Source organism: Microtus oregoni, unplaced genomic scaffold, assembly GCF_018167655.1.
Source record: "Microtus oregoni isolate MIOR12 unplaced genomic scaffold, Mior012 000000F_ref0000247, whole genome shotgun sequence".
Lineage (NCBI taxonomy): Eukaryota > Metazoa > Chordata > Mammalia > Rodentia > Cricetidae > Microtus > Microtus oregoni.
The window spans coordinates 92698196-92838726 of NW_024543059.1; the positions used below are offsets into that span (position 1 = coordinate 92698196).

At 46.5% G+C, this 140531-nt stretch overlaps 6 protein-coding genes across 10 annotated transcripts in view; 5 read left to right on the forward strand and 1 right to left on the reverse strand.

Annotated features, from left to right (window-relative positions):
• Positions 1 to 30362: 30362 nt before the first annotated feature.
• On the forward strand, positions 30363 to 37995 carry Gpr61 (G protein-coupled receptor 61). 2 transcript variants are annotated; one of them, XR_005974308.1, is made up of 3 exons: positions 30363 to 30424; positions 33269 to 35443; positions 36026 to 37995. XR_005974308.1 is itself a non-coding variant. In XM_041651083.1 (2 exons), exon 2 carries the CDS (start codon positions 33852 to 33854, stop codon positions 35199 to 35201), a length of 1350 nt encoding a protein of 449 aa, XP_041507017.1. In that variant the 5' UTR covers positions 30363 to 30424; positions 33269 to 33851; the 3' UTR covers positions 35202 to 37995. The 2 variants fall into 2 exon arrangements, 1 of the variants encoding a protein (XP_041507017.1); XM_041651083.1 differs by having other exon boundaries at positions 33269 to 37995.
• A 1044-nt stretch (positions 37996 to 39039) lies between these two features.
• Gnai3 (G protein subunit alpha i3) lies at positions 39040 to 78186 on the forward strand. Its single transcript, XM_041649558.1, has 9 exons — positions 39040 to 39291; positions 62136 to 62178; positions 62288 to 62429; positions 67425 to 67582; positions 69758 to 69886; positions 73234 to 73363; positions 73696 to 73849; positions 75869 to 76079; positions 76172 to 78186. Exons 1-8 carry the CDS (start codon positions 39174 to 39176, stop codon positions 76057 to 76059), a joined length of 1065 nt encoding a protein of 354 aa, XP_041505492.1. The 5' UTR covers positions 39040 to 39173; the 3' UTR covers positions 76060 to 76079; positions 76172 to 78186.
• An 8023-nt stretch (positions 78187 to 86209) lies between these two features.
• Gnat2 (G protein subunit alpha transducin 2) lies at positions 86210 to 94564 on the reverse strand. Its single transcript, XM_041650902.1, has 8 exons — positions 93961 to 94564; positions 92095 to 92137; positions 91717 to 91858; positions 90720 to 90877; positions 89121 to 89249; positions 88779 to 88908; positions 87520 to 87673; positions 86210 to 86400 (listed from the first exon to the last, which is right to left on the reverse strand). Exons 1-8 carry the CDS (start codon positions 94076 to 94078, stop codon positions 86210 to 86212), a joined length of 1065 nt encoding a protein of 354 aa, XP_041506836.1. The 5' UTR covers positions 94079 to 94564.
• Positions 94565 to 101093: 6529 nt separating this feature from the next.
• Ampd2 (adenosine monophosphate deaminase 2) lies at positions 101094 to 113018 on the forward strand. Of its 4 annotated transcripts, none has more exons than XM_041656027.1 (18): positions 101094 to 101353; positions 106331 to 106461; positions 106639 to 106769; positions 107059 to 107127; positions 107217 to 107328; positions 107583 to 107769; positions 108022 to 108163; positions 108269 to 108358; positions 108562 to 108691; positions 109371 to 109565; positions 109648 to 109779; positions 109922 to 110085; positions 110367 to 110493; positions 110582 to 110745; positions 111015 to 111135; positions 111390 to 111563; positions 111739 to 111849; positions 111984 to 113018. In XM_041656027.1, exons 1-18 carry the CDS (start codon positions 101344 to 101346, stop codon positions 112188 to 112190), a joined length of 2397 nt encoding a protein of 798 aa, XP_041511961.1. In that variant the 5' UTR covers positions 101094 to 101343; the 3' UTR covers positions 112191 to 113018. The 4 variants fall into 4 exon arrangements, with proteins under 4 accessions (XP_041511961.1, XP_041511969.1, XP_041511952.1 ...); XM_041656035.1 differs by having other exon boundaries at positions 106334 to 106461; XM_041656018.1 differs by lacking the exon at positions 101094 to 101353 and adding an exon at positions 101746 to 102321 and having other exon boundaries at positions 106334 to 106461.
• Positions 113019 to 116156: 3138 nt separating this feature from the next.
• Positions 116157 to 116656, forward strand: LOC121451164 (60S acidic ribosomal protein P1-like). Its single transcript, XM_041656671.1, has one exon. The coding sequence runs from the start codon at positions 116262 to 116264 to the stop codon at positions 116604 to 116606; it is 345 nt and encodes a 114-aa protein (XP_041512605.1). The 5' UTR covers positions 116157 to 116261; the 3' UTR covers positions 116607 to 116656.
• A 23019-nt stretch (positions 116657 to 139675) lies between these two features.
• Positions 139676 to 140531, forward strand: part of LOC121449564 (glutathione S-transferase Mu 4) — a 5516-nt gene continuing 4660 nt past the window's right edge. The window contains exons 1-2 of the mRNA XM_041654083.1: positions 139676 to 139858; positions 140065 to 140140. Of these exons, the coding sequence (XP_041510017.1) occupies positions 139823 to 139858; positions 140065 to 140140 (112 nt within the window). The 5' untranslated portion in view covers positions 139676 to 139822. The remainder of the gene's footprint in view (positions 139859 to 140064; positions 140141 to 140531) is intronic.

A 140531-nucleotide genomic window follows, 5' to 3' on the forward strand; every position in this document is an offset into this window, starting at 1 on the left:
CTCCGGGGCAAGAAGCATCACACGTCTTTTAATTTTCCTAATTAAAGAAATTTGGCTCGACTCCCGCTCTTCAGGGTTGGCGGGAAATGCATTAGTCACGTTTTTTAACGTTCCTCCTGATTTTTCCCTGTGGAGCTTGTGAAGTCCCAAAAATTGGGGGAAAGAGCTTTATTGTGTTTTCCTCCATTCTTGATGCCACTAGTCCATACACCTTGGAGTACCACTGAAGAGCACACAGCTCCATGGCCTGCAAGCCTGCTGAGCACGAGTGTCTTTGGGAGGTGTGTCCTTCCACGGACAACCCATTGTGCTCCCCCCTCTTCTCATCCTAAGCAGCTCTCACTTGTCTTCTTCCCAAAGTAGTGCCTGCGCTTTCTGCCTGTGAGTCCTGCAGTTAGTTTCTCTAGTACCCTAATTCTCAAAAATGAAGGTCAGCGGTGGGGCGTTTGCGGTGTTTTCTGTAGGGTAATCCCTCAAAGAAGCTGTTAATCAATGTATGATATTGATGATTGGGGGCGGCGTGTAGGACAAATTAAGTCCATTCTTGAGATAGTGCACACCGAGAGAGAAATTACCAACCTTTTCTTTTTACTCTCATATAGTAGCAAGGCCAAGCCTGAAATTAATGTCTCAGCAGATTAGCTTGCTAACAGCCTTCAAAAGAAAGACCGTCTATCTGCCGCATATGGTTTCCTGTGAATTTAAACGACTGTATTATCTCTTCAAGGGATATTACCACGTTAACTTTATGCACGATTGAAAAGATATTTTCCCCTTTTCCTATTTAATCCAGGCATGGGTGAAAAATCAGGGAAGGTGGATAGTCCTTTTTGGAGGAGGGGGAAGGAGGAGTCATGAAACCAATGACTGTGAAAAGCTTCTGTTTGCCAGAGACTCCTGAGAAGCATGTTCCTTGGTCCTGGCCTGGAGGTTTCTCAGTTGCAGGTACGTGTCACGCGGAAGCTGGTCATCAGAAAACTTGACTGGGACCAGAGGGTCAACTTTCACAGAGTCACATGGATCCCTCAGATGGTTTGTCTGTTGGCAAGGACTCAGTGACTCTCCAGGAAGGTCAGGTCTCAAGACTACTTAAGTGTCTGGACAGGACAGCTTCCCTCAGGACAAGAGGTCCAAAAACATACAGACAGAAGTCACAATGACCCAGCTCTTTAAAGGGTTGCTGCCAATCCACTTTGGTCACATAGACAGATCATGATGGAAAGAGACCACAATAAAAGCATGGATTCCAGCAGAAGAGGATTGTTGGTACAGGGTGGTGGTGGCGCATGCCTTTAATCCCAGCACTTGGAATCTCTGTGAGTTCAAGGCCAGCCTGGTCTACAAGAGCTAGTTTCAGGACCAGCTCCATAGCTACAGAGAAACCTTGTCTTGGAAAAAAAAAAAAAAAAGACAGTTGGGGACCGTCTTGAAGCTGTTATCACACCTATGGTCTCTGAAATCACATCTGTTTTTTTAACTTTGGAAAGTTTCAAACATACTAAAAGTATGGAATGAACTCCTGTATACCCACTATCCTTGTTCAGTAATGACAAGGGAAGACTATCATTGCATTTTATGAAAATATCCCTGGAAAAAATGCATCCTCCTACCTTGCTTTGGCCTCCCCATTCTTCCTTTAGATTTCACCATTCGAGGCTCTCTGGTTCTATCTCTCTCTTCTTTCTGCTGTGTTTGGAAGGTAGGGAAGACACGGGTAGCAGGAAAGAAGAAGGCCCTTTGTGCTGGATGCCAGTTTTAAGAATTGGTAGCTATACTCTGGGTAGGTGTCCTCAGTCTCTTTCGATTTTGACTACACTTAAATTTAAAAAAAAGAAAAAAGCATACGAACCACTGAGGGATCTTGTCAACAGTGAGATTATCACTCACTAGTCCAGAGAGGGGCCCAGTAGTCTGTGCTTCTAGCGTGGTGGGTGATACTAATTCTGCAGACCCAGACCGAGTGATGAGTCGCAAGGGGCTAGTAGTTTGCCATTCAAATCGGTAGCCGTGAGTCAGCACGTGTAGCTAGTTGAATTAATTGCAAATAAATAGCGTTAGAAACCACACCTTCATTTTTCCTAGCCACACTGAACAAGGCATTGTCCCAGCAAGTCCTTCGGGTGGCATTGTATAGAGAACTGACTCATAATACCACTGCCTCAGCTGCTTTTAGATCAAACAACTATCTATTAATTCACAACAAAAGACAACCTGTGCAGGATAAATAGCAACAGGTTATTTATAGTGTGTATTTATTTCCTCTTGCTGGAATAGATCAACCCAGTACTCCTAAATGCAATTTCAGAGGTTATTTGGCTAGCTCAGGACTTGAACAAAAGAGGTTGCATATATCTATTAACTTATGAGACCGGATGGATTGCTTTCGTTCACACTAGAAGTTATTTTTTTTTCCTATTGGCTGACTGGTATTGATCATTAGACTTGAAAGAGGGGGGGTGCTGGTGCACACATTTAATCCCAGCACTTGCGAGGCAGAGGCAGCTACAAAGTGAGCTCCTGGACAGTCAGGACTGTTACACAGAGAAAGCCTGCCTATAAATAAGTAAGTAAATAAATAAAATAAACAGAATAGAACAAAGCAGAGGATGGCCGGGGGAGACACCCTATTACGAAGATAACTTTTGCTGGGCAGTGGTGGCGCACACATTTAATCCCAGAACTTGGGAGGCAGAGGCAGGCGGATCTCTATGAATTCGAGGCCACCCTGAGCCACAGAACAAATTCCAGGACAAGTTCCAAAGCTTCACAGAGAAACCTTGTTTCAAAAAACCAAAAGGGGGGGGGGAGAAAAAAGCTAACTTTGGGGGCTGGAAAACACAAAAATTTGGGGTTGAGGATGTACTCAGTTGGTAGAGTGATTGTCAAGCATCCAAGAAACCTTAAGTTTGATAAAGACCAGCATGGGATATATAAGGTCCCACCTTAAAAATTAAAAATAAATAATAAACAAGGATCTATAAGTTAATACGTTTTTCAATGATTTGTGCATGTGGGGGGGGGTGCCAGTGCATGTACACGTGTGTATGCATGTGCGTGCACCATGTGGGGGTGCCCTTGCAGAAGCCAGAAGACAGTGTTGGATCCTGTGGAGCTAGAGTTACGGGTGCTTGTGAGCCCCTGATATGGGTGCTGGGAACAGCTCCTCTGCTACAGCGGTAGTTGCTCTCAACTGCTGAGCCCCCAAACTGAAATGTTTGAAGTCTTTCTTGAGTTTTGTGGAGAACATCAGGGTATTAGTAATAACAGCAACTTTTCGGCATCCCCAGAAGATGGAGCCTATAAAATGATGCTTTCTTGGAGCAGTTAGCAAGAATAAATAAATAAATAAAATAAAAATGTCGTTTTGAGATTTGCTTAAAGGGATATGGTTTAGAGCTCACCGTTTGAGTTGCCTTCTTCCTATATCAAGAAGTTTGCCTGTGTTTCCCTTTTTGTTTTGTCCCTGATGGCGCTTCTTCTGTGGGAATCTTGTGGCACTTCCCACCTTATAAATTATCACTTGTTTCCTTTGCTCTTTTACTTACTCAGTTCTCAATGTGCTTGTACATTCATTTCTTCCCTATCCTATAGGCAAATAATTCCCTCTTTTCAGAAAGCTGATGCCACACTCCCTCTTGCCACGCCTTGCCTTTGTCATCTCCACCACGCGCACTTCTGAAAGCTTTAGGTACTCTGCAGTCCACAAGGAGGAGCTTGTGGACGGGAGGCTGAAAACGGATCGATGGTGGAGGCCCGAGGGAGTACCACAGACAGTTTTCAGAGCTCTGGGCTCTTCAGGTTTATCAAACCTATCTGATGGGACTTCCTTTAGTCTATAGCTCTCAGTCAGGGCTGTCCTACCTTCATGAAAGTGATTGTTCCAGGTAGCTAGATTATGAACATTTTCTTAACTCTTGATACATATGAACATCTCAAAATAGTCTTGACCTGAGTCATCAGATAGACGTTTCTGGGAAATATATCTGACAACTTCATGGTTCAAAATGTTATTCCATCCCCGAAGGACAGGATTCTACCATCACAGTCTCCCTGCTCCTGACTAGGCATCCCAAGGTGTAGGGATGGTTCCAAAGAATGATTGCAAAAGAATCCCATAGAGCCCCCAGTGTACAGCCTTTTAAAGAGGATTTGGGGTTTTTTTTCGTTTTTTTAGTTAAGCAGTTTTGTCATGAACCTGAAAATATTTTCTTTTCTTGCTCATGCAACCCCTTTTGATTTTTTAAAAAAGGCCTCTATGTCTAAAATTAAATCCTAGCTACCATTGAGATGTCTCAGCTAATTTTCATATCATACAAATTCTTGACTACTTTGTATCGTGTCTGGAGAGTTTAATATGCCAGTTTAGGAAGTCTGGGCTTTTTGACGTGGGGTGGGATAATTGTCAAACAAACAGCTAAGGATGTTTCCCCTTGACCTGTGACCATTTGATTAACACTTTATGTACGTAGATTTTTCACCTTTCTTTTCTTTTTTGTTTGTTTGTTTTGTTTCTTGAGACAGGGTCTTTCTACATAGCCCTGACAGTCATGGAGCTCACCATGTAGACTAGACTGTCTGCAAACACACAGAAATCTAGCTGCTTCTGCCTCCCAAGTGCTGGAATTAAAGTTGTGTGCCACGATGGCCAGCTCTAATCATACTTTCTGACTCCAGTTATACTTGAGGAATTTCAACCATTTATACTCTTCTTAACTGATTATCATGTTATCATAATTTTGGCTTGTCTGGCCCTTACCTATAGTAAAGAGAGCTTCAGACTGCCCAGGCTGTAAGAGATGTTAGCAGTCAAGTTCACAAGCTAGCTGGCAGAGCATGAAGAGCCAGGAGAGAGAAGTGTCATTTTGTGGTGTAGAGTGCAGTCTCAGCAGCCAGGCTTCCTGCCCTTGCTCTGCCCCTCACTGCGTAATGAGAGCAAGTAACTGAGGCTATGCTAAGGCGACAATAAGAATACCTGCCTAATAGGGTAATGAGACTTCAACAAGCTCCTACCGTCTCAACAGACTCTCTTAGCAGGCAGTCAGCAGTACACACATCCGGAAGGAGGAGTGGGCTGTCCTTGTGTCTTTGGCTGGGGTCCTTTTAAATTTATTTTTATTCTCACACAATCTCCTACGTGTACGTAATAAATTATGGTCATTTTCTCACACCCCATTCATTTCTTTCATCGCTACTCCTCCCACTGAAATACTTCTTCACAGCAAGCTGCCTCCATCGTGTGTGTGTGTGTGTGTGTGTGTGTGTGTGAGAGAGAGAGAGAGAGAGAGACAGAGAGACAGAGAGAGAGATGAGAGAGAGACAGAGACAGAGACTTTAATCAAACTTTCTTGCACATATAGGCGGGAGCTTATTTATTCGAGTATGGGCAGTGTATGAACGGCCACATCACTGCAGAAAGCTACACCTATCACCCAGGCACAATTAACTGTCGATAGTCCCTCGGAGAAGGGTGGGGCCTCATGAGCTCTTCCCCTGGCCATGATGGAATGTGGATGGGTCTAATGTGGTACAGGAACTCACAGCTTTACTGAATGTCGATGTACTATAGGACTGTTAGGGACAGCACACACTAAAGCTGTGGTCTGTGGTCTATGTTCTGCAGAGTCCTGTGTTCCAGAGTCCAGTGGAGCTTATGGACAGAACAGAGTTCTAGGTGATAAAGAATGGGGAGCTAGGGACTGGGGAGGTGGCTCAGGGGTTAAGAGCACTGAACGTTCTTCCAGAGGACCAAGGTATGATTGATTCCTAGAACCAATGTAGAGGCTCAAAACCCTCTGTACCTCCAGTCCCAGATCTGACACCGTATGGCTCCCATAGACAATGCACACATGTGGTGCCGAGACGTACATGCAAGGTAAACACCGTACACATACAACAAAGAAAAAAATTTAAGAAGGATTGGAAAGTCATGAGGAAGCCACAATAGAGGCTGAGCAAACAAGGACCTGGAGTCAGTAGCCAGTCCTGCCCGCTCCTAAGGGGGCTCTTGCTGTTCCAACAGGTTCAGCCCAGCACAGAGAGCAGTTCCTTTAAGACTACAATCTTTAAGTACCGCTGTACTCGGTTTAGGCCAGACTATAGCTGCAGTATCCAGATCAGTTCTGGGAAGCTCGTTTACAGCCTGGAGCACAGCCAGAGGTTGCTGCTGGAGCGGTGCACAGTCCAGTAATCGTATCATATGCATTCGCTCACAAACATCTGTTGAGTCCCTAGGGCAGAGTACTATGTTACAGGCCTTAGGGGGAGGCTGGGTGAAGTGGGCTGTAAATACGCTTTGGAAAGAGTTCTTCCTCTGTCGAAGGCCTTGAAAGTATGGCACAGGGACTCTCCATTTAGCAAGTACCTATCACCTGCTTACTAAGTTCAGGATCCCTGTAGGTTGCATGGCTTTTTTGGTCTAGTAGAAAGATCCCCGGGCTGGAGAGATGGCTCAGAGGTTAAGAGCATTGCCTGCTCTTCCAAAGGTCCTGAGTTCAATTCCCAGCAACCACATGGTGGCTCACAACCATCTGTAACGGTGTCTGGTGCCCTCTTCTGGCCTGCAGGCATACACACAGACAGAATATTGTATACATAATAAATAAATAAATATTTAAAAAAAAAAAAAAAAGAAAAACTGTGTCTCAAAAAACAAACAAACAAAAAAAAATTTAAAAAAAAAAAAAAAAAAAAAGAAAGATCCCCCAATTTCCTCCAAGACAGCTGGACTCCAGTTCCATCCCTGACAACCAGCTGTGAGACTATGGAGACATTACCCCGAGTCATAGTTTTCTCACACAGGAAGTAGATGTTATAAGACTTTCTTTATTAACAGCTCCAACTGGTGCTGGAGAGATGTCTCTGGCTGCCCTTGCAGAGGAAGGACCTGGTTTCCATTTTTAGCACCCACATAGAAGTTCATAACCATCTGTAACTCCAGTTCCAGCGCCCTCTTCGGGTCTCTGTGGGCACTGCATACACATGGTGCACATATATACATTCAGGTAAAACACCCAGATACATAAAGTAAAAATAAATCTTGAGAAAGTACAAATGCAGAGCTCCAGACTTACTGAATGAGAACCTTCATAGTTAAGATCACGGAGGCAGTTTGGCCAGGAAAGTTGGGGAACGCTACCCTTTAGGACAATCAATGTTCCTAGGTGTGCCGGCATCTGAATGTCAAAGGAACTTGGAGAGAAGGTTCCAAAGCCCATCTCCAGACCTACTTAGAATTCTGGGGTGTTATTCTAAGTGGTTCTTTGCACCCTTAGATTTAATTATCTAAGAATTATTATAGACTTTTGGGAAGGATTAAATGAAGACATTTGGGGAAACTTTGACAACTCATGCACAAAAGAGGATGGATCATGGGAAGATGTCATCACATGCACTCTGAACGATGTAGAATGGAACAGTGCGTCTTTTGGAATCTTCAGATCTGCAAAGAAGAATCTTACACAGCCTGAATGTGGTAGTGCATGCCTTTAATCCTAGCACTTGGGATTCAGAGGCAGGTGGTCTATGTGAGTCTGAGGTCAGTCTGATCTGCATAGTGAGCTCCAGGCCAGCCAGGGACACATAGTGAGACCTGTCTCATCATCGTCGTTGTCGTCATCATCATCATCAGCAGCAGCAGCAGCAGCAGCATCGCCATCATCGCCGTCATGGTCATCATTGTCGTTGTCATTACAATCATCACAACAACAATAACCTTACATAGCAGGCTTTGGAAAGAGAGATTTACTACAGGATTCCAACGGGGAGCCAGGTTGCTGGCTGCAGAAATCATGGGCCCAGAGCCTCTATAAGTTAGAGAATTGAAGTAGTATTCTGAAATGGTAGAAAGAGGCTTGCAGGGGCTGCAGAGTTGGCTCAGTAGTTAAGAGCACTTGTTCTTGTGAAGGACTCGGGTTTGATTCCCAGCACCCACATGGAGGCTCACCACCTCCTCAGGCACCAGGCGTGCATATGGTGCACTGACATACATGCAGGTAAAGCACTCAAATGAATAAAATTTTTTTAAAAATCAAAAGAAATTAATTAAAAGAAAGAGAGAGAGATTTAGCAACCCAAAAGCCATTTTTTTTTTTGTTTCCACAAGGAAATACCTGAACTTCAAAGAAAAAAAGGTCTTGAATGAATCAAATGGCTGCCATCCAATGTGGAGATCTTCTTTTTGGGTAGAATTTTTATCAAGTAACCCCAAACATTCACAGTTAATTTTAGTATGTTGACGAATCTTCCTCTAATTACTGTGATTAGTGGAGCAGTTTTGTTAGGGTGCATAATACCTGGGGTCCCCTATCTTTTCAGGGAAGACCCCCCTTCAGATCCCAGCACCCACACCAGGTGACTCACAACCACCTGTCCCTCCAGCTCCAGGGGGTTAGCTGCCCTCTTCTGGCCTCTATGGACACTGCACTCACGTGCGCAACGCCCCTCACCCCATTCACATCATTGAAAAGAATCAATAAAATCTGAAAAACAAACAGAAAAGCAAAGCCCTCTGTTCATCTAGCATAGCTGTTTATGAGAAAGAGGAAGGAAAGAAGTGAAGTGTGCTTCAGAAATTTGGTGATGCAGTTCCCTTTGCAAAGCTGGCAGATTCCTTCCCACTAAGCACACGGGCAGACATACATGCAATTTCACATTCATTTTTTTTTAGAAGCATAGACTTCATGCATTGCTAGATTGAGAGCATCTATTCTTCTTGGCCTCCAAATGACATAACTATACAGCTGGCTAGAAGAGGAGTCAGACAAACAGATGTCTACTCCAGGTTCAGAAATGTCCTCAGGCATTTCAGTGATGAGGTAGCAAGCTAGGACGTGTCTGCACATGGCCAGTTTGCACGGACGGCCATTCATTACTCTTTTCATTCATTCTTTCCTATACACCCCATTCACACATGGTGAGAACTCTTGTGAGCGTTTAGGAGTACAAGAGAGGACGGAATCTAAAGAGAAACCCTCTCTGTCCTCAGTGTTACAACTAAGTAAAGGAAACCAAGACCCAGGTGGTCATGGGACATGGTGAGAGCAAGAGCTCGTGTATAAAAGGCTCAGAGAGCCAGAGAAGAGAAAGAAATGAGTCTACAGCTGGGTCCTGAGTACACCAGAGAGTGGCTGACGACCTCTAGTCTTCTTCCTATTCTGACGTCGTGTACAGCAGCAGAGCCAAAGATTAACAGGTAGGAAGAAAGGGCTCCCACAATGTCCTTCCAGACAGATGCTTCATTAAAGTAAGACAGAGGTGCACTTTCTGTACAAATAAACTTCCGGAGAAATCATCCAACCCTCCACCCCAGCATCCACTTTCAACCAATCAGCATAGCCTTTTAGCCTGTCCTTTGTTGAAGTTCCGTGACTGACGCTGACCCCACGTCCTGACCCCGTCCTGGTGATTAGTATCGGGATGGAGAATCTTCAGTTTGCTGATGAAATGGAAGCCAGGGACTACCTGTGAGAACGGGCTGGTGAGGATGCCGAAGTGGACAGCGGGGAGTGCACTGAGTGCAGATTAGCTATGCCCAATCCCAGGGCTAGCTCCCCATAATTGTTCTGACAACTCTGAGGTTTGAAAGCATTTCCTTCCCTGCAGGTTTTCATCCTCTTCTGTGCCTGCTTGCACAGACAGTACACCCGCCCTTTCTCCCTCCCACCAAGGTCACCACTCAGCAGGCTTTGATAAATGTCATCTTTTTTTGAAAGTCGCCTTGGAAAAAGGCAATTTGACTGCAGTGAGGCAGAACAGGGAGCCGAGCGCCCGCCGCCCATTATCGACCAGAGCCCAGCCCAAGAGCAAAACGAAGAAGAGTGTGGCGGGGCCTGAGCGCCTGGTGATGCTTCTTTGGCTGGCTCTCCCCAGGGACCTGTGTACTGAGCAGATAGCTCCTCCTTGCAGAGGAGCCTGGGCCTGGGGTCCGGGTCTCCTCCTCCCTCTGTCCCTCTCCTTGGCCCTTTGTCTTCTGCTACTTGTTTTCTGGCTGGTAACTAGAGGTCCCCGAGAACCCCCATAGCTCTGGGGGCGGGAGCCCTCTCCACTGTGCAAGCAGTGGGCTGCTGATTAGCGCAGGGAATAAATAACAGCAAGCTAATTATCTCCCCGATTGCGGCTTGCCTCACTAACAAGGCTGGGCTCGAGTGGTGATGCGGCAGTTGATACTATTCCAAGCATACTTCTGGGCTCAGGGAAATTTCCATGCCTTTCCAGTCTGTCGGTGCTCTCCCTTCCCAGATGCCCTGGAGCTCTAAGTGGAAATGTTCACTCTTTTTGCTTCACCTTGGAATTGAGAGACTCACCCCAGACAGACTGTTTATGTCATTCCCTAGTGGGTGCTGGAGCCGGCTTCTCAAAGAAGCAGGCAGAGGCTTTCAGAGGGAGGCTAGAGGTTGGCCAAGGGCATGGAAGGATGGGTCCTTAGGGACCACATCCTCCAGTACTTAGTATCCTAATTACATCTGCTACTCTGACTCCTAAAACTGAGTGGTTCCCACTGGGCTAGCAGATCAAAGAAGAAAGGTGCAAAGAATGTTGTTCTGGACTCTGGTCAGACGTGACTACCTCTGTGGCCTTGGACGTGCTCCTTAGTCACTCTGGTCCCTCTTTCCTCTTTAAGAAATGAGGCAAAATGACTTCTGAGCTTTGTTTTGGTCTGGAAACACAATTTTGGGGCTGTAAGTCTGAAATCTGGTATCAGTGTTCTCCTGGAATTCCATGCTAAAAAAGCTGCTTGTGCCTCTTATGGCCACATCTCCAGAATAAATTTCCCCTTCTGTGCTACCAAACTTCCCTTTCTTCTCTCCCTGGGTCGTGAAAACAAAGAGTGAACGGCCTTAGGAAGAGTTTCCTTTTTTTTTTTTAAGGCTCGTTTTTATTATTTGGTAATTATCTGTATATCTGTGTGTGTGTGTCACAGGTTTGAGCACAGGAGTGCAGATACCTGATGAGTCCAGAAGGAAGTGTCACATACTCTGCAGCTGGAGTTACAGGTAGTTGTGAACCTCCAGATGTGGATGCTGAGAATAGAACTCTGCAAAAGCAGTACGAGTGCTCTTAACTGCTCACCCATCTCTCCATCCCCAGAAGAGCTCTAGCAGCCTAGACTGTGCTAACTTTGCACAGTGAGTAGTTAGAACTTTGAAAAAGACAGGATGTAGAGGTGCCTTCCACTTGAGCAGAGCTGCTGCTGGCTTACTGCAGACAGAGGAAGAAATCAATTTGCCTGCCAGACCTGTTGGACCATCCCTGGCCATAGCTCCCTTAGACCAATGGCAAGACCCACTTGTAGGAAATTGAAGGGCCATCCCCTTCCCCTCAACAAAGAGACTATAGTACAGGGTAAGCCTACCTCTGCTGGAGGGCAGATGCTAGACAAACTAGATGTTTTCATCTGCTGAAGACACACCTAGAAAAAGCCAACCTGGGAAAAGGACGAAGTACAACATCTGATCACAAACCCCTTTCGAAGCGAGGGGAAAAAAGGGGGGGCGGAACTAATATTACACTTGGACCAAAGAGAAAAATGTTGTTTGGGGATAGTCAAAGATAGGCTTGGAGCCTCCCCAGGTACCAAGTCAGTATAACCTGGCCTGATCTGGGAATATTGGACTTTCAATGTTGCATCTGGACAGTCTGTTTACTTTCTGTGTTGAGTAGGATCAGCTAACGATAACCCCCAACATTCCTGGCTTAGTTCAGTCGAAGGCTGAGCATAGCTTCACGTAGGGATGCAGTGAATGGCTGAGCTGGTGATCCTGGGACGCAGCACTATCCATTAAAGGCTCCGTTCATGGTAAGGACTTTAGAATTCTCTGCTGGACCCTCTACATTCAGCTGGCAGATGCAGGATGAAACGGAGCATGCCCAATTATATGGAAGGTTTTTACAGGTCAAGTCAGCTGTTGGCATTCATCATTTCTGCCACATTCCCCTGACCAAGACTTGTTCTTCTGAGCACATCTGATCGCAGGCGACCTTGGGAAATGTAGTCAAGCTGTGGACACAGGAGCTCAAAGGAAACGGTTTGGTAAGCAGCTAGTCAGGCTCTGATATACATTGCTTGAAATTGTGTTTCTGTGTGGAGAAGAGCCTGCGTTCTGTCTTGTCACCTGAGTGGGCAGGATAGAAAGCAGGACAAAGTGCATGAACTTCACAAATCCAAAGTGCATGCAGAAGCAAGCGTATAAGCTAGTCTAAACTCCAGTCAACACAACAAATGCCAGGTCAGCCAGTGCTGCACAGTGAGGCCCTGTCTCAAAATTATTTTCTTTAATAATTCATCTAGCATTAACTTTAAGATTGCTATTAGGGCCATTAAGGCTCTCTGTAGTTGGAATAAGTTTATCTGAACGTATGACAAGTGTTGGGATGATGGAGGAACTGATTTCACAGCATGACAAAAGGAACTCTTCAATACATTCAACCCATAAACTTGTAGAACCTGTCCTTCCCCACCCCCACCTTTGTTTGGAATGGAGGACTCAGCCAGCATAGCCTGCGTGGCCAGCGTGACTGGGCTCATGATTTGGCTGCCCCAGTCTGCATACTGGATGAGCCTGTGGCCAAGATAGTCGCCTGTGAGGTCAGTAGGTTGGTTTGGATGAAAGAGACTGAACAAACAAATGAAGTGTTGAGAATGAGAGCTGTGTTTTCTCCTGGTTAGTAATCTTGGAGTTGTCTGTGTGGGAGCAGGCAATTATTTCATGTTTGCAATATACATAGGTGTAGCTGTGTGTGTATGTGTACACGTACAAGCATATCTCTTTGTGTAGGTGTAGGTGTGGTGTGTGTGTACTTGTGAAGGCCAGAGGCAAACATCATGTGTCTTTGTCAATCGCTCACCGCCTTTGTTTTTGAGACAGGCTCTTCACTGAGCCAGGAGCTCACTAATTCAACTGTGCTGGATGGGCAGTCAGGTTCAGTCTCTGACTCCTCAGTTTAGGGACCACAGCTACTCACTATCAAGCCTGGCTTTTACATGGGTTCTGGAGATCAAACTGAGGTCCTCACACTCGTGTGACAAACTTTACTGGCCAAGCCACTTCCTCGACACGTGGACAATTATTTCTCTATTGCAATCTAAGAGCTCATTTGTGTGTCCTGAAAGATATGAAAAGCAACAGCAGCAAGCACCAGTCAGCCAGATCTTGGCTTCTAACTATCATTTTAGATACACGCACACACACATGCATGCATGCACGTGTGCACACATATGCACACACACACATCTGATCAGCCTAGACAATACTAGTGAACCTGGAATATCTTACACTAGAAAGGAAGAAATATCAAAGAATAGTATAAACCTGTCAAAAGCATAGAAAATTCGGCTTAAAGGGATGCTCACAGATCAAACCTGAGACCAGTTACACAGCAGGACAAGCCATTCTGATATTAGGTTATAACCCATTGAATAAACTATGAATGGATTGGTATAAACATTAATAAATAAAGGGGAAAGGAAAGTGTTTATCTTACAATAGAATGCCAACTGATAAATATAAAAAAGAATAAAGTTAGAAAAATCACCACTTGGCAACAATCATCATAGTAGTAAATAATTTAGGCAAGATTCATTTGTGGATCTTAAAACCACTGGGTGAAATTTTGATGAGAAATAAAGATGTTTACACAACCTCAAAATGTCTCCCCACAAATACTTACTAATTGATAAGTACACAATACTTATTGACTTATTGTGGAACGACTTGGCTGACCTCAACCTAACCAAGCGACAAAAGCTAATATCCCAGGGATAGGACAAATCAACGTGGTGAACCTCTGGGTGAAATGAACTGAAAACAATCGTGAACACCAACAGTCGCTTCTGTAAGATTCCTGTTAGAACTGTAGAACCTGAATCCACTCACCAAGGCAACATCAGTCAAAGCCAGGCTGAGGGACATTCTACAAGGCAACCAGAGGAGTTATTCTTGAGAGAGAGAGAGAGAGAGAGAGAGAGAGAGAGAGAGAACACAGATTTGTGTTGTTCCAGTTGAAAGAGACAATCCTAAATGCAACACACATGGGACACATGGGTCTGGATTGAAACCTAGATCTGTTAGCAATGTCTTTAGGACAGTCAGTGAAATTTGAATTGAACATTGTTCTGTATCAAGGGTAGTTTTTCAACTGCAGTTTTTTGGTGTACTGTGATTATATAGGAGAATTTTTTTTATTAAGTATATACTGAAATATGAAGTGGTAAAAGGACATTAAGCCTGCAATTTACTGTCCAATGTATCAGAAATACATGTGTATGTCGGAACGAGGGAGAGAGGCAGAAGTGCAGGGAGGATGGTAAGCTTCAAGTGTGAAATGAAGCTGAGGAAACTGAATGAAAGGTACGCAAGAGTTCTCTGAAACTTTTCTAGAAATTCAAAACTATTTCAAAACAAAGAGTTGGAGCTGGAGAGGTGGCTCAGTGGTTAACAGCGTTGCTGCTCTTCCAGAGGACCCAGCTTCCATTTCCTGTGTCCTCATGGTGGCTAAGGACCAGCTGTGACTCCAGTTCCTGAGGATTCAATGCCATCTTCCGGCTACCCGGGTACCGCATGCGCATAGTGTACAGACACACATACAGGCGAACATACGCACAAAATAAAAATAAATAAAATTGTAAAATAAGTAACGAAAGCACACACACTGAACAGAACGCTTTTGGGCTCTGGCAGGAGAGCCACGTAAGAGGTAGCGTTACCAGCGTGAGAAAGAGGTAGGGGCGTCAGAGGAACTGAATGGATCTGGAATCAATGATCTAGATTAGGTTCTGATCTTGTCTCCTGCAAGTTAGAGAGGATCTGGAAGAAACCATTGCATGTCATAGAGCCTCAGCTGATGGAACTGAGCCCCGCAAAAGTACCTAATGTGTGATTTAAATATGTATAAAATGATAATATGTGTGACAGAACTTTGTAAGTCACAAAATGTGGCAGCAGGCGTGTCACCGTAGGTATGTATCTTCTTTCTCCCAGGAGCCTACAGCCAGTGAATGCCGAGCTGCACCCTTAGCCCCCACGTCTTCAGCTTTTCAGCCAGGCATCATCTCAGTGTGGTCACTTTCTAAGACATGACTCTCTGATGGACTGAGAACTAAGAACACCCGGCTCCCAGAAAGAGTCACCGTTGCCAGGACTTGGCAATGGGGTGTGTGTTTGTGTCCGTGTGTGCAAGTGTGTGAATGCCCATGTCTTGGAAGCCTGGGTCTCCAGCGCTCTTGGTGTCTGCAGAGATGCTGTGGGAAATGATGCATGTTGTTGCCGATTCATGAACATCTGTTCGAGTGCCCTGGACAGTCCCTGCTAGAAGGAGAGCCCTCTGCTTTTGTCACGAGTGACAGAAATACTTGTGCACGCAGTGTTACGATGCCAGCTACTCTGACAGTAGGAAGCTGGGTCCACACCCACTGGCAGGCATCAGCATGGGCTAATAAAAATCACTGCTGAGGTCCGGACACTTCCCGAAGCCTTTCACCCACATTCCTTCGTGTAAGCCTCAAAGCCACAGCAGCCTGGGTGGCAAGGACTGCCAGGTGCATTTCTTACAAATCAGAACTTGCCCCATCAGATCTGGGATTTGCCATAGGCTACAATGCTGATAAATGACACCCACAGAAGCAAAGTTGGGACTTTAGCAATGCTCCTTACCACATACATCGTCATGTCCCTCTGTTCCCTTTCCTGGGCCCCTTTTCCCCACCTGGAGAGGGGGGGTTCTTTTTCTGGTGTCCTTGGCTTCTCTTCTCGGGGCTCTCCTTCTCAATCTCAAGACATCCACTGCTAGATCTTTAACTCTGGAATACCCTGTTCCTGCCCCTGCTCCAGCTGCCACAGCCACCCCTTTCCCCAGCCCCCACATTCCAGCTAGAACCACAGGGGTGAGCATCTTGGTCCCTGCTGCTGAGACTGTCACTCACGCCCTGTTCTAGAGCCAAGAGAAGGAAACAAAGATGAGGGTGCCTGCCAGAGGCTCCGGGAAGCTGGCCCAGAACTCACTTCTGTGCCCTCCCTCCTTCCTTGTCCTGTTGCTATGTCATCTTCTAGCTCCTGTAGACATCCCCTTCCCTTCCAATGTCAGAAGGAAGAGCAACCCTGGTTTCTAGTACCTCAACCTTCATTTCTGTGTTCTGGATGGAGGGAGTTCAGCTAGGGCCAACTTACCAGCAGGTTCTGTCTGCCCTGAGTACCGCCTGGCTGCAGACAGACAGAATGGGCCCACGCCAGACACAGCCAAGTCCAGTGGTCTCTGTTACACTTCTTGGGTGGCAGTGTCTCCCTCATTTACTGACCCTTATCTGATAGATGACCCTGGCAGTGATGGCAGTGGTCCCCTCACTGTTCTAAGAGTCCGGAGTGAGGATAGGGGAGAGCGGAGAGGGTGTGTGGGGTGGAGTGGGGAGTGGGGAAGGAGCTTGGTTTGTTGGAGATCTCAGAGCTAGGCCATGTGCTGAAATTCACCAACACTGCCCTAGTTGGAGTTGGGAAATCTGATCTCTCGTCAGCCTGTGGATGTCCTTGAGCAAAGTCTCTTCACTGAGACACAGTCTCCTCATTGGTAACACAAATTCCAAGTGTCCTTTTTTTTTTTTTTTCTCTTGTGCTTCTACTTAGAGCCAAGCACTGGTTTCTAAGGGCTGGAGCTGGGCCCGGATGGAGCTCAACTCTAGGATTCAGACCACGGTCTACGCTCCATTCGCTGCTGAGGCTGCAGGGACCGTCATAGGTGTCTGGAGAGCAGAGGGTGTTCTGTGTGGTCTGGCCTCTGTTCAGTGGGGTGGGGTCACAGTCTGGCAATGCAGCTGGGGCCGTGAGAGGTCCGGCAACTGGTGCCATTTCTCACGGCGGACAAGAGTTGACAGAGCCACTCCTCTCCTGCCCTGTGCCAGAAACTCAAGGACGTGTGCCCTGGAGACCTCTGGGCTACATAAAAATTCCAAGTGGGATGCTTGCAAGAAGTGGAAGGGACCGGAAAGGAGCACCAGGTAGATGGATCAGTGAGGCACAGCAGAACTCAACAGAACTCAATGCTCAGGCCAACCCTCTCTCTCACTCAGTCCAATGAGAAAGAAGCCATAAGGTTTCAGAGCATCCTTCCAGGTTTGACACTTTAAAACTCAGAAAGTAAAGGGTCAGTTTGCTAAGCAATGCTGGACTCCCTCAGACTCCTGGGGTCAGGCAGCATACACACCTGCCTCAGTAGCCACCCAGCTAAGCCTCAGGCCAGAATGGGGACCTATAGAGAGCCATTGCCTCTTCCCTCCCTTCTTCCAGCACCCCTATTCCCCAAGGATCAGAAGATCTTCTGCCGGTTTCCCCATCCCACAGGAAGCCAAACCCAGAGGCACACTGATGGCTGGGGGCCAAGAGAAACAGCTGCCTTGGGTGTCATCTTCCTGCAGAGTGGAGAGGACCTGGACTTTTAAGGTCCCCTTTGAGACTGGGTAGGTAATATGAGCCTTTTTTCTCCCAATGCCCCGAAAGAAGGTTGGAAAGGACCCCAGAAGCAGGGCCAGCACTGGCCCCCAAGTGAGTCTCTTCCTCCAGGCTCCTACGTGTGAACACAAAGCTTGTGAGCAGGAGACAGTCCTTGAGAGAAACACAGCCCAGAGTGACAGGGGGAGGCAGCCACCAAGCTGCTTCCCCCACACACAGACAAAGTATTGATCCTGCTCGCTCACCCCCGCCTCTTCTCCACTTCATGGCGCAGCTAATGGCCTGGAAAAGACTGGCCAGCTGTTCCCCAGCTGTGACATAATGAGCTCAGAGACGATCAATGCCGTTCCGGTCTCTAATTAGGCCGGGAACTGGCTGGGGTGAAAGTGTGGCCTGTTTCCTGAGGGCACAGCTTTCGCTCCAGTCCCCAGCTGCAGTCGGCTGGCAGCCACCTGGGCCCCTGCATCTGCGCCCTGGAGGAGACCGCAGGGCCCTCCAGTGGCCGGTGGGAGGGTTTCTGGCTGAGCTCCTGCTCCAAAGGCAGAAGTTGGGGCTACTGAATCATTCTCTCTCTCTCTCTCTCTCTCTCTCTCTCTCTCTCTCTCTCTCTCTGTGTGTGTGTGTGTGTGTGTGTGTGTGTGAACTCCCCCTCTCCCTACACTTGCTGTCACATCCTTTACTTTCAGACACTCTATACAGTGGCTCTCCAATCCTCATTCCCTCTGGCCCCATAGCTCTGAGGCCCTGTCCAGGACTCTCCCTTACACAGGTCCCAGATGCCCAAGCCAGGGGCTAAAGGCGAGTCTGGCTCCTGGCCCAGCCTCTGCTATTTATACCCTCATCCAGGGAGGCATGGATCAGCCTCTCAGCGTACTCATTGCCGAGGAGGAAGTGAGGGTGGGGAGAGACGAGAGACAGGGGGAAGGTGTACATTCAGGCAAAGATAGGAGTAGAGCAGGGAGCTGTGGCCTATGGCCCAGAGCTTGGAGAGAGAGAGAGAGAGAGAGAGAGAGAGAGAGAGAGAGAGAGTCAAAGGAGAGAAACCAAAAAAATCAAACAAGAGAGGCAGAAAAAGTGAGAAAATGGGGCACCAGGGAAGAAATAGGAGCTCAGAGAATAGAACCAGGGCACACCTTGTGCTTAGAGGGTCAAGCCCCAAGTGCCAGATTAGATGCCACACCAGGGAAGCTGAGGTGCCGCAGAGACTATCCAGGGACCCGGTGTGTAATTTCAGGACCAGGGAGAGAATGGTTGGGGTCAAAAGGGCACAAGGCAAGAATTATGACTGTGTAGGAGGCGCTGGCTTGAGGGCTGGGCAAGCCAGTGAACTGTGCACTGTGGGAGAGGGTTCAGAGGGGAGCTGGAAACAAAAGTCAGAGTAGAGAAGGACTTATTGTTGGGATCTGGGAGGGGTCTGGGGGTGGGGCTCTAGGCTTTTTATAGCTTCTAAGTCAGAGCAGCTCAGTATGGCCTCTATGGTGTTTAGAGACGGCCCGGGTTGAAAAGAGTACATTCTTTATCCCTTATACCATTTGCACCTTCAAATATGAACCCACAGACCCAGTTGGATATGGTACCCCTTTCTTGGCCCATCCTCAGTTCTTGGGCACGATTTCTGCCTGGCCATGATTCTGAGAAGAACGACCCATCTTTTTGAAGAGATCAAAAGCGACTACTGTCATTCATTTTCCGGCTCACCTGCCCAGGCCGTGAGCCTCTGAGGCTGTCAGCCACGGAGAGAGGAGCCACCCAAGAACCATAAGTGCTGGCTAAGATTCAAAACACACACAATAAATGACCTTCGCGGTCAACAGTCCTAGTTCAGCTCGTCATTAACAGCTGAAGCTTAGAGGTGCCGGGAAAGGGTCTCCAAGTGTGGTGGATCCCCTGACTGTCACGCAGGGCTGCTGCGGGGACCCCAGGTCATCAAATCCCCCTCATGCACAGCTGAGACTGCAGAGGTGTGAAAAAAATGCACGCAGGACCACACATCCCCAGGATAAAGAAAGCAGGTGTGGGTTTGGCAAAGAGAAGGTGTGTATGAAGACGCTGCGGTAACACTTCAGCGCTCTGTGGCCAACACTGCCCTCTTGTGCCTATAGCCTGCCAGTGCAGGCTGAGGGCCCTGAATTATCGCAGCGGCATTCTCTTTTTCTAATCTAGAGCCTTCTCATCCAGGAACCCCTGTCTCTCTTAAGATTATTAAACTTTAAGAGGGACAGATTCCTCGTGCCATTTTCCACCTTTCCTCACCCATCTCTGAGGGGACAGTCACGAGCTATCACTCTATCCTTAAGGAGCCTTTGAGAGTTTTAGGACTTGGAGTGTGGTCAGAGAGGAATGAGAGCCCCGTAAGGCGTGGTTCTGTTTTTAGGTGGCCCAGAAGCACAGGGAGAGAATGATGTGGGAAGGAGAGTTGCTGGGGGAAGGACCATAAGGTGGTTGCCCAGCCTAGAGAGGAAGACCTAGATTTCCCTGGAGCCCAGTAGGGCCTGGTTGGATTTGGCTAACTATGAGACTCTTGGAAGGGGCCAGAGGCATAGAGCAAAGGTGACCCCGAGAGTAAGAGAAGAGACACCTGGGTATGTTTAGGTTCCCTCCAGTGGGAAATCCAGCCCAGCTCCTTGTTCTTAGGCCGAAGCTAAAGAAGTTGGGCTTGAGTTGGGCATCCCAAGCTGAGATGCCCATCTGCGTGGCTTAGGGTACTATGCATCTGCAGATCAGGCTGAGCGGCTTCTTATGGCATCAGGACTCTGGAGGGGTGATTTCCAGGCCCTCAAATTGCTGCTCTGCTCCTTCTCACATCCTGCCCAAAGCATGGGCGTGCAGCATGCATACAGTCACCTCGGCCAGAGCTCTCAAAGCCCCGCTGGAACCCCGAGGATCCCTGATCTCCACGTCTCCTCCACTCTGACCTGTCCTTTCCTCTGTGTTCACTCTGACCTTCGGTTCCCAGGCCCCAGCTGCTTCATGACATAGGCATTGTGTGCTCCTCTCTCCGCCCCAAAACATAAGGAAGATTCCCAGTGTCTAGTTTAGCCCCCCTTTCTCTGGAGCTTGTACTTAATCATGGACTCACAAAAATCGACGGTGATAACCTCAAATTTCCCTGCTCAGAACACTTTGCTGTGTTGACGTCCAAGCCTGGCCTCTCAGGCTGGCTCCAAAGCCCCCTGCAGTTCGGTAGAGCTACTTCTCTATCCTCACTTCTTACATAGAAATCATCTTCCCATCGAGTGGACGACTAAAGACATCCTGATGGTTCCTTTCCTCTTTTTCATCTGCCTTCCTTCTTCCTTCCCTGCCCTCTCCATTTCTTTGTGTATATGTGTACGCATGTGTGTACATGTCCTTGTACTGTGAAGGTCATGTGTGATGAGTGCATGTGCACATGTATGTGTATGCAGACGGGTGCCAAGTACAACCTCGGGTATCATTCTCAGCAACGCCTTACATCTCTTTTGAGACAGGGTCTTTCATTGGCTAGGGGCTCACCCTTTAGACTAGACTAGCTGTTCCAAAAGGCCTCAGGGACTCTCTTGCCTCTGCCTCCTCAGTACTGGGTTACACACACCTACAACCACTTCTGATATTTTTACACAAATTCTGGGAGCCAAGTTCAGATCCTCATTTTTGCACCACTGGGGCTTTAACATCTGAGCCATCTTCTCTGATGTTTTCTTTCTTTTGAGGCAGTCTCTCTGTAGCTTAAGCTAACCTTGAATTCATGATCCTCCTGCCTCAGCCTCCTGAGTGCTGGGATTACAAGGTGTACTGTCATTCAGGGATCCTAATATAGTTTTTTCCTTTTACTGAAGACAGTTTTTTTTCATATATTATTTCCTGATTACAGTTTTCCTTCCCTCTACTCCTCCCAGTTCATCCCCACCTCGCCTCATCTGGATCCACCCCCTTTCTGTCTGTCATTAAAAAACAAACAAAAATAATAATATAGTAAGATAAAATGAAAGCAAACACATCAGAATAGGACAAAACAGACAAACGAAAGGAAATGAGCCCAAGAAAGCTTGCAAGGAACAGATATAGATGCAGAACCCACTTATTCTTCCAGGAATCCCATAAAAACACAAAACTGAGAGACAGCAAAAAGAAAAAAAATTAAACAAGAAAAAGCTCTGAAAAAAAAAAAGAAAAAGCTCTGACACAATATTATGAGACAAGGAGCCTCCAAAGTCCCCACTGAGTGTGTTTTCTTTCTTTTTAAAAAAATATTTATTTATTATGTATACATTATTCTGTCTGTGTGTATGCCTGCAGGCCAGAAGAGGGCACCAGACCCCAATACATGGTTGTGAGCCACCATGTGGTTGCTAGGAATTGAACTCAGGACCTTTGGAAGAGCAGGCAATGCTCTTAACCTCTGAGCCATCTCTCCAGCCCTTGAGTGTATTTTCTGCTGGCCATCTACTGCTGGGCATGAGGCCTACCCTCCCAGGAGTTTGTTTCCCCATGAGACTCCCTGGGAGAAAACTATATTTTCATTTGCAGTTGATTATCGATTGGAGATTATCATACCTGCCACAGCTTGGGTGACCACGAATCTGAGACTAGATAGCCCAGAGGCTTAGGGTAAAACCAAATACTACTGTCCTATTAAAGGAATGTAGGGTGGGAGAGATGGCTCAGGGGTTAAGAGCACTGGCTGTTCTTCCAGAGGTCCTGAGTTCAATTCCCAAGAACCACATGGTGGCTCACAACCACCCATGATGAGATCTGGTGCCCTTCTGGCCTGCAGGAAGACATACAGGCAGAACACTGTATACATAATAAATAAATAAATATTTTTTTTTAAAAAAAAGCAATGTAGCAACAAAATGAGTCCTACTGACATTTCTCTATACTTATAGATCAGTGCCTTGCTCAGCCCTCATTAGAGAGGCTGATGGGAAAAAATACAGAAGTCCATGGCCAGACAATACACAGGGAGTGAGGAACCTCAAAATACTCACCTAAACAGGATGTCTTCATCAAATCCCTCCTCTCAGGGCTCTGGGAACCCTCAGGAAGAGGATGCAGAAAGAATGTACAAGCCAGAGGGCATGGAGGACAGCAAGGAATTAAGATCTTCTACACAGACACAACAGAATGAAGCACATACGAACTCACAGAGAATGAGGCAGCACGCACAAGTCCTGAAAAATTTTTATCAAAGCCTCCATTCTCCTCGATTGGCTAAGCCCGTGCCTTCCTCCTGAGCCACTCCTCCTCAGCTTCCTTCTGTCACTCACGTTAACATCCACCCAGAAGTAGCTTCTAATATTCCACAGCACAGCAAGCTAATTGTGGTCAGCAAGTAACAGACTCTTTCAACAGCTCCTAGACAGTTCTAGACAGCTCCTAGAACTGGGCATGGAGACACACGTCTGTCATCCCAGCACTTGGGAAGCTGAGGTGTGAGGACTGGGAGTACAGCGTCAGCCTGAGCTGTGGAAGAACAATACGAAACAAATACAGAACAAAACGTACACCAAATAGTTCCTAGAAAGTGGGTGAATGCTTCAGCATAAGTAAATGATAAACGGGAGGGGGCTGGAGAGATAGCTCAGAGGGTAAGAGCAAGGGTTGCTCTTTCAGAGGACTTGAGATCGATTCCCAGCACCCACTGGGCAACAAACAACTGTCTATAACTCCAGTCCCAATGGATCCAATGCCTTCTTCTGCCCTCGGAAGGCACTGCATGCTCAGTATTCAGACAAATACCCATACACATAAAATTTAAAAAAGGGCCTGGAGCATAGACTCAGTGGTTAAGAGCACTTACTGTTCTTGCAGAGGACCTGGGTTCAGCTCCCAACACCCACATGGTGGCTCACAACTGTCCTGAACTCCAGTTCCAGATGATCAGAAACTCTCTTCTGGCCTCCATACGCATCAGGCATACATGTAGTACACATATATAAACACAGGCAAAACACTCATATACAGCCAGGTGGCGGCGGCAGAATGTCTTTAATCCCAGTACTCGGGAGGCAGAGGCAGGAAGATCTCTGAGTTCAAGGATAGCTTGGTCTACAGAGTGAGTTCCAGGACAGCCAGAGTTACACAGAGAAACCCTGCCTCAAAAAACAAGCAAACAAAACAAACACTCATGTATATAAAATAAAAATAAGCGAATTTTTAAAAGAAAGAAATGGGGCTGAAGAGATGGCTCAGCAGTTAAGAGCACTGGCTATTCTTCCAGAGGTCGTGAGTTCGATTCCCACCAATCATATGGTGGCTCACAACCATCTGTAATGAGATCTGGTGTCCTCTTCTGGCCTGTAGACATACATGCAGGCAGAATACTGTGTACATAATAAATAAATAAATGTATACATAATAAATACATTTTTTCTTTAAAAAAAAAAAGAAAAAAATGGTAAATCTGTATTGATGTTAACTATCCTGATCTAATTATTAACACATTGTATACAGTTGTCAAAATGTCAGGTTGTGCCTTAAGCCATACAATTTCTATGTGCGGCTGTATGAATTGAGGCTGGGGAGATAGCTCAGCTGGTAAAAAGTTTTCTGTGTATAAGGGGCTAAGTTTGATTCTTAGACTCTGTTTTTTTATTTTTATTATTTTTTTTAAGATTTTTTATTTATTATGTATACAGTATTCTGTCTGCGTGTCTGCCTGCATGTCAGAAGGGGACACCAGATCTCATTACAGATGGTTGTGAGCCACCATGTGGTTGCTGGGAACTGAACTCAGGACCTCTGGGGATAACAGCCTGTTTTCTTAACCGTGGAGCCATCTCTCCAGCCCTTGTTTTTGTTTTTTTGTTTTTGTTTTTTAAAAAAAAAAGACAGGCTAAACTGGGCATGTCAGATGCACCTTTAATCACAACACTTGGTAGGCAGAGGTAGGTGGATCTCTTGTGAGTCCAAGGCCCGCCTGGTCTTAGAGTGAGTTCCAGGACAGACAGGGCTAAAAAGTGAAACACTGTATTAAAAAACAAAAACATCCAAGCTTGTCATCTTGTCATCTCAGCATGTGGGAGGTAGAGACAGGTGGTGCCCTAAGATCCAGAGCCCCCCACCCCCACCCCGCTGCAAGCCCCAGCTCCCAGTGAAAGACCTTGTCTCATAGCAAACAACAAGACAAAATAAACAGAGAGGGACTGAACTCAGACCAGTCCTTGGGATCCACATAGTGGAAAGAGAGAACCACTCAAAAGTTGTTCTCTCTCTCTCTCTCTCTCTCTCTCTCTCTCTCTCTCTCTCCCCCACCACCACGTTCTCAATATGCAAACACAAAGAAAATAAATAAGTGTTGGGAAAAAATCAAAACAAAATGGCACCAAGCAGCTCGGTGGGTAGAGCCAGCCAGTCGGGCGGCTGGGTGGGTAGAGCCAGTCGGGCGGCTGGGTGGGTAGAGCCAGTCGGCACACAAACTCTGCAGCTTCAGTTCCATCTGAACCCATGTAAAGGCAGACAAAGAGAACTGATGCCCCACCCTGTCTTCTAGTCTCCACGCGTGCAGCGTGGCATACAAGTGCTCACACACACACACAACTGAAGACAAAGTGGATGGATCCTGAAGAAAGGTACCCAAGGCTGACCTCTGGCCTCACACGCATGTGCACAACCCCAAATGTATAACACATATCTACCTGCAAACACACACACAATAGATAGGCAAATGAATAATAATTTAAAATTTGGGGTACGGGGACTCACATAGGACAGATTGGCCTACAGTTTGTTATGTAGCCAAGGATGACCTTGAACCTCTGATTTGCCTGCCTCCATCACCCCAACGCTGGGGGATTCCAGGCGTGTGTTACTGTGCCTGGTTTATGATGTTTCCGCAGTAGGGATTGAACCCAGGCCTCTGAGCACGCTAGGCAAGCGCTTTTCCAGCTGAGTATATCTCTAGTCCAACAAGGATAATTTCTCAATTTTTAGAAAAGAATCAAATCAAATCCGATCCTATCCCTCCTTTAGAGCTCATGCACTTCATGAAAATCTGCTTTCTTTCTTCATGGAGTTCTCCTCCTCCTCCTCCCCCTTCCTCCCCCTGCTCCTCCTCTTCACCCTCTTCCTTTGGATCTACATAGCACTTCGACTCCCCTTATAGCTTATAACCCACCCTTGGTGCAGCAAGAGGCGAGGCTTACCTTGTCTCTGGATCCCACTCCCCACGAAGCAGGAACACAATGTGCTCACATTGAATCTATGGAGCCAGCAGATTGGGCTGCAGGGAGCAGAATGGGGTGAGGAAAGGGCGCTGTGTGACTTCAGAAGATGGTAGGAGTATGCAGAACAGGGGATCCAGGGTCTGTACAGTGACGATGAGGGACAGTCTTGGCCCTCCCAGAACCTGGTCAGGAGAAAGTTCTTTGTTGAAGAGTACAGCAATTGGGAGGGTCTTGGAAATGAGGTAGGTTGAGGAAGGGTGCCAGGGTGTTGGGAAGGACTCCAGACTGCCCTGAGCCAAGTATTACATTCTTAGTAACAGACCAAAGCAGGGGGGAGAGGGATAAAACCTAGAAGCTCAGAGTCAGGTTGGCCCCCCATTCACTTTAACTGTGTAGCCTGGGGCAATATGGCCCCCTCTGGCTCTTCTGATCTGTAAGAGTGGGCCCTGGACTACTAAACTCTGAGGACTCTCTCCCTGTCACCTTCCTCCCCAGGCCTCAACAGCAGAGATAGTCTCTCCAAAGATCCAAAGCTTGTGGCCACAGGGGCGGTGTGTGTGTGTGTGTGTGTGTGTGTGTCTGTGTCTGTGTGTCTGTGTGCTGTATGTCCTCCATAAGCTGCCATCTCACTTGGAGGAGGCAGACGTCATGCAGATGGAGACAGCACCCTGATTCAGAGCAAGCAGGGCCAATTAGATAGTTAGGCCCCAGGGAAGAGTTTTGAGGGACCCTCTCCCCTTTCCTCCTTTGTACTTCCTGTCCTCTTCCACACCCCATTCCCCATCAAGTGATGCTGTCTCCTAGCAACTCAGCTCTGCTGCTTGGAGGAAGTCACACAACCTCTCTGAGCCTCCATTTCTGCACTGACCCAGAAGACTGGGCTACATGTATGAAAGGTCCAGCATTGTGCCTGCTTTCTGGCTGGGAAAGAACAACTGGTCCTCACTGTCCCCCAGGTCCCAGGCAGACGGTCAGTGGTGCTTTGCGCGGGGCTCTAGTGTGGGGTGAGGCCTCTGGGTGGGGTGGGGGGGGGCAAGCTGATGAGGGTGTTGGATTGGCGCTCCTGACAGAAGCAAGGTTTGAGCTGCTCTTTACTGCCACTAAGATGGCCTCTCGGCCTATAAACCTGTTTATTGTGTTGTTATGGAATCAGAAGCTATCTGCAGTTTTTCTTTGGGGGTCCGGGGTGGAGACTGACTGCTGGTTAGCAAGCAGACAGCATGGCCAGGCCCGTTCATTCACTGTGGATGTTCCTGCCACTCTTTTGAGCCTGGTTCATCCGAGGCCCCCAGTTTCTAATCTGGTTGGGAAGGATTTATTTTTGGGTCCCTGTAACCTAGCAATGGGCTCACATGACCAGTGGCAGCTGCAGGCTGAATATACTGTGGGATCTTGGCTCCCGGCAGGGGGTGTGGGCCAGACTGTGGGGGAACAAAAGAAATGGAAAGGCTCTCACCTCTGCCCAGCCCTCTCAAATGGGGGTAGGGGAGGTGGATGCCTAGGGTGCAGGTACCCTGAGGCTGATGTTCCGGGTCTCTGGACATCTAGGGCCTGAGCCATAGTGGGGAGGCCCCAGCTGAGAGCCTGCTCTTTGGGTGTCTGTGATGGGGTGAAATGATTGGGTGTCCAGAGGATGGAGATGGGTACAGAAAGGACACAATGCTGCTGACTGACATGCTGGGGTGAGGCCAGCCCGGAGAATAGGTGGCTTCACAGGCACTCTGTATATAATAATGAGATCTCAGGGACACTCCTGGTCCTTGCTGTCATCCTAACATTTTGCTCCTTCCCTTTGTTTCCCTGTTAAATTGTTAATATTCCCCGGAGAGAGAGAAAGCACACACGAAGCTGCTCTCTGTGCGAAGGGATTGATCGAGCTCTTTCCTGAGAGCAGGTTTTGCCAGAAAGCAGAGGGACCCGAGAAGGAAGAGAGGGTACCACTGAGCAGGGAAGGCACTTTGGGAAGGTGGGGAGGAGCATCCAGAAAGCCTCTCACCATTTACTGAGTAAAGGATGTACAGCTGAATTCACGGTTTCATCCCGGGCAGAAAAGAGTGGATGGGGTGGGGAAAGCCTACCAAGAGAGGAGGATGGGCAAAGATGGGGTCGGCCTCTATTGAGGAGTTTAGGATGGAGCAATCAGCTCCCAAGGCTCCACCTGACCCTCAAAAGAGACATGACACTGTGGGGATGGGGGTCCTCCCCACATCGTGTAACAGGGGTCCCAGGTGTGCACACTAGACCGAGGGTTGCTGGTGGGACCTGGAAGACCACATTCAGTTTCTCTCACTTGGTCTTCTCGTCTCCTCCGTTGTGCTGGAGGGGATTGAGCTGGGTATGGTGGCTCAGGTCTGTAATCTCAGCTTCCAGAAGGTTGAGGCAGGACGATCACATGTACAAAGTTAGCCTAAGCAACAGTGCCAGGCACTTCCTCAAAACAAACAAACAACAACAAAACCCTAAACAAATGGCCTAGAGTAAAGGTGTTATATCAACAGCTACTCTGAACCCTCACTGAACGGACTTCAAGAGGTAACCTCTGCCCCTTGACTGGTACTAGCATTGCTGTTATCAGTTGCTCCAGCCTTAGGCAGTTTCCTCCCCTGCCCGCTGGTCCATTTCCCTCTTCCCAGAGCCAAGATGGCTTCCAGCATCTGGGAAGATGAGTTAGACCCCACCATTTCCTTCATACTCCTCTCCCCAGTAGCTTTTTAGTAGAGGGCTCATGACCTTGCCCTTGGCCCCATCCCAGCTTATTGGCCAGTCATAATAGCTGTGCTAGCTCCCTGGGAAGCATACTCCATCTGTATTATAGCCTCTCTAACTCCCACTAACTCCCCACTAGAGACACTGGGGAGCGAGGCCTTTTGCCTTTTTCACATATGGAAAAACTAATGCACAATCAGTTCGGCTCGAGCTCTCTCTGAATCCTTGGACAGGCTTCTGGGCCCGGTATCAATCTCTGCTTTTGTTTCTTAGTGTCACCTCGGGACTCCAGAGAGGTCATGTGACCAGGGAAGACTGAGAAATCGTTTTATCTTTAAACAGATTTGGGTTCAGATATTGATTCTGGCTTTATTTGGCCCGGAGGAAGTCGCTTCACCTTGTGCCCTCTTTTTCCTTGGAGGCAGTCGCTACCTTAAACACTGGCATGAGAAACGAAGATGTCATGGGTCATGAGTCTGCCACTCGTTAAGAATCCAGAGACAGTGATTGGTGGTAGCCATGATCTCTCACCAGGTTTAGGAAGTCAGTTCTCTTGTCCAACCAGGCTGGCTGGTGGCGTGCGCTTTTAATCCCAGCAGAGGGAGGCAGAGTCAGGAGGATCTCTGAGTTCAAGGCCAGCTTGGTCTACGTAGCAAATTCCAGGACGTTAATACAGAGAAACCCTGGGGGGGGGGGGCAGGGCAGCCTGACCTTCTGAGTCCCCTGGGTAAATCACTGGTTTTATGACTCCTTGTCTAGATCTAGTAAACAATTCTAGAATTCCCTTGGAGCCAGAAGGAGGTGTTGAATGTGCCTGTGTCCCCCTCCGAGGCTCTGGGGGCAGACAGCTTCAGATCTGATCTGAATTCCTTGTTCAGGCTGGAGGCTCTGCTCTATTGGGGGTAGACTTGGAGGGATGTCTTCACTTCCAGAGTTTGGATGCCTTGGGGCTGAAGAGTTGACTCAGCAGGTATGAGCACCTGTTGCTCTTAGAGAGGACCCAGGTTTGGTTCCCAGCAGCCACATGGTAGCTCACAGCCATCCATTAACTCCAGTTTCAGAGGATCCAATATCCTCTTCTGACCTCCATGGGCAGCAAACACGTGTGCAGGCAAAACACCCCCCCACACAAAACAAACCTAAAAGAGAAAAAATACTGAGTCCATATTCTGGGGAAATCATAACTTGCCTTGTTAGGCACCTGTTCTCGGTATCAGTCACTAACAATATTCTTCAGAGCCAGCAGGAGGCCAGACCCCTTCTCTCCCGTCTAAGGGTTTGTCACACAGTCTTGACACTTTGTGGGAGAAGTGCCCACTGTCCAGCCCAAACGCAGACCACCCGGAGCCTTCCTGGGAATCTGGCTTCTACGCTGCCTCCATGGAGCTGAGGTGCAGATGTGCAAAAGGTAGTTCAGGAGGTGTTAGATCCCCTGTCTCCATAAACCCTCACAGGCATTCCAAATAAACATCCACTTTAGGAAAATAATGGGGGTGTGCTTGGGGTGGGGACAAATGCAGGGTCAGATCCCACTGCCACCCCTTAATCTGTCTGCTGTATGAATGTGTTACTTTCTGAAAGAGTCAAACCGTGAATCCACCTCAGGAGCCTCAGCTTTCCCTAGCTCTAGTCTTGGAGTTCCGGCTGCCTATACAGAAGCATCTTGGTTCTGGTATCATACAGAACCACGCCATAAATAATAACCCTGTCGGAAACCTCAGGCGCTATCTACCCCGTAATTCTATTGAACAGCTAAGAAACAAAGGCCAAATGGAAATGACTGGCCCAAGGTAACTCAGCTGTTAAGTGCCTAGGGCCTTTTCTTTACCAGGCCAATTGGGAGAGTTTTCCCTGCCCGCTTGCCTTTTGAGACACAGTCTAGAATCCTGAGGGAAATGTGAGGAACGGAGCTTTTTGAGCACCCTGCCTGGAAGTCCTGAGGCCCAGCTGTTTGCTCCAGAAGTGGCTTTAAGGGGGCTGGTGGAAAGCAGGAGGCCACTAGGACCCAGAAGCTCTCTGAGCATCCTGCTCTGCTGGCTGCCTCTCTCCGCTTACTGCAGTGGTTCAGGCTTCAGCAGCCTTGGAGAAGCATCAGCTGAGTGGAGCTATCACACAGGATCTGGGAGCTGCTCAGCAAAGGTAGGAGTTGCCGACTAGGCCAGGAATGGAAGCCAGACCCAGGGCCTGGTGGTGAGGGCTGCAGAAGGGTGGTGTTCCAAGGGGTGGCACACCCTGTGGTATGGTGGGCAGTTCTGTCATAGGCTGGGGTCCCAGGTGTCCCATCTCTAAAACCTAGGAATGGGAGATTGGTCATCTCCTGCTAGCAAGAGTAACTGCATCCTGCAACAGACAGCATTCTCCGTCTGCCCGGCTCTGTGTCATAGAGATAGGTCCCCACATCCAAGGAATAGGCCCTTCGGCATTCCAGGATGATGGGCATCTGAGTCCTGGGCGTGGGCAGCTCTGCTAGGGAGAGGTATTGAAGGTCCCTGGAGATCTCCCCTGGCCTAAGAGGGGCCATATTCTTGCCCGAAGGCCGGCCCAGCTCTGATCTTTGGCCCAGAGGCTCTGGATGTGAGACCCAGGTATGTGTGAATCCCAACAACACCTTTGTGGCCTTGGGCTAGGCACGTGTGCACATCCTACATCCTGAAGTGAGGATCTCTGACACTCGATCTTGGCCCTGCCAGAGACCAGACCTCGGAGCCTATAGGGGCAAAGCCTTCCAGGTCCTGAAAGGTCTTGGAGGTGGTCCTGAACGGGGTAGTGGGAGGATACGTCTGTGGAGGGAGAAGGCGTGATGACATGAGCTAGGAGTGGAGTCAGGCTCCTTGGATTTCCCCTGTGAAGCCATTACACCACCACCCTCCCCTCTATAACCGCCCATGAATGAAAGAGTACCAAGTAGCCAAGTATATTGGTCTGTCTGTTAGGAGGTAAATTGGAATCCTGGAATTTGAAGCCACTGTCAAAATTTTGACAAGACCGGTATGTGTGTGTGTGGTGGTGGTTTGGTGGTGGTGGAGGGGTATAAGAAAGAAAAATGCCCAGTGCTTTCTTGCCCAAGGCTCCATCATGGCTGCATAACACCCCTGTGTGTCCGTGTGTCCACATGAAAACCGTGCCTGCTCTTCTCAGCCAGGGATAGTAGCTAGGCGTTGCTGGATTGAACTCCTCATCTTTTAGACCCCACTCTCAGGTAGAATGAATATGGAGAGTAAAGGGTAAAGATGCATCATCTAGTATTTCTTTGGGGCATTTTTTTTCCTGGTAGACTGTCTTATGAGAATCTGACATCTCCCTGGAGAGATGCAAGTCTCTAGGGCAATTGTTCAAAGTTAGGGAAGCCGCAAATCCAGGAGCCTGGGCTAGCCTTCTCAGAAGAGAATCTCCTGGCTGGCACACAGATGACTGACTGAATATTTTGGGAGTTTGTATTCTGGGGCCAGGATTCGATTAGTCAATTTGAGTTTGATTCAACTCACAGGAATTGCCCTGACCACGTAATGCATGCAAGGCATGTAAGAAGTTGGATTAGTGTGAGGTTTATAGTAACACCCAAACCTATGGTGATTGTAGAGTAACTTTGAGAGAAGTACGGCTCTGGCAGGCTGTGTGGTTCTCTTCACTGCAGTTATAGAAATGAAAGATCTTTCTTTAGAGTGGAGCAACCGCCAGGTGCTCCCTATCCCAGGAACTCACAGAGCAGTAAAATGCTCTACGTCAGAAGCTCCATGGTCTTCTAGGCCAACCCTCCCATTTCACAGTTGCAGAAAGAATGGTCCAGAAAACTTTTAACTTGTTTACAGAATGGCCGGTCTGTAGCTTTTCTCTACACTGCTTGACTCAACATAGTGTACTGGGGAGAGAGATATATATCCTCATATATCCTAAAATATATAATATATACATGTATAGATATGCATATATTACTCTGGGGACACCTATTTCAATTATGAACAAACTTCATGTGAATAATGACACATAAAATGGACGCAACCTGCGTCATCAGGAGAGGTGGGAGGTGCTGGTTTAGTCTGGTTTTCTCTGCTTTCTGTGTACCCAATTCTGCCGTCTAAGCCCTCTGCCCTGCCCCCAGCACCTTCACCCCGTTCACAGGGGCATCCGCTCTCACCCTTTGTTCTGTGACCATGGGAGGAGGCCAGAACCAAAAGTGCCTTGGGCTGAGATGCCCTTCCTCCACCAGCTAGGACATAGGACAGTCACCCGAGTGGCTAAAGAGCAGGTAGCTGAGCTGGGCGGTGGTGGCACTTGTTGTTAATCCCAGCACTCTGGGGCAGAGGCAGGCGGATCTCTAAGATTGAGGCCAACCTGGTCTTCAGAGTGAATTCCAGGTCAGCCAGGGCTACACCGAGAAATTTTGTCTCAAAAACAAACAAAAGAGTAGGAAGGGAAGGACAGCTTTCCAGTGGCGTGCGCCCTCCGGCCGCGGGAGTTCAGGAGTAGATGAGCTGGCGTCCCTTGCAGCTGGACATTCTGTCTTCACCGCAGCGTCCTCATCATTCCCAAACTGGCAGCTTTTGTTTGGGGGTGATGACGTCAGGAGGGACTAAGGCACAGCTGTCCTTCCTGGGCGATAACCTTCGAGTGGGGAAGAGATGTTAGTAGGGTCTGATCAAGCTTGACAGTGATGTACTCAATTTATGATTCTAGTCGATAGGGAAGCTACTTTCCTGCATAGCAAGGGATAGCAGGCAAAAGAACTGTCCCTGGGGCCAGGCTGCCGGTGTTGTGTGTTTTGGGGTTCTCTGGGCTGCAGGTCTATCTGTGGAGAAATGGAGATCCTACTGTGTGTCCATAGGATCGTGTGAGGACGAAGATGAGTTGATGGCATGGAGTGCGTAGGACACTGCGTGTGCCGTGCACCACGTGACCATTGCTCCGTGGGATCAGTGCTGCTCGTAAGCAACCAAACCAGACGCTGTGAGGTTATGAAATTGGTGTTATTCCTTCTTTTAACAGATGCCTTCGCGAGGAAACTGGAGTCCAGAAGAGTTGCAGAGTGAGTAATGCCCAGACCTGGACCTAGAAGCTGAATCGTGTTCTCCTACTCCCAGTTCTGACGAGAAATCAGAGAATTCACACAAGGCACCCTAAAGCCAGGGCACTGTCTTATTAGACTACTCAGGACCCTGGAGAAGGGAGACAGAGGATTTAGAATTGCCCTCAAAAGGGAAGAAAAACATGGAGAACTAGAAAAAGGGGGAGAAAGGTGCCACAGACCACTCTGAAGGTGGAGCACTGCATGTGAGGATCCGCCCCTCGCCAGTGGGCCGCTTCCCTTCACCAGGGCTGACTGACCCTGGGTCTACCGCCTGACAGAAACTGGACACGAGCTTCTGAGTTCAGAGCTGCCTGGCTTGGCCACTACAGAAGAGCCCTGTTTGGAAGGCTGTGATAAAGGCCTGCCCTACAGACTCCAGTGCAAGGCCCCCAAGGAAATCCATCGGGAAGCCTAGGCCTGGGCTTTACCACCCAGAGCTGAGGAGTAGGATGGGGGATGGGCCCGTAACAGAAAGAGCCCTGGGTGTCCTCTTTCGACCCCATGGAGTCCTCATCCATCCCCCAGTCATCAGGAAACACATCCACGTTGGGAAGAGCCCTTCAAACACCAGGTCCCTCTACTGCCAGCGGGGTCCCCGAGTTGGGACTGCAGGACGTGGCTTCAGAATCCGTGGCCCTCTTCTTCATGCTCCTGTTGGACCTTACTGCTGTGGCTGGCAACGCTGCCGTGATGGCTGTTATTGCCAAGACACCTGCCCTCCGAAAATTTGTTTTCGTCTTCCATCTCTGTCTGGTGGACCTACTGGCTGCTCTGACCCTCATGCCCCTGGCCATGCTCTCCAGCTCCGCTCTCTTTGACCACGCCCTCTTCGGGGAGGTGGCCTGCCGCCTCTACTTGTTCCTGAGCGTTTGCTTTGTCAGCCTGGCCATCCTTTCGGTGTCTGCCATTAACGTGGAGCGCTACTACTATGTGGTCCACCCCATGCGCTACGAGGTACGCATGACACTGGGGCTGGTGGCCTCCGTGCTAGTGGGCGTGTGGATAAAGGCCCTGGCCATGGCTTCTGTGCCAGTGTTGGGCAGGGTCTCCTGGGAGGAAGGCGCTCCCAGTGTTAACCCAGGCTGTTCTCTCCAATGGAACCATAGTGTCTACTGCCAGCTTTTTGTGGTGGTCTTTGCTGTTCTTTACTTCTTGCTGCCCTTGATCCTGATCTTTGTGGTTTACTGCAGCATGTTCCGAGTGGCTCGTGTGGCGGCCATGCAACACGGGCCGCTGCCCACGTGGATGGAGACGCCCCGGCAACGCTCTGAGTCTCTTAGTAGCCGCTCTACTATGGTCACCAGCTCTGGGGCTCACCAGACCACTCCACACCGGACGTTTGGGGGTGGAAAGGCAGCAGTGGTCCTCCTGGCTGTAGGAGGCCAGTTCCTGCTCTGTTGGTTACCCTACTTCTCTTTCCATCTTTACGTGGCCCTGAGCGCTCAGCCCATTTCGACAGGACAGGTGGAGAACGTGGTGACTTGGATCGGCTACTTTTGCTTCACCTCCAACCCTTTTTTCTATGGATGTCTCAACCGTCAGATCCGGGGCGAGCTTAGCAAACAGTTTGTCTGCTTCTTCAAGGCGGCTCCAGAGGAGGAGCTGAGGCTGCCTAGTCGGGAGGGCTCTATTGAGGAGAATTTCCTGCAGTTCCTCCAGGGGACCTCGGAGAACTGGGTTTCCAGGCCCCTACCCAGCCCTAAGCGGGAGCCACCACCTGCTGTTGACTTTCGAATCCCAGGCCAGATTGCTGAGGAGACCTCGGAGTTCCTGGAGCAGCAACTTACCAGCGACATCATCATGTCAGACAGCTACCTCCGTCCCGCCCCCTCACAAAAGCTGGAGTCCTGATGGACACTTGGAGGGAAATAAGGCTTGGGGCTGGTTTACGATCTTAAGGACTGCCTTTTCCAGCTGGCTGGGGTTTGGGCTGGGGTCTCTGGACTTAGCTTTTGCTTGGTGTTTCCTGGGTCAGGACCAGAGTTGACAGGATGGACATGTGGCAAAAGCCTTGGACTTGGCTGTGCTCTTTGACTATTGGGGGAGGGAACCTGGGTTTGGTGAGACGATGATGAGAGAAAAGGGTCACAAAGGTGAGGCGACACCTTTCTACCAGTGAACTTCTCATGCCTCAGGAGACAGGGAAACTTCCTAAGGGCAGGTGTTGGAGCAGCAGGCTAGGAGCTGGGGACCATTGAGGTTTACTTCTCTCTGGTGTAATAGTTCAGGGTAATACTTACACTAAAACAAGGGAAGGGAGTGGCCCACATCTTCTCACTTACTAAGCTAAAAAAAGAAAAAACTGTAGCCAAGTGTCATCATGAGTTAACAGATTCCTTTTTAAAGTTAAATGTCTAAGATTTCTCTTAAAGTGAGCAGACCAGTAGGGTGAACTCTTTTCTGGATTTTGCCAACAGCGCAAGAAAAAATTGCAGTAAGGGTAGTGGGGGAGAAGACAGGAAAACTCTCTGCAGCTCTCTCCTGTTCTCTTCTCTGCATGGAGGAGATGAGGTCTGGGTCCTGATCTCAGCACAGACAAACACGAGACAGGCTGCCCCTTTCCTCCCTGCCTTTTGAGTAGCTAGACTAACTGGGGGATCAGAGAGCTGAGGGTGGATACTGAAAGGCCAGGTAAGTTACTCTGATCAATAATACTGCCAATCTTTTCTTTCCAGGACTGGCCTCCCTGATCTCTCTCCTCATGGCAGTGACCCACTTCCAGCCCCCTGGACAATCGGGTACAAGAGACTAAGGTCGGGCAAGGGGAAGGGTGGGGTTTCCACAGTCCATGAAATGCCTCCCTCTCCTCGTTCATTGCTCTCAAAATTAGCTTCTGTGATAAAGACTTAAATGTGTCTCCTACCTGCAGCCCTGGGTTGGAGAGAGGGCAGAGAGTTGGGCTTTGCTGTTTATTGATTAAGACTATAGGAACCATGTTGGTTAGTATCAGCAATGGTATTTCCAATGGAGAGGGATTAATTGCAACCTAGACAGGCTACCTATCTGGAACCTCCTGTCCATTCCACTTCCCGCAGTTGAATACCAAAGGATCAAGGTAGAATTAGAGGGTGATGTGGTCTACACCTGAACAAATTTCTGGTTCATAACAGAAATAACAAAGGGGGAAAGTGTGTTGGAGTGGAGTAGTTTCCCCTTTGGACAACTAATAAATTTTATGATAAAAGTTATATTGATATCAACACTGACTCCTTCAGTTTTATTCAGTGTGTAGCTGAATGCCAGCATTCGCTGGGACACACACAGATGATGTGTGGTCTCTGCCTTCAAGGAGTGCATAGTCTAACTTGATCAGATATTTGTATTTTTGTAGAGCATGTAGATCTGATAAAGTAGTACAATGTGGAGAATCTATCCATGGTTCTGACTTCTGAAAGTCCACTGAGTGATACACAGAGCCTCCCTGCAGACTGTGCAAAGTGTGGGGAGTGGAAACAAAATGCTCTAGCGAAGGAAACAACCCATCTGATGAAACCTGGCAAACAGCTTTTCCCCTTTTGGATTAGGTGAATTTCCAGTCTGTCTTCCTATCTTTTGTGTAGTCTTCTAGTCTAGGGCCTATTACACTGGGGAAATCCCTTAGGAAGTATACACAGTAAGGAGTGTCCTTTTATCTTCAAAACCATTTCTCCCTCTCTTCCTAGAGGCTGAGAAATTTCCTTCCTACTGTATCATAAGGGAAAAACTTTCATAAACCATGAATCCACCAATTAGCTAGTAGACCCAGACAATGCCAGAAGATGGCAGTGTGAGCCCTATAGAAACAGGAAAGGCCTGAGTGTGTGTGTGTGTGTGTGTGTGTGTGTGTGTAAAACACTGCTTGGCAGCCATTTTGTTGTTGTTTTTTTTTTTTAAACTTTGCCCTCTGACCCTTGCTTCACGTAAAAGGAAGGGTGACGTTCAAGGGTAGCTCCAATTCATACTGAAATACCCAACACTAAGACCTTGCTGCCATTAGCTAGTAAGTGGCATATAAGAATTTGCTTGCCATTTTTTTTTTTCCTGGCTGTAGGAACAGATCATAAAGGAAGTAAAACTTTTTTTTGTATTATGCTGAAAACTTTCTCCTCAACTTTTGCTATAGCCACCGTCCAGGAATTTTCTAGTCATCAAGATGCATTGGTAAAGTTCAGAATACAATCCTTAGCTCTGGAAAGGTCTTCTGGGAGCAACAGGATGAGACAATCACCCTGTCAGTTACTGTTGCCTACAGCTTGGTATTGAGGTGATAAAAACTTGAGACTTTCTGTTGGGTGTCCCCAAGCAATGCCCTTCTAGAGGCCTGGTAGAAAAAGAGGTGTTAAGATCAGCTGGATGTACTCATTGTGTGGACATGGGAAAGCTGGTTAATCTCTCTGAGCCTATTTCCTCATCTGTGGCGATGGGGGTCGATATTACCTACCTCACAGGGTTGTTGTGAGGATTAAGAGACGAGACATGGAAACACCTATACCTGGCAAATAGGTATTCAATAAATGTGTTTCCTCTTTCCCCTGGAAGTGATCACAAAGGAAAAGCAGGCTCTTTCTTTTTAATGGTCATTTGGAAATGAATGGGCGACTTTTTAGACTTGGAATTGATAAGCATTATGGTGAAATGGATGAGGTCAATCTTCTAATTAAATGGTTCTAATTAATTAATTTTCACTGTATAGACCTTTCTGTCTGGAATTTGTATTTTAAATTTTGCTTCTGCTGAAGAAATATGTTTTAAATTCCAGGGAAGGGCTCAAGGGCTGCAGAAAAAGGTGCTGCTTCCTAAAAGTGGTGAGCCACTGTGGGGCTATTTGGCAGTACAGGCATTTCAGAATTATAAATACATCAGAACCTTGTGAAGGTAAATCTTCAGGCGATACTAGAGAAACAGCTTTTACTAAACCTCCCTTTTGCTGTGGCTATCATGCAGGAACTCTCATTAAAGAAGGATGCACTGGTTTGCATCCAGACATGGGACTAAGTACCTAACACAGAGCCCTTGGTTTATATTGGAGAAAGGGAAGCAGCGAAATGTTATGAATGAACTACACCTATTTTCCATGTTCTATTATTTGCTAGAAGTCGAGTGATCCTTTGCCAACATAGGAGTGCCAGGCAAACGTACAGCTCACAGAAAATTCATGCTTTGCGGCAGAAGGACTAAGATATCCTTTAAGGGCAGGAGGAAGCCTACTCCTCCGCATAATGGGGTGTAGCGTGAGGCATAGATGGAACCAGGCTGGGCAGTTTGTTCCCATCTCAAAGAGCAGGCTGGGACAGCTTTGGCTGACGTATCCAACATTCGGCTTTGGGCAGAGACCCGGGCTCCACAATCACTGATCAAAAGGGTTTTTCTAGCCAGGGAGACTTTTTCCCGGTTAAATTTCCAGAGGGGTGTGAGCACTTATTTAGGAATCCGGTCCTCACCACCAAACCTTCTGTGCGACCTCAAGAGGACACAGCGAGCTGGAAGGCCCTCTTTTGCTACACTTGTGCCAGCCCAAGAGCCCAAGAGCCCAAGAGGTAAACGGGTATTAAGGCCGGGAGGTGCGGAGCGACGGATCACCAGCACTTCACGAGACCGGCCAGACTCCCGGGGACTTCCGCTTTCCGTACCTCTTTCGCTTCGCACCGCCACAGTGCTCCGAGTGGTAACGGCCGCTGGGCGTCGCCGGAAGTGTCGTAAACAGTAGATATCCGGTTCTTCCGGGCTCTAGGGGAGCTGACGGAGAAGGCCACCGCCCAGCCGAAGACGCGTCTCAGCCGGTGGAGTCGTGGTTCCCGCGGTGTGTGAGTGAGCCCGGGCCCGGTCCCCTCTCCCGCCGCCGCCATGGGCTGCACGTTGAGCGCCGAGGACAAGGCGGCGGTGGAGCGGAGCAGGATGATTGACCGCAACTTGCGGGAGGACGGGGAGAAAGCGGCCAAAGAAGTGAAGCTGCTGCTGCTCGGTGAGGGGCGGGGGGCGGAGCTGGAGTGCTAGAGTCCCGAGAGCCCGGCCCGGGGAGTTAGCTGAGCTGATGAGGGGTCTGGCTAGGCCGGCGGAAAGGACCCCGAAGGGACTGGGAGGGGATGCCCGGCATAGGGCGGGTTTTGGCCTTGGTGACTGAGGCCCCGGAAGGCGTGGGGATTTCAGGTTGGAGAGGGTGTAACCGGCCTGGGATGGTGCTTAGCAGAGTTTGGGAGTTTGGAGCCTTGAGACTGTTGAGAATCCGGGAAAGGCTCATAAGGGAAGGGACCGATATTAAGGAAGGCTTTACGTTGGATTGGAACGTGCTGAGGAGGATAGTGTGTGGTGTCGGATGGGCTTGTCCGGGGTTTGTGAGTTTGATACCTGATGGCAGGATAAAGCTGGGAGGATTGAATGGTGAGAGAAGCTTGGACAGAGGGGTCAAATAAAGAACCTGCTGTTTGTAAAAGAGCACACACACACACACACACACACACACACTACTGTTAGTAAGGTGGATTGTCCAGGAACATATAGGGGGAGGCAGGTGAAATAAATGAGAAGTTCTTAGGTATAGAAGAAAACTTGGGTGTAGAGTCCGGCTTACTTTTTCAACTTTTCCTATCTTAAACATTCTCTAGAGGTTTTGTAACTCCTGTTTTTATTAACGGGATAGGGATGGTGTAAGCTGAGAAAGTGGAAAGAATGCCATCTTTGAGGTTTGTGATAGATTAGTGGGCACTAGATTACAGTGGTGACGTTCTAGGAATGATGTGCATTGGGAATAGAGTTAGAACAGGAATATATGGAATGGGGGTGTATTTACTGTAAAGATTTGATAAATTTGCGGGAGTGGTTTATTATTCGGTTTTTAAAGTAAAAATACTGGCTTCCGGACTACAGCACGCTGCCTTATACTCAAGTGGCTTTTATACATAGTCAGACATGTTTTAGTCAGGATAATTGAGTTTTAAACTTCAATAGGCCCAGTAGATCAAGTAAAGTCCTCTGGTGTTAGCTTACCAATAAATCCAGCCGCCTTCATTATTCATATTTCTGAGGAATCTGTTCGGTGAGAATATGTACGAGTCACAGTTCTGTAAGCAACAGAACTTGTAGATAGATTGAGTTCCAAGGAGTCACCGGAGAGTACCAGTTTTCCTTTGCAAAGCTGCAGAGGACAGCCGCAGCCACCATAATCTCAGACTCACTCTGTGCTCTCGGATGTGCTGGGAACTGTATATATTGTGGAAGCTCTACGAGGCAGCTTGAATATAAAGAAAAGGTTACTCGATGGAGTTTGAGTTTCCAGAAGATAGGAAGTCAAATCATAGTTCTGGACTGCCAGTGTCTATATGGTAGGCCTCTTCTGTCCATGGTTCCTGGTACTTAGCTGGTATTTAAGTATTTACTATTGAAGCTCGTGGTGGACATTGGTTCACGGGGGCATTTCAGAAGTAAGATAGAAAACACCCCACTTGCTAGTTTTCTGGCTTTGAGACAGTTATCACTATGTAGTCTAGGTGGGCCTCCAATTCTCCATCCTCCTGCGTCAGTTTCCCCAGTGCTGGGATTACAGCATATATCGCCATATCAGTGACATTAGCGTTTTCTATTTTAAAATATTTTTTTTTAATTTCATAGCATTGTTTTGCCTGCACATATGTCTGTGTGAGAGTGTCAGATCTGCTGGAACTGGAGTTCAGTTGTCAGCGGCTGTGTGGGTGCTGGGAATTGAACCTAGGTCCTTTGGAAGAGCAGCCAGTGCTGTTAACCACTGAGACATCTCTCTAGCCCCTGACATTAGCATTTTCTATATTGATCAGTCAATTATGAAATTAAAAATGTGCCCTTGTCTTCTGTGATTTGCTTTATAGTGACCATTGAAAAAAACCCTAGGCAAGCAGAACTATCCAAGACCTTTAATTAAAAAAAAAATTAAACACACCATAGCTTAGAGAATTTGAAAAGTTTAAGTAAAAGTCAAAGTACTGAAATATTTGTGTTGTTTGTTTTTAACCAACTTTTTTTTTTAAGCATTTTGTTTTGATTTGAGACAGAATCTTGGTTTCAAAACTCATGAGATCCTGTATCTGAGATTATAGGCGTGTACCACACCATGAAATCTTTTTTCCCTCTTAGGATTTTTTTACAACAATATTTTGAGCAGATTAAGTCAGTAAGTTGATGTAGGTTGGAGAAGCAGCTGGTCTTACCTGGACTGTGTAGTAACGCATATGTGAAGGTAAAACGATCTTTCTTGGGACTGGAAAGTTGGCACAATAATTATGAGTATTTGCTGTTCTTACAGAGGACCTGGATTAGGGTCTCAGTATCCACTGTCTGTACGCATGTACTTGATACATATTCATACATGCAGATTCAGAACTCAGACATAAAATTAATAAATTTAAAAACTTTTAAAAATGATCTTTCATGATACTTTAAGTAAAATTTCCCTATATGGTATATAAAAATACCTATATGGTATTCAGTTACCTCCTTCTACTCTTCTGACAGCAGAAAGTTTCCTTAGGTACTTGGAAGCCATCTTTACTTCAACACTATGAGACTATCCAATTTAGTTTAAATTGAAATCTTCTCTTGACTCTCCTGGTTTGTATATTTTCTTTTGTATGTAGTGATAATTTCATGTAGTGATTGCAGGCAAGATGGGCTTTGAAGTCAGAATGCTTCAAATTCTAATTTGTGTTTACTGGCTGCAACCTTAGGAAAGTATTTCCATTTGCCTCAGTTTCTATACTTTCAAGGTATAGAAAGTAGAGATTCTTCAGAATTGCTGGGAGGATTGAACATGATAATATAAAGCAAAACATGCAGTGAATATTAGCTGTTTATTGTTAAAAGTCAATGTTACAGATTAAAAGTACTAAGAAGTTTGAATTAATAAGTTAATACAGGTTTCATTACTAAGGAAGACTTCAGTATTGTAATTGCCCCTTTGGTTTGAATTTCCTATAGATGCTATGGGGAGATCTTGTTATGCCAAATTGCTATTTAAGCAGCATTTGCTCCTGAACTGTATAAATATTCCCAGCCAGTGTGTATAGCGTGGGTGTAGGTGTGCTACTTGGAGTTGTGTGTTCAGATTTTAAGTCTTGTTTTGAGACAGGGGCTTGTGGCGTGTGTAGCTCAGATTACCCTGGAACTCTCCTGTCTCAGCCTTCCAGTATCAGGGTCGTAATTATGTGGCATCATGCCCACCTCTGAAAGCGTTTTACAGCTTCTAGATACAGCATTTGAAATAGTGTTTGGACCGTTTTGGTGTATGTCTCTGCAAATTTCTTCAATTTAATAATTTGAAGAGAAAAAAAAAACATTTGCAAGGTTTATACCAGTTCATTATTTAATAACCTGTAACACTTAACATTTCATTTTCATGGCATAATCTTGTAGGAAAGATAGCTTCTCAGTCTATGTCATGGCGTCACAGAAGTCGAAAGGTGCTAGTGTAATGAGTGAGAACACGGCTTTTGGGTTCTGACAAAACCGAATTAAGCTCTCACCTGTGTCTACTGGTGTGAAACTCAGGACAAATCACTTAACCATGTGAATTATGTTCACTTATGTAAGTAGGGGTGATTCCTCTGTTCCATAAGTGAAATGACGTAATGTACATAAGTGCTTAGTGTTGGTGTCTAGAAGATGAGAATCAGTGAATGGCACCCTCTATTAGACTGCTTGTGAGGTCTGTCACTTTAGTTTCTGCCCCTTGACATTCTTCATGTTGATATGCAAAGATCTTCAATTCCTAATCTTGTGCCGATAATAATTTATTTTATGGCAAACCTATTTATGCAGAGAACTGGAATACTATATTTAAATTTTATGTCATACAATTGATTATTCATAATATTTAGTTAGCAAATTACTGATAGAATGTGGTTATTGAAAGCAAGATTCTCCTTTGATTACCCTGTAAGTGTAGTAACGAGGAGCGGCGGGCTGCATCCTGCCGCCTGGCTAGCTTAACCCCTGAAATAATCACACAGAAATTCTATTAATTAAATTACTGCCTGGCCATTAGCTCTAGCCTCTTATTGGCTAACTCTCACATCTTGATTCAACCCATTTCTAATAATCTGTGTAGAACCACGAGGTCGTGGCTTACCGGGAAAGATTCAGCATGTCCGACCTGGCATCTCCACGGTGGCTCTCTCTCTGACTCTGCTTTCTTCCTCCTACATGTAAGGGTGATAGTCTTTATAATTTTTGCCACCTATTAGGAGAAGGTTTGTAGAAGCCAAATTTCTCATGAGGATTTATCACACCTGGAAGAAAAAAAAAAGAAACTGAAATAAAAAGAGACAAGCACTGAAAATAAAGTTTCTTTTTAATAACCTTATCTTTGTGTCTTTAAATAATTTTTTTTAGAAGCCAGGTGGTGGTGGCTCATGCATCTATTCCCAGCGCTCAGGAAGCAGAGGCTGCTGGATCTCTGTGAGTTCGAGGTCAACCTGACCTACAGAGCTACTTCCAGGACAGTCAAGCCTACACAGAGAATCCCTGTCTCGAAAAAACAAAACAGCAAAAATGTTTAGATTAACTTTTTACGTGTGTGGGTGTTTTGCCTGCCTGTAGGTAGGTGCACTGCATGTGGGCCTCTTGCCCACAGAGGTCAGAAGAGGCTTTCAGATCTCCTGGATTTGGAGTTAAGGGTGGTTATGGACCACTGTGTGGGTGCTGAGCCCTTTGCAAGAGCAACAGGTGCTCTTAGCTGCTGAGCCGTCGTCCAGCCCCCTCTTGTGCCTTCCTGTGAGTGTATTCATCCCTCCCACAGTGTGAGAGCGTATCACCTCTCCATGTCCTGCCTGGTTTCTCTGCTGCGCTGTTGTAGGCGGTGATAAATATGGAGTAGGTGTTCATTGCTTAGAAGATTTACAGGGCATGTGACTTCCGAGTTGAGGCTGCAAGTGGGCTCTTTTAAAAATAATTTCAGCTGATTACACTTATATAACAGTCTTTTAGTTTGGGGCAGTTGTTTCTGTTAAGAATGGTTCTTGATGGGGAGGTCTGTTTCAGAGGTTAGTGAAACTGAGCTTTGTTCCTATTGCTGTTCTGAAGTGGGTACGCTCTGTCCCTGTCATTTTGAGATCTTATGCTGTTTTTGATGTCACCTTTAATGAATACATGAGTGCATGCACGCACGCACTCACACCCAGCGTGCTTCTCTTTGTCCTTTAGGCAGGAGAACTAGGGATTTCTCTTTATCTTTTGTTGCAGGACGTAATAAAATCTAAAGATGTGTAAGGAACAGGAAACAGACTAGGATGAGTCAAGGAGGGCTTCATAGACAAGACGTAAGTTACTAGGCAGCATTCGAGGATAGGTAGAAAATGAAATAGAAGCAGGTTGCATGCTCATGAATTATAATACCTCCTCACTCACTTCTAGAGCAGACTGTCACTGTCTGCTTACACGGCTTCGTGAGCTAAGTCTCTTCTTCGTATCATCTTTTTCTGCTTCCAATACTCCTCATCCTCCACCACATACCAGCCTCAGCTTTGGCTTATGCTGAACCTTTCCTGCTTCGCATACTGCCATGCCTAGTAGTTGTCTTGTTACCTTGCATGGGCTTCCAGGATCCCTAATGCAGATTCCTGGGAAAGTATCAGCTTGGTCTAACCTTGTCAGGTACCCACCAGAGTTTTGGTGGCTGCGTGGTAGAGTTGATGGAGTATCTCGAGATTACAAGGCTGACTCAAGTGTCGAAGGAGGTCAGGTTCTCTAGGAAAAGAGTATGGCTAGAGAAATAATGATTAATGAATGACCGTGTCTATCTCTAATAGACGTTCATTAAATCTAAGTTGGACATAGGTGGAAATACTGAAGAACCAAGCCCATCGCTGCTTCAGTTTCTCTCTCATTCATATGTGATTATTCTCAATGTTAAGTTGTCATTATGTGTAGTTGGCAGGTAGGTTTAAATTCTCCTGAGATAGGATGTCTTGTTATTAATACATCTAACCCAGAATAATTTATGTCACCTGGATTAGTTACCTTTAAATTAACAGTTAAAAAATACAGACAACCAATGGGTTTTTTCAGGGACTATGCTTCATCACTTCTGGTTTCTCTCTAGCTAATGTTTCTGTCTACTACTTTTAAGAAAGAGTATTGGGCTGGGCGGTGGAGGCACATGCCTTTAATCCCAGCACTTGGGAAGCAGAGGCAGGTGGATTTCTGACTTCAAAACCAGCCTGATCTACAGAGCTAGTTCCAGGACAGGCTCCAAAGCTACACAGAGAAACCATGTCTCAATATGATGTTTTCTAGCTCCATCCATTTGCCTGCAAATTTCAAGATGTCATTATTTTTTTCTGCTGTGTAGTACTCCATTGTGTAAATATACATTTTCCTTATCCATTCTTCAGTCGAGGGGCATTTAGGTTGTTTCCAGGTTCTGACTATGACAAACAAAGCTGCTATAAACACAGTTGAGCACATGTCCTTGTGGCACGATTGAGCATCCTTTGGATATATACCCAAAAGTGGTATTACTGGGTCTTGAGGAAGGTTGTTTCCTAATTTTCTGAGAAATCGCCACATTGACATCCAAAGGGGCTGTACCAGCTTGCATTCCCACCAGCAATGTAGGAGTGTTCCCCTTACCCCACATCCTCTCCAGCATAAGTTGTCATCAGTGTTTTTTGATCTTGGCCAGGTGTAAGATGGAATCTCAGAGTTGTTTTGATCTGCATTTCTCTGATGAGTAAGAATGTCGAGCATTTCCTTAAGTGTCTTTTAGACATTTTAGATTCCTCTATTGAGAGTTCTCTATTGAGAGTTTTCTGTTTAGGTCTGAACTCCATTTTTTTTATTGAGTGAGGTAACCCAGACCCAGAAAGACAATTATCATATGTACTCACTCATAAGTGATTTTTAAACATATAAAGCCAAGAAAACCAGCCTACAAATCACAATCTCAGAGAACCTAGACAACAATGAGGACCCTAAGAGAGACATACGTAGATCTAATCTACATGGGAACTAGAAAAATACAAGATCTCCTGAGTAAATTGGGAGCATGGGGACCATGGGAGAGGATTGAAGGGGAGGGGAGAGGCAGGGAAGGGAGCAGAGGAAAATGTACAGCTACTTTTCTTACTACCCCGATCTCTATATAAGGCAAATAAACTTGATTCTGCTCCAATACCAAAAAAAAAGAAAGAAAGAAAGAAAGAAACCCTGTCTCCCCCCCCCCCCAAAAAAAAAACAAAGAAGAGTAGCGGGGTTGGTAAAACCTTTGCTTAAAGGCTTTGTTAAGGGGTAGGTAAAAATATTTGGCAGTGCAGCTTTAGGGGCACAGATAAGTTAGCTCCCTGTGCTGTCCTTTTCTTAAGGCCTTCAGTTGGGCTTAGTTTTTCCCTTGGGTGAAGCCTCAGGGGAAGTGAAGAGAGAGCTGCTTTACTCAGGAGTTAATGTGATAATTGTAAGGACCAACTTAAGATGGGGGTCTGGTACTGTGAAGGATGCAGAGCCATGGGCACTGATTTGTCCTGATGATTAGTTTTAAAATGTGTTTTCTAGCCAGCAGAATTTAATATATTAGTGTTTGTAAACCTCTTAGAACTGGTAACCCAATTCAGAAATGGAGACACCATATAATACAGGGCATAAAGCTTCAACCCTGTGAGATTGAATCTAATCTCTAAACTTTATTTTCCCTTCTCTGAACCAGTGAAGTGGGTCTTAGGGAGTCCCTTGATTGTGAATTTATATAATTTAACAAGTTATAAAGAGGACTGTTTTGTGTTATTTTTTCTATTTAGTTCGGTTGAAGTTAGTTTAACATCCCAGACCTGCCTAGGAAAACAGTTGAAAACCAAAGACATGCATTATAAACTGCCCATGACGGAAATGTTCGGCAGAGTACAGAGAAAAGAAATTATTTCAGTATTTCGTTTTCTCTGTGTTGTCTTCATTTTTGAATAGCTCTTGTGCAGGCTCTAGCAAGTTGCTCTTCGTTATCTGTCCAGGTTATCCTGTTACCTGATTAGTGATCAGCTGTATCGTTGCTGTAATTCAAACTGTTTGAACCGAACAACACTGTTAGGGCCGGTTCAGTTGTTCTAGTTTGGATATATTACTCTTTGTAAGTGGATTTCCTTCTGTTCTTCAGTTGTAACAAAAATTAATATATTCAATGTAAACTAAGCAAAGGAGGAAGGTGCTTGAGAATCCACATTTGACTGTCCCTGAATAATTTCTCAGAGCTTAGAAATAGATTTTGGGAGGAGCTGGTCTTCACACCTGAACCTCCTTTGGCTTCCACATAATGTGGGGTAGCTCAGTGGTTAAAAGCTCTAACTGCACTTCCAGAGGACACAGGTTCAATTTCCAGTGCCCCTGTGGCAGCTCACAGTTGTCTGTAACTGTGGTTCAGAGAATCTGGTATCCTTAAAGAAACACATATGCAGGCAAAACAACAATGCACATACAATAAAATAAAAATCTTAAAACAAGAAAGACTAGCTGGGCGGTGGTGGCGCACACCTTTAATCTCAGCACTTGGGAGGCTGAGGCAAGTGGATCTCTTGTGAGTTCAAGGCTAGCCTGGTGTGTGAAGCGAGTTCCAGGACAGCCAAAAGCTGTTACACAGAAAACTCCAGTTCCAGGGAATCTGATACCCTCTTCTGATCTCTCTGGGTACCAGACAAACATGTGGTACACAGACATAAATGCGGACAAAATAGTCATACCCTTAACATAAGTAAATGAAGAAAATTTTTAGAATAAAATATTTTAATAAGCTTTTTATTTTGGAGTAAAAATATTTTACAGAAAAATTGGAAGGATAATGCAGAGAGTTCCCATGTACTCTTCTACTAGTTTTCCTTAGTGCTGACTTTCTCAGTAATCACCATGGTAAATTTATTGTCACCAAGATATTAATGCTGTTATATAAATGTTAACTTTAGTACAGTATTTAAATTTTGCCAGCTTTTCCACTAATGTTCTTTTTCTGGCTAGGGTCAATCTAGCACGCTACACTGTATTTAATTAAGGCTTTCTTGAGCTCTGTGGTTTCCGATATTGTACTGTCTAGCAGGAGACTCATGTATTATTTATGATTATGCATTTCTGATTGTCTTTTCATAGACGAAGGTTCTTCCTTCATTCTCCTTTAAAAAAAAATTTTGGCACATTTATGTAGCCAGGGTGGCCTTGAACTTGTAATCCTCCTGTTTCAGCTTCCCAGTGGTGATGTGTGGAATGCATTTGATTATAGGAGTTGGTTTGGAAAGGAAGTTCTAGGAGACATGATATTTGAGATGGTCTTTGAAAGAGATACAGGAACTCCTTTTGATGTGGTTTGTGGTGCTGGAGATGGAGCCCATACTAGGGATTATTCTACCATTGAAGTGCCCACCAGCTCTAAAAGTGCGCAAAGGCACCAGACACGAGTGAGCAGGCAGATTGATTTGACTTGACGACTGGTATAGAACAGGATGCAGGAGATGATCTTCCTGTCTTTGCCATCCAGGTGCTGGGATCACAGCAGTGTACCACCACAGCTCGCTTTAATTGAAACATTTTAAGGTTTATTTTTTTTTAATATTTATTTATTTATTATGTATGCAATATTCTTTCTGTGTGTGTGCCTGAAGGCCAGAAGAGGGCACCAGACCTCATTACAGATGGTTGTGAGCCACCATGTGGTCGCTGGGAATTGATCTCAGGACCTTTGGAAGAGCAGGCAATGCTCTTAACCGCTGAGCCATCTCTCCAGCCCCTATTTTTTTTAAATTATGAGTGTGCACACACGCATGCTTAATGCAGGTGTTAAAGGCAGTTGTGATGCCCAACATGGGTAGTGAAAGCCAAACTCTGACCTGCAAGAGCAGCAAGTGCTCCTTGACCCTGGACCATCTCTCCAGCCGATATTTGAAACATTAAAAATATTTAACATTTATAATTGTGTTGAGGTGAGTGACAGGGAGAATTTGAATGCAGGTGTTTGTAGTGCACCTGTGGAAGTCACAGGTCTCTTTTCCATCTGGGTGCCAGGGATCCAACTCGGGTCCCCAGCACAGTGTGTGCTTTTACCTGCTGAGCCATTTTGCCGATCCTTCATTGAAATTTTTAGTAGCTATTTTAAGCTCTGTTTTATTGTACACACAAATGCATATGTTTCTCAGGGTCTAGAGACTTTGCATTGTTCTTACTACCAACTTTTTTTCTGGAGGTGCCACCACAATTAATATTGTCACAAAAGATAAAACAGATGTAGTAAATTTGTGTATGAAACCCAGATTTCTTTGAACTTTGCAAGTGTTTATATGGTAAAAGAAATTGAAATCGAAGACTTTGATTTTGTAGGCCTTTACTCATTTTCTAATGTTTTAATGTCAATGACTCTTTAGAGTATGGTATGTACATTTGGTTAAGTAAGAATGGAGAAGTGCTTTGCTGCCATCATTATTTGAGGTTCTGACATAGGATACGATTCTAACATTTTAAAATAAATGGGTTTAATGAATGAGTTTAGCATTGCTATTAGCCTTGGAGAACATTTTCAACTATAATGAAGAATTATTTTATGAATTAAAATGAGATCTTTGGACTGCTGATACATTATAGTTTGTGGGATTTCTATTTCCTTTACTCCCAAATAAAAAATAGTTTTATGTCATGGTGTATATAAATACCATATAATTTAGCACCAAAATGGGTTTTTGTTGCCTTGCTTTCAAAGAAGAAAAAGGAAACTTACTCACCATGGCAGAATTAGAACTATGAAGCTGTCAGCATAATCTGGCTCCTTGCTCACAAGTGACTGCTTCCCAAACATTCTTATGTTCTGCAGAGGTGAGGAACCAAGGCACAGTCTACACTTACCCGGCAGTCACCAGCACTGGTCGTGTTGTACATAGTTGTGCAAAATGTTAAGTGATGACATTTTGGTAATGTTTGGAGAGCTGAGTGAGCTATTTTTTTTTAATTTATTTTTTTTATTTTTTTCGAGACAGGGTTTCTCTGTGGTTTTGGAACCTGTCCTGGAACTAGCTCTTGTAGACCAGGCTGGCCTCGAACTCCCAGAGATCCGCCTGCCTCTGCCTCCCGAGTGCTGGGATTAAAGGCATGCGCCACCACTGCCCTGCTGAGCTATTTTTTTTAAACCCAAATCCCTAGTCGACCAGTGTCTTCCTTCAGTGATTTATGGGTATAAGTTAATTGACCTTTCTATTTTTAAAAAATCTGCTTTATTCCCTGTGTGTGTGTCTGTAAGTATCCCAGGCTGGCCTTGGATTTCCTGTGTCGCTGAAGATGACGTTGGACTCCTGATCCTTGACCTCCCAAGCGCTAGGTTTATAAATATGTGCTGCCATACCCAGTTTATACAATACCAGGGATTAAACTCAGGGCTTTGCCTGATAGGCAAGCACTGTACCGACTGAACTACATCCCCAGTCCCTTTTATTTTTATTTATTGATTGGCTTTATTTGACTTACAGTGCTGGTAATCAAAAGCCCAAGACCTTGCTTGGCTAGACAAGTGCTTTACCCTCTGAGCTTTGAGTAGTATTATGTTTTATGGTTTTTGTAGGATCATATCCATGTTCTTGGTAAAAGATGTGAAACTCAATAAACCGCATACTGTCTTGTTAGGAATATATTAATTAGGGTAGTATGTGTGTATGTGTGTACACACGCATGGTAGAATTTGGGGATACCTGCCTACCCCAAAATTGGCAGTGGCCGATGTCTGTACATATGCGTGCACACATTTGTCCTTCAAGTCTGTCTTATTGCACTCAACATGATGCTCTCTAGTCCCATTCGTTTTCTGGATGATGATGTCATTTCACATTCTTTATGGCTGAGAATAAAACACCATTGTGTATCTATGCACAATTTATACAGTTTTCTTCATCCATTCACCTTTTGATGGGATTTAGGCTGTTTCCACACACTGCTTCCTGTGGCTAGCGCAGCAGTAAACAGGGAGTGCAAGTACCTCTGGCGTGCTGGTTTACATTCCTTTGGTTACACATGCAGGCGTGCTGGGGCTGGACCATGGCAGTTCTATTTTCAGCTGTTTGAGAAATGCCACACTCATTTACATGGTAGTCACACTAGTTCACATCTCACCAGCGTCGTCTAAGGGCTTCTCTTCCCCACATCCTTACCAGCATTTTTTGTTGTTTGTTTTCTTCATGATAGCCATTCTGACTGGAGTGGGCTGTGAATCTCAATGTAATATCAATTTGCATGTTCCTAATGGCTAGGGAGACATCTTTCATATACTGTACTTATTAGCTATTTGTATTTCTTCTTTTGAGAACTGTTTGTCCAACTCATTTTCATGTTCATAGATCAGTTTTAGGGCATTTAGTTTTGTGAGTTCTTTATAGGTTGTACATATTAATATTCTGTTAGGTGTCCAGGGGCAAACATTCTCCCATTTTTCACTTTTACAGCCCTGGGCTATTGTCGTCCTTCCAAGTCCTTTATGCCTGGGTGCTGAAGGGTTGTCCTTATGCTATCAGATAGCAGTTTGGAGTTCAGGTCTTCGCTTAAGGCTCTGATCCATTTCTAAACTGGTTTTTATACAGGGGAGAGTAGGACCGAGCTGCAGTTTTTTACATGTGGATATCCAGTTTTCTTTTTTTAAAAAAAATATTTATTTATTTATTTATTTATTTATTATGTATACAATGTTCTGTCTGTGTGTATGCCTGCAGGCCAGAAGACCTCATTACAGATGGTTGTGAGCCACCATGTGGTTGCTGGAAATTGAACTCAGGACGTTTGGAAGAGCAGGCAATGCTCTTAAGTGCTGAGCCATCTCTCCAGCCCCGGATATCCAGTTTTCTAAGCACCATTTGTTGGAAAGGCTTTTTCCAACGTGTGGTTTTAAAACTTTGGTGAAAAATTGGATGACCATTAATGTTTTATAAAATTGTTTCTCATAATATCCTTTAGGTCTTTTTGATGATGGCTAACTTTTTCAAAAAAAAAAAAAAAGACCCATGATCTCTGCCTTAATTGCAAATTTACTGCCCTGTTTTATTTAGTTCATCCACTGGACAGATACTTGTGAGTGTTGACTGCTTACACCCTCAAGAGTTAGAATTGCAGTGGCTGGACAGATTCGTAGCCGATTATTCCATTGGAACACAAGAGTGGGTGCAGAAGGATCCAGGAGAGAAGGGTAGAGGGAAGTGAGGCAAGCACTGAGTCCAAATTTATTGTCATTTTGGTCATAGGATGAGAGTTGAAAGCATAGTCAGGAGTGGGGGTGTGGGGCCGAGTCAAGAGAGCAGAGGAGTGGAAATCTCCCTGTTAACTGCCCACATTGAAAGTCCGTCCATTGCGAGTAGCAGTTACAAAAGTGATTAGGCAACCACTAAATATCATAGACACTAAGTCATTCATCCCACAACTAATTGCTCAGTGTCTCCTCTGCCCTAGATTGTGCGTTGGGTTTGGAGGAATGGGCCACAGAAAGAAGGCACTGTTTGTACTTCGAAGGATTTTACTCTTGAGTTTAGGGCTGGTAGAGTTCTAAACAGGCACAAACTCAATTACTTAAAAAGAATTTGGCCAAGTACTTGTGTTACAGTGTCCTGTGGGGCCAGGGTAATCCTGGTTAGATAAACAAGCATGGAAACATTTCAGGTTATTCTGAAAAGGGTTTCAGAATTGTACTAATCAAAACCAAGAAAATCAATGAACAACTCATGCCAAGGCAGACTAGGAGCAGGGAAGATGCTTAGAGCCGCGCAGCCAGCCAGAGGAAATGCTGTGAGGGGTGAGAGGAACAGCCAGAGTTAATTCAGACACTAGGACTGATGCTCACAGGAGGAACTGTTTCCAGCCACCCTGGAAGTCATTGCTGTGCCTGGCAGAAATCAGCGAAGGCCTCAGCAAGGACTGAAGATGGCCTTCAGTAGGCGTTTGGGGAGGCTTGGGTGCTTAGAGGCCTGAGGTAAAAAGCTCTGTTCGTACTTTAGACCAAGGAGTATTGTAGCTTCACAAGGAAACCCTTCCCCCTGACGTCTCCCACCAGACCAGATTCCAGAACTGAGTTGCACGTGACGCCTCCCTGTCCAGCAGTTCCAGGCATGCAGGAGGCATTTGTTAAATAGAAATGAAGAACAGTTTTTTTGTGTTTGCAGAGACATTTTTCCTTCGAAACTCTTCTAACCTTTTGTTTACTTATGACATTAAGAAAAGATGTATCTCTATGTGTTTTACCTGCATGTATATAGGTATACCACATTCATACAACGCTTGAAGGCCAAAAGAGGGTATCAGGTCCTCTTGGACTGGAGGTACGGACAGTTGTGAGCCATCATGTGGGTGCTGCTAATTGAACCTGGGTTCTCTGAAAGAACAGCCTGTGCTCTTAACCTTTGAGTCATCTGTCCAACCACTTTTTATTGTACCCTCCTCTTTCCTTCCATCCATCCTTCCTTCCTTCCTTCCATCCTTCCTTCCTTCTTTCCTTTATTTGTGTGTATCCTTAATTTGCTTATTTGTTTGTGTGTGCATGCGTGTCTGTGTGGAAGTTCGAGGACAAATTGAGGGAGTTGTTCTCCCCTTCCATCACATGGGTCTTGGAACTTGAACTCCGGTTCAGCTTGGTGTTAGTGCTTTTGCTCACTGATCTATCTCTCCAACCCTCTTCTGAAAAAGATTATTATTTTTTTATGTATCTGTGTGTCTTTGAGTGTGTGTGTGTGTGTGTGTGTGTGTACACCACATGTATGTAGGTACCAGTGGAGGTCAGAAGAGGATATCCCTTGGAGCTAGAGTTCCAGATGATTGTGATCATCCACCCAGTCAGTATAGGTGTTGGGAACCAAACCTGGGTCCTTAACAAGGGCGGCAAGTGCTCACTCATAACCAATGAGCAATCTCAAGCCCCCTCTTCTAACCATTTTATGAGTTAAGCAGTTGCAATATCAAGCCCCCGAAGTAGGAGGATCATGAATTGAAGTCTGAGACCCTGTCTCCACCCCCACCCCCACCCTCCAAAAAAAAGAAAGAGAAAGGAAGCAGCAACTGGATTTTGTAATAAGTATAATGCGTTGAAAAGCATTTTGTGTGAAATATTCTTAACGTTGATCTAAATTTTTACTGTTGTTAAAAAAGAAATCATGAGGTCGGGGTGGGGAGTGGAGGGTGGCCTGAGATTACTGAGTCTTTAAGAGCCTTTACTTCTTCTTACACAGACCACAGTCTGGTTCTTAGCACCCCAGTCAGGAGGTTCAGCCACCTGTAACCACAGCTTGAAGGGCCTTAAGTCCTCTTCTGGTCTCAAGGCCTGTGCGTGCACGTACATATAACATACCCCACACAGACATACACTCACATGCATAAATCTTTTTTTTTTTTTTTTTTTTTTTTTTGGTTTTTCGAGACAGGGTTTCTCTGTGGTTTTGGAGCCTGTCCTGGAACTAGCTCTTGTAGACCAGGCTGGTCTCGAACTCACAGAGATCCGCCTGCCTCTGCCTCCCGAGTGCTGGGATTAAAGGCGTGCGCCACCACCGCCCGGCTCACATGCATAAATCTTAAACAGTGAGTCATGAAGCCAACAAGATGGTGCTTGTTGCCCACCTGTGATCTGAATTTGGTTCCCAGGACCCACATGGTAGAAGGAGAGAATCCGTGAAAACACTTGTCCCTGTTGGAAGTAGCATGGTTTGTGCTCTTCTCATCTCTGGTAGTAGCAATTCATCATTTGCCTCCCATCTTCCCTCCCTTCTCTGTGCTCTCCCAACCCTCAGCCCCCACCCCTATTGCGTCCGTACAGCAGTGTAAACGCGAGTGCTCTGCCAGATGAACATGGGAGTTGGCATGTCCAGTGACTCTGCTTCCTCACACAGGTCCTTCCCGCTGGCCTGGTGATAGACTAATACCTGTAATATGGTAGTTGTTTTAAATTGTTGAGTTGTTAGGATGGTGTGCATTTGTGGTTTTGATTTGAGTCTTGTATAGAATAAGAGATCAGTTAGCTTTGAGTGTAACTGTAGTCCATCTAGGCCAAAGCTCTTCATTCTTTATAGATAAGGAGGCAGACTTTGTAGTCAGGTAACTTACCCAAGGTCACATAGCTGCACACTTGGCACAGTAGCACTGAAATTTACTGTCCCGTTGAGTTTATTACTGTATGGTGGCACCAGCTAGGAAATTAAGATAGAAAGAAGCAGAATTTATTTTTTGCTCATGTATATGTCAATAGAAGTCTAAGGAGAGAGTCTTGGTCCGGCACTGCTAGAAGGTTGTTCACGAGTGGTGTCAGTCTGGGACCCAGCTGCCCAAACTGTGCTCTAGTTATAACGTGGAGTTGCTAGAAATTTCAAGATTTCTTTATGGAAACAAGTGTTTAAAAGAAAAAGGTGTCTCTGGTACCACTGGAAAGCCTCTGCAATGGCTTAGACCTGTGGGGACACTTGGAGGAAAAGTTCTGAGACCAAGATGGGTGAAGCGTGCCAGAGGGGATGGCAACCAGGACAGCAGACAAACCCAACGAAGAGAGTCTTTGTTCCTCAGGGTGGGGTGGAGAGAGTGCCGCATACATTGCTGTAGTTTGCTGGAGCTGTTAGCTTGCATGTTTGTTTGTTTTTTAAATAAGTGTGAATCCATATCCATCTAGAGTTTTATTACTTTGAGACAACTGTTGAATACAACTGCCCTTTCTGTTAGGAATTTGCACCAACATCAATATCAAAGTAGTTTTTAGAAAGTAAAGTCCTTTGAGGCCCTGACATCACTTGGTAATATTCTCAGCAGCGAGGGCAGTTTTACAAACAGTGGCTGGCTAACGGTCACTGAGCAGTACTGTGGACCAGGCACTGCCCAGAGCATTTTCTGTTGACTGTTCTGCCGTCCTGTTTCATGGCATATGAGCAGAACAGGACACAGGACATTTAGGACCTTCTTTGGTGGACTGGCCTTAGTTAGATGAAAGAAAGAGGGAATGTATGGAGTGACCCTCCCAACTCTCTCCCTTAGAATCTCCCCCTCCATGGTTCCCATTCTTTTTTTTTTTTTAAGATTTATTTATTTATTATGTATACAACATTCTGCCTCTGCCCACATGCCAGAGGAGGGTGCCAGATGTCAGTACAGATGGTTGTGAGCCACCATGTGGTTGCTGGGAATTGAACTCAGGACCTCTGGAAGAGCAGCCAGTGCTCTTAACCTCTGAGCCATCTCTCCAGCCCCATGGTTCCCATTCTTATTGTCTGTAGGGTCATCTTCAGTTTCTCCTACTCCAATCTGTAGTTTTTTCTCTGCCGTAGTCTATAGCAAGTCAGTATTCCTTTAAACTTACTATTTTTGAAGTAATATAGGATAAAATATAGGTAAAATTAGAAGTCCAAACGTCATACGTAGTTGGCAAGGGAAGTACAGTGTGTGAACATGGTGGGCAAAACCGCAGAGGGAAATGCTGTGGAAGAGAGCTTGCTGCCTGAGTGATGTATCTCAGGTGAAGCTGGAGGCCAGAGTCAGAGGAGGTGGCTGGAGAACTGGGAGAGTCACTGGCTGGTGATTTGTGCAGTGGTGCTGTTTGGAATGGTGAAGACGCGGGAGCTTTGAGAAATATAATAGACACAGTATTAGGCTCAGATACGTGAAGAGTAAGAGATATTTAAATAATTTGAGAATTACTTAAGGAGAGAGAAAATTATTTTACACCTTAGTAAGCTACTGTGTTGACTGATTTTATGCTTACTTGTTACAAGCTTGGGAAGAGGAGTTTCAATTAAGAAAATGCCTCCATAAGATCCAGCTGTAGGCATGCCAGTAGGATTGATTGATTGATTGATTGATTGATTGATTTTAAGACAGGGATTTTATGTGTAGCCTTGACTGTCCTGGGACTTGATCTGTAGATCAAGCTGGCCTTGAACCTCGAACTCATAGAGATTCACTTGCCTCTGCCTCCTTAGTGTGTGCCCCCACTGCCCAACAGGACATTTTCTTAATTAGTGATCATGGGGGAGGGCTCAACCCATTGTGTGTGGTGCCTTCCCTGAGCTGGAGGTCCTGGCTTCTATAAAAAAGCAGACTGAGCAAGTCATGAGGAGCACGCCAGTAAGCAAAACCCCTCCATGCTTTTGTCTGCATCAGCTCCTGCCTTCGGTTTCCTGCCCTGACTTCCCTCAGTGATGGAGTGTGCTCTGAGATTTGTAAGATGAAATAAACCCGTTTCTTCCCAAGTTGCTTTGGGTCCTGAGGTTTTATCACAGCAATAGAAACCCCCTAAGTAAGACATCTAGAACAGTGAGTGGATTCCAAGTGACTCAGATTTCAGAGTGTACTTGGAAGATGGACAAAATGGTGGAACTTTGCATGAGTCTACAAGCTGAATGGGCTAAGTAGGCCTTGTGATACAAAATGTGATTCACTCTTTGTGTATAGCAAATGCCCAGTAACATACACTGAAAACAAATCCTGTGGGCAATAAGAGTTGCCTTCATTTATGAGACGGACTGAACGCGTAATAAAAACTAGGGAAGAAATACACAGAGTAATAATAAAAGGAAGGGCAAGCACTGTCACGGTCACCCTCGACCCGCAAGGATGACGCGACCACCGGAGCTCTTCTCACTGTAGTTTATTCCAGGACCTTTATTCACTCTCTCTCTCTCTTCCTCTCTTCCCCTCTCTCTCCGTTGACCTCTCTCCTTTTTTCCTCTCTCTTTCTCTCTCTGTCTTTCCTCTCTCCTCGGGCAAACCTCTCTCAGCCCTTAAGTAGACATGGGCTGCCAATCCCGGATTGCCAGGTGGGCACTGCCCATAGGTTCACGCATATACAGGCAGCTGATAATCATTGCGTGATCATAGCATAGGTCAGGCCTTAGCCATCTCAGGAGTTGATTATACATCTCCATCAGGTGTGATTCCATGCAGCTCGCTACAAAGCACACATTTTCCTTTTCTTCTTTCTGCAACCCAGGGAATGAACAGGGCCTTGTACATGCCAGGCAAGTGTCCTTCCACTGAGTTGTATTTCCAGCTCCCAAAATGACATTCTCTAGGGAACCTTTGAGAAATAAAAGTAGGACAGCATAGAGGGAGGCAGGTGTGTGTGTGTGTGTGTGAGAGAGAGAGAGAGAGAGAGAGAGAGAGAGATGGGGGGGAGATCCTCTTTCATAGAGTAGAACCTAGTGAGATGGGTAAATATTAGTGGTGTTATTAACAGATTTATTTATAATCCCTTTCAAAATAATCTGACATGAGCATAGGTATACCATTTTCAGTATTGAAAGGAGAGCATTTAGTACCTCATTACACTAAAGCTTACATGGTCTGGAATTCTGAATTTAACGATTTAAAAAACATGTAGCATGCATTTCTGATTTTTCCCTAGAACTGAAAAGTTTTTCTAGGTATGCATAGCGAAATTTGTATTTTGACAGTGTCATAAGACACTGTGCTACTTGAATATTGTAGTAATAACGTTTTTTTGAAGATTTATTCATTTTTTATGTACATTAAGGTTTTGCCTGTATGTATGTCTGTATGAAGGTGCCAGATCCCCTGAACTGGAGTTCCAGATAGTTGTGAGCTGCCATGTGGGTGCTGGGAATTGAACGTGCGTCATTTGGAAGAGCAGTTTCTTAACCACTAAACCATCTCTCTGCCCCGTACAAAAACTTCTTGATTCTGCAAGAGTGTAGTTATTTTGGGTTTTTATCTTCAAATGCTATTTTAACTTAGGTTTTTTTGTTGATAAAATGAAGAAATATTTAGTGCATTATCGTGCATATTAATTGTACATTTGTGCTGGGCATAGTGGTGCAGGCCTTTAATCCCAACACTCAGGAGGGAGAGGCAGTTGGATCTCTGTGAGTTCAAGTCCAGCCTGATCTCCAAATCGAGTTCCAGGATAGGCTGTTATAGAGAGAAACCCTGTGTTGAAAAACCAGAAGGAAAAAAAAGCACATTTGTTCAATATTTATTTGACTAATTGCTATCAGGCCCAGTTGGGGCCCCTGGGAACACAGGGAAGAACAGTCTGGCAGAGCTTTTGTTTTAGTGGGGAGATGAGAAAAGTAAGTCTGCTGTGAAAATCCATGCTGTGAAGGAGTATACAGTGTGGGGAGGAGGTCTTCGGGTGATTTCATCAGGAATTGTTCTGAGGGAGCAGAAATGTGAGTGAAGAAGAAAATCTTGCAAAAAATTATTTCAATCAGATGGAACAGCAGATGTGCAAACCGTGAGTCAGATCTAGCCTGGTGAGAACCAGTTTTGCGTGTTAGAGGAAACCCGAAGAAGCTGGCCTGACAAGAGCGTTGAGGACAGAGTGGAGACAACGAGAAATGAGGGTGAGGAGATCGGCAGGGAGCAGAGTATATTGGACCTTATTACCCACACGGTGTAATTTGAGTGTAAATAGAGGCCACGAGACAACTCTAGTCAGTGTTGCGACATGATCCAGACAGGAGTGCTGTGTGCTTGTGATTCCAGCCATTGGGCTATTGGGTGGCAGAAAGAAGAGGATCCTTATAAGTACAAGGCTACCTTGCTATACATAGAATTCTCAGACTTCCAGGGCTACATAGCTAGATCCTATCTTTTTTGTTGTTTGTTTTCATTTTTGTAGACAGGATTTCTCTGTCTTGGAACTCCCTTTGTAGTCCAGGCTGGCCTCCAACTCACAAGATACACCTGTCTCTACCTCCCAGACGCTGGGTTTAAAGGCTTATGCCACCACTGCCCAACTGCTAGACCTAGCTTAAAAATTAAAAAAAAAATTGACAAAAGCTTTGCTAGGAATTAGGTAGGCTGTGGTTTCCAGTGTATTTTTAACACTAAATTTTTTATGGTGGTAGTAGTGCATACCTTTAATCTGAGCACTCGGGAGGTAGAAGCAGGCAGAGTTCAAGGCTAGCCTGGTCTACAGAGAGTTCCAGGACAGCCAGAACTATTAGACAGAGAAACCCTATCTTGAAAAACTACACATACAAAGCAAAACAAAAACACACAAAATTTTAGTAATATTTAACATGTATTAACACTGTTCCTTCTATGTCACTTACCAGTTTTGACCTTAGCATGTTAGTTCAATGTTAGTGCCTTTTACTGGGATGAAAAGACTAAAGGAAGAACAGGCTTGTTTGAGGTGGAAGTGGGGAATAAGTAACTCGGTCAGTATTGGGCATTAAGTTTGAGATGCTTACGGGACATCTACTGTGATATATCCGGTAGGTAATGACTTTGAAGCCGAGTTTGGAAAGTAAGATTGAAGGTCTTTGGGAATCTAGCACATGCCAGCTTTGAAGCTAAACTAAGTGGAAATGTCTATTTTGCCACCAGATATAACTGTGGACAATTTCCCCGCCCTTCCTGCTTCATTTATCTCATTATAAAATGAGGATAATAGTGTCTACCTTACAGAGGGGTGAGGATTAAATGAGTTAATGGTAGCAAAGTACATAGAACATCCTGATACATTTACTTTTTGGGGGTTTATTTTATTCATGAATAGTGCTTTAAACCACCAAATTAGGAAAGTTAGAGCATTAGTATAGGTAAAGAAAAAGACAAGGATTAACTTGGAAAAAGCAGATTTGAAAGGCAGAATAAGGACTAGAAATGACCACTCAGCTTGTCAAAGATGCCAGTGGCTTGGAGACCTTGAGAAATGGTTTCAGTAGTGATGGGGATGAATTGGAGGTATTTAATTGGAAGTGTGGAGGACACACTAGGGAAATTTTGCTACAAAGAGACATAAAGAGGGGCAACTCAGTAGGTAGAGTTGCTTGCTTTGCAGTCCTGGGCCCCTCAGTGGAGGGAGAGAACTCACTCCTGCAGGCTGCTCGCTGCCCTCCACATATGTTCTGTGTGTGTTGTTGCTCCCTCCCCACCCCCATAATGAGTAACAGTGGTAGATCTTTCAGAGGCCCAGGGAAAGTGGAGGAGTAGCTAGAGGAAAATGAGTGTGTGGGGGTGTCAAAGATTGATGGGGCGGTGTGTATAACGGCAGTTCAACAGTTTATGTGCTGAGGCTGACATAGTAAGGAGAGAGCAGTGATACTGGACGTCTCAGCAGCCACAGGTGAGGGGAAGCAAAGGCGATAAACACATAAGCACAGCAGTGAGGACGTCGAAGAGACAGCTCATCCGTCGATGAAGCTAGAGAATGTTAGTGGAGCTAGAGGTAGATTAGTAGATTGGTTGTAGGAAAATGAGTTAATGTTCTCTGATGGCCTTTGTCTAAAAAGGATGGTCAGGGTTGTCAGAATTAGCATTTGATGTTGGAGAGATGTGGTAGCGTTTTAAGAGCATTTTGGAAGATGAAAGAATTATTGACTAGAGAAGATCTAGCAGGCAGATGTCAAGGTTTGGAAGTTTACTTGACCTTTGATCTTTAGCTTAAGTGATTCCAGTTAGCTAAGGAGGGTGGTACAATCCTTCCCGGAAGAGGAGCTAGCTGTATCACGAACAGTAGAGGCAATACAGGTTCAGCTGTTTGAAACCTTTCTAGCTCTGTGACTGGAAGGATCACTTCTGGAACATTCCGCAGGTCCATTGGCCAGTCATAAAATTAATAACTATGAATAGGCCGTAAGCCACAAGTTCACAATTGCTCTTTTGCTCATTGAGTATTTCATACTTTATGATGCTGCTAAAAAGATACGTGTTGCTATCTTTGAGTAATGTCTGTTTTGCAGAAATGATACCAATGTAAAGAAAGCAAAGTGCTCTCACTGAGGAACTCACAGTTATCCTGATAAACATGAAAGCTCACAAAATTTCACAGGACCTGTATTTTCCATTAACCTAGAATTACCAGTCATATTATTCCATACCTTTGTTTGAGTACAAAGAAATTAAAAATCTATTTTTCTTTTTCAGGTGCTGGAGAATCTGGTAAAAGTACCATTGTGAAACAGATGAAGTAAGTTCACATAGGGCCTGCAAGACTGAATTTACCCTCTTCATAGAAAGTTCATAATGTTTTCATTTTCCGTTCATGGTATTGACTTGCGGTTTTCTTCCTTTTGAAGAATCATTCATGAGGATGGCTATTCAGAGGACGAATGTAAACAGTACAAAGTAGTTGTCTACAGCAATACTATTCAGTCCATCATTGCGATCATAAGAGCCATGGGACGGTTAAAGATTGATTTTGGGGAAGCTGCCAGAGCAGTAAGTATTTCTCATTTCCTCTTCACTTGCTGCTCTTCTGTAGATGCAGTTAGGCCAAATTTGTGTCATGTTTTAGGGAACAAGAAGAAGATAAGATGGTGCGAATAGTGTGTGCTTGTTTTTGATGTGCTGTCTGTCTGACTCAATAGATAGTAAGTTACCGCTGCAAGCAGAGCCTGGGAGTGGGATTCTGTCGATAGAGTATAGGTCTCGGTGGGCTCTACTCAGTTGCTTCTGTCACAGTACCACGGGCTTTATTTTATCGTAGTTGAGGATAGTAACTATAGACTCTAGAAGACAGATTGTGTAGTTGTCCCTGCTTTCAGAGCTATAGGGGTCAAGGGTAAATTCTGTAAGACCATAAACACAAGCTCTCCAATTTTCAAAGTGATTTCAGGTATTCAAAAAGTGTTTTGTCAGCACTTGGGAGGCAGAGGCAGGCGGATCTCTGTGAGTTCGAGACCAGCCTGGTCTACAGAGCTAGTTCCAGGACAGGCTCCAAAGCCACAGAGAAACCCTGTCTCGAAAAACCAAAAAAAAAAAAAAAAAAAAAAAAAAAAAAAAAATGTTTTGTCACTATCTTACATTGAACTCTGGGTTATTACTTACTCAAATATAATTCTTTATTGCTTTACACAAAGTGGAATTTAAGTCAGTTAATGATAATAATAATATATTTAGTAGACTTTGAGGGCAGTTTGTGAAGTAGGGTGTTTGATGCCAGTGGAGAAAGGGCCAAAATGAAGACAGGAGACCTTTTATATTGTCACCAGCTTAGTCTTAGGAGAGTGCTGGAGAAGTACAGGGTGCATCCGAGGATGTCAGCTGTGTTCAATGACACAATACTCAAGTGCCGTGGGAAAGTAAGTGGAGGAGACTTGGGGGCTTTGCCTGGAAAGACAAAACTGTATGGTTCGAGTAGCTTAGGGACTCCTACCAGCTGCTCAGTTTATCAAGTGCAAGCTAATGTTTGGTCAGTGGGAAGTTGAAGGGGAACATATTAAAAGGGCCATTGTGGTTTCAATGTGTTGTTGAGTAGATATATCTTTGGGGTGAAATAAGGGAACAGGACCTAGATTAAGTGTCAATGGCGAAAAAGGAGGGGAAGGAAAATGTGAGTGACTTTTCTTGTCATATGACATAGTTTAGAGCCTCTTCTTCCCTCCTGGGCATTGTCCTAAGGGCCTGCAATGCTTGGTGAGTAAGTGAACAGCATTCAGCCCAGAGGCTGCTTTCTGCCCCCTTTTCTTTCTCTTTGAATTTTATTTAAATTATGTGTCTATGTGTGTTTAGATATGGATATGTCCCTATGTGTGTGGATCCCCTTGGAGGCCAGAGGGGTTTGGTTTTCTGGAGCTGGAATTGCAGGCACTTGGAAGCTACTTATGTAAGTGCTGAGACTTAACTCCAGTTCTCTGCAAGAGCCATGCATGCTCTTGACTACTACGCCTGCATTTTTGGTTCCTAGAGACAGTGTCTTACACACTGGTTCAGGCTAGATTTAAATTCACAGTGGTCTTTCTGTGCAGGCTAGTTTTCTGTTCTTCTTAGGGAAATTGGAGAGTTCAAGTAAAGTTTTTATTCCTATCTTAGCCCTTTCCAGTCTTTGTCTCTTGTTGACTTTTCTTCTTTGCACTGGAGCTCTTCCGTGTTCTTTTCTCTCCTTCATGTTATCCAGATACTTCTCTCTAGTACTTGTTGTATTCTGTAGCTGACAGAACTGTGTTTATTGATTTTTCCTGTCTCTCTTGGCTTTTCTCCTGGTATTTAGTCTTCTTAGTTTCGGGGACGGCTCCTTTAGCTTGTACTTCTTTCCATCACTTGTCCACCTCTGTTTCTCTTGACCGTTCCTCTCCCTTTCATTTACTTCCTTCATCAGATGTCATCAGGGCCTGGGGAGAGAGCTCAGTCAGTAAAATCCTTGCTCTCTGTGACGACCTGAGTTTGATCCCCAGAACTCACAAAAAGCAGGTGTTGTTGGTGTGAACTTAAAACCCTAGTGCCGGGGAGACCGAGATAGGAGGATCCTGGGGGCTCTCTGGCCAGCCAGCCTAGCCGAATCAGTGAGCCACAGGCCAAAGAGAGACGGTGCCTCAAACAAACAAACAAGGCAGATGCTCCTTAGCAACAGTACTGAGGTTGTCCTTTGCTCCACACACATGCTTGTGTTCACGCACAGACACAGCTGGTATCAGTAATACTCCTGTGTTGCCAGGTAGACCTGACATTCATAGTCCCTCCCAGGACTCCTGAGTCATCTGTCTTTACAGCGACCGCTCAGCCTAATCCAAAGTCCTTTTAAAATAAGCTTTTAAAGTTTTAATCTTTCGTAGTTTCTCTTTTTCTCTCATAGCTAAGGCTTTATATTTGTATTTATCTTTTTTATTCCTCTAGTTTTTAATGGTTGTTAAGAGAGTGAAAAAAATAGAGCCGAGTACGGTACAGTTCTCTTTCGTATCTGTTTAAGGTTTGCTGTCAGGAGGGGCACTCTGTAAGCCTACGGAGAAGGCTTTATTTTCCGGAAGCTGGAGCAGGCTGGTGAGCAATTAAGTAGAAAGGGGAAAATATTCCTTAAGGACATTCTTAGAGGCCAGGCAGTGGTGGCACACACTTTTATTCCCAGCTCTCGGGAGGCAGAAACAGGCAGATCTGTGAGTTCGAGGCCAGCCTGATCTACAAGAGCTAGTTCCAGGACAGGCTCCAAACCTACAGAGAAACCCTGTCTCAAACAAACAAACTAAAATGGAATAACATGGTATTAAAAAAATACATGTGCTTAATTATTTGTATGCCTGCTTGAGTATAGCTCAAATTTCAGTACTTGTGTAGTTTTCAGATGTTACATAAAGCAGTATACCATACGTGGAAAAAAAATCTTACTTGTTATTTAGAATGTTTGACAGTTTGTATAATGCTTAAACATTTCTTAATCATTTGCTCTTTTATTTATCATCATCATCATTATTATTTTGAAAGAGAGAAGAGGGGTTGAGAAGATGGTTGAGTGGCTAAGAGTGCTTGTTGTGTAAGCATAAGGAACTCCTAGTACCATTGTTACAGGGAATCATGCATGGTCCTCCGTGTCTGCTTCCCCTGTACTAGGTGCAGAGACAGGCAGATCCTGGAAGCTTGTTGGCTGGCCAGTCTAGCTAAATGACGAACTTGCGGTTCCGTGAGAGACTGTGTCTCACGGGAACAAGGCAGGGTGAGAGAGACATCTGAGCCCTTCCTCTGGCTCTCCTGTATGCACATACGTGGGTGTGTGTGCACACATATATATACAGTACTCCCACACCACACGAAAAAAGAAACGAGAGCGAGAGAAGAAGTGCATATCGTGCATGAAAATTGTTACAGAGATCTACATATACAGTATTCCCACACCACACGAAAAAAGAAACGAGAGCGAGAGAGGAAGTGCAGATCGTGCATGAAAATTGTTACAGAGATCTACAGTATTACCAGGTGAATATCGGACAGAATCTGGACGTAGAGTTCGGCAGAGTTAGTTTAAGTGCAGTGTGGTGATTTTGTGGGTAGATGTACAAATTGTCAGTTTTACTGCATCTGTGTTCCACAGTGCTTTTTGTTTGCTAGTTTTTGTTTTTGTTGATATAAACATCCCAGGTGGTAGTGGCGCACCACTTTAATCCCAGCACTCAGGAGGTAGAGGCAGGCAGATCTCTGAGTTCAAGGCCAGCCTGGTCTATAAAGTGAGTTCCACAACAGAGCTGTTACATAGAGAAACTGTCTAGAAAAACAAAACAAATAAAAGACATATATAATCTCTTCTCCCTTTACTTTCTATTTATGTATTATGTGATTAAAAAATAACTTCATCTTTATAGTTACTTGGAATTTTTAAGGTTGTAAAAACTAGATTTATATAGAGAAATCTTTGAGATCTGGGTTCAGTTTGGTTGTTGTTTTGGAACAGGGATTCTCTGTGTAACCCTGGCTGTCCTGTCTCAGTCTGTACACATTGAATTTAGAGATCCACTTACCTCTGCCTCCCTGAGTATTAGGATTAGAGATGTACGCCACCACTGTCCTGCTGTGTTCAGTTTTACATGTGTATAGAAATGAGTAAAATAAATTAAACCATCAAAATTCTCATACCACCTTTTTTAAGGCTTACAAACTAATAAAATTCCTGTCTGAAGGTCAGGACATTATGATCGTCTTTCTCTGCTGCTATCTTTTCTCCTGCTGGAGAATGTTGGTGGTGTTCCCTAGATTTCCTAACATTTTCCTTGAGGGCTTGATTCCTGTTACTTGGCCTTAATCATCTCCTTCCTGTCTGCTCTCTGCAGTGAAGGGGAAGGAGCAGGCAACCTTTGTCGTAGTCCCTGAGTCATGTTCAGACTCCACTTCTTAATGCGCACACCTTTTTGTTTCTATGTAGTGGTAGGCACATGCTCTACCACTGAGCTATACCCCGCAGGTCTCGGGAACATATACACCTGTGCGTATATGTGTGGGCATCGAGTGTGGGAGGCTGGAGGGTGATAGCAGATGTTTTCTTCTACCATTTTCCACCTTATGTTTGGAGACAGTGTCTCTCCAGATGGGGAGCATGCCATTTTGGCCAGAATGGTAGGCCAGTGACCTCCAGGGATCCTTCTTTCTGTGCTTCCCAGCACTGAGGTTACAGGATGTAGCTCACTTGTGCTGTGGCCTTCAGCTTTTACATGGTTCCGACCTCAGTCCTCATGCTTGCATAGCATGTACTTGATCACTTAGCCGTGCTCCCAGTCCTCATTCAGGGCTTACTTTAACAGCATGGAGATCTATTGCATTGTCTTTATGCTGTGTCTCACAGACCAGTATTCCCTACTCCCACCCAGGCATTACTCTTGAGTCATCAGGAGAGAGGATTGGGAGTCCATCAGAAGGATGGTGGTATGACATCTAACGTATGTGTATATGTGCATGACACTCGTCCAGTCTTAAAGAAGTGGGAACTCATCTGCCCTCTCTTAATTGTTTTCCTAGGATGATGCCAGACAGTTATTTGTCCTAGCTGGCAGTGCTGAAGAAGGAGTCATGACTTCTGAACTCGCAGGCGTGATTAAACGGCTATGGCGAGATGGTGGGGTGCAGGCTTGTTTCAGCAGATCCAGAGAATATCAGCTCAATGATTCTGCCTCATAGTAAGTAATTTTTTCCCCTTGAAACTGTAATAGAAAATGATTTGGTGAGTCTAGAGAAAGTTCAGTACTTATCTTAAGGAAATATTTAAATATGAGAAACGTCCAGAAGTCTATAGAATCCTTTGTTCAGCGCTCTCACTTTACAGCAGGCAGGTGAGGCGGAGACGCCTAGTAGAGGTCGGTCCCTGTGTATAGGACAGGCACTGACGGCCAACTGCAGGGGAAGCTAAAATCGGATATGTCTTCTCTCTCACATGCGCGCACACCCTGGTTTGCTGTTGTATTTGACACAGGATCTCACTGTGTAGCTCTGCTGGCCTTGAACACACAGAAATCCACCTGCCTCTGCCCACCATGCTAGGATGAGAGGTGTGCAGCCCCGCGTCTGGTGTGTCAGCCCTTTTTACACTCTCTCTATTGTACTACGAATCTTTCTGGTAGTAGTGATTGCCACTTAATTTTGTGTGGGGGTGGGTACTAGGGATTGAACTAAAGTCTCCTGCATGTTAGCGCATGCTCTTCCAGTGAGCTACATCCTCAACCCTCTTTTTAGTTTTTATTTTGAGACACAATCTCGCTCATGTTGCCAGTGAACTCATTGTATAGCCCAGGCAGGCCTGAGCTTGTGATCCCTCTGCTTCAGCCTTCTAAATGCTGAGATTACAAGCCTGCGCCACAGAACCCAGCACCATTCACACCTTGTGCCAAACTATGCTAGTAGACTTCTGTAGAATGAGAATATTATGTCAGAGAATAGAGTTGAATCATTTCTTCATCAAGGAAGTTCTCTTGAGTATTAGTTTTAAAGAATTGGTAACTACTACTGCTATTTTACTATTACATGGGATCCCATTTTGGCCCCTACATGTTTTTAAGGCCTGTATTCATGGTGTATTTTAAAAATGTGGTTGTGTGTGTGTGTGTGTGTGTGTGTGTGTGTGTGTTGGGGGGGCTCGTGAGTACTTGTCATCTGTAGCCCTCTCTGAACTAGATAGTGCACTTTTGATTATTAAGGTATTTTCTCTAGTATTATATTTCCCCATCCTCATTCTGTCACAAATTGTTACGAGCAATTAAGTGGTATTTATAAAGCTTCCTTAACTCTTATAGTGGAAACGGTTTGGCATACAGTAAAAGGATTTTTGTCCACTTTTTAAAAATAGGATTGTTTTTATGTGCTAGTTTAGGTAGTTCAGTGGTCATCAAAGGTAGATTTTTAATTGCTTCTTCTGTCATATAGTGGGTAAGCTGTGACTCCCAGTTACGTGTTGGGTATAGAGTTGTCTCCCGCCAAAGTTGTTCATCTGAGCTTGATTTGGTTTGTGGAAGAGCTGGGTGACACACTTCCAGTAGTGCCGCCTGCTCTTGTACTTCTCTGTCTGGAGTCAATGAAGATTTAGCTTTTTGTCTCCTCTCTACTCTTGCCCCTTTTTTGAAAGAGGATCTTGTTACATAGCCCAGGCTGGCCTGAAACTTCTGTATATATGTATATTTTCCTGATTGCTCTCAAACTTGGAGCCTCTTGCCTCTGCCAAGTGCTGGTTTTACAGGCATATACTGGTGAGACACCGAGTGTAGTTCTTCTAATTTTTGTAATTCAAATGTCATTCCCTAATGAGCTCTCAAATAGTTATGTATGCAACCGACATAAATTTAAGTATCCAAGAACGTGTGTTTTAATTTTTTGTGTTTTATTTTCATGGGTCTTACTATGTAGCCCAAGCTTTCCTGGAACTCTGGAGTCTGGGCTTACAGGTCTGTGCCACCTGTAGGTTTGTTTTTTTCTGTATAAATACATAACCTATTTCATATTAGATTTCAGGAATTTTTCTTTAGCAGGAACAAAATTGCCATGGTTTTAAAATATGCCTTCACAGCATATTTAAAGCCATTTTTGTTACTTTGTGCAGAACCTATTAATTTCCCCCTGCTAGATTTGCTTTTCCCTCTCATTCTATGACACCGAAGAGATAATATTCTTCTGTCCCATCAGTGAGTTTTAGGGTCTACTTTTTTTGTGGTTTGTTGGTACTTAGGATTGAACCTTGGACCTTACACATCTAGTACCTAGCTAGTCTCAGGATCTACTTTTTGCTAAGCAGATAGTTTAGTCTGTTGACCTGTTGTGTCCATGGTTGGCTTTATCAAGTAAAAACCAATGTGTATTTCATCTAGTTACCTAAATGATTTGGATAGAATATCCCAGACCAACTACATTCCAACTCAACAAGATGTTCTTCGGACAAGAGTGAAGACTACAGGCATTGTGGAGACACACTTCACCTTCAAGGAGCTGTACTTCAAGTAAGTTAAAGCCTTTCCCTGCCTGTGCGTTGCACAGATTAGCCAACATGGACTTGTTTTGGGTTTTGAAACAAGGCCTCACTATGTAGAACAGGTTGGCCTCAAACTTGCATCCTCTGCTGCTAACTGCCGAGTGCTCAGGCATACACCACCACACCTGGCTTATTAGTCCCTCTTAGTTAAATTCTCTGTAGGGGTGTAAAGTTTTGTAAGCAGGGGTCCTTGGTTTAGAAACTAAATATATTTATCGGCCATTAGCTTAAGGTCGCATCTGATTGAAACGCACATACTTTTTTTTTCCACATATTTATTTTTTTCTCCAAGTAACATAAGTATTTATGCCCATTTAGAGGAAATTGAATGTAAAACTAATTAACAGTTTACCTACCATTAGAATTAATCATGTAATTGCCAATCTGTGTTAATTCATATTTATTTTCAAGACTTTTTTCTTAGTTGCCAAATAGGTATTGAGTGTTGTTAGGATTGCAACAGTGCTGAGTAGTTAGAAAATAACTTTCATAGATGGCTTTGTTCTGACATTGTGATACTAAAATAGAAATATTTTCTTAGCAGCATTCTCTCAGTGGCCCCTTCCCACTAAGCTTAATGGGGTGGAGCTAAACTTGGCTTTTGTATTGATGTATGCCGTGCAAAGTAGGCCTGGGAATAGAGGTGTTTTATGGTGATGACACAAATAGCAATTGTTCTAGAGGACATTCTAGTGCTTTAAAAGAATTTCTTCCTGACACCAGTCATTCTAAGAAAAAGCCTCCGCTTCTCTTTTTAAAATGCTAAAACTGCTGTTGCTTCCTTTTTTTCTGTTCGTGACCTTTGAGTTGGAAGCAACCTTTCCCCCTCCAACGCTGGGTGTTGTAAGGTTTTGAGAGGTTACTTGGTTGTGACTGTGTGAGTGTGGAAGTCACTGCTACTGCACACAAAGGGAGCGCTACCTCAGATCCTCAAGTGAAGAGTCAGGGCTTCCAAGTCCACACAGGACTTAAGCACCAGTACCAGTTGAGGTATTGGAATTCTTGGGGTTGGCAGGGTTTGAGACAGGATTTCTCTGTGTAGCCTTGGCTGTCCTGAGTTCTGGGATTAAAGGTTAAAGTGTGCACCTCTACCCAGCCAGCAAGGTATTGAAGTCTTTTTATTTGTTTGAGACGTAGTCTCTCTATGTAGCCTTGACTGTCCTATAACTCACTCACTCTGTAGACCAGGCTGGCCACAAACTCAGAGATCTGCCTGCCTCTGCCTGCCTCCTGAGTACTAGGATTAAAAGCATGCACCACTACGTGGTAAGGTATTGGAATCTTAGCACACTAACTTGGATTTGAAACCTAGTGAAGGATTTTAGGGTGAACTGGCTGCTTATCTTAAGTACTGATGAACTTAATAACAAAATCAGCAGAAACTGTATGGATTACCCTTGAAGCCATAGGAATGAGATGTTTCTTTGTGTACTGTAAAATTAATAATTCAATTCTAATTAAATACCAAAACCAATATTTAGTGTGGGAAACATTTTTGGTCATTCATAGAATGGTCTTTAGCTAGGTAACCTTGTCTTTCTATGTAAGGGTCAGTAGCCAAGTCAAATTACTTACTCTCTTTCTATGCTAGGATGAGTAGCCAGTCAGATGAAAGTGCCACATCCACGTTATTATTGGCTGGAGATACCTGATTATGAAGTACTATCACCTCTTCCTTTTCCTCTTCTCTCTAGGCAAAACCACTATCCATTTATTCAAACATTTATTGAGCATCTACCATATGCAAGGCATTGTGTAATTACTTACTTGCCTCTCAGTTATGAGGTAATGTTTATAAAATGTTGATCTGTTAGTGAATAATACTGTGTTACTATGTACTAAAAGCTGGTAGTGGGAATTTATAGCATTCTGCTAGTTTTATGGACTTTACAGAAAACGGGACGTTAAATGCAATTATTGGTGTGCTAATATACCTCTCTTTCAAAGATTTATATGGTGAAATGTTAGCCTTTTTAAGCCCTTCAGTGGACTCTGGACTAAGGCCAACTTGTGATGACATCATTTAGCTGTCGCACAAGACCAAAGGTTGCAAAGAACTACAGGATCCTTCAGAAGGGAGAGTTGGGCCAGGAAGAGAGAGGATGAATGCTCACGTCAGACGTATTTAGAGAAAGCACATGGATCTTACTTCTCTTAATCTATGGAGCAAAAAAATCGCTGGACATTTAGGCTCTGAGTTACTGAAGATTGCACTCACTAGCCAGACACGGATCGTGAGAGTATGTGAACATTTGACTGCTGACCCCATCCGAGAAGGTCAGCTGTTCCTGTCATTGTAGAAAGTAAAAACAGACACTGTTGACACAAACTTAGCACTTAGAGGTCTAAAATAAGTCTGGAACAGAACATAGTGTGTGAGCAGTTGAGGCTTTGCTACTGCTGATTAGGTTCAAGCAAGATATGGTGTTGGGAAATGCTGCTTAGGCTTATTTATTTTGAGATAGTCCTGCAGTGTAGCACAGGCTGGCCTTGAACTTGCCATTCTTCTAGGCCTCCAGAATACTGGCTGAGTCATTACCCCCAAACTTGGTGCAGGGATTTAAAAAAAATATTGATCAATTCTTAGAATTCCAATATAAAATTTAATTTTTTATGCAAGTATCTCTGTATGTTTTTCATTAACACAAGGCAAATAAACTTGGGACTCAGAATGCAAGTTGGGAGTACAGAAACAAGCCACTTTGAGAGGCAGCATAGTGAGGCTAAGGAAAGAAAGTGGAGTTAGAGGGGCTGGAGACATGGCTCAGAGATTAAGAGTGCCAGCTGCTCTTCCAGAGGTCCTGAGTTCAATTCCCAGCAACCTCTTGGTGACTTTCCAGCCATCATATAATGATATATGGTGCCCTCTTTTGGCAAGCAAGCGGAACAATGTATACATAATAAATAAATCTTTAAAAGAAAGAAAGTGGATTTAGAGTGCCATGGTCTAGGGTGTAGTGCCTGGCACCATGGTAAACACCCAGCAAACACCAGTTGCTATGGCTGCAGTTATCTTCAGCTGGGCTCTTCAGCTCTGCATGGGTTCTTTCTTTTCCTTCCTTCCTTCAATCCACTTTTAGTTTTAACTCTGCTGACATTTGGCACATCCAGTACATGTTTTGAAAGGGAGGAGGCTCAGCTGTGGGCTCTGCTTTTAGCCACTGACAATTACTTAGACATATTTGATTTGAACCTTGTCTTTTCTCTTATAAGTGGGATTTGAATATGTCATAACGAGGAGGTTCTTAACCATGACAGACTAGAGAGAACTGTAAATGTGACTTTGCTGAATCTGGGCTTTCTTTCTTTACTCAGAATGTTTGATGTAGGCGGCCAAAGATCAGAACGGAAAAAGTGGATTCACTGTTTTGAGGGAGTGACAGCGATTATCTTCTGTGTGGCCCTCAGTGACTATGACCTTGTTCTGGCCGAGGATGAGGAAATGGTATGTTAAAACATTCGATACAGCTGGAAATGGACAGAACTCATAGGAAGATGGGTTGCCACCATTTGCTCACAAAAACCAAACTTAATGCCCTGTATTTTCTTGTCATTGAGGTTAGATTTCCAAAACCAATTAATTGTTCCAGTCTCCATTTGCTCTCGGTAGCCACATTATGTGGACAGGATTGCATCTTGTCAGCCATCCCTTCTCATCCTCTAACCCCAAGAATTACACAAATCAAGATTGACTCAGCTTCAAGCTATGCTAATGTCTAACTTAGTTCCGTGAGTTCATTTTGCTGCTAACCCATCCAAATCCTGTTTGCTTTTCAGAACCGGATGCATGAAAGCATGAAACTGTTTGACAGCATTTGTAACAACAAGTGGTTTACAGACACGTCAATCATCCTCTTTCTTAATAAGAAAGACCTTTTTGAGGAAAAAATAAAGAGGAGCCCATTAACAATCTGTTACCCAGAATACACAGGTAAAGGTTGTGGGTCTTAGGTCAGCAGCGATGACTCACGCATTCACTGGGTGTAACGTGGAGTTCTGGTGGGTACATACTGTACATACTGTACCCACTGCAAGTAACCTTCATCTCTTACCTCAACTCCGTGTTCATTCTTTCTTTTCTGTCCACTTACTGACTTTCTTGGCTATTCAGTTCATAAGATGAAAGATGGCATTGCCACCATTTCTGTGTCCCTCCATTAAAACAACGAGGCTGCACTGGGATTGCTTTAACCGCCAGTTGAGTTTCTAGCAAAAGATTCTGGTTATGGCTAAAGAAAGTATGCCAGGCGGTGGTAGTGCACGCCTTTAATCCCAGCACTTGGGAGGCAGAAGCAGGCAGTTCTCTGTGAGCTCTGTGAGTTTGAGACCAGCTTGGTCTATAAGAGCCAGTTCCAGGACAGGCTCTAAAAGTACAGCCAAACCCTGTCTTGAAAAACCAAAAAAAAAAAAAAAAAAAGTAAAAAGCTGGAGGCCAGTCAGTTATTTGAGATTAGGGATCACAAACAAGAATGGCAGGACTGTACCACTATGTGAAAAGCCATAGTTAATTATTTCCATAGAAGGACTCTTGTTAGCTGAGACATGATATTCTTTTTATAGTCAGAGAGATGATTGTAAAATGAGGAGAGAAAGTGAGAAACATGCTAGCTATCAATAGGAGAGAAATAAAGGTTTATAAAGTCTATAAAAGAAAACAACCAGTATCTTACTTTAGGGCACTGGGCCAGGGGGATGGCTCTGCAGGTAAAGGTGCTTTTTGCTAAGCCTGATGACCCAAGTTCAGTCCCTGGGACTTACAGAACCAACTCCTGGAAGATGCCCTCTGACTACCATGTGCACACTGTGGCATGCATGAACCCACATACATACACCCCATAAATAAATAAATAAGTGTAATGATTTACACTTAAGAAAGCAAGGAACATGCTTACAAAGTGAGTAGTCAGCAATACAGATTTCAAAAAGACTAGAAAATGACCTTTGGAACTGACTGTTTTGTGTGGGGTTTTTTGGTGTTTGTTTGGGTTTTCAAGACAGGGTTTCTCTGTAGCTTTGGAGCTGTCCTGGAACTTGCTCTGTAGACCAGGCTGGCCTCGAACTCACAGAGATCCGCCTGCCTCTGCCTCCCGAATGCTGGGACTAAAGGTGTGTGCCACCACCATCTGGCGAGCTAACTGTTCTTATAGTTAGGTTGTGAGCCTAGCCTTCAAGGGCTGAGCCATCCCTCCAGGCCAGCACTACCAGCTGCATGTTGTCTTTGTGTAATTTACCTGGCTTTAACAGGCAGTTTCTAAGTCTGTCCTAACTAAAGGCTTCCCAAGGCCAAAAGATGATGTAGAAAGTAGATGGCGAGTGCTGATGATACGTATTAAAAGTAAGGCTAGCTGTTGGTCTTCTCCTCCCTACTCCTTAAAAAGCAGCAGCTCTATTGAGATGGAACTCAGCCTTTAAAGTGTGTTGCTAGCTGTGCATAATGGTGATGCCTGAATGCTGCATTGGGAGGATGAGGTAGGAAGTCATGAGAGTGAGACCTGTGTCAGAGTATAGCACTAGGGTCCCACTTCTTTCCATCTGCTAGTTTGCCTTGACTTAAGCCTTTTAAAAACTGGAATAATTTTGAAATGAATGCTTTACCTTCTTGGGATCCTTATTTCAGGATCACTCCAAGGGGCAACATGTGCCTTTTAAACACTTGCATTGTCCAGAAACATAACTGCCTACTTTTCCTCTGTACACTGTCTAGATTTCTTTTTTAGCTAAACAATCTAAATGAAGAGGAAGTGAAACTTGTTATTTTCCTTATTCCTTGTGTGTGATGATTTTATTTTACAGTGGTAGTCCGTTTTCCTGAAGAATGTAGTGAACATCCTAATGACAACAGAAATAGAGGAATAATTCTGTTTGTATTCAGTTGTGTGGTGTTGCCTTTCTTAAGTACATATGGATGGCTGTTATGATTGGAGCTGACAGTGTTGGTTGTCTGTTTCAGGCTCCAATACATACGAAGAGGCAGCTGCTTACATTCAGTGCCAGTTCGAAGATCTGAACCGAAGAAAAGATACCAAGGAGATCTACACTCACTTCACCTGTGCCACAGACACCAAAAATGTGCAGTTTGTGTTTGATGCTGTTACAGATGTCATCATTAAAAACAACCTAAAGGAATGTGGGCTTTATTGAGGAGACGGGATTAGTGACAGGTAAACTCTCGGCAGTTGGTTACACTGCTCTGGTGGGGTGTTCTGTCTGCCTTTGTAGTTGTTTTCTAATTAATGGTGTTCTTCTTTTTCAGTTACTGCAATGAGGAGTGTTGAGACCCGACACCACCTGCTGTCTCTTGGGTCAGCTGCAAGCATGATGGGACCAGGGAATGGCAGCAGCATGCAGAATCTTAGCACTCTTTAGCACAATCTTCTGTATTAGGGAATGTTTAGTTGGCATGAGGCGTTCGCGTCAAACATTGGAATTGGAACAGCTGTAAAGTGTGGCTGGCTCATCTAGGCATCGCTCGGATTTTCTAATCTCAAATGTTTAGGGCGTGTTGACGTCAAGGTGCTGCATTCCAGAACTTAAATATGTAGCTTACTTTTTTCCTTCTTAACAAATCACCAGTAGTTAGTTTCTAAGATTTTTCTCATCAAGAGAAGAAAAACTAAAAAAATCTTACTTGTTTGCAAAAGAATCTTCTGAGAACTCAGTCTTAACTATGCACATGATGTGACCAGACATCTTGAAAATATTCCTCTTAGTAGGAGCTGTTTGTTTTTACCTCTTGGAACAGTCAGGTGTAATATTTCCATAATTAAATTTTTTCCTGGTTATTGGGACTACGTTACTACAGCTTTTCTGAATGAAATTCGTGTTGCCGTCATGTTTAAAGTGCCATGGTGGCTTCCAACCAGCAGTTAAATTGGAGAGCTCTACAGTTTGCTCCTAGCACTCATTTCCTAAGCTGTGGTTGAAGGTTAGCCTTGTTTATGCTGGTTACCAAATTTCTAGGTGAGTACTGACGTAATATGATAGAAACTCCGCTTCTTGGATACAGTCACACACAGGATAGCTGTCAGTTAGAGATGCAGACTGCTAAATTGAGAACCAATGACTTGCTGCTACAGATCTACTAAAGTGACCACTTGATTCTTGCCTGTTTGTCTCCGTCATGGAGAATCTTGTATGAGGTGCCCCTATTTTCCATCTTCGTGGCCTTTTTTGTTGGGAGACATCTAAGCTGTATTAACAGTGCATGCTTTTCCTGTAAACGTGGTGCCAAACCCCTGTTTGCCGTTGGTTTTGCTGTAGCAGTGTTAATTGTAGTGATCCATAGTCAGGCTGCTCTTTTTCTAAACTTGCCTTTGGGGGCTTTTTTCCACTTTGTCATGTGTGCAGATGTTAATCTGTTACAGTTGGCAGCAGTATTAAAATGGTGAGTAAAGAGTTCAGGATTACTCCTGCTTGTAACTAGTCCTTTCTGGAAACCCTGTCTTTTGTTTCCTTTTGCTCCTGCTGAGTATGCTTTGGCCTTTGAGAGTGGGTTTCGGTAGAATGGGTCTCTGGATTTGTGGTGCTGTTCTCAAATCTAGGGCTGAGGGTGTTCTGTCCAGTCTGTGTACGAGGGTGTGAGTCATAGTCCGGCTTCCTGGTGTATATTCTGCTTGTGCTGAGAGCGACAGTCCTTTTGTACAATGTATAGCAACTGTCATTGAACACCGAGTGGGCCTCTGAGGTTGGCAAACAGAGTGCATTTTGAGCATTTCAGACCAGTCGTTTGAGCAGTGCCTTTTGAGGTCCAGTCTTTTCAGATTGGACCCGGTTCATCTTCTGATGACACCTCCTACTCATTTAAAAGGTTGGTGGTCAGAACTGCTTCGAAGAGCAAGCCACAGTGACCAGTGCCTTTGCCGGCAGCTTTTAAAATTTTTAATTCTCACGGGGAAATCATTCTTGTGCAGACAGAATAACTATTATCTGACATGCATTTCTTTAGGTCTAGGAAAATGTCATCTGAAAGAAAGAAAAGTATTGATTTTAATCAGCAATTGACCTAATTTCCAAGTGTAGGGGTTCCTAAGTCCTACTCTGAACTTGTCTTTCCTTTGCTGTATTCTGTAATATAAAATATCTGGGAACGAGAACTAGTGAAATGTTGTTTTCATGACTTTTCTATACTTTGGGTTTAATGAAATGGTGTTGATAATTAAAATAATAGATAATCCATGCTTAATTTTACTTTAGAATGCATTTTGTATTTTTCATTTGAATCTGTCTATTTTTTAAACCTTTCTGTTAATTAAAAATAGAAGTTCTCTACTTCTTGGCCTCTACATACTACTTCTATTGCTTTCTGTTTACATGGAATCATCCTAACCAGTCAGATACCTTCATTTAGGATGGGAGGGGGCAGTTGGAGTTTCAGAGCTGACCCGAAGGGGAAAAATGACCAAAACTGTCTGAAGAGATTGACTTCTTGGTCGTGGGCTGGTGATCTGTGAACTCTAAAGTGCTCCTGTTCAGCTAGGCTTTCAGATCTCTAACTTGTGTTCAACATTTCCTAGGCAGAGTCAGAATGTGGGAGTTAAACATCCTATGAGCCTGGAGGAAAAAGATTGAAGCCAAAAGTTAGGAGTTTCATCTGGGAAATGCTGGAGTTTTATAATGGATAATGTTCATTTTAAAGCCGGGCGGTGGTGGCGCACGCCTTTAATCCCAGCACTTGGGAGGCAGAGGCAGGCGGATCTCTGTGAGTTCGAGACCAGCCTGGTCTACAAGAGCTAGTTCCAGGACAGGCTCCAAAACCACAGAGAAACCCTGACTCGAAAAAACCAAAAAAAAAAAAAAAAAAAAAAAAAAAAATGTTCATTTTAAGGTGGCCAGACCTTTGGATCATCTAAGAAGTCAACTAAGAAAATTAATGTTTATTTAATTAAAAAACAATAGATTGACCTTAGTTTGACAGCCACATCTTCTCCTGAATGGAAGTTTGGGCAGATGGGAGGTATTCCTCTAATGGACTGTCTTTCCTCACCTAATCAGTCCAGGCTTGTGAAAGACTACACCTGCCGTGAAACCCCCAAAACTATTACCGGTGTCTGTCACTGGATCTTCACATAATATTTTCATCTTAGATAATTCGAATTCTAAATTGTACAGCTCTAGCTCACTGTATTACTTAACTGATGGGTTGTTACTGTTTAAAAGCTACTAAAATCATAGGACAAGTGGACCAATTAAAAAATTTTCTTTTGGGCTGGAGAGATGGCTCAGAGGTTAAGAGCATTGCCTGCTCTTCCAAAGGTCCTGAGTTCAATTCCCAGCAACCACATGGTGGCTCACAACCATCTGTAATGAGGTCTGGTGCCCTCTTCTGGCCTGCAGGCATACATGTAGACAAAATATTGTATACATAATAAATAAATATTTAAAAAAAATTTTTTTTCTTTTAGCCGGGCGATGGTGGCACACGCCTTTAATCCCAGTACTCGGGAGGCAGAGGCAGGCCGATCTCTGGGAGTTCGAGGCCAGCCTGGTCTACAAGAGCTAGTTCCGGGACAGATACAAAAGCTACAGAGAAACCCTGCTTCGAAAAACAAAAAAAAAAAAAAAAATTTTCTTTTAAAAAGTCTCATATAATTATACATACACATAGACTTTTTAACCAATCTCTCCCTCTCTCCCTCCCTCTCCCCTCTGTTTTTTGTAACAGTCCTGTATGTCCACTTTACAGACTTAAGGCTCACAGATCTGCCTGCCTCTGCCTCCTGTGTGCTGGGATAAAGGCGTGTGCCACCACCCCCTGGCACTGCTGGCTTTCCTGGCTGCCCTTGCTGTGTGTAGCTGTGGCTTTAGCTAGCGCTTCTCTGGGCTGAGTGTCACAGTCATATCTCCCGCTGGTTAAGCGCTTGTTGCAGGACTCTGTGGATTGAAATCACCTAGAAAGTGAAGGCAATCTCATTTTAGTTAAAAACTTTTCTTTGACTTTTCCTTCTTCCAGATGTTAAGGATGTCAATCACAGTCCTCTGATCAAAGCTAAATAGCACTGAGGTTGGTGAGTGTTACTGTTTGGGAATCTTGCTTTCCTTGTATGCTGCTCTCGGGAAAATGTTAGCTTAGTTTGCCTCTATCCCAGGTAATTATTGTGTTCTTTCTCAGGCTCCATAGTACAGACCAGAGACCTGAACTGGATCAGACAGAGCTCCCCATGTGACTCTGACCATTGTACATTATTATATGGTTTCCATAAGCACACACACACACACACACACACACACACACACACAAAATACAGGACATCTAGAGGCTTGCCATGGAAACTTGGTTTCAATATGAACTTTTAGGAAGTGGAAATAAAGGTTTCTCTTTAGAAGCAAGGACACTGATTTCCATAATGGTCAAGGTCTTCATTCTCTCATCTTGTGCGCATGCACACACACAGAGTCCTGAGGAATGATGCTGACACTTGGAGTGCATGGTTAATTTATGCAGATTCCCCGACTAACTGAACTAAATTAAAACTCACAAAGACACCTTGGGAAAACGTGGTTTTTGTTTGTTTGTTTGTTTAAAGTAAATTTGAGAAAACAGAACAAACTAATATTAAGAAAAACATGTATTCATGCATAATTGCAAAGTCACTAGTGAACGACAGGGTTTCTGTCAGTAATTTAGAAATACTTCTAGGTGTTAGGGATTATCTCAGGAGTTAAGAGCACTGGCTGCTTTTCCCAAGGATTTGATTTTAGTTCCCAGCACCCACCATTGATAACTCCAGTTCCTGGGACTGTGACATCGTCTTCTGTGGACACCAGGTACAAGTGGTGGTCAAGCACATACATAGATAAAGGCAGAACACTCATACACGGAAATAAAATGTCTTAACATTTCTAAATTTATTTTCTCGCATGCCTTAAAAGTGCCTTTCGTACAGACAATTGGTATGAGGGCTGCTGGGTCAAACCATTTCTACAGCTCAGGTGCAGAGTATTTAATTTTTATGCAGAATTTCAAGAGACTTGGGACACACAAACATTTATTTCCACATCATTTATTTACAGTATTTATTTATGCAGTAAAATGTTTAAAAAAATCTTGTGACAAGGCCAGGCAGTGGTGGCGTACACCCTTAATCCCAGCACTCAGGGAGACAGAAGCAGGCAGATCTCAGTGAGTTCAAGGCCAGCCTGGTCTACAATGCAAGTTCCAGGACTGCATAGAGAAACCCTGTCTTAAAAAACCAAACACACACTCTCGCGCTCTCTCTCGCGCTCTCTCGCGCTCTCTCTCTCTCTCTCTCTATATATATATATATATATATATATATATATATATATATATCCTGTGACAAATGTGTGTACTAACAGATAAATATGCATTTATGGGGATCACAAGGTGGCAGAAGTAATAAATAATTAGTGATACATTATTGCAGTATGTTAAATTGGCTAACTTTAATACATTGGCTAAATTGGTTTTGTGTGATCTGGCCTATGTCATCTTGTACCTATCTCCAGGCCCACCTCGATATTCGTTGGGCTATTCAGACAGTGTAACTGAGAAGTTTGTGAGAGAGATCGATAGAATTCTAGAAATTACTTTTTTGTTTTTAAATCTTTGCTCATGTAGGACAAAAGTCCTGAGACCTCTTAGAAATCTTAGGAGACTGAGAATTACTTGGAGTGCTGGGTTCCACTCTTCCGCAGCTTCTACCTAAGCCGTGAACCTTTGAGCAGGTCACTTTCAGTCTTACGTTCCACTTGTGCTGTCCAAAGGTGGGCCACACTAAATAAATACCAGGTATGATACTCCATAATTTTGACCAGATAGAAACAAACATTTGAAGATGTTTTGTAATGTGCTTTATGATAATCAGGATTATACTAATGTCTCACAACGCCTTTGTTTGCGGCAGCTGCTGCACACAGCATATGGCAGACATGGATGGAGTTGATCCTGAATTTCTGTTTTTCTTGTGAAACAGAGTAAAGTCTTTGTTTTGTATTCAGCCATCTTATTTTCTGTTCCCACTGGTATGTTCCCATTTCAGTCTCGGTACCCTGTGTGACTGCAGGCAGCACCCCCAGGCTCTAGCACTTGCCATCCTTGGCCAGCAGTGGAGTCAGCTCTGGGGGGCTGTGCTGGGTAAAGAGGACAGTGGGAGATAAGCTCCTCCCCCTTCACCACCACACCAGCACAGCACCTCCGGCTTTTCTCCAAGCAGAGAGTGGGGTTGAAATGCTGCTTGGCCTTGAAAACAGCAGGGAATAGTGATTCTTAAAAGTCTGTGTGTCTTCCACTGAATGGCTTCTGCTTTTTTGTCTCATTTCTTTACCCACAGAAAGTGCCCAGCACATTGCTAATTGCTTTTCCATTGTTTTTACTGCAGGAAAGAATACATAACAAGAGCTCCAGGTTTTATAATTAAGTAAAGAGCACATTCCCACTATTAGATTTCCTTCACCCCCATCCATCTCCACAATTTATTTCTTCTCCTAATGGGAAGTTCTACATGCTAAATAGTAACTCCCGGTTCCTCTTCTTCCGGGCCCTCGTGCCCACCATTCTCTTCTCTTTTTCAGGCTCTTACGTTCCGCAGATACGTGGATTTACACAGTATTTGTCCTGAACTGTCATCCCAGTGTTAAAATACCCATCAGATTTATGTGAGATTCTAGCAGCCTCTACCAGGTTGTCACAGTGTTCTCTAACCACGCGGTGGTAGGAAGTGCCTCACAGCCTCTCGGTGCTGTTTAAGGCTGTATAACAGGAACTTAGGCTGGTAAACAAATTTGATTATACTTTTGTGCTGCTCAGTTCAGCGTGGGAACCTGTTTATCTTAGTTCCTGTTGAATTCAGCTTTCTAAGAACTAAGGTTGCAATAGAAGACGAGGGCTGGGCTGGTGAAAACACTCTCTGCTGGCTTACAAAGAATATGACATCTCACATAGTGACTAACATCAGCTTTTAATGAGGCAAAAGAAAGAGCAGAATAAATGCCGTAGATTTGATTTTAAGCATTTTTGTGTGCTTTTTTTTTTACACAAAATCTTTTCATGCACATAATCAGAATGACAGATAAAAATAGGCTATTTAACCTGGTTGTTCACACCTTGAATCCCAACAACTGGAGGACAGACAGGTGGGTTTCTGTGAGTTTGAGGTCTACACAGTGTTTCAAAAATAAAAAACGGGGCTGGAGAGATGGCTCAGCGGTTAAGAGCATTGCCTGCTCTTCCAAAGGTCCTGAGTTCAATTCCCAGCAACCACATGGTGGCTCACAACCATCTGTAATGAGATCTGATGCCCTCTTCTGGCCTTCAGGCATACACACAGACAGAATATTGTATACTTAATAAATAAATATATAAAAAAATAAATAAATAAAAAACAAGCAAGCAGAAACAAAACAATCACGGTCCATACAGTGTTTCAAAAATAAAAAAACAAGCCGGGAGGTGGTGGCGCAGGCCTTTAATCCCAGCACTTGGGAGGCAGAGGCAGGCGGATCTCTGTGAGTTCGAGACCAGCCTGGTCTACAAGAGCTAGTTCCAGGACAGGCTCCAAAACCACAGAGAAACCCTGTCTCGAAAAACCAAAATAAATAAATAAATAAACAAGCAAGCAGAAACAAAACAATCAAAAACCAGGCCATTTACATGAAAGTAAAAATTGACTTTCTCTGTAGCTCTAGAGAGTGGAACGGAGGGACAGGCTGAGCTGGGGCGAGGGCTAATGGCACCAGCAACTATGTGTCCCCATTTCCTTGGAGGGGAGACTTGGCCAAGTTTCAGGAAGTCCTTTTGACTTTGTTCTAAGGTGTGGACGAGCAGGTGAATGGGACCCAGTGGGGCCCACAGAGTTAGTATATGTGGCCACATCCTAACGTCGTTTGAGAGCAGCTGGGGAGATGGGCCTCTCGGGAGTCACTGTCTCCTGTGTCTGCCGAGAGAGTCATTTTGTGAGATGTGCGTGCAAGGTACATTATGTGAATCTCTGAGCCAGTTAAACATTAACCTGTCAGAAAACAGAAGAAGACTAAAATGCAGCTGGTTTTGGCTTGAGAATTTCATTGCTCTGCCAGAAATCCTGTTCCATTGGCTCTTACAATGGAGAGCAAATGAATATTAGCAGCCAAAGAGATCAATAGAAGCAAAGAAACCAGTGCAGTCCGGAGGGGAGGCTCTCTTAGAAGGAGCAAGTGGGGTAAAATTTCCAGCTTGAATAGACAACCATGCTCTGGGTTCTGCCTTTTGAGACAGAGTTGCATTATGTACCCCTGGCTGGCCTGGAACTCCCAGAGATGCCCCTGCCTCTGCCTCCTGGGTGCAGCGCTGAAATTAAAGCTGTGCAGCACTACTGGCTGTAACTGAATTTTTGTTAAAAGTTGGGGCTTCAGAGTCTACAGAGAAAATTGCTTAATTTGCTTGTTTCCTTTGTAATTCTGAATTTTATTTTATGCATTGTAAAGCATTCTGAGGGACAGAGTGATGGCTCAGTGGTTTAAAAATATGGTTGTTCTTCCAGACGACCTGGGTCCTGTTCCCAGCACCCACAGGGTGGCTCATAACCATGTGTAGCTCTTGTTCCAGAAATTTGGTTCCCCCCTTGGACATCAGTGAACACCTGGTATGCAAGTAGTTCACAGACATATGCAGGCAAAACACTCATCCACATAGAATAAGGATAAATCTTTTTTTTTTTTCTTTTTAAGCGTTCTGAGATGGGGATGCTGGTGTGTGCCTGTAGTCCTGCTCTTCACAGAGTAAGGCAGGTGGATCTCTTGAACCCTCAAACTCAAGAGCAGTTTCCGTAATACCATGAGCCCCCATCTCATAAAAACAGAGAAACCAAACAAACTGTTACTCTGAAGAGAGATCCCTAGCCTTCCTCATCCTGCTGTAGGAATTCATGATCTAGAACATTCTCAGAATCATTGTATACTGAGTTAGAGTGAACAGGTTAGTGATGACTGGGGTGTGCCATCAACATAGTTCCTGCATTGCCTTTAGTGCAAGTGCTTTGCCCAGATGGGCTTTACTTAATACTTATTTATTTTATTAATAGCCATACCTAGAGTAGTTCCTATGGCGATTCTGGCAGGTTGCAGTGTGCATGTGTGTATTCTTTTGCTCGTTCAGACTGTTAAGCGAATCCTCACTTCAGTGGTCTCACGTTGGTTCTTTGGTGCGTTTCAAGCCCGTGATGCTGGCTGGCTCTCGGGTATTAATATTGCTGGAAGCATCTAAGTGTGAATGGGTGTTTCTGGCAAGGAGCAGATTTTCATGTTAATTGACACTTTCTTTTATATACTAAACCGTGGATGCCAAGTGCTCTCCTCACTAGTAGTTGTAAATGCTAAATCTATACATGGCTTTACCACCTCCTGTCAAGATAAATGCAAGCTTCATTTCCCCTCAGAGGAGCTCAAAGGAATAATTTATCCCTGGTTTGTTTGGGAAGATGTTTGCAGCCAGTCTCACGTGGACCCAGCTGCAAAAATTTCCAGTGCCTAAAGCCAGCTCAGCAATGGCTTTTGTTCCTAGGAAGCCTGGAGCAGTGGGAATGAGTATCAGATTGGTCTCTTGTTCCAGTTCTATGATACAGAAGTGGCAGCGGTAATGTCCTAAGTGGGAGTGTGTTGGTGTCCTCGAGTCCAGCCACACACTCTTACATAGCTAAGCGAAAGAGAGAAAGGAAGTAGTTTGGGCACCCAGGGTAGGGGAGAGAGATAACTTATTTTTAATGAGGATGATCGTTTCTGAGTGAGTACCTTAGAAATGAGTAGACTCACATCCTTCATCCAGTGAGCCAGTCTCTGAGCTGAGGCATATTGATCTGCTAGTAAAAACCCAGGGTCAGGTTTAATTTTTAATAGTTTATCACTCAATATAAGGAAGGTTTGCCATTACACTTTGAGATAATTTACTCTTAATAACCAAGTGTGGTAGTTGCAACCTTCATGGGCTTTTTGTGGCCGACCACAGCAGCTTCCAAGTGCTTTCTCTTCAGTTAGGTTTGTGCTCTTCAGGATAGCCCTGGGAAGTAGGTAAGGAAGTTATCTTCAAAATAAGATGAGGGACTTTTGCTTCGGAAAAAATGGAAGTCCTTCTACTCTACTAAGCAGAGCTAGTACTGGAACCCGGGTCTTAGGCTCCTTGGCCTTGCATTCGTTAAACTGTATTAGCCACACTACTTGAAAGACAGTTGTAAGTGTTCCTTCTGTATCTCCAACAGAATGGGCTTGTCCGTCATGTCCCGGCACTTGTTGACTCATCTTCTGCACGAAGTCTCTCAGATTCTAAGTCTGCTTGTAGAATGTACACCCGAGGAACCAAGCATTAAAAGAGCCCACAGTCCTTGAGGTTTTCTTTGATGATAATATCTGTAACTGCATCGAACACAAATTTGACATTCTGTGTGTCTGTCGCACAGGTCATGTGACTGTAGATTTCTTTGACATCTCTTCTCATGTTGAGGTCAAGGAACTGGCTCTTGATATAATTCCCGGCATCCTCATAGGAGTTGTTCCCTGGTTTTAAAAAAATTAGTAAAGGAGAATAAATTAACCTGTAGGGCTCAATTTTTAGGTGGCTAATTTGCTTCTTGGAGTATTGTTTTAGACAAATACGGTCAGCGACTGTTGGAGTGAGGATTCTGTTGTGCATGCAGGCGACTGTCAGGAGTGAGGATTCTGTCGTGCGTGCAGGCGACTGTCAGGAGTGAGGATTCTGTCGTGCGTGCAGGCGACTGTCAGGAGTGAGGATTCTGTCGTGCGTGCAGGCGACTGTCAGGAGTGAGGATTCTGTCGTGCGTGCAGGCGACTGTCAGGAGTGAGGATTCTGTCGTGCGTGCAGGCGACTGTCAGGAGTGAGGATTCTGTCGTGCGTGCAGGCGACTGTCAGGAGTGAGGATTCTGTCGTGCGTGCAGGCGACTGTCAGGAGTGAGGATTCTGTCGTGCATGCAGGTGACTGTCAGGAGTGAGGGTTCTGTCGTGCGTGCAGGCGACTGTCAGGAGTGAGGATTCTGTCGTGCATGCAGGCGACTGTTAGGAGTGAGGATTCTGTCGTGCATGCAGGCGACTGTCAGGAGTGAGGATTCTGTCGTGCATGCAGGTGACTGTCAGGAGTGAAGACTGTCGTGCGTGCAGGTGACTGTCAGGAGTGAGGATTCTGTCGTGCGTGCAGGTGACTGTCAGGAGTGAAGACTGTCGTGCGTGCAGGTGACTGTCAGGAGTGAGGATTCTGTCGTGCGTGCAGGTGACTGTCAGGAGTGAGGATTCTGTCGTGCGTGCAGGTGACTGTCAGGAGTGAGGATTCTGTCGTGCATGCAGGTGACTGTCAGGAGTGAGGATTCTGTCGTGCGTGCAGGTGACTGTCAGGAGTGAAGACTGTCATGCATGCAGGTAACTGTCAGGAGTGAAGACTGTCGTGCATGAAGGTGTTTCTCACTTGAGTGAAACAGTAGAACAGAGGAAAGGTCCCTGTGTTTCCATTTTTGCTTCTTGGTAGGTATCCTTGGAACAGTCGGTGGCTCTGGTGTATACATCTGCTCTAGTCCAGAAACATCTGAACTTGAACCTTAAAACTATTCCTTTTGCCCTGGAATGAGGCGAGCCCATCACTCTTGTCTGCAGCAGTCAGCACCTACCATCATACTCTGGAAAACAAATACTGAGGTGGACTTTCTTAATTTTCTCCTCGAAGAGGTCCTTCTTGTTGAGGAAGAGGACAATGGAGGTGGCTGCAAAGAACTTGTGGTTACAGATGCTGTTGAACAGGTGCAAAGACTCATGCATGCGATTCTGGGGAGGAAACGTGGGAAATAGCAGATCAGCCTGTGGGGTGGATGTCTGTTTATTCCTGTTCTAACTGAACAGGCCAGTGTTCCAAATAAAAAGGGAAAGCAAGGGAACAGATCATCTGTTTTTAGTATGGTGGGGGACAACCAAACATTTAAATTTCCCTTCTGTCATTTTAATAGCTTGATTCGAGGGGGATTATTCACATCCAGAGTCTCAGTTCCCTTGTAGTTATGAATGCTAGAGAGGACATGGATCTGTGGTATCTGTGGTAGTAACTGGCGAGGAACACCCATGTGTGGAGATCTTTAGCTCCAGAGTCCAAATAGTATTCATAGTGCTGCCGTTAGGCTGAAACCAGGCCCAAATCAGCATTTTGTTACTTGCATCTCCAGGATGATTTTGCTAGCTTCTCTCAGCTGGAGCATGGCTGACGTGGATTCTCTGACCCCAGTGCCACAGGTAAGGGCTGGAGGATTTCCCAGTGCCATACCGCCGGCACCGGGGATATGTGTGCGGAGTCCAGAGTCAGCCAGTCCCCATGTCAGGTGAGCGGTTAGGGACCTGAAGTGCACCATCAGCTGAATGGAAGTCATTCTTGTCATCCAATCAGGGAAAACTGATTTGTAGTCTCCTCACTGGTCGCTCTCCTGCTGTTGATAACTTCCATACCTGGTACACTCAGACTGACGTGGAAATGACAGCAAAGCTGTATTTCTGTTGGGCACCTGGCCAACATGGAATAGACGTTTATGTGAAATTAGTGTTTCCACATCTTTGACTTCCTTTTCTCAAATCAAGAGAAGGGAGCTGGCATATAGACATCCTAAGTCCCTGCACTGCCCATTTTATCTGTCTGCTTCCTCTTAGCATTACCGCCTCTAGCTTTCTGGGGGCCGCACCCAATGCTTGGATTCCTAATCTCACACCAAACTCATGCTCAGGAAATTTGGAGCTTTGAAGTACAAACCTCGAACCTGCAGCAGAAAGGGGATTTTCTGGAGTTAATAAGGTCGAGGCAGAGATTGGTCTGCTAGGGGATGTCTAGGCTGTCAGTTCTAGCCAGTTGGGCAGTGGAATGACAAGATTTGGAGACGGGGTCACTCACCACTTCATCGTCTTCCACCAGCACCATGTCATAGGCGCTGAGAGCCGCGCAGAAAATGATGCAGGTGACTCCCTCAAAGCAGTGGATCCATTTCTTCCTCTCTGATCTCTGCCCTCCCACGTCAAACATCCTGGGAAAAAGCAGCTGTTAGCAGGGGTGTGGCCAACGTGTGAGTCACTCGCCTTTGGTATTCACCCTGAGAGGTGGCTGCCTGGGGCCAGTTAGTAGCAAAATCAGAAATAGGAGAGGCAGGAGGAGGACAGTAATCCCGAATTGGGCTTCAGCAGAGGCCAAGAAACAAGCTGTGAGACCCGAGATGCCTCCAGGGAACCGAATGCTGACCTGAAATTCAGATCTTTCACAGAAAACTTGGTCTCGATAATGCCTGTGGTTTTGACTCTGGATCGGAGCACATCTTGCTCACTGGGAAGGTAGTCAGGGTCTGTAATCCGGTCCAGCTGGTTCAGGTAGCTAGGGAAGACAGTGGTGTTGGTGATGTTCCAGTCTGCAGTCCAGACTAAAGGAGGCACAGGGTCTCCCCCTAAGTCACACGCTAATAGAAGCAGGGCTGGCATCCACAGCACTGTACCAGGATTGTACAAATGCTTGTGCGCTTAGGGGAAGGAAAGAGGCTGAGGATCGTACGAATGCCACACCCACCTGAGGCAGCTCTTCTGTCCTCCTGACTAAGCCTTTCTAGACCCTTGAATAAGACTTGTTTAAATGTGTGCAAAGTTCCATCAAGAGACCGGAAACAGATTGAGAGAGAGAGACTTGGAAGACACAACACAAGGCAATGTGTGGGCCTTCTCCCGAGTCAACCAGGAATGTGAACACATTTTAATATTTGGAGATACTAAGGAATTATTAAATGTTTTGGTATGATATGATTTCTTCTTTGCATTTTAAATCCATAGTGAAATTGTTAGGACAGTGATAGCTGCGGAGGGGCTGGAAAGTGAGCTCAGGGTGGCTGTGAATCAGCTAAACTGGACTCCTCACTGTGCGCCCCGCTTTCCTGAGAACATGAGGAAGTTCACGAAGGGTGGGCAGAGGGCAGCTGTGAACTGAAATGACCTAAGATGGAGCAGGAGGAAAACTGACATGTCTAATGCACACCGTAGTTTCACATCTAAAGTCTCACTAAATCTTGGAAGACTTTAAGATTCCTGTCCCCCTTTTCAGATAAAGGAAAACTTCAGAGGGATTCCTTGGGAGGACTGAGTTTCAGGGCAGCCTTGGCTGCAGTCAGCCCCTGTCTCAATGCAGAACAAGCAGAACAAGAAAGCGCTGTGGCCTGCTGTACAGCTCAGCTCTGTAGTCGCCCGGACCTGGAGCCAAGGGCAGCCGCTGCTGTTTATGCGCAGTCTTTTCCGTGCTAACTGACTTCTCTGGGCTGTAGTTTTTCTACCAGAAAGTGGGGCTAATGAGCTTTGAAGGCTAGTGTACAAGCAAGGACTCTGAGTTGTAGTGTATGTTGTACCCTAGCAGGGACAACCTTCGTAAGGGAGGATCCCAGAAACTCAATGGTAACATTTCAAGATGAGGTGACAAAGGGGTAAACATGGGTCTGTTTGGTCTTACAGCTCATGCCCACTTCTGATACTGTACTGTGGGGGGCTGATAGCTGTATCTCTTATCATTTTGGAACCAGCTTTGCAAAGTTGATAAGTCTCTTAGTGTCTGACCATCTTTCTTTGGTTTGACTCTTGAGATAGGGCCAAGGGCTGCTAAGCAGAGCCACTGTGTTGAATTTTGTGTCTTCAGCTTCGTAAGCTGCAGGGAGGCAGTGTAAAGAAATGCAAAACAGAGGGAACTGGCAGATGTCCCCACAGCCTTAAGTTTAGTTTGTGGGTCTGCTGCTTCCACTGCCTGGCGCTTAAAGCTGGGTGAGGTTTCTCCTGAACATCATCCCATCCCACCTCCCACCCGGAGCCTTACTAAGATGCCGAGTCATTGAGCTGGAACTCTGCAGCTCTGTCAAAGCAGGCTTGAATGCCAGGGTCCTTCCACAACTTCCTGATGACCTCCACCAGCTCAGGGGGCATGGTCCCCTCCTCAATGGAGTCTGCCAGGTTATTGAGCTGTCGACCCGCATCCTGTGTAATCGAGAAATGTGGCTGAGAATGAACTAGGAGGGAGTCAGTGACCGTCCAGGTTTCTGGGAACTTACTGGATGGAACGTAGATATTGCTACCAAAGCCTAAGGTGGAACAGTCTCAGTGAGAGTGCAGTGTAAGGAAATATGCTAATTTACTTTGAGCATGCTCTCCAGATGTAGCTAGTCTGGGGTGCCTAGAGGATAGTATCAGATGATCCTTCAAGTGCTAGACTTCAGATTAGGCTGAAAGTGGACGGCTAGAAGGTATAGGTCCTTCGCTGCAGGGACTGGAAATGTAAAAGCTACACTGGCCCTGAAGTACACAACCTAGTGTATTTCAGTGTATAAAAGGCTAGTGTATTAGCTTATAAAAGTCCCGTGGCTAGGACTAGAAGCTCAAGGAGAGAATTTAAATGATAAGGTTAAGAGGCAAAAATATGCTGGGAGTTGATTTCATAAACATTCATTATAGGGGCTGGAGAGATGGCTCAGTGGTTAAGAGCACTACCTGCTCTTCCAAAGGTCCTGAGTTCAATTCCCAGCAACCACATGGTGGCTCACAACCATCTGTAATGAGATCTGGTGCCCCCTTCTGGCCTTCAGGCATACACGCAAGCAGAATACGGTATACATAATAAATAAATAAATCTTTAAGAAAAACATCATTATAAAGGTAGAGCTTGTTTACCCTACTGGGATTAAAGTGATCTGGAGCTTAGCAGATGCAATTTGAGTTACACAGAGCTTTTTCTTACCCGACTTTCCTTGTGGTTTGCTGGTCTCTTGTCTATTTCTTCTCCTGCTTTCACCCTGAACCAGATAACATTAATCACGTACCGCACAGCTTGGTTCTGCATAGTCGATGCCTAGTGTGGCCATGGCTCTGACGATAGCCAGGATGGACTGCAACACGTTCCCATAGATGACAGATTTGAATTCTAGGCATTCTTCTGGAGAGTATCCATCCTGGTGAATGATCCTTCAAGGAACAGACACTAAACTTTTGGAGGGACCTGAGGAACCAGACCTAAGGGATTGGGAGTCTAGGGGATATATGGGTCATAGGAAACCACCTGTTTCTACTGCTGTCTCCTAGTGCAGGTTGGGGGAGGGGCACTGAAAATCAGGTCTTTGGCGCTAAGGACCCGTTCTACTAGACCAACACTGGCTCCATGGCGCCCCACCTCAGTCCTCCCGGGGTTGTGTCGTACTCACTTCATCTGTTTGACGATGGTGCTCTTTCCTGACTCCCCAGCACCTGGAAGGCAAATGTCCATGCTGTCAGTTTCCACCGGCTCTCCCCAGTGGTCCAGAGGACGGTGTGTGAACTTACTGAGAGACACCATGAGCTTTAGGCTCGTCCACCTGGATTTATAGCAGTTCGTCCTCATTAACGCTATTTACATCGAGACCTGGATTCCTTTTTTATGGCTATCGTATACACTGTAAGCTGGTTAGCACCCTTCCTGCTCTCTACCCACTAGAGGCCACTAGCAGCCCACTCTTAGTTGTGGCAACCAAGGATCTCTAGACATACCTTGTGGCCCCTGGGGCTCAAAAGTTCCCGGCTGGGAACCACTGACAGACTTGTAGATATTCCTTTAAGATAGTCACGCTGCCTGTTTAGACACAAGTAGTCTTGGTTGGGATTGGAAAGAGCTGGGGCTCTTTGTTGAGATGCTGTTTTTCCTACCGTGACGGTGTCTGTTATTAGCTGAAACATTCCAGTGTCCTCTTGTCCATCAGCCTCTCTACTGACCTGATCCCTCCGTCCCCTCCCACCTTGCCTGTGCTTGTTTCCTCTAAACTGCTTACCCTGAACCTAGACAATCTGCTTAGGCTTAAAAGATCTGTCCATCAGCCCTTGTTCCTGTGTAACTCCTGTGTTCCTCGGCAGAGCCTGGGTTCCTCAGCCCCCTGTCCCTGTGTAACTCCCACGTTCCTCGGCAGCCTGGGTCGGTCAGCCCTGTTGCTGTGTAACTCCCACGTTCCTCAGAGCCTGGGTCCATTAGCCCCTGTTCCTGTGTAACTCCCGCTTCCTCGGCAGAGGCTGGGTCCATCAGCCCTTGTTCCTGTGTAACTCCTGCGTTCCTCCGCAGAGCCTGGGTCCATCAGCCCTTGTTCCTGTGTAACTCCCGCGTTCCTCCACAGAGCCTGGGTCCATTAGCCCCTGTTCCTATGTAACTCCCGCGTTCCTCGGAGCCTGGGTCCAGCTCACAAATGGCCCCTTTAGTGTGCACTTGGTCTTTACTGCTTCAAGTCCCCAGGTTCTTCATGGAAACTGTCCCAGGCAGCCAGCGTTCTGCTACACACAGATCAACGGTCCCACTTCAGTAGTAACACTGGTGTTTTTATTTCTTGTGGTTTTTTTTTTTTTCGTGAACCAGGTGTCAGTTGCTTGCTTTCTGTTTGAAGCCATGATCGGTTCCCATGACTGACCCACAGAGGTGCTTTATCATCTCTGTACCAACCAGTGATCTGCTTACGATGCCTCCAGTTAATCAACCGTCCAGATGTCAGGGGTTTTTAGAGCAATTACTTAACAGAAAGCCAGAAGGGCATTTCTGTTAAAGACTCCATCTTCCCTGCGGCCCTCCCCTCCTTACCAGGTTCTCCAACATTTATTTTGAGAGCAAGGAGAAGAATCCAGACTCCTTGGCAAAAGCCAATAGGCTTCTCCTTGAGACTATTGGGATGGCGTGATGCTTTACGAACCCATTGCTGAGAGAGAGAGAGTCCTATCTTCTTACCGTATACCACAGTTCTCTGACTGCAGGATTGGGGTGTGCCTGCATGGCCAGGGTTCTTGATAGTTGTTGAACCCCAAAAGAGGTGTTGTTGCAGTTGGGTAGCCCAGGTTTGTACTTAAACTATTCATAGTTCAAGGAAAAGCAAGACAGTTCCAGTGACCGTGACATTCTGGGTCCCCATATTAACTTAGCTCTAAGCTCTGCTTGGTTTCTTAGCTTGAGGACTGGCCCAGGATGAGAACATGCCCAGCCCTCCCCGTCCCATCAACCCACCAGAAAGGCAAAGAGAGTGTTACTCTTCCCCTCCGCTAGCCCATCTCATGTGACTCACCAAGCAGCAGCAGCTTGACCGTCTTGGCTTCCTTCTCAGCATCCTCCTGCAGCTTCCTTTCCAGCTCCTTGGACCTCTTGGCAAGTTCTTTATCCTCGGCACTGATTCCACTCCCCATCTCTGCTGTCTCCTCAGAGAAGAACTGCTTTCTCTAGCTCCGAAAAATTTCCAGTACGGCTCCTGTCTGTGAGATCAAGATAAAGAAAACCTGGGTTGGGATAGAGTGACAGTCTTCTGCTCCCATAAGCGTTAGTGACAGTGTGGACTACTGGTTCTCGCACCCTTCCTACCCTGCTTTGAGACTCCCTCCTCCGACTGGAGAACTGCTTCTGAATCTAGGGATTGTCCCCTTTATGTCTAGCAGTATGCCAGGGTAAGCTAATTAAAAGCTTTGCCAGTCAGGCAAAGGGCAAAGGCTCTAATGTTCTTTAACGAGGGAAATGACCTGGGTTTTGACACAGCTGGGTAGAACACAGGTACTGGAGCCCTGGGAGGAAGCAGCCACCTCCTCCCTTCTAAAGAACTCACACAAGCCTGCAAGCCACCGTTTTAGGGGTTCGTTTGCATTGGAGAGCTGAAGAGCTGAAGGTTAAGGGTGATCCCCTAGCTGAGTTTACAAGGTCTTGGTTTTAGGGAATCGAAGGGATAGTCCTGGCAAAGACGTCTGCTCCAGGAGCTGTTATTGTTGCTTTGTGCCGGCTCATCTCTCAGAATGCCGTGTGTGTGTCTGTGTGTGTGTGTGTGTGTGTGTGTGTGTGTGTGTGTGAAAGAGAGAGAGAGAGAGAGAGAGAGAGAGAGAGAGAGAGAATTTTCTTTCTTTTATTGTTGTTTTTTGAGACAGGGTTTTCTTTGTATAACCTGGTTGTCCTGGAGCTGCCTCTGTGGACCAGGCTGGTCTTGAACTCACAGTGATCCACCTGCCTCTGCCTCCTGAGTCCTGGGATTAAAATCATGTGCCACCACCGACTGAGTCTTTGTTTCTCTGATTTACTATTGTGCATTTCTTCCATTCACAGATTAAATCTGATTCGCCTTTGAATTTGTGGTTTACTAGTGAGTCCTCATCAAATATTTGCTTAATGAAGACAAAGGAAAAGGAGTATGTGGTAGAGAAATTGCCTTGCTTCCCCTTACCCCACACCAGCTACACTTGGCTAAGTGAACTTCGCTGGTATTTTGTGTGGGTTGTATGCCAGTGTCACCTTACACAACAAACTTCTCCCCTGGGCAGTTGAACTCCGCCTCTGGAGAGGCTGGAATAGCTCTGCTCCCTCGCCCTCATCTTGGCTGTCCTGTGGGGGTGAGGGCGCAACCTCACAGTTGCCTCGCAGACACTGAATGTAGTACCTCGTTGGCCATAGTTCTCAAGGCCAGTAGTTTCATTTGAATGAGTCTTCCCAGTGCAACCCCCTCACCTGGACTGAGATACTTTAGAACAGGGATTCTCAACCTTCCTAATGCTGCGACCCTTTAGTATAGTTCCTCATGTTGTGATGCCCCCCAACCATAAAATTATTTTTGGCGCTACTTCATAACTGTCATTTTGCTGCTGTTATGAATTGTCATGTAAATATCTGATCTGTAAGATACTCGATATGCAATTCCTGTGAATATGCCATTCAGCCCCTCAGAGGGGTCGCAGTCCACGGGCTGAGAATCACTGTCACGCAAGGAGCAGGCACATCAGAGGCCCTAGAAGTTTGTTAGAAAGACGGTCTCAAATATCAGCTCAGAAAGCCCAATAAATAATCAGGATTTAACAGTACCTTGGGTGACCCACAGGGTGTTAAGGTTGGGAAGACCTGCCCTAAGGAACTGTTTCTCCCCAAACTTGCCTATACCTTTCCTTATGTGTTTCCTGAAATATGGTCGTGAGATCACCTGGCTTTTCAAAAATGTTAAAATAGTTAGAAATACTTGTAAAATATTTTATTGTATTTTAGAATCTATAAATTTCGGTTACTATTCATTTTGGAAGCTAAAATGAAGTTACTATAAGTGGTTTTTATCATCTGGCAAGTTTGAAAACTCCGCCCTACAAAAGTAAATTTGGGATGTATACATTGGCATTTACTAGAAAGATTTTTTTTTAAAAACTGTGTCTCATGTAGCCTAGCTTCAAAGCACTATGATTACAGTTAATGTGCCCCCACGCCGGGTTTATTTGGTGATGGAGATCAAACCCAGGCCCATGTGCATGCCAGTGTGTGTAACCCTTGGGTGACCCACAGGGTGTTAAGGTAAATTGTTTTGGATGTCCAGGCATGAGATTTAAATTTTTCCCCAGGTGATGTCCAGGAAGAGCCAAGGCAGAAAAGAACCTTTACGATAAACAGACTGGTTGCACCTTTAGAGCCAAGATTGTGTGACAGTGGCGTGAGAAAAGTGAGGAGAAGCAAGGTTCCCCCACGAGCCGGACACTCGGAACCGTGGCTTAGCATCTTCCTCTGCCCTCCTCCCAGGACCTGGCAGACCAGACTTTGGAGACTGATGAGAGAAATGACTGCTAAGGGCCTGCAGTGGCAATCCCGCTTTCCCAATCTAAAAATTGGCAAGTGCCTAGTGACTTAAGGGCAAACAAGAGTCCCTTTGAAACTGTGGCTGTTTTGGAATCCTGGCTAGGAGGTTCCAGTAATTATACCTCTGGCGCTGGCTGCCCTGCCCTGCCCTGCCCTGCCCTGCCCACAGTATTGGTAACTTAGACCGAGACCAGACCTGCACTGAAGGCCCAACAGCAGAAGATGGCGCTGGTGGTTTCTGTGCCTTTGCTGCAGGTGGGTTCTGCAGCTGCTTTCAGGGCACGCAGTTTGGTAAACAGAGAAGTCAATAGTCCTCCTTTCCCTAACCCCCACCCATCCCCGTGAGTGAGAAAAAACCGAACCATTGAGCAAATGGGGAAACTGGACAGCGGGCCTGTGCTTGAGAGAAACCCCCAGCTCGATGAACACATGTCGAAACACTTGCCCCCTTTCTCATCCCAGCTGCTGTTGCTCCAGACTCTGGTTGGTGCTTGCCTCTGCTTGGTCACAAGCGGTAGGCGGAAGCTCCCCATTCTCACGCTTGAGCTGAGACACTCTCAGACCGCCTGCCTTCCCAGAGTGCCTCTCTTAGAGTAGTGGTCCCCTCTGCATGAGGCCTGACAGAAGCCAGGGGTTTGGGTCACAGCCCTAAGGTGGCCATATCATTTTGAGTGAAAGCAGGCGCTGTTTCCCCGGGGAATTTGGGCATGCTTCCTAAGTGAATGAGATCTCAGGATCAGCCTCACATTTAGTGAGAAGCTGTGCCCCAGATGGAGTGTGGGACACCGACACAGGAAGAATTGCCTTTGGGAACTTGCAGTCCGTGTGAGGAGGCTGGGGAAAGCAGAGTAACAAAGGGCTGATGCTAATATTGGAGATTCAGAAAACCTTGCTTCCACCCCCTGGTAGGAGAGGCAATTATACATCTATTGTGAGTTTTACAAAAAGAGTGCACGCCCGCGTGCGTGTGTGTGTGTGTGTGTGTGTGTGTGTGTGTGTGTGAGCCAACAGCTCTTGCCCTTAACAAAGCATGCAGCAAGTCAGAGTAGAAGAATCCTGAGTTCTCGGCTAGCCTGAGCTATACAAGGACCACATTTTAAATAACGATAATATTGAAAGCAAGGGGTGATTGTGAAATGGACAGACTTTCCACAGGGAGCCAGGCCAGCAGAAATGGAAGATAAGAGTCTGGGGAGGGGAAAGGATGAAAGAGAAAAGGTATAAACATGAGCTTAGACTGCAAAGCTCTATGGACTGGACAGGAAAGGGTGGGAGAGCTGGGAGGTGAGGAAAGGGAAACAGAGCAGCTAGTGACGGGCCTGGAGTATCAGGTAGGGCCGACCTGCAGACAAGCACAGAGGCAAGTGCTTGGTGCTATTGTAGTTCTGGGTGACTGAGGTGAGGGGATAAGAGTTGATGCTGGGTCAAGCTTGATTCTAGAAAGGTCTGGGAATAGGATGGGGCATAGAAATTGCCCTGGGCAAGTATTCTTGGGAAGCTTCGGCTGTGTTCTCCCAAGTCTAGTATCTGCTAGAAGAGATCAGTTCTAGCCAGGCTGGCCTCACTAGAGAGGGAACCAGAGGTCAGAAAAGCAGGGAAGCTGTTCAGAAACGGGAGGGTGCTGATGTCAAGAGGGGTTCAGGAAGGTCTAGTTGAGAAGCCAAGGTGGAAATCGGTTAGGAGGAAGAGGAAGCGGTGTTTAGCAGTAGGTAAGTGCCAGAGACTGGAGCAGCATTAAGGCTTCAATACCACAAAGTCCAAGGCCACAAGGGGACCCATTCCTTCATTCCCCAAGCCTTGCTCTGCATGGACAATAAAACCCCACTGAAATTCTGCCCGTGTGAGTGGGTGGGACACTGACGGAAGCAGGGTGGGCTTCCTAACAACCACTACAGACCACGTGACCTCAAGTATGGGGGTGGGGGAAGGCTATCTATTGAAGGGTGTGCTGTTGCTGGTGGGACTTAAAGATGAAGGCGCTCATGAACTGGTTTGCCTGGGTTGGGTGGAGAACAATTGCCACCTATTGGCTGGGTAGGTAGATCTGGATTAGGGGATCTTCATAGGCCTGGCCCAGTGTAATGCTGTGACCCTTAAAATTATGTCAAAATCTGCATTTTACCAGACTATAAATGACCTTCTATATGTCACATGGTACTTGATTGATAATTTTGGGATTTATTTTATTCATTTTTGGAAACCAACCTTCTCACAATGTCTAAGGGCTATATTCAGAATAGCCCACTTTCTAAGTCTGGGTGAGACTGGGTGATTAGTTCTGCAGGATTTTTGTTGATTTCTATCCTCTTGATTATGCTGTAACTCTGTATACTTCTTTTCTGTGTGTATCATATAAATCACACGATTAGGACCTTTCTCTTTGCATCCATCCTTCCACAACTTGATGTTGTAAGCATTTTCACGTGACTAAAACGCTCTCCAAGAACAATATTAGTGGTTGTATTTCACTGAGTTCATGTACACATTCCCGTTTAGCCAGGAGGTGGTGGGGAGGCAGAGGCAGGTGGATCTCTGAGCTTGAGGCCAGCATGCAGAGTTCCAGAACGGCCAGGGGCACAAAGAAATCTTGCCTTCCAGAAACAAACAAACAAACAAACACCATTCCCCTTGGTCCTTTATATTTCTAAATTTTCTGTGGTAAACATTGCAATATTGAACAACTTTGTGGATATTTTTCAGATAACCCTTTATTTTTATTTTTGTTTTGTTTTGTTTGAGACAGGGTTTTTCTGTGTAACCCCAGTTGTACTGGAACTCACTCTGTAGACCAGGCTGGCCTTGAACTCAGATTCTTCTGCCCGTGTGTACCTCCAGAGTGCTGGGACTAAAGGTGTACCACAACTACCCAGGTTCAGATAATCCTTTTTTAAAAGAACACTTTTGGGATCCCCATCCTCTGAAGAAATCCCTAGAAGCTACTGTGAAATTTGTTGGGTCTGCCCATCTTCCTGAGTCCTGATTGAGAGAGGCGCAGTTTTTCTTTTCTCTTTTAAATGTGTCTTCCCTTCTTTTCTCCTCTTCCAGGCGACTGACTGCTGAGAGTCACAAGTTGCACACTCTGGGGCTTTTTCTTTAAACACTAATAAAATTATTTTTTGATCTGTAAAAAAAAAATGTTAGAAGTGGATTACTGGGTCAAAACAGTAGAACTTGAGACCCTTGATTATATTTTGCTAAATGGTTCTTAGGTTATATGAGTGTGTCTCAGTTATACACTCGTCTGTATTGGGAAGCTTTTAGTGGCTCCTGTTTTGATATTTAAACATAACAAAGTAGGAACAAGGTATCTCTTGTTCTGTTTTAGACTTGGATTCTCTGTGAGCTGGATTTCCCCCACTGCTCTTCTAAGGGGCCACTGCAGGGGGTTTCTTGTTTGTGTTTTTGTCTTCTTATAGTGCATTGCCTCCCACGTGTAGAGGGATGCTACCACTGAGCCCTCAACCCCTTCCCAGAGCAATAGTTTTCAAAGTTTAAGAAGATGGACAGGAGACACCCTGGAGGTAGGCTCGGATGTAGGTAGAGAATGGGGCTCAGGGCCCAGAGGTCAGGGTAGGGACAGGAAGGAAGAGTTGTGGGGGTGGTGAGACCTTTAGAACAGCTGGGTGTGTGTGTGTGGGGGGGGGGGGATGAAGGACTCCCCCAAGGGCAAGAATAGGGACTTTTAGTGAGAGGATTTTCCAGGTTTCCCTTAGGTAGGACTGACCCTTGGGCACAGGAATGCTGGTTTGAGGACTTGAGAGGCCCTATTCAAACAGTCCAATTTCACTTAACCCACAAGGAGAGCCAATGAGTTGGCAATAAGGATCCCAGGCATTGGGTAGTAACTTAACAGGCCAGACACAGGCCTAAGCACTTATAATTAACTCATTTATCTTCACCAGCATCATATAGAGCAGATACTCATTTACAGAAATAGCTCAGAGAAGTTCAGCGTTAAATCAGGAGTAGGTGGAGATGCCTGAATTTGAACCTAGATATTCTGGCTAGTCTAACCTCAATATAGAAACTAGTGTGGGATGGGGAGCTAGCCTCGAAGGGCACACCCTGTTTACCAATGTTCAATAGAAGGAAACAGATTCAGGTGGGAATGCCGAGAATGCAAGGGCTAGGCTTCTGTTTAAAATGGATTCTGTGACCCTAATAATAGCTACCTGACTTAGTGCCAGGCATTGTGCAAAGGGGCTTTACATTCAATCCTCAGTAACTCCTTTGAATGAGATGCTGTCATTACCTCATCTCATCTTACTGATGAGGAAGCTGACGCACAAAAATCGCCCAAGACCAAAAGGCCAAGCCAGGCCAAGCGGGGCCGGGTGGCTGCCCACGTGGCGTTAGGGAAACAGGGAGAATGGTGGGGGCGTGGCTAGACGGGCGGAGGCGTGGCCGAGCGGGGCGTGGCCGCAGACTTGGCGGGGCCTGGGGCAAGCGAGGTTGGCGCGCGTCCGGGAAGGTTTAGGCGGGGTCGCACCTGTTGCGTGACTCCCCCGCAGCTCGGCCACGGGGTTCGGATCGCTAATTGATGCCCAGAAAGTAGTGAAAGAACCGTAGGCGAATTCCGGGTCCGGTTTTCTGCGGAGCACGTGGCCGGCTTCCTCTTGAGTGCGGGCTGGGGGGTCGCGACTCCAGGGTCTCCTGAGGTCATTCTGGCGGCAGAAGTCGGCGGAGTCCGCCTTCGGCCAGCTGGCCATTTTGAAAAACTGCCTTCCCGCCTCTCAGTGCGGGTGCAGGGGCCAGTGGCGCGACCTCGCCCCGGTGGGGCCCTCTCCCTTCACCCCAGCCGGGCTTTCCCGCTGGGCAGACTTTGCTAGGCAGCCTCCCTGGTACCACTCGGGACTCGGGCAGTATGGCCTCAGGTAAGCGTGGGGCGCGTGTTTTGGTGATACAGAGATCCCGGGACAGAGGTGCCTTGGTCCGGGTGACAAGAGCGAGCGTGAGGGTCTTGGCACAGCCTGCAAGACCTAGGGGATGTGAGCAGATCCTAGAAGGGTCTGGGAAGCAGAGCTTGAGTGTGCAGGCAGAGTCTGGGGTCTTTCCCACAGACCGCAGACAGGACCGTGCCTCCTGCTCTTCCTGTCTTCCTAGGAGGCAGCGTCTGCCAGTCAGTGGAATTTTCCCAAGACAGGCCCCTCCCTCCCGGGCTCGAATTCTTCGTTCAGCCTCCTTCTCCCAGAGCTGAGCTGTCCCTAGAGCAGGGGTCAGATGGAGTACAGTGTGGGCTCTACCTCAGAGGCTCTGGGTTTTCATGAATACGCTTGCCTTGTCCCTGGAGGAAATGGGTTTTGAGTTTGGAGAAGCTCAGGCTGTATTTTTGCTTATTATTTTTCGCTCTGGTTGGCCGGACCAGCCTAGCCTGGACTTTGGCTTCTTTGCCTTGAAGCTTTGGCAAGGGATGAGGGCTCGCGAGGTGGGGTGAGGGGTGGTGCAGAGCTGAGAGCTGGCGCTGCTCCATCTGTTTTCTTTGCACCCCCCACCCCCACCCCAGTCCGCGTTACCATCAGTCACGTCACTCTAGGGACTGGAGTGGGAAGGGAGGGATAAGGGGCAGGATGGAGGCCCCACTCCCCGAGGTTGCCTAGACAACATCAGAAATCGTGGCCAGGGCCTCTTCCGCTGGCGGGGCGCTGCTTCCTGCATCAGTCACTCCCGCTGGGGGCGGGGCGGAGGAAGGGGTTGGATGTAAGAGAGCTTGGCCTCAGCCGGTGAGGTTCCTTCGCTGTCGCCTTGGCCCCAGCCATGGCATCCTATCCTGGCCCAAGCAAGTCCAAGTCCAAATATCCCTTTAAGAAGCGGGCCAGCCTGCAAGCTTCGGCTGCTGCTCCAGGTAAGTGTTCTTGGCTTCAGGCATGGGCTCGTCCAGGTCACCTGGTGCCTCAGAGAGGGGCCCCCTTCTGCAGCACCCTCTCTGCAATGATGCCTCTCTAACCTCGGTTCCAGGGCTGACTAGCTGGTTTCCATGGCGGAGAGAGGGGGCCGGGAGGGGGTGCCTGAGGTTTCCATGTCAGGGATGCTGCCCTCCGTAACAAGGAGTGGGTGTGGATGTGGGTGCAGGAGAGTCGTCTGTGCACACGTGTCTGCTTGTGCAGATGCTAAGACGGCGTGTGAAGTGTATGTGAATGGAGTGGGGAGGGTGTGGGACTGCCTGCTTTGCGGACTGGCTACCGTGTTTGGTGTCTGTGCCTAGGTAAGGCGGGCTCACGTTGTTAACGCTTTCCAAGACCCTAGATCCAAAACTCCCTCGTTGGTGAGAGTGGCGGACTTTGACATCTGGGGTCATGCATTGCTGGCACATACGGAGCTAGGGCTCAATTGCTACTCTCCTTGCTGTGTGCCTGTTCCTGGTCTGTGTTGTGAGTCTCTTCCGGAGAGCGGGAGTCCTTGGGATGCCTAGTGGGCTGTGTACCTTGCACCGTTGGGTTTGGCTCCTATTTTGTGGGTGTCTCTGCACCATTGGCGGCTGATTGTGTGCTGCTGATTGTCTGTCCTGGTGAGAACTCAGCTACTAGAGTTTGTGCTTCCAGGGGTGAGGGTGTCCCCCACGCTCAAGTGTTCTGGCTAAAGAAAGACCTTTTGGTGATTGTTGTTAACCCCTCGTAGCTGTATTTACACCATGGCCACCCTCCTCTAGCTTGTTCTTAGGCTGCGGAAGATGCCCGACTAGGGCTTTGTACTGTGCTAGGCTGTGTGCTCAGATCTGTGTCTTCCAAGTGTGTGCTCTGGGGCTGCGCTGGTTACTCTGTGGCTGAACCAGAGACCCTTGGGTGGTTAGACCCTGAGAGCATCTTGTCCCAGGGGTCAAGACCTAGTGAGGCAGTCTTGATAATGGGGGGGGGGGGGTGGGAGGACTCCTAGTCAAGAGGAGAGACTAGGCACCAGAATCCTGGAGCTGATGGTGTGGTCCCCTCTTGGCTTTGGGCTGTATATGTCATGTTGTGATGCCAACTTATGGCCCCGGGCCAGGGAGACAGGACCTGGCCTGAGGGAGTGTGGAGGTTGTTGCCAGTGTGTCCCCTCTGGTGAGTCTAGTAGTGTTTTGTAGTCATGTGACAGATTGGGAAGATGACTCTGACTGCTGGAACCCTGCCGGCTCATCCAGCTCTGCTGTGTAGGCCCAGGGTTACCTGACAATAAAGGGTTTAAAATGAGGGCTTTTGACTTCATTTCTGCAGCTCTGAGGTCTGCCTTCAGGGACGCAGAAGTGGCTGGTGGCTGGATGTGTGATGCACACCTGTCATTAGCTACTTGGGAAGCTGAGGCAGGAGGATCATGAGTTCCAGGTATGCCTGGACCCCTTAGTAAGATCCTGCCTTAGAGAAAAAGAGAAAGGGGTGAGGGTTGAGCACACACAAGGCCTCAGTGTGGTCCCAGTAATGAAAAAGACAGCAAACAAAACCCCCAAATGTATTTAAGAGGATGGATAGGACCCGGATCTGGGTTCTTTTTATTTGTTTGGTTTTTGAGACAGGGTTTCTGTGTATAGCCTTGACTGTCCTGGAATTCACTCTGTAGACCAGACTAGCCTCAAATGCAGAGATCCTCCTTGTCTCTGGCTCCTGTGTGCTGGGTTTAAAGATGTGTACCACCACTGCCTGGTCTAGGATCTGGGTTCTTGATAATCAAAGACTTTGAAACCTGGGTTGGGTAGGTAGTTGTTGATCGTTAGCTATTCTGTGCTCTTGCAAGGGAGAAATGGTATCACCTCATCACCCCTACAAAGCTCCTTTCTGTTCTTGCTCTTTCTAATTAGCAGCCTTGTCCCTGTACTGGGCTCAGAGGCCCTCTCACCCTCCCGGCTGAAGGAGCTCCATGTGGGAAGTGTTTGGAGCATCCCAGGAATTTCTGATTGCAGTCTCCTGGACTTAGGGCCCTAAGCTTTACAGAACACTTGTAGGACATTCTCCTGTGAGTCCTAGGGCTGGGGCCAGGTAGGACAAGGCCACTTCTGACCCACTTATAGCCTGTGTTCAGAGGTTAAGACAAGCAAACAAACAAAAGTAGAGTTCTGTGTGTCTCCCAAATGCTGCTCCCATATTCCAAGGTAGTCTTCTTGAATAGGTTGTTCCTACCCTGACAGTGGGCTTGGGACTGGTGTGGAGGCCAAGAAGCCTCTGTAACTAGCTCCTATCCAGATTCAACCGGTGGTCCAACTACCAGCCAGCTTTTGCATGTAGCAAAGACCTTGTCTCTCCCGAAGAGCTCATAGTCAGGGCCCAAAAGACTGGTGGACAGAGGTAACTGCCCAGAGGCTCAGGGCCCAGGGGAGGATGGCTGGTCTCCGTTCTTGTCTCTTTTCGTACCGTTTGGCCAGCCAGACTGTGTCTACTTTCTGTCCCTGAGGGCTGTGGTTTTAAGGAGACTTGGCCCCTCCTTTTCAGACTGCCTTGCTTGGCCATATCAGCCTGTCTTGTTTCTCCCTGTTGAGATCCCTGCATCGAGGTGGACCTCGCTGGCACTGAAGAGGTTAAGGTTCTGTTAGAGTTCTCCTCTGGGTTTCTGAACTCCCTTGAACTCTCCCAGCCCCCTACTTGGGGCCATCCCAGGGTCTCCCCTGCTTATAGCCGCACTTGGTACAGCCCATGCCAGCCCCTGAGCTGTCCTGGGGGACTGACTGCAGCTTCACAAGGCAAACAGGCAGGCAAGGGGCACGGGGCTGCTACCAGAACACTCTTGAACTCCGCAGGTAGGGTGCCAGTAGGGACCACGGCAAGTCAGTAGCTGGGTCCTGATCTAGGTTAAGCTCCTTTCTCTTTCTTTGTCCAGCTTTGGGACTGTACCTGGAATACTAGGAAGTGGGTGCAAAGACCATAAGGCATACTGCCTAGACAGAGCCTCCGAGTCCTTTTCTAAGACAGAGTGGAGGTGGGGAAGAGGGTTCTGGAAGGATGGCTGCATCTTCTCCAGCTGGCTGGGAGAACCGAGAGTCTGTGAACAGCTTCCTGCAGGAGGAGGCTAAGACTGTTGAAGGACCTATCTGGGTCCTTCCTGGTGGGCTGGGGTCTCAGGCCGTCCAGGAGACTAGCTGCTTCAGACCGTTAGTGTTAGCTCCGTGGTGGGGCCCATGAAGAGTTGTTCTGCCCTGGTTGGAGTAGAAAGACCCCTGGCTTCCAACTTTTCCTTTCCCAGGGCCTTCCGTGGGGCCTCCAGCCCAGATGCTAGTGTCTCCAAGTGGCATAGACTGTGGTCGCTCCCTTCAGGACAGCTAGCAGTGGGTGGGGCAGCCATGGCAGCTCTGGGGTCCTCAAGAGAGGGCGCCTTAGCAACCAGGTCCTCTTCTTGGATAGTTGCTTCTCAGAGTGTCTGCTGTACTTGCCTGTGCCTTGCAGGTCTAGGAGAGGAGACGGCCGCCCTGTTCTTGTTTGTGAAGGACCCTTTAGGCCAGAGGCGGATCTGATCCTGGGTTTGTGCGCTAGAAGCTGACGATCCTTAGTGTGGCCATTGGTCCTAAATGAGTGCTGTGTGTGTGTGTGTGTGTGTGTGTGTGTGTGTGTGTGTGCGCCCCTTTCTGGGAAGTAGTCCCATGCAGATAGATCCTCCTGGTCTAAGGGAGGGGGCCACCCCCACCTCAAGTTCTTATTGCAGAGTTGATTCATTTGCTCTATAGGCAGGCGCAGGACCTCATCCCTGAGGCTGGGGTGGTGACGGGCCTCTGTGTAGATGTGGATGGGTTCCTTTGGGAGCCCCACATGGCTGTTCTTCTGTCTCAGTGGATATATTGCCCAGTGTCTAGGCCCTGGCTTTTAATAGGTTCTGGCCCCAGGGTGGGAACGGGCTCTTGGCTTCCTAGATAGGTCCTACCCCTCCTCCCCTTGACCCTGGCATCACTGTCTCTACAGAAGCTCGGGGTAGTCTGGGGTCCTCTCCGCTGCAGTCTGCCCGATCCCTGCCGGGCACTGCCCCCGGCCTCAAGCACTTCCCACTCGACCTTCGCACGTCTATGGATGGCAAATGCAAGGAGATCGCTGAGGTATCACCGGGCACCCCACCCCTTCTCACCTCATTCTTGGCTGTCCCTGACCCTAAGCCTTGCCCAGGAACCTTGCCTCCTGCCCACACCCCTTGCCCAGACTCTGTGGGGGGGTGGGGGGCAGAGGGCTTGAAAGCATGGCCTCCTGACCTTTCCTTGTTCCCTCCTTGGTACCAGGAGCTGTTCAGCCGCTCACTGGCTGAGAGTGAGCTCCGCAGCGCCCCTTATGAATTCCCAGAGGCCAGCCCCATTGAGCAGCTGGAGGAGCGGAGGCAGCGGCTGGAGCGGCAGATCAGCCAGGATGTCAAGTGAGCCTGCTCCTGCCTCTCCCCTGTCCCGTTGAGGTCCACTGGGGAGGCAGCACAGAGCACATTCTCTGGAGCCAGGCCATGCTCATTCCATCTTCTGGGAGGTTTAGAGTCTTACTTCTGGAACTGCTTTCTCGTCTCTGAAGTGGGCTGCGAGCAGCCCAGGGTCCACAGCCCTGCCCGTGAAGACCACCTGTGGCAGTGTGTGCACAGCAGCTGGCACAGGCTGGGACCCGGCTGCTGCAGCCACTGGTCTTGCTTTACCAGACCCTTTTCCTCTCACCTCTAGGCTGGAGCCAGATATCCTGCTTCGGGCCAAGCAAGATTTCCTGAAGACAGACAGTGACTCGGACTTACAGTGAGGAAGGAAGGGGGCATGCGCGGGGCCTGTGGAGCTGGGGTCTGTACTGTGGCTGTCTCAACCCCTTCTGTCTTCCTTTCTCATAGGCTCTACAAGGAGCAAGGAGAGGGACAGGGTGACAGGGGTCCTTGGGAGCGCGATGCAGTACTGGAACGGGAATTTCAGCGGGTCATCATCTCTGGGGAGGAGAAGTGCGGGGTGAGTGTGAAGTGAAGCCTTGGGTTCTAGAGAGTTCTGGCTTGGGGAACTGGCGGGAGCTAGAGAGTGCATCTTTCTTCTGGTGCCTGGAGTGTCAGAGGTGCTGGGACTGGAGAGGGCTGGGTAGTCCTGGGCTTGAGGCCTTTGAAACTGGGGGTCAGCAGTGTGCAGTCTGGGGATGGCCAAAGGGTGAGTATTATAAGCCTGAGTGTGGACAGTGACCGGAGAAAGTGACTGCCTGTCCTTGTCTTCAGGTGCCATTCACAGACCTGTTAGATGCAGCCAAAAGTGTGGTGCGGGCACTCTTCATCCGGGAGAAGTACATGGCCCTGGCCCTGCAAAGCTTCTGCCCCACCACCCGCCGCTACCTGCAGCAGCTGGCTGAGAAGCCCCTGGAGACGCGAACCTATGAGCAGAGCCCTGATACCCCTGTGTCTGCTGGTGGGAGCTCCCGTCCCTCCCCAGACCCCAACTGCCCTGGGTGCCTAGGCTTGGAGCCTGGGCGCTTCTGCCCTGCCTGCATTTCCCCGCACCCAGGCTTTCTGGCTTCTTGCTGTCAGGCAGGGTGGAGGTTGGGGCCCATAGCTGCTCTTTTGTAGCCTTTGACATCCCTTGCTATGGACCCCACAGACTGGGCAGCTGCAGGTCTGAAGCTCCCTGGCCCTGACTCTTCCCCCGCTCTCCCCTTTGCAGATGCCCCGGTGCACCCCCCGGCCCTGGAGCAGCACCCGTATGAGCACTGTGAGCCTAGCACCATGCCTGGGGACCTGGGCTTGGGCCTGCGCATGGTGCGTGGTGTGGTGCATGTCTACACCCGCAGGGATCCTGATGAGCAGTAAGAGGGGTGTGGTGTATGCTGGGGTGTACCATAGGGAATTGGCTTGGGAGAGGGGCCAGGTGGCTTGCCTTGCTCTCCTCACCTGAGCTTCCCACATGCTAGCTGTCCAGAGGTAGAACTTCCGTACCCTGACCTACAGGAGTTTGTTGCTGACGTCAATGTGCTGATGGCCCTGATTATCAATGGCCCCATGTAAGTTTCCACCTGTCCCACCTCAGAGCCCAGATCTTCCAGCCTCGCCCTGCCCTGCCCCAGACAACCGTCACTTGTCTCCTGCCACTCCCGAGTCATGTATTCCTAGTCTGCTGCCCTTACTCTGTACGCTCCTGCCTCCTGCCTTCGCCTTCCCAGGAACCTCCATCAGGAGCTGAGTCTTTCTCTTCCTTCTTGCCCAGAAAGTCATTCTGCTACCGCCGGCTGCAGTACCTGAGCTCCAAATTCCAGATGCATGTTCTGCTCAATGAGATGAAGGAACTGGCTGCTCAGAAGAAAGTGCCTCACCGGGACTTCTACAATATCCGGAAGGTGGGCCCTCAGCTTATGGTCTTTGTGTCCTGATGCATCTCTCTCCTCCCAAGACTGGGGTTCTCCCCTCGCCCCCCAACAGTCAATATGGAGAGCCCTCTTGTACCCCGTTTTGGCCATGGACATTTCTTCTAAAAAATTACTACGTTCCAATTATGTAATTGTGTGTGTGTATGGGTGTGGGCATGTGGAGGCTGAGGAAAACCTCCCAGAAGTCCTTTCTCCTCTTCTGCCCTCTGGGTCCTGGGGAGTGGCTTGTCAGGTTCGGTGGCAGGTGCCTTCACCTGCTGAGCCCTCTCTCCCCAACTTTGCATTTGTTTGTGTGGTATGTGTGCATATGTTTATGCATGCTTGCAAGTACATGGTCACAGTGTGTGTGTGTATGTGTCTGCGTGCATGCATGCATGTGCACATGCCTGTGCGCACTTACGCACATGGCGGGGAAGCCAAAGTTAACATGGACAGAGTTTCTCGCTTGAGCCCAGAGTTTGTTGCTCCGACTAGTCTAGGTTTATTTTGTGTCTCCCTTGCCTCTGCCATCCTCACGTTAAGATTATAGGTAGACTGCTGCATACCCCTGGCATTTATGTGGGTTCAGGGGATCACTACTGTAGTCCTCATGTGCTGAAGTAGCAAAGCCCTAGCCCTTGGTGGACCCCGCGGTCCCTCTCTGCTGCAGGTGGACACGCACATCCATGCCTCATCCTGCATGAACCAGAAGCATCTGCTGCGCTTCATCAAGCGGGCGATGAAGCGGCATCTGGAGGAGATCGTGCATGTTGAGCAGGGCCGTGAGCAGACCCTGCGGGAGGTCTTCGAGAGCATGAACCTCACGGCCTATGACCTCAGCGTGGACACACTGGATGTTCATGCGGTATGTCCCAGGGGCTGGGGTGTTGGGTCGGTACTAGGGCCAGGGATTAGGGGTGTGACCTCGGCCTTCCCATCTCCTCCAGGACAGGAATACCTTCCACCGATTTGATAAATTCAATGCCAAATACAACCCTATCGGGGAGTCTGTCCTCCGCGAGATCTTCATCAAAACCGACAACAAGATTTCTGGGAAGTACTTTGCTCATATCATCAAGGTATGGAGCAGCTGCTCTACTGAGCTAGAGCCCACGTGTAGGAGGGCTCCAGTGCCAGGAGCAGGGAGGCAGGAGGCCTGAGGAACACCTGTGCTGGGTCCCCGGGCAGGGAGGAACCTGCTGTGTTGCTTCTGCTGTCTAGGAAGTGATGTCAGACCTGGAGGAGAGCAAATACCAGAACGCAGAGCTCCGGCTGTCCATCTACGGGCGCTCGAGGGACGAGTGGGACAAGCTGGCACGCTGGGCAGTGGTGCACAAAGTGCACTCTCCCAATGTGCGCTGGCTGGTGCAGGTGCCCCGCCTCTTGTGAGTGTCCCTTAGAGTGGGAGGAAGCCCCAGGGCTGTTCAGGTACAAAGGGCTAGGGCCTGCCTTCCATTCTGCTGGGATGGCTAAGCCTTCAGGAGCCAGGCTAGGCATTCTGAGTGCCAGGAAGGGCCTCCCAGGCCAACCCACGGTCTGTCCAGCCTGGTCTCTCCGGATGTCCCACCTTCCCACTGTGGTTCAGGCTGGTGCTCCTCATGACATCTCTGCCCCTTGCTGTCCTGCTGCTGGCCCTGCATCTGCTTGTGTCCTGTCTTCCCTGTAGTGACGTGTACCGCACCAAGGGCCAGCTGGCCAACTTCCAAGAGATGCTGGAGAACATCTTTCTGCCACTGTTTGAGGCTACCGTGCACCCTGCCAGCCACCCAGAGCTGCACCTGTTTCTGGAGCACGTGAGCAGTGGCCAGGGCGGGGCGGGGGCAGGCTAGCTGGGTGAGGGCCCAGCTGTGGCCCTCGGACTGACCACCAGCTGTCTGCCAGGTGGATGGCTTTGACAGTGTGGATGATGAGTCCAAGCCGGAGAACCACGTCTTCAACCTGGAGAGTCCCCTCCCGGAAGCCTGGGTGGAGGAGGACAACCCACCCTACGCCTACTACCTGTATTACACCTTTGCTAACATGGCCGTGTTGAACCATCTGCGCAGGTGCTTATCCCAGGGGTGCTGACCCTCCGCTTGCCTTGCTTCTGAGCGCCCTGAGCGGAGGCCGCTAGTGTCCTGACTCACATTGCCCTGGGGGGCTCCTCCTGCCTGGGCTCTTTCTGTGCCCATAGGCTTCATTTGTCTTCCCCTCTAGTGGAGAATCTGCCCCTGTCCTCCATCCTAGGCCCCCACAGCCACTAGCTAGAGGGCACGTGTGTGCCGGTGGTGTGGGATCCAGGCTCTGGAACTGACTGTGTCTTCATACTCCTCAGGCAGAGGGGTTTCCACACGTTTGTGCTGAGGCCGCACTGCGGGGAGGCTGGGCCCATCCACCACCTGGTGTCAGCTTTCATGCTGGCCGAGAACATCTCCCACGGGCTGCTCCTGCGCAAGGTCAGGGTCTACACCCCCAGCCTCCACATGCAGTTCTTTGCCCTCCTGCTCCTCCTCCTCACCCAGCCATGAGATCACATTCCTTCCTCCCTATATATTTAGCTCTTCCCACCCATCCCCTAGCTGAGAGCCCAGCTTGGATTTACCATTCTTATGTGAGACCCAACCTGGAGCCCCCTTCCCCTGCTCCCCAGAACCAGTACTCCCAGCACTGAGGCCTCCCGACAACTCCTCCTTTCCTCCTACCTCCCCAGGCTCCTGTCCTGCAGTACCTATATTACCTGGCTCAGATCGGCATCGCCATGTCCCCGCTCAGCAACAACAGCCTGTTCCTCAGCTACCACCGGAACCCTCTACCCGAATACTTGTCCCGCGGCCTCATGGTTTCGCTGTCCACGGATGATCCCCTGCAGTTCCACTTCACCAAGGTCAGACCCACGGCAGCAGGTGGCTTTGGGCGGGCGGGTGTCTCAGGGATCCCTGGGTTTCTCTGGGTCTGTGCTGCCCCTTGCTGGTGGAGCATTGCAACTGTTAGCTAAGCCCTTAAAGGAGGGAGAGGCTGCAGGAACCGGATGCCTCTTTCAAGGAACCTGGCCTGTGCAGGAACCCCTGATGGAGGAGTACAGCATTGCCACTCAGGTGTGGAAGCTCAGCTCCTGCGACATGTGTGAACTGGCTCGGAACAGTGTGCTCATGAGTGGCTTCTCCCACAAGGTATGATACGCAACCTTCCCCGGGGCTGGGTGTCACCTCTTTGTCATCCTTTGTTTTGGGGTCCCAGTCGTGTCCCTATGATGATTGGATCTCCCTGCAGCTTCTGCTCATCACCCACACCACACCCTCTGCAGGTAAAAAGCCACTGGCTGGGACCCAACTATACCAAGGAGGGCCCCGAGGGCAATGACATCCGCCGCACCAACGTGCCAGACATCCGAGTAGGCTACCGCCATGAGACCCTGTGCCAGGAGCTGGCGCTTATCACACAGGCCATCCAGAGTGAGACGCTGGAGACCATCCCAGAGGAAGTGGGCCTTGTCATGAGCCCGGGGCCTTAGTGAACCTGGTCCGTGCAGTGCTCGCCCATCTCAGCGACTTGATCGTGTCTGTGATTGGCCCCCTTCCACCTGGTGTGGTCTTTGCATGTCTCTGTTCTCTGTTTCCATCCTGCATGTCTTTGACCAGGTCTTGCCTCTGGGCCACCTCAATGAAAGCAAGTCCAGGAATCTGTTTCACTGCCGTCTTGGCTCAGGTGGTACCTGATGACTGAGATTTAGGGCTGGCCCTGCTAATGACCCGTCCCAGGATTGTCAGAGGTCTGGCTGTCCTATGGTGTCTTCAGTGTCCACAGGGGCTTGGGATAGTTGTGTGTTGTTAGCCCCTTTAGCCTCCGGAGCCCTACCTCGGCAAATCCAGGCTTTGACTAGAGTTCAAGTTGTGGTCCCTTCTTGTTTATGTGGCCATGGGGCAGTCAGGAGGGGCTTATGGTCCCTCTGTTGTGGCACTGGCTGCTCGGTGTCTGTGCTAGGCAGAGTAGGCTTTGGCTTGCTCATGGCCCTGGAGGCCTGGACCACTGCCCCTGCCAAGTCACTGCCTCCTCTGTTCCTCCCCACTCCACATGTCCCTCTGTTACCAGCTCCCTTGTGCCCCTGTGGGAACGGGCAGCTGCCCTCATCTGTGTGTACAGTTGGAGGGTGCTGGGCCTGCCATTAGCCCTGGGGGTGGTACCACCTTCGGGGGTTCCCAGGTCTTTGGCCAGGCCCAGATCCCAGTTAGCCTTCTGCGTTATGTTCTAGACCAAGGCCTTTGCTATGAAGAACAGTGTTTCATATGACCCATTTTCCTAGTGCATGAGAAATAAAGATTATTTAAGTAATGAGGCATGCGAAGGTCTCTGTTGGGAGGGAAAGGGTGGTAAGTGGCAAGGTACTCTGGATGGAGTACAGCCTGGGCTGCTGTCTAACAAAGGCTGGTGGCGGTCCTGCCGACGCCTGTGAGTGCTTGGGTCGTGTGTGGGTGTGTTGTCACAGCTATGACGTGCAGTACATTCTGAGGCGCACAACATGGATGAAGTGGATTAGTGTTTTTGCACAGAGCCCAGGGTATCAGTAGGAGGAAGATGCCCACTGCGCTATTACCCGGTTTGTCCCTTCTGAAAGGGACAGGTGGCTCCAGGTCCATGGTGTATCCTTGTCACACCAGCTTGGAAGGACAGCACGCTTCCACATCGTGCCTCCTGTGCAGCCTCTTAGGGACTGCATGGCAGGTGGGAACATATGCCCCTACATGTCTGCCTGAGGCCTGTGGCAGGTGTGGTGAGACTGTCAGATTGTATTGCAAGGAGCTGGAGCTGCTGGTGTTTGAACCCCTCTCTAGCAGTTCACTTTCCACCCCAAGTTTGTGGTACGGTTTGCAGGGCATCTCTTTGCCTCTAAGGTACTAAAGTCCATTGGCGTGTAAAGAAGGGAAGTACACCTTTGATCCTAGCACTCGGGAGGCAGAGGTAGGCGGATCTCTCTGAGTTTGAGGCCAACATGGTCTATAGAGATAGTAGAGATAGTTCCAGGACAGGCTCCAAAGCTACAGAGAAACCCTGTTTTGAAACACAAATAAATAAATAAATTAAATAAATGGGAAGTAGAACCGGCCCTGAACAGCGCAGGGTATTTCCTGCATAGGCAACAGACGCTTGCACAGCTGCTGGAGAGGTACTAAGGGCTTCCTGCTTCAGAATTGCAAACCGTTATGATGAAGAGCCTGGCTGGGAGCCCATGAAGGCTGGCAGCAGCCCCCACTCCCTAACCCCTGACTCTGAGCAGGTAGGAGGGCTCGTCTGCATCTGGCCTCAGACTTGCAGCAGTGCCCCAGAGACCCAATGCAGCTCTGTTTACCTTCCTGACTCTCACTGGCTCCTAGCCAATTCATTTTAGTCATTTACATATCTGTATTGAATGCTGGAGTTTGGGCATGAGCGGAAGGCTGACCCAACCAACCAACAAAACCACGCCAAAAAAACTAATTTCTGCTTATTGACATGGGCTGTGGAGGTAGAAAGGGATAGCAACAGACTGGAGATAAGTTCTACACACCTTGCTGGGCCTTGTCTGCACCCCCCCAAAACAATGCTTTCCAAGAATGAGGGGAGCTAACTTTGTGAAATCTGGCAAACAGGCTTAGTAGGTGTAGACCGTGCCTTGAAGGCCAGCCCTGCCCGCCCCACACCGGCACTGAGGACTCCATATTCTTTTGCTGAATTTGTAATTAAGGCAAATCCTTCCTTTCATATTCTCGCCCGGTTTTTCTCGGTGCTGAGGCCCAGCCCTCAGCCACCTTTCCAGTTTCGTAACAGCTGGACTTTGGTTTTCAGTTTCGCAGAAAATTCTTTTTCAAACATTTATCAACAGTGAACCACCGGGCGCTGGTGGCGCACGCCTTTTTTTGTTGTTGTTGTTTTTTTGGTTTTTTGGTTTTTCGAGACAGGGTTTCTCTGTGGTTTTGGAGCCTGTCCTGGAACTAGCTCTTGTAGACCAGGCTGGTCTCGAACTCACAGAGATCCGCCTGCCTCTGCCTCCCGAGTGCTGGGCGCTGGTGGCGCACACCTTTAATCCCAGCTCTCGGGAGGCAGAGGCAGGCAGATCTCTGTGAGTTCGAGGCCAGCCTGGTCTACAAGAGCGAGTTCCAGGACAGGCTCCAAAGCTACACAGAGAAACCGTGTCTTGAAAAACAAAACAAGTTCGAGGCCAGCCTGGTCTACAAGAGCTAGTTCCAGGACAGGCACCAAAAAAGCTACAGAGAAGCCCTGTCTCAAAAATAAAAAAAAAGAAAGAAAGAAAGAAAGAAAGAAAAAGGAAAACAAAACAACAACAAGTGAATCTTTTTCCTTTTTGGAATTTGGTCTTGTGGTTCCAGGGACAGAATGCCAGACCTTTCATACTCTAGGTTAGTGAGCTGCACGCGCAGCCCAGGAACAACTAACATTTCAAAGATAAGGAAGGATTTGCTAACTAAAAAGGAAAGGAACTTTTCTGCACTACAGAATGGGGCACATGTATTTCCCGGTGATGCTCTCAAGAGTGTAAGTGGTGCTGAAGAGACACATCCCATCCTTACCAGCACGTGCTCCAGAGTCGTCACCTGGCTCCTAACAGGAAAAAGCATGGCTCTCTGTTGGCAGTCATTGCTGATCTCAGAGCAGGGAAAATGAACCTCGCTGCCAGGTGAAACAAGCGTGACATGGTCCCAAATGTGATGTGCAGCTCGGAGACCTAGGAAAAACAGGCGGAATAATCTACTCCCGCCTTGTCAGCTTGGTTTCATTGTCCTGACAGCCCCAGATGGCAGCACAAACCATGAATTAAGACAAAAATACACGGGAGGGAAGATCCTTGGGTTGTTCTTCTAGGGGCATAAAACAGAAACATACATATAAATAAAATGACCGAATTAAAGAAAAAAATTTTAATACAGGAAAGTAGGAAGTAAAAATCATATTCTTGCCTATACCAATTTTACCAAGTGTTTATAACGAGCATACTTGAGCTATGTGTATGCATGAATCTATTTTACATATTTGTTTTCCTTCTAGTTCTTTTCAAAAAGAATCTTTATTACATTTATTTTGCGTGTGTGTGTGTGTGTGCACACGCATGCACCCTCGATGTGTTCTTGTCATGAGTGTATGTAGCGGTCAGTTTGGTTCTCTCCGTCCTCCACGGGGGTCCTGGACATGGAGCTGAGTCAGGCGTGGCAGCAATCATTTACTGAGTCATCTTGCCATTCCCACTTCTTTTTCGAAAGTAGTTTTTGGGTTTTTTTGTTTTTTAGACAGTCTCCTATGCAGCTCAGGCAGCCTTCAGTTCACGATTCTTCTACACGATCTTCCTCGTGCTGGGGTTACAACTGTGTGTCACCATACTCTAAATTCAAGTGATTTCTTTGAATGGAGATTATGTTGTATATAAATCTGCTTTAAAAACATTAACATATCTTTAACGTTTCATTAAAATAATCTATAAGCGCTTTTCCTCTGCTGCCGCCAAGGTGCTCGGTTCTTCCTAGGAAGCTAAGGCCGCGTTGGGGTGAGGCCCTCACTTCATCCGGCCACTAGCACCGTGCCGACAGTCCGCAACATGGCCTCCGTCTCTGAGCTCGCCTGCATCTACTCCGCCCTCATCCTCCACGACGACGAGGTGACGGTCACGGAGGATGAGATCAATGCCCTCATTAAAGCAGCTGGTGTCAATGTTGAACCTTTCTGGCCTGGCTTGTTTGCAAAGGCCCTGGCCAATGTCAACATTGGGAGCCTCATCTGCAATGTAGGGGCTGGTGGGCCTGCTCCAGCAGCTGGAGTCGCACCAGCAGGCGGTCCTGCCCCCTCCACCGCTGCTGCCCCAGCTGAGGAGAAGAAAGTGGAAGCAAAGAAGGAAGAATCCGAGGAGTCTGATGACGACATGGGCTTTGGTCTTTTCGACTAGGCGTTTTGATACCATGGCTAATAAAAGGATGAATCTGTAAAAAAAAAAAATAATAATCTATAAGCCAGGTGCACATCTTTAATGCCAGCACTTAGGAGGCAGAGGCAGGCGAATCTCTGTGCGTTCGAGGCCAGCCTGGTCTACAAATTGAGTTTCAGGATAGCTACATAGAGAAACCGTGTCTCAAAAAATCAAAAAAACAAATCTATAAATATAAATTTTGTTGCTGTGCCCTATTCCATGGTTTACTGTCATAACTTTTCTGTGTTAAGAATAACTGAGCCTGGGCTTGTGAAATGGCTCAGTGGGTAAAGGTGCTTGCTGCCAAGACTGCCCTGGGTGGATCCTTGGAAGGGAAAGCTGGTTCTTGAAAACTGTCCTCCAGGAGGCTGGAGAGATGGCTCAGCGGTTAAGAGCACTGCCTGTTCTTCCAAAGGTCCTGAGTTCAATTCCCAGCAACCACATGGTGGCTGATAACCATCTGTAATGAGGTCTGGTGGCCTCTTCTGGCCTTCAGGCATACACACAGACAGAATATTGTATACATAATAAATAAATAAATATTTTTTAAGAAAAAGAAAAGAAAAGAAAACTGTCCTCCAGCACATGCACCATGGTATGTGTACTTATGCTCAAAATGTAAAAAGTTGGCCTGGGGTGAGTGACTCACTATGCACTGTGGGCCAAAACACCTGGGCTTTAGCTGTACTCCTGGTCCGTGTGATCACGGGCAAGATCCTTCCTTCTCTGTGCCTACGGACTTTTATCCATAGTACTTTCCTCATGCTGGATTCTCCCCGCCATTGGGTTTAAAGCAGTCGGTAAGATTTTGGTTAGGCTTCAGCTTGGGTTTGCACAAGACTCGAGATTCTCACCCTAACCTACAAGCCCATAAGAGAGAATTACCAGGTTTAAGACATCTCTTTCACTTGATAAAGCTAACCAAAGCCCTTTCCTTGTTTGTTCTCTGCCTTTCCAGACCTCCCATACAGTCTCCCTGCCAGTCCCTCCCTGTGGTCTGCTTGTGAGATGAGTGTGGACCCCTCCTGGGGGAGGCAGCATCTTACCAGCCTCCAAAGGCTAGCCTTGAACTCGCCGTGTAGTCCTGGCTGGGGCAGAAACTGCCTTTTGTTTGCAGGATAGGGGAGAGGTTGGCGGCTGACTTACAATCAGTGCTTTAGAATGCCCCAAACGGCGCCTGCCAACAGCAGAAGAATCTCTCTCCTTGCTGCCCTGGGCTGGCCCAGAGTGAAGTCAAGCCAACGGTAGTCTGGGCTGCTCTCTGGGCGCCCCCTCCTGGGGACCTGGAGAAAAACGGGGGACATTTCGTGTGCTCATCCAAACCCTGTCACACTATTGCCTCATAGGTGAATTTATTCAAGGAAAGTCCAATAGAACTTAAATATTAACTCACATTTAATGTTCAGCAATTCACCTTGTTTTCTAAATAGGAGTAAAGTTGCTCAGCATTGCCTGGTTGATGTCCTGGGGTAGGTGGTCTCTGCAGGTAGATGCCACAGGGTCTCCGGCAGTGTCTGGAGTTGGGGTGACCCAGGAAGGAGCCCTGGCTGTGGATGTAGACCTGAGGAGTGAACTTTCAAAAGCTCAAGCAAAGCTGTGGAGCTACAACTTTGGAGGCTGTAAAATAAGAAAAAAAGAGAAACCGAAACTAACAAATGTTTAAAGAAAATAGCGTGTCAGTTTCAATATTTGTTAATCTTAGTATCCATACAAATGTCATCATATTTGAAAACAATTTGTAAACTGGGTTTTTGGCAAACACTCTGGACTCCACAGCATGATCGCAGTCGTAGCCAGTTCTAAACTACATGAGTTGCTCTAGTCGGGTAACTTCAAAAGCAAGTCAACGGAGGCCTGTCTAGTTTAAGCTGAAGAAGAGTTACATTGAATGAGGGCCACAGGTGCATTTTAATGTTTGTAACTCTTGGAGGGGAGGGTCCTCAGAATCAGCTGCAGGGCTGAGCCTGTCCCCAGGCCTCTTCCAGAGAAGATTGGCTCAGCCTCAGGTCTGATCTCCAGGTCAGTGCTTCTGTCTGGCTGAAGAGGCTGTGTGGTACAGCTGTCTCAGCTGTAGCCGTGGCTGCTGCCTGCTAAACAGTGACAAGAATGATTAGAGCGTCCATCTTCACTTGGCTCACGAGGAACTGGTCGGGTTGTGAGCCTATTTGCTGAGAGAGTGAGCCCTGAGACATCAGTAGGTAGAGGAGTGGAGACCAGCAGACCCCAGCCTGGGGCCCTAAGGAAGGAAATGAAAGGACCCGTCTGTTTCTAGCAGGATAAAGACACCCCTGGGGCTGGAGAGATGGCTCAGAGGTTAAGAGCACTGATTGCTCTTCTGGAGGTCTTGAGTTCAATTCCCAGCAACCACATGGTGGCTCACAACCATCTGTAATGGGATCTGGTGCCCTCTTCTGGCCTGCAGGCATACATGCAGACAGAATATTGTAAACAAAATAAATAAATAAATCTTAAAAAAATCTTAGAAAAAAAAAGACACCCCCGCACATAGAGGTCTGCGTTCTTCCTGTGTGTGGAAAGTACCGAGGCCTGTTCTGCGTGTCAATCTGTGGAGGTCTTCATTCTCTTTACTATTTTTCTAGACCCTGGTAAGTGGTATTTTTGTCCGAGTTGGTCTCCGACAAATGGCGCCCAACCTGGGGTGACAGGTAAACCCCAAAATGCACAAAAGTGTGGCCAGTGTACAAGGGAGTACACGAGGGATCCTGCATGAGGAAAATGACACCACAGGCATAGAGGTAAGTAATGAGTGATCAAAAATAAATACTAATAGTTAATAAAAAGGGAAAAAGAGGCGGGGAAAATTGGGAGTGAAACTTGTAAATAATATTTGTCAATATAGGACAAGGAAATAGTATTCAACTATCGGTGCAGGTTGCTTGGATGTATTTTGATAGCTAGGGGAACTAAAATGGGAGAAAACCAAAGGCAGATATTTTTAGAGCTTGCAAATAGTATATTCCCTCCCCCTCATTGGCAGTGCACCCACTGGCACCTTCGGGGTGATCCAGGACTTGGAAGAGGCCAAAGTGCAGCCTGACCTTTGCCCCCTGACAAGTTATAATGCTGTGGTCACCAAGCCGCAGCCTTTGCCGCTGCTGAGCCGGTGGGGAAAATGATGGCGGTATGGTGTGTGGCCCAGCAATGGCCTGAGTTACCACTGACTGTAGCAGTCCATGAAAACATGCTGTAGCCAGCCGAGTCTGACCCACACTGTGTGGGGGAGCCAAGAAAGGAAAGAGATGGAAAAGTTTGAAGGGCTTTACCTCCCACAGTCAGCACTCGGAGCCTTCAATGAAAATGTCTAGAGGCCAATTAGTCCATGAGCCAAGAAGCCTGTGGATAAATTTATGTTTTTTAACAGAGGAGAGGATTCAGGATTTATAATTACAAGATTTAAAATAAATAAGCAGAGGTAATAAAGGAAATCAGCATGACTATACCGGCCTAAGCTTGTGGACATGGCAGTCTCAGAGCCTACAATGGCAGGCACCTGAAATCCTGAACTAAATTTGCCAGTCAGTCACAGTTTGTGTCGGGGGGGGGGGGGGGGGGGGGCACCGAATGTAGCCTGTGCCCTGCCCAGGCACAACAGGCGATGAGGGATCGGCTTTCCGCTCAGCTGCTCAGCCCAGCTTGAACTACGAACCCAAATCAAGGTTCCCAACCTGGCAGCCAAGCTACAAAAAGGTAACCTCAAAAAACTACAACTCCAGGCCCAGTCAAATGTCTTTTAAAATGCATATGAGCAAGTTAAGCCTGTCGGCTAGGCAGACTTGCAATTTAAATTAAAAAGATAGCTTACAGGACTGGAGAGGTGGCTCAGATTAACAAAAAAACCTACGAAGATCAACTTCCATTATACTAAGCAACAGATTGATTGGTTATTTCAAAATAATAATTTTTGGGTAATTGTGTTTGCTCAACTTAAAGGCCAGATTAATAATCTTTTCCCAGCTGATCCATTGCTGCAATTTGCACAACTGTATTCCTTTATTTTTCCAAAAGTTATAGCAAAAGATCCCTTAAAGGATGCTTTTTTTTTTCCCAAATGGTTCTTCCAATAAAAGAACTGCATGTGTTGCTAATGGAGAAAGACATATAATGCAAACAGAACCAGCCTTGGTTGATAGTTGAGCTGTGAGCTGTTGCTATAGTGTTTCAGCTTCCTTCAGATAAGGCATTTAATCTATATACTGACAGTCAATATATTTTTATTGCTCTTAGAGTCCTAGAAACCATCCCACATATTGGGACTAGTAATAAGCAAGTTAAAATGCTATTCCAGCAAATTCAAAATGTCATACAACAAAGAAAGTTGCCATGCTTTGTAGGGTATGTTAGAGCGCATTCAAATCTTCCTAGTCCACTGACTGAAGGTAATGCTTTAGCTGACAAGTTTATAAAACGAATCACTCTATCTCAGGTTGAGCTTGCTCAGTGATCACATGCTCTGCATTGTCAAAATAGTATAAGTTTAAGAAAACAATTTAGATTAACAAGAGAAGCTGCTCGCCAAATTGTTAAGCAATGTAATATATACCCACAGTATTTATCTGTACCTCATCTGGGAGTAAATACCTCAGGACTACTTCCTAATCACTTATGGCAAATGGATGTTACTCATATCGCAGAGTTTGGCAAATTAAGATATAGACATGTGGCAATACATATTCAGGATTCTTGATGGCCACTGCACAAACTGGGGAAGTCACTCAGCATGTAATAACTCATTGCTTAAAACACTTCTCATACATGGGAACCCTAAAAATCATAAAGATGGATAATGAGTCCTGATATGTTAGTAAAGCATTTATTCAATTTTGCTCCCAATAGAATATCAAACATAAGACAGGTATTTCTTATAATCCCCAAGGACACGGAATTGTGGAGCGTGCCCATGGCTCCTTGAAAACACAACTTCAAAAGATAAAAACAGGAGAATTATATCCTCAACTGCCACACACTGCCTTAAGCCATGTATTCTTGAATATAATTTCTTGAATACAGAAGTCCATGAGCACTCTGCCACGGACAGATTTCAGCATGATGGCACCAAGATGACTTTTGCTAAAGCAAGGTGGAGAGACCCTTGCACTGGATTATGGAGAGGGCCTGACCCTGTGTGAATATGGGACTGAGGGCGTGTCTGTATTTTTTTCACAGGATGAGGATCAAGCAAGATAGCTTCCAGAATGTCTGGTTCAATGTGTCCAGAAGAAGAGTGCCAGCCCCAATGACATTATAGCTGCTAACGCCCCCACAGAGAGTCAGAGTGACAGTCTGTGTTCCTGACTTCCTCATACTATGCTGCAGGCTGAGGAAAAGGGTACCTGAACCAATGTTCCTGACCTCCATCATGCTGCAGTCTGAGAAGGGAAAGAAGATCGTGATGACGGCTGGTGATTTCCAGCCTCTTGATGGACTTGCTGCACAAACTTTCAGACCTAGTGAGTCCTGTTTACATTGGAGCCAGACCAGAAATACAGACTGAACATTTGGCTGTTTTATACTTTGGGACACCAAATTTGGATTGTCTGCTATTGAAATGTTGAAAGAACCTGAAAACTGAGACCTCAGTTTTCCCCTCTGGGGAAAAAGGACTTGTTATGGAGAAAAAGGAGTGACCAAAGGCCCTCTTTAGAGATGAGGAGGATAGCCTAGGGGTTTATTGCTGCTGCTCAGAGACTGGGGCAGTTATTTAAAAGCAGCATTGCAATTGGACTCTCACCCATCAGAAAAACCTTTTCTTGTCTTTTGACTAGAACAGATTTAAGAAAATTGGGGATTTGACAATTTGTGTTTATCGTTAATTTCCACACTAGAATTATGGCATTGACCATAAAGTGTTTGTAACTACTTTAGTTTATAGTAAGATGTTAATGATTAGAATAGGATAAAGACTTGTCTAAGAGAAGTTTGACATTTCCAATGAATTCTTAAATTGGACATATTTGATAAGACAGATTTAGATTTTGATACAGCTGAATACTGCTAAGAAACACTTTAGACCAATTCAAAAAGGCACTCCCACCCCTGGTGATCCTCCACTCCTTTGCTTAGGAGATGCTGTAGCCATAGGAGCATTATATTACAAAGCATCATCTGCTTGCACATGGTTATCTCGTTTTTGGTAAACTCTCTTGACAAAATGTTGGCTCAAAGGCACAGAGCACCAAGAGAGGCCGTCTCCCTTAACCCTCTGCTTACAGAGGCCGGCAGTCAGAGATGGGTTTGAGCCTTTTCCCGCTAAGACATGGGCATGCGTGAGTGGAATGCATGTACTGAAGATGAGTAAATCTGGAAAATGGGAAAGTGTTCACCTAAGGCAGGCACTGCTGTCCTGCAGCGGAAGCTCAGGCTTTATTAAAATTAATAAAAAGGGAGGAATTGTGGAGGCCCAAAAATGTGAGCCTATTTTCACCTTGTCTGAAGATCAGAGAGTTTTAGCTTGTGCAAAGTTGTTGACAAGCGTGGCTATACACCCTGACCTAGGGTGGGGTTACTTGGTTTCTTTGACACTAACAGGGCCCAGACAGGTAGATCCACTCCACCCTGACCAATGGTCAGGAAATTCAAGCATACTTCTGCGCCTTCTTTTGCAATAGGAGGTTTGACTTTGGGAGTGGCTGCCTTTAGGATACTTGGTCTAGGGTGGGTTCACTGCATAAACAATAGAATGCTAACAACTTGATGATGTCTCAAGTATTGAGGCAAGTAACTGTTCTAATTGTCCTTTGTGTCATATTAAAGCAGTCTTTTATGTTGTATTGGGGAATAAAACTGTATGGAAGATTAAACGCTGGCGGATTTCAGTATTCGCTAGAACTCCCTCCCCATACTATTTTATGCTTTCTGTTTTATTATTTTATTTGCATCTTCATTCTCTTTACTATTTTTCTAGTCCTCATGCCCCTACCCTGGTAAGTGGTATTTTTGTCAGAACTGGTCTCCGACATCAGCATCATCATAGACCCACTCTTTCTTTCTTTTTTTTTTTTTTTAAGATTTATTTATTTATTTATTTATACAGTTTTCTGCCTGTAGGCCAGAAGAGGGCACTAGATCTCAGTATAGGTGGTTGTGAGTCACCACGTGGTTGCTGGGAATTGAACTCAGGACTTCTAGAAGAGCAGTCAGTGCTCTTAACCACTGAGCCATCTCTCCAGCCCCTCCCCCCCTTTCCTTTTTGATACAGAGGTTCTATATTGCACGCTAGTGTTCACTATGTAGCCCTGGCTGGCTTTGAACTAACATCAGTCATCCTGCCTCACTCAGCCTCATAAATACTGGGATTTTTAGGGGTTCACCACCATGTCTGGAATTCTCCCTCATAACGAGAAGAACTTGAGGTTCCGTGAGGGTGGATGATTGTCTAAGATGACTCAATTGGCAAGTGCAGAGCTGATGCTTGGCCTCTCTACTGTGGCCCTCAAGGTATGTGTCTGGTTGGGGGCAGGAGTCTCTGAGAGGGGACAATGTTGTGTCCCATCCTGGCGTGAGTGATCTGGATGTGACCAGTCGCCGTGGGTGTGGAGAAGGGCATCAGAGGAGTAGTTAACGGCTGGAGAGATGACTAAGTGGTTAAGACTCTTATAGACAGTCTCCAGCACCAACATGGCAGCACACAATCGTCTGTAACTCCGGTTCTAGCAAATCCAACTTTTTCTGACCTCTGTGGGTATGTGGCACACAGACATCATGTAGGCAGAACACCCATATACGTAAAAGAAAAATAAGTACAATTTAAAAAAAAGATCGGTGGTTAAGGGGCTAGGAGGATAACTTAGTTGATAAAACCTTTGCCTTTCAAGTACAAGGACCTGAGTTCAGGTGCCAGAATCTACAGAAGAAAATGCTGGGCTTGCTAGGTAGTTGTGGCGCATGCCTTTAATCCCAGCACTCGGGAGGCAGAGGCAGGCGGATCTCTGAGTCTGAGGCCAGCCTGAACATAGTGAGTTCCAGGATAGTCAGGGCTACACAGAGAAACCCTGTCTCAAAAAAAACAAAACCAATCAAACAACAACAAAAATGTTGGGCTTGAGGGCACCTGCTTGGAATTCCAGTGCTGGGCAGGAGGCTCCCCGGGGTTCAATGACCTGTGGACAGTGTTCTTAAGGATTATACCTGAGGTTGTCTTCTGGCCCTTAACACGTGCATGTGTATGTGTGTGTTTAAAAAGACCAATAGTTAAGACAGGGTGGCATAAATACCCAGTGTCATGACTGGCTGGCAGTCTGACAAAAGACATGCTGAGAGATGGTGACAAACTTCCCTGCTGCCGAACACTGGGCCCCACGGAGGTATGTGTTTCGGGTTAAAACTCAGTTTCAAGGTACACTGTCACTCACTAGCGTGAGCTCCTGAGGAAATTATGTGGACTCTGAGCTTTCGTCCTCTTGTCTACGAAATGTCACACCAGGGTGTGTTAACTCTGTCGCCTGGGCAGAACACCTGGGATAACTTAAAAGCAGAAGTTGGTTTTGGCTCGCATTCAGAGGCCTGCATCCCCAGCTGCCTGCTCCTGACCAGTGACAGCACAATACTCAGTAGAGGGAACGCAGACTGAGAGGTCCCTTTGGATCACGGAGGCCAGGAAGCATCATGCAGGAGGAGGGGAGGGTCCCAATATCCTCTTCAAGGGCACATCACCAATTACCTAACTTCTTCCAGGGAGGCCCTCCCTCTTAAAAATTTTGCCATTTTCTACCCACTGGTGCCAAAGGCTAGGGAGCAAGCCTTTAACACATGGGCCCCTGCATGATGTTCACATCCGAACCCCAGCTCAGTCTCTCTCGCGAGGGTCTGTTGTAGGATCAAAGTCTATGTATTTATTTTTTTATTTTATTTTTTTTTATTTTTCGAGACAGGGTTTCTCCATAGCTTTTTGGTTCCTGTCCTGGAACTAGCTCTTCTAGACCAGGCTGGCCTCGAACTCACAGAGATCCGCCTGCCTCTGCCTCCTGAGTGCTGGGATTAAAGGCATGCGCCACCAAAAGTCTATGTATTTAAAGCTGAGTTTGAACACAGGACTTGCACAATTCAGTGCTTGTGTCAGAAATTCTGTTGGGAGACCTAGAAAAGTTTAGGTAAATTACTTTTTGGGGAAAATAATCATAACCATATCTGTTTAGTGGCACTTGGCATTCCACATTTTAGCTTTCACTAGACTGTTGCGGGTTAAACAGGAGTGGGATTATTCCTACCAACAGCCTTACGCCTTTTGGAGCAAGGCGGGGTCAGAATTGTTCGCGATAATGGCGTAGACAACTGAGTGGCTACATACCTCGCCAGTCTCAGGGCTAGGAAGTGAGCCGGGTGAGGGTCAGCATCAGACTCCTGGCCCATTGTGTGCTCTTTGTGCTCCCTCTGGGACATCCTGCGGACTTTTGTCAGGCCCTGCAAAAAGGCCTAAGTGAGAAACGGGGATGTTGGGGTCCAGGGTGAGGGTGGAGGGGAATGAGGGTGTGTCTGGGCACACGTTTGAAGGCAAGCATGCCAGTGTCTCTTTTAACTCCCAGGACCTCCTCCTCTGTTCCTGCTGCACAGGCTGATCTTGGCCGAGAGCGCCCCCCTGGAGGAGCCGCCCTGAGCATGGATCTTAGAAGGCTTTGGGTTTTTTTTTTTTTTTTTTTGGCTTTTCGAGACAGGGTTTCTCTGTAGCTTTGGAGCCTGTCCTGGAACTCCCTTTGTAGACCAGGCTGGCCTCGAACTCACAGAGATCCGCCTGCCTCTGCCTCCCAAGTGCTGGGATTAAAGGCGTGTGCCACCACCACCCGGCTCTTAGAAGGCTTTGGGAGTAACAATGGAGACCTAGACCCACTGGCTGGCTGCGGCCCTTCTCGCAAACTCCTGAGCTCCCAGCCCCCACCAGCTGACCAACATTCTGTTCATCCCGTTTCCATCCCGGAATTACTTTCCTTTTCAGATTTGCACACCCCACTGGACAGTAGCTCCTTTATTATCCACATCTCACAGATGGACGCTCTAATCTACAGATTAAGGGATTTTCTGGCTGTTCTGTGTTGCAATGTAGAGCTAGGCTCCAAATTCATGTCTATTTGACTTTAGACTCCAAGGTGAGTCACTGTGGTATACCACTTCTGTGTTCTAGAAACCCCTAGAACTTTGCAGATGAAGCTATCTCGGAGTAACTGAATTTCACATCAAGACACGGTGACACACAGGTGCTTCCGGGAGACGTTTACAGGTTGTGACCAAGCAGAAGAGCACACAGCCCCCTGATCTGTCACCAGATTCTGACTAGCCTGTCCTGCCTTGCATTTTCTTCTGCGTTATCAACTCTGCCAGGGGCCACCCAGGCTAACTTTTTATTCTGCTTATATTCATTAATTTTACACTCCCATCTTCAGTTGATGCCACTAGAATAATTTTTTAATAAATAGGTCATCAGTGGCTGGGGGGATGACTCAGGAGGTAAAGTGTCTGTCTTTTAAGTCCAAGGACCAGTGTTCAATCCCTGGAACTCACATTAAAAAAAGAAAGAAAAAAAGAAAGAAAGAAAGAAGCTATACATGGTGAGGTACACTTTCTTTTTCTTTTCTTTTCTCTCTCTCTCTCTCTCTCTCTCTCTCTCTCTCTCTCTCTCAGAAATCTGCCTGCCTCTGCCTCCTGAGTGCTGGGATTCAGGGTGTACACCACCACCACTAGGCTCCTGATTTGCTCTTCTAATCCCAGTGCTGGGGAGGTGAGACAGGAAAAGCCTTGAGGCTTACTGGTCTAGATTTAATATCCAAGGATATTTGGTAAATTCCAGGCCAGGGAGAGAATCTGTCTTTAAAGTAAAGGGCAGAGGGTTGGTGTCAAGTAACGCCACCAGAAGGGGTCGTCCGTCTGCTACGTGCGCGCACGTGCAAGCGCGCACACGCGCGCGCGCACACACACACACACACACACGCACGCACACACACACACGCACGCGCGCACACACACGCACACACATTTCCTACTTCCCCTACTCCTCTACGTCATCCAGCTGTCCTCCATGGTCCTCCAACTGCTGAGCTTCTGTCGCTCAGCTGTCACTTCTCCCAGGCTGCTTCTCTGGTCTCTTCTCTGATGTTTTACCATTGATGTCTTTGGTCTCTCAGTGTGGGTCTTTGAGCTGCTTTCTGGTCCCCTTGCCTTTCGGCTGCCCATCTTGTCACCAGACAGCCCTGTTTCCTGAGGTGGCCCAGGAGATGGCTTTTACTGTAGTTAACTACTCTGTAGCTATTCTTCTCTCAGGCCTTGGAGTCAAAAGCTCCTGAGGGGACAGATATGGGGAGGAGAGCATTGACAGTCAGTGTGGAGGGCCCAGGCTGTGTGGCTAGATTAGCAGAGGCCACAGTGCACCGGTGAGATTAATTTCAGGTGTTCAGGAGGCTCCTGGGGGACACAACCTCACAGGACAGATCCTCAAGGGGGTGTCTAGAGATGACCAATCCTCCAGTTGCTAAGCCAACCACTGAGCCACCTACAATAAAGACTCAAAATACCAAACACAGTGTGCGTAAAGATGTCGGCCAAGAATGATGTGTGGTACAGGGAGTTGAAGCATGGTTCTGAGAAGCACGAATCGTCTGCATCACCCCTGTATCAATGTGGCCCTGGTCAGAGATGCGCTATTTTGCAGTCCAGTGCCTTGTGCCTGCGGAAGGACCTCCTTCCATGGGCTGACACGGCCTTTTGCTGGGCAGCATGGCCTTTCTATGCTAATGGCCAAGGGGCTTTTTGTGAGATGATAACCTGTTTTATTTTACTTTTTTGTTTTGTTTTTTCAAGACAGGGTTTCTCTGTCTAATAGCTCTAGCTGTCTTGGAACTAGCTCCATATACCAGACTGGCCTCAAATTCAAAGAGATCCACCTGCCTCTGTCTCCCGAGTGCTGGAATTAAAGACGTGTGCCACCACCACCCGACTTAATCTGTTGTATTCTTGAGGTGGTCAGGACCTGGGATCACTGAGGCTCTTCCAGGTGTAGCTGAGTTATCATTGATACCTCTGATTCTTAAATTTTTTTGAAATATGCATATGTATGAAACGCAATATATATTATACAATATATCCTGACCATATCAACCCCCATCCCCCGTCCTGCCACTGACTCCTGTGCCTGAGGCTGCCACCTGAGTGGGTGTGGAAGCTGCAGACAGCCTTCTACATGAGCCTAAATCAGCTGATGCTCCAACCATCCCTGATCCCACACCACCTCAGTCCTGCAGCCAAACAGAAGCTCAGAATTTGGGGAGCTGGAGGTGCTAGAGATATGACCGTGTTTTGCATAGTCACACGGAGAATCTCCAGGGACCCCACTGCAGGGAAGCCTGGTGTTTTCTTGTCCCCATTCAGGCCCTTGCTGGGCCTTTGTGTTGGTGCAAACCCATGGCTGTTCTTCCCCCATGCCACCTTTGTGGGAATCAGGAAATTCTGGGTTCTCTGGGAAGATATAGGCCTGGTAGCTCACAGAACTGATGGCGTCCTTGGTTAAAGAAAAGTATCATTCCCTTTAGGTAACTGTGGCTGTGTGGCTGTGCCACATCTCTTCCATGTAATGGGCTAAAAGAACCTTAGGGCCACTGATTTGTAGTTGCACATTTGGACACCAGGGGGCACTGTAGGAGTTGTTGATGCCAGAAACCTCGTGGGCCTTTAAGTCTGTACAACAAACTAGTTACTTCAGTTTGCAGCCGCGGCTACAGATAATCAGGAGGCTTAGGAACTGTGAGATGTCAGGGTTTTCCTGTTTAGCAGGTCTGGGGTTAGCTAGTCTCAGGGACAGGTCTCCGTAGGGGATTCTCAGGCTGTAACCGTCTAGGCCTCCTCTACTTGGTGGCGCTGTTTGGGAAGGTTATGCTCCCTGTAGAAGGTGAGACCCTGCTGGAAGAAGCCAGTTGGTCACTGGAGATGGGTTTTGCATTTAGAGCCCTGCTCCACGTTGCTGTTGCTCTCCTCTGCTCCGTGCTTGCAGCTGAAGGCGTGCCCTCTCTGCTTCTGCTGCTTGTTGGCTGCCAGGGCTCCTCGGTCCTTACAGACTTTCTCTCTGGAACCAGACACTCGTACTCTTTCACCCACATGTTGCTTTGTGGTCATGGTATTTTATCGCGGCAACACCAAGTGACTAACAGAAGAGGTCCCCTTTGGAACCTGGCGGGGAGCTTCATTAAGGAAGAGTAGGAGAACGAGAGCCACATACAACATGATGGCAGACCTAGAAGGAGAGAGAAAGAGATCGGACATGAAAGCAAGGGTCTAGAGCGAGGAAGAGCCGGAAATGTCTTACTTTTAGAATTTTCCCTAGGGGTGGGGGGTTGGGGGAGACTGGCCACAAGTCAAAGCTGGTTTCGGGGGTGGGGTCATCAGAGCTGTTTGCTCAGAGTGGGGGTACAGAATGTTTGTCTCTGAGTTCCCTTTGCGCACACGGGAGGTGGAGATCCTGCGGCAGAGGATCCGTGGCCTTAATTTCTGAGACAGAGAAGGCAGCTAGGAGGTCTGTGGTCTAGCATCTCTGTCCTTTTTGTTCGTACGAAGAAGTAGAGGAATGGTTTATTGGAAAGGGGAATTTGATTTCTCTGGTCTCCTCAAGCTGACTATTGAGGTGTAGCTGGATTAGGGTGGGGCTCCTTTTGTAGCAGCAAAGTCAGGTGTTGGTCTTCGGGGTAGAAGCTGGAATCTGCATTTATGCATTGGGAAAATTTTGTCCATATAAGTGTTGAATGATAACCTGGGTAAACTGAGGCAGCGGGCAGCCAAGAATGGGACCTGCAGGCTCAAAAGGTGATTTTAGGGAATTCTACGATGGGTTTTGGGTTTTGAAATTAATTTTGCACTGATTTTGTTAATAAGGATGGATTAGGCAAATAAAGGACCTAAAGTCAGATCGAGCACTCTGCTTTTATTTTGTTCTTGAGACAGGATTTCACTACGTAGCCCTGCCTGGTCTGGAATTTGCTATATAGACCAAGTTGGCCCGGAACCCACAGAGCTCTGCTTTCTCTCTTCCCACCAGCAACAGCACATCTGGCAGAAGCAGCACTCTGATGGCCAGGGGAGGATGAGGGGAGGGCATCTGAGGGGGAGGTGATGCTTCACTGGGGCTGTGATTAGACACCCTGACTAGAGCTTCAGGAAGGAAAGGTTTATTTTAGCTTACAATCCCAGAGGGGTAGAGCCCACCATGGCAAGGAAGGCATGGAGCAGGAGCAAGAGGCAGGCCTCTACGAATTGCAGTGACTAGCAGTCTGGAAGGAGAGAGAGAGAGAGAGAGAGAGAGAGAGAGAGAGAGAGAGAGAGAGAGAGAGAACACAGGGTGGGGGAGTATAGCTTAGTGGTACATCTTTACGTGTGTGAAACTCTGCATTCATCCCCAATACTACAAGTACAGAACAAAGCCAAAGTCTCAGCAAGTCACCATTGCAGAAGTGCTTGACCAAAGAAGTGGGACCCTTCAAACCTTCGTCTTCCACAAATGCAGATGTACAAAAACCATGTCCTCACTTACCGAGGACGTTTCAACATCTTTCCATGCATGGGCAGTGCTCACACACAGTCCGTGACTGAGCTGATGATATTGGACATCCAAAGAGTAAAATTTGCAGAAAAGCAAAAGCTTGCCATGAATTGGAATGACGAAGGGCTTCACATAACCTATGCTTCCAGGATTTGGAATGATGCAAACTTGAGATACGTGGCACAGCAGATTGTAAAACCTGGTGCTGATAAGCAGGGTGAAGGGAGACTAGCTAAAAGAGCCCAAGAATGTGGGATTGATGGCACAGATCCGGGGGTCCAAAGGCCGTAGCACCTGCAGTGCTGGTGTCCAAGGCCGCAGCAGGAAGCTTGGTCTCAACTCTCAGGGACAAGTTAGCTTTCTGTTTGTTTTCTGTAGCTGGGCAGCCTGGATGGTGCTGTAATGGTCCTGGCAGAAGGTGTTGGGAAGAGAGGCACTTGCTTGTACTATCACACTCTTGAAACGAAGGCTTCGAAAATTAAAAACAAAATTTCCCAGGAGCCCCACAATGAAGAAAGGAAAAGGCTAAAGTCCTAGTGCCAGCCAGAGGAGAATCTTGCCTCCCATGAAGAGATTTCACACTGGTCAGTGTGTCAGATTTCACACAGGGCAACACTGGTCAGACCTCCAGGTGAGACAAACCAGAGCCCAGAAATGGCGAGGGCTGGGCAGGATCAATCTTCACACCAGTACACCCAAGACAGACTTGAGCGACACGTGACCTCGCCTTTTCTTCTTTCCAATGTGGCCCTGTTGAATAAATCTCCTTTCTCTGTTAGTCAATATCACTTGTCTCTTTAATTGTGTGTTGGGGACAGATGGCTCAGCCTACCTTGTAGGGACTGCCAGATCCCAGGCTTTGCCCTCACAGGTCGAGTAACAGCACTACACTGTGGCTTATCTTCTCCCGCTTGTCCATTCACACGCCCACCTAATCTTCTCTGGCAACACCCAGGCAAGCCCCGAAAATGCTTCACCACACTCCTAGAAACATCCTGGAAATCACAGAACAGGCTAATTCTCTTCGCACAGTCTGGATTTCTGCCATCTTATGCAACTGCTTTTGTTTGTTTGTTTTCGTTTTTTTTTTCAGTGACAGTTGTTGTTTTCAGCTTTCAGTATGTCCACATTTGGGATTTTAATCTTTTGAAGTTGTGATTTTTCAGATTATACATTTTCATCATTTTCGACAGGTAGGATCACAGCATTTGGGAGTCTGTCTTTTAGGATTACAACCTGTATTGCAGTTAGGTAGACACAAGAATTTGGTAGACACAAGAATTTGGTGTAGCGCATGGGGAGGGTGTGTCGGACACGTAGGGAGCAGGTGTCAGGCTGGAAGGGGTGAAGTTTCAGGTGGGAAGAATTAGAAGAGCAGCTCGGTGGCTGTGTATGACCTGTCTGTGTGGGATTTAGTCAAAGCTGGATATCACTGTGGTAGTTTGAATGTAATTGGCCCCCATAATCTTATGGGGGCACTATTAGGAGGTGTGGCTTTGTTAGTTGTTAGTGTGGCCTTATTGGAGGAAGTGTGTCACTGTGGAGGCAGGCTTTGAGGTTTCCTATGCTCAGGATACCCCCCACCCCAGTGTGTCAGTCAAGTTCCTGTTGCCTGCAAAATAATAGCACTCCCAGCGATTCCTCTCATACCACTCCTCTTCATAATGATAAGGAACTGAACTTCCGAAACTGTAATCGAGCCACCCGGATGAAATGTTTTCTTTATAAGAGTTGCCATGGTTATGGTGTCTCTTCACAGCAATAAAAAACCCTAACTAAGACAATCACCATTCATGACTGGACAGGGGCTTCTGATTCTAGGCAAATGAAATTGCTTTTAAGAGTTAGGGGAAAAAGCCAAAAACATTGGTTATGGAACATAATTTTAATCTTTCCTTGTGCAGTGGAACAACAAAATATGCAATTACTTTTAGAGATGATAATGCATGTGTGTTTGCTTTAGCTTTATCAGAAGGTTTAGATAATGCAAGATTCTTGTACTTGCAGAAAGATAGCGAAAGTATCAAATTATGGTTAAAAGAAACTTTGGTGTGTTATATAGCGTAGGAGGCTAACTATGCCTAAAAATAATGCCACGTGTTCTTCTGAAAGCTGGAAGGAAAGATTCTGCATTTTTAACTATAAAGAAATAATTATGACATAACTTTAACATGCTTTATTATTATTATAATGTTATTTTATGTTCATTGGTGTTTTGCCTGCATGTATGTCTGTGTGAGGATGTCAGAAGCCTTGGAACGGAGTTACAGACAGGTATGAGCTGCCATGTAGGTGCTGAAAATTGAACCTAGGTCCTCTGGAAGAGCAGTCAGTGCTCTTAACCACCTCTCAGTATATGATGTATAAACTTATATACACTATAAACAAAAATAATGTGGTATATACATATATGTGTGTATGCATGCACACACACACACACACACATATGTTTTTGAGACAGGGTGTCTTTGTGTGTAGTCCTGGCTGTCCTAGAACTTGCTCTGTAGACCAAGCTGGCCTTGAACTCACAGCGATCTTCCTGCCTTTGCCTCCAGAATTCTGGAATTAAACGTGTGCACCACCACTGCCTGGCTAATATGCATAATTTCTTATTTATTAGTTAAAAATAAATTTAAAGGCGTTGGAGATGTAGTTTGGTTGGTAGTGCTTGCCCAGCATGACTTGAATTGGGTTCCCATTACTGCACAAATCAAGTGTGGTGGTCCATGACTATGATCCCAGCACTCAGCAGGAGAAGTAAATTTAAAAGTAGCTAAAAAGTTTTAAACACACCCCCTATGATTATTTTGTGTCTAGAGAAAACAAGAAAAGTTTGGTTACTCTAATTAAAGAAAATAATTAGACTAGACAGGTAATTGCATTGACTGCAGTAATTACAGAGAGACCCAGGTATGTGCGCAGAATATAGGGAATGATTTTCTACCTGTTTAGAAAGCTTATTACAATTCACTCAGTGATAAATTTAATAACTTGTTTTATTTAGCAAGGCCAATAAATAAATTATATTTTAGATGTATAGTTCAAGGCTTTAAAAGATGTTTTCAGGCTGAGTAGTGGCAGGTTCCTTGTCTACTTTAGGTATGGACTCTCACTACGTGTGTAATTCACAAATGTCCGTCTCCCCCCCCCCCCATTACTTTTTGACTTTGCAGAAGCGTTGTAGCCTGGTGTGACCCTCTTGTCTATTTTTACTTTTGCTGTCTGTGCTTCTGGTGTCATCTCCAAGAAGTCTTGCTTAGACCAGTATCCCAAAGTGTTTTCTTCTACGGGGTCTATAGAATCAGGTTTCAAATTCCAAGCCCGAGGCATGGGTGAGTTGACTTTTGGAGAGGGTTCTGGTTTAATTTTTTGACTGTAAGCAGGAGACGATGGAGGTTAGTCCTTCCACAGATAGTGCTCTCCAGTTAACTATGTGTCTGTGTGTGTCTATGTGTGGGTGACTAAGAATGAGTGCAGATATCTACAGAGGCCAGAGGGGTCAGATCCCTCTGGGGCTGGGGTTCAAAAGCACCCACACTACAAAAAAAAGAAGAAAATGACCGTGAGCCCCTTAATATGGGTGCTGAGAACTGAACTCAGGTCCTCTGGAAGAGTATGTGCTTTTAACTTGCCCAAAATTTAAAAAATTTCGTGTGCCTGTCTGTGGGTATGTGTATGTGAGTGCAGGAAGACACAAGAGGGCATTGCATCTTTTGGGGCTGGGGTTGCAAACACTTGTGAGGCATCCGACCTAGGTGCTGGGAACCAAACTTGGGTCATCTGCAAGAGCAGTCTGTGCTCTTAACTGCAGAGCGATTCCTCCAGACCTTCACGATGGAGCCTGTGCCAACAGAGTCGGGCAGGACACCTGGAGTCGGGAGTGGGCAATAAGGCTAAGGAAATGTCAGATGAAAGAAACTGAGACAGAAAACACAGGGTAGATTTGGGAGGTCTGTTGGTAAAATACCAACCAGTCCAGAGTTTATTTCAGAGCCTGCTTACACGCAAAGGCAGCACAGAGCACCGCAGAGACAGAGTCAGTTGGTATCCAACCACAAGACCATCCCTGTACTTGAGCAAGCAGTTTCTCCTTCTATCTGAATGTGTCCTCAGCTGGCATTCACCAGCCCGTGTCTTAGTAGATAATGTGTTCTTTCTCAAGGGCAAAATGCTCTTTCCCGTGGGCTCAATCAGAACTTTCTCACAGTCCTCAAGGATGCAGGAGGAGCAGGCAAGCTTAAGTCACAATTGACTCCAGATGGAAGCTGAGTCACATACGGGCTCCTACACCTTGATGATTTATTTTTACTGCTGTTAGGGATTGAACTCAGGGCCCTGCACATGCTAGGAATGTGCTCTACCACTAAGACACACACACCAAGGTTTTCTGTGTGAGAGATTATGAAATTTGCAAATCAAGGCAAACGTTCTTCCTTCTTTGCAATGTGGGTGCCTTTATTTCTTCTGCTCGCCTGGTTGCTGTGCCACAACTTTGAGCGCTGTGTTGAACAGAAACCATGAGAGTTATCATTGTTTATCTTGGTTATGAGCTTTGGGGTAGGGGCTGGAGAGATGGCATAGTGGTTAAGAGCAGTGGTTGCTCTTGCCAGAAGACCCAGGGTTGATTTCTAGAACCCTCATGGTGACTCACAACTGCCCACAACTCTGTTCCAGGGTATCTAGTGCCCTCTCTTGACCTTCTTGGGTACCAAGAACAGGGTGGGCACAGACGCCTGTGCAGGTTAAACACCACATGTATAATCTTTGAGGAAAAAAAGTTCCAGTATTTTGGTTTTTTGTTTTGCTTTGTTTTGTTTTTTGTTTTTTCGAGACAGGGTTTCTCTGTAGCTTTGGTTACTGTCCTGGAACTAGCTCTTGTAGACAAGGCTGGCCTCAAACTCACAAAGATCCACCTGCCTTTGCTCCCGAGTGCTGGGATTAAAGGCATGCGCCACCACTGCCTGGCAAATTCCAGTCTTTACAGCTAATTATGATGGAGGGTTCTTACACATGCTTTTATTATGTTGACCTATCTAGTTGACTTGTGAGTATTAAAAACTCAAAACCTTTTGCATCTAGTTTTTGAGTTTTTGAATCATGAGAGTTGTTGACTTTCACCTTCCTATGTAGATCTGTTTGAGACCTGGGACCTGAGGGTCGGATGAGTGGACGGACTACAGCCCACTGCTGCAGACAGCCTTCCTTCGGGGTCAGTGTGCCTTTATCCCGAAGGAAACAAAGACAGCGATGATCCAGGTGAGGTTCTTTGAATTCAGAAGAACATGATGAGAAATGTAAATAAATGCCAGTAATCACAGACTAAATATTAACAGAGCAGCCGTTTCCCAGGATGTCCTTAGGACGCACCAGTTTAAACACCATTCATTGCCTGACACATTCTATACATTATATTTGAGAAAGCACAAAAGCAAGGCAGAGCCCATATGCAGATTCAGGGAAGACACTGGGGACAGCACTCAGCAATCTTTTAACCAGACTGTGTTCTATAACTACGTTCTGACATCCAACATCCAATAAACATGTCTTGTACATGCAATGTAAATGTTTAACACAGGAGGCGTGATCACATGCAAGAACAATCCAGGGAACACAATGCACCCAAAGTAAAGGCTCTGACTTTTTCCCTGGAGCCTCTCTCATAGCTCCCCAAGGCATTGTTCTCCACTCCTCTGTCTTTTGACCATGTTCCAACAAGAGTGGCTGAATTTTACAAGATGCTACTTCTATATCTATAGAAGGACATAGGATTTCTATCTTGCATTCTGTTACCATAACGTGTCCATTTGGTTTGCATTTGTTGAACCATCTTTGCCAAGGACCACGATAGACATCTCTCCAAAAAAGATGTAGATGGTAACAGGCACGAGGGGAAGGCAATCAAGAGCACAGTGAAGTATCATCTCACACCTCACAGAGCCGCTATCCCCACAGAACAAGCAGAGAAACTGGAATGCCCGCATACTGTTGGCAGGAATAGAAAATGGTGTAAGAGTAAGGGGGGAGTTAAAAAAGACCCTACCTCATGATCCCAACACTCCCACATCCAGGGATATGGCCATTCTTCTGTTTATTGCAGCACAACCAACCACAGCCCAAGCAACAAGCAACCCAAGTGCTCATCAGTGGGTTAATGGATAAAGAAAACGTGTTACATTTACTTAGCATTAACAAAGAAATTCTTTACACAGAGAAACCCTGTCTCGAAAAGACAAAAAAAGAAAAAAGAGAAAGAAAGAAATTATTTTAAAAATCTTTATTTTATGTGCATTGGTGTGAAGGTGTCAGACCCTCTGCAACTGGAATTACAGACAGCTGTGAGCTGCCATGTGGGTGCTGGGAATTGAACCTGGGTCTTCTGGAAGCAGCCAGTGTTCTTAAATGCTGAGTCATCTCTCCAGCCCAAGAAAGAAGTTTTGCAACATACAGCAACAGGAAGTGAAATTAATCATTCACAGAGAAACAAACATGACATAGTTCCACTTCACGGAGACATCTAATAAAGGCAAACACAGAGTAGCACAAAAATGGCATCTGCCTGTGGTTAATGGGGCAGACCATGTCAACTGCCCCTGAGCGGCACGGCCCCTCCGCCACTCAGGGTAAACATGCTATATGAATCTGCTCTACAGCCAGCAGAACTAAACCGTGCGCTTAAAGACTTATTTAAAGCTTTAAGCTGGCCATGGTGGCACACTGTGGAATTCTAACAGAAGGGGGAGACTCGGAGTCCAACCTGGGCTACCTACAGAGACCCTGTCTCAAACACAAAGACTTTAGTATATCACTATTTTCTTTTTAAGTTCACGTGTGAAAATCAACTATAACCTGTCACAAAAGTTTCATAGTAAAGGAATGGACTTAGGATCTGGATTTGCATGCTACGTGACTTATTTATTTATTTATTTATTTATTTATTTTTTTGGAGTTTCGAGACAGGGTTTCTCTGTGGCTTTGGAGCCTGTCCTGGAACTAGCTCTGTAGACCAGGCTGGTCTCGAACTCACAGAGATCCGCCTGCCTCTGCCTCCCAAGTGCTGGGATTAAAGGCATGCGCCACCACCGCCCGGCTGACTTAGTTATTTTATACTGGGCTCCTAGAGCTTTTTTTCACGGAATTGTTCTGTTAATTCTCTGTGCTTTTCTTTCACTCTTAAATCTTTTTTTTTTTTTTTTGGTAGAGAGTCACCTGGAAAGCTCAGGCCTGACTTTATTTTCTTGTATTTTAAAATGTTACGACAGAGGCTGGAGAGATGGACTAGGGGTTAAGAGCACTGTGATCCCACCTACCTATCACCAGCAGTCTGGAACTGTTCTAATAGGGCCAAGAAAAGTTTCCCTTGAGCCAATATAAAAAGGATTTCATGAACCTCCAAAGTATTGATCTGTAGGTTATTATAGGTCAGCTCAAAGGATACATATTACCTACAAAGCACTGGAGGCAGAGGCAGGCGGATCTCTGTGAGTTCGAGCCCAGCCTGGTCTACAAGAGCTAGTTCCAGGACAGGCTCTAAAACCATAGAGAAACCCTGTCTCGAAAAACAAACAAACAAAAAAAAAACAAGCAAAAAAAAAAACCCCCACAAAAAAAAGAGTGACTAAGTTATCCCTGCTGATCAAAAGGAGAGCCCACTTCCCCCGTCCTCCAGACACAGTCTTTGTACACATATAAAAACCAGTGTTGGGAAGCCGAGCGATGGTGGCGCACGCCTTTAATCCCAGCACTCGGGAGGCAGAGGTAGGCGGATCTCTGTGAGTTCGAGACCAGCCTGGTCTAGAGAGCTAGTTCCAGGACAGGCTCCAAAGCCAGAGAAACCCTGTCTCGAAAAACCAAAAAAAAAAAAACCAGTGTTGGGAACTGTACACTCTGCTATGAACAGCAGCAATAGACACCTCAGGCATCTCTTTCTTGATGGCAATTGCTAGAAGCTGACCCTGAGCTGACCTTGAGGGGGGGAGGAAGGGTTCCCTGTAAACCCTCCGACCTTCCAGGAAGTGTTAGTAAAAATAATCGGGTGGTCACAAAACAGAGAGACACGTGACTCATTTTAAGTCCTTGAATAATATTAGCAGACGTCCTGAACATGTTTGAACCTTCAAAATTTCCATTTTCCCACATTTTTTGGATCAGAGGTTTGTGATAGAAAAAATCTCTTTGAATTTACATGTACTTCTGAACAGAGACTGCTTTCTGCTAGGCAGAGAAACATCATCTCCGGACAAAGGCTTCAGCAGAACCTGCAGGAATCTGCTTTGTTTGACCACAGGGATGAGGTGCCTAATCAACACTCTCGGGTTGGGGACTCCCTTGTGGCCTGACTCTGCCACACACCAAGGGCAGCAAGGCGAGCAGCCAGAGCAGTCTGGCCAAGTGAGCGGCTCAGGCAATGATCTGCTTCTGCGCACTGGGCAGGAGGATGGGGGTGGGACTTCGGGCGGAATCGCAGCGGCTTTCCGGTCTCTTGGGGGTGGAGCTCATTAACTTTGCTTTCATAGGTGTTGACGAAGATCCTCGTTGCTGGGAGTGTGTTGCAGGACCGCACGGTGCACCAGCCCCGCCCAGATATCATAGAGCAGGAGGGTAAAGTCAAAGGTGCTCATCCCGGAGGCCAGTGGACTCAATCCCTGGCACCAGCACCAGCACCAGCACCATGCCTATGACACTGGGTTACTGGGACATCCGTGGGGTGAGCGCCCACCTGACGGTGGAAAGAATCGCCGCGGGGCTAGAATGAGGGAAGCGGTGAGGGGGCGGGTCCTAGAGGAATTCCTTTGCTTGTCTGGCTCAGAATCCTGCACACGTGCTTGCTGGTGCGTGCGCCTGTGTGTACTCACTTGGCGGGAGGTGAGGTCACAGAAATCCCCAGGCCCCATTCCTGACCTATCTCTACAGCTGGCTCATGCTATTCGCCTGCTCCTGGAATACACAGACACAAGCTATGAGGAGAAGAGATACGTCATGGGCGACGGTAATGCCATCTTCTGGTCAAACTTCTTCCTTACCCCTGTCTATTGGTGCTTAGCAGCCCTTTTCTGACCTACATTACATGACAGGGCTCCTCCAGGTGGACTTAGAATCTTCCTCTTCCAGAAACCTCCATAGGGTGGGCTTGATCTTAATACTGAATCCTGGTAATGGAGGGTGGGTCCCCACTGCTGTTGAAATTAGATCGCATTCCCCATGAAGACTTGCCTGAACCGTTTGTAAGTTTTAGAGATGTAGGACCCACAGCCCCAAGCACTCCTCATCTCTGTAACCTTAGATAGTGAGATTCAGTGTGTGAGGCTGCAATTCCCTGCTTTAGAGGTTGGGTTCCTGAAATAGGCATGTTCGACACTAGGCTGATTTCTTTTTATGTA

What these genes read in the sequence shown, in the direction of transcription:
- Gpr61 (XM_041651083.1), top strand. Translation starts at nt 33,852, where the DNA reads ATGGAGTCCTCATCCATCCCCCAGTCATCAGGAAACACATCCACGTTG.
- Gnai3 (XM_041649558.1), top strand. Translation starts at nt 39,174, where the DNA reads ATGGGCTGCACGTTGAGCGCCGAGGACAAGGCGGCGGTGGAGCGGAGC. An exon ending in CTCAATGATTCTGCCTCATA is followed by an intron (nt 67,583 to 69,757) that starts GTAAGTAATTTT and finishes TATTTCATCTAG; the next exon opens with TTACCTAAATGATTTGGATA. An exon ending in CTGTTACCCAGAATACACAG is followed by an intron (nt 73,850 to 75,868) that starts GTAAAGGTTGTG and finishes TGTCTGTTTCAG; the next exon opens with GCTCCAATACATACGAAGAG.
- Gnat2 (XM_041650902.1), bottom strand. Translation starts at nt 94,078, where the DNA reads ATGGGGAGTGGAATCAGTGCCGAGGATAAAGAACTTGCCAAGAGGTCC. An exon ending in ACCATCGTCAAACAGATGAA is followed by an intron (nt 91,859 to 92,094) that starts GTGAGTACGACA and finishes TGTTCCTTGAAG; the next exon opens with GATCATTCACCAGGATGGAT. An exon ending in ATGCAGAACCAAGCTGTGCG is followed by an intron (nt 90,878 to 91,716) that starts GTACGTGATTAA and finishes TCGATTACACAG; the next exon opens with GATGCGGGTCGACAGCTCAA.
- Ampd2 (XM_041656015.1), top strand. Translation starts at nt 102,234, where the DNA reads ATGGCATCCTATCCTGGCCCAAGCAAGTCCAAGTCCAAATATCCCTTT. An exon ending in CTGGGGAGGAGAAGTGCGGG is followed by an intron (nt 107,329 to 107,582) that starts GTGAGTGTGAAG and finishes CCTTGTCTTCAG; the next exon opens with GTGCCATTCACAGACCTGTT. An exon ending in TGATACCCCTGTGTCTGCTG is followed by an intron (nt 107,770 to 108,021) that starts GTGGGAGCTCCC and finishes TCCCCTTTGCAG; the next exon opens with ATGCCCCGGTGCACCCCCCG.
- LOC121451164 (XM_041656671.1), top strand. Translation starts at nt 116,262, where the DNA reads ATGGCCTCCGTCTCTGAGCTCGCCTGCATCTACTCCGCCCTCATCCTC.